Source organism: Spermophilus citellus, assembly GCF_964194105.1.
Source record: "Spermophilus citellus genome assembly, chromosome: X".
Classification (NCBI taxonomy): Eukaryota; Metazoa; Chordata; class Mammalia; order Rodentia; family Sciuridae; genus Spermophilus; species Spermophilus citellus.
The window spans coordinates 82,568,627-82,712,805 of record NC_138190.1 but is presented as its reverse complement, the minus strand read 5'-3'; the positions used below and the strand labels follow the sequence as shown (position 1 = coordinate 82,712,805).

The window sequence follows — 144,179 nt, the reverse complement described above, 5'->3', positions numbered from 1 at the left end:
TTAAGGGGGTACTAGAGAAGGCCCCAAATCCCTCCAGAGTGCCTGAAAGTGAAACACTTTGGAGTTAAGAAGATAAGGAAGGCTCTTATCATGGCCCTCATTTACTGTCTCAAAGCAGAAACTCATTAGGCCTGTATCATCTAATTAATAATATCTTAACATAAGTTATTTTGTCAAACCCATTCTAATAGCTTAGCAAGGCCTTGAGATGGAGAAAGCTCCAGAGCATAGATGGCTCTTCCAGCCAAATGGGTTTGAATAAAGAACCTAGGCCATCTGGGGAGATGATATAAAGGCAATGCAGGCCCAGGGATAATAAAGACAAGGGCTAGAAGGGGAGAGAAAGAACACATAAGTACAAGGCCAAAAATTTCATCTTCCTCTTTTATAGTTTAGCTAAGTGCATTATTCTAGCTTAATGTAATGGTCTCTTGCATGTGGCATCTATCTTTTTCAGCTTTTGTTCAGCAGAGTATGGCTATGGTAGTGAAAAATGATATTGAACAACTATAGGTCACCTCCTCTGCATTTCTAGTTCTTTTCTTTTCAGGGTCACAGACAAGGCAGAACGATACAAACCAGCCTTGCTCAAAGGGGGCCAGAAAATTGATCTCACATTAAGGGCACTGAATATAAAGCTGAAGAGAAAGGTTTTGAGAAAATAGAGTAGAATATCAACTAATTAGAAACAATTGTGTCAAAATTTGGGAGTTGTTTAATAGATTTTTGGAAAGCCCATGTGTAAAAGAATTATGGAGTGATGATAAACTTTTTTGTCTCTATGGTGTAGATGGCTATGGGAGTTGAAGAAAAAAACCTGAGACTGAACCCAAAAGAGTAAGTCATCAAGAAAGCAATTAGCTTGAAAAAAATCCCTTATTATTATATTTAAAATGCCTTTGCATGGAATCTGGCTGTGAAAAAAGAAGAGTGACATTGATAAAGAGCTAGAAATTGTATACCATGAGTAATTCATTGTGGTTTTTAACCCTCGAATACCCTCATTTTGAGGCATGAATTAACCAGGAAAACAAAACAAAGCAAAACAAAAAATGATATTCCCCTGTGTGGTCCTGAATAGAGGACAGGGAAAAAATTCCCAGTGCTTTCTTTAAATGCAAGTTCTCATCTTCTACATTTTTATTACTATTAAATGTCTTATAGCTTATTTTCTTTTTGGAAATACCATTATTTATGGTTTAATACTTGGAAAAACTGCAGGAACTCTCCTGAAAATGGACCCAAATAATCAACAACATGTAGACTAGGCCCTAACACAATTAGAGCTATTTTGTCTGAAGAACAGAAGGATAAGGGATAGTGTAATTGCTGTCTTCTAGAAAATGAATGAAGTTTATATAGTGAAAACAGAGACATTGCCACTTTTTTTCTATGACCATGAAAGACTTTAGAGTGAGGGAAAAAATCAAATTAATTTTAAAGCAGGACACATCTCAGTTGGCCTAAACCAATACCTTTAGCATTACATTGAAAAATATTTGGTAATGAAAACTACATGAGAAAGGTTGCAAAATCTCTAACATTTCTGAGGAATAATAATCATGAATACATAATATATATGAGTTTTCTGTAAAAACTCTAATGCTTTATTATGAAGATATTTTAAATTGGCTCAAAAGAATAATGAAAGCATTTTGAGAGAGTATTTTCTTTTTAAAATTTTTCTATATTTTCCAATAATACTCCGATGAACACTATATTTTTATAATCAGGTAAAAGTTCTTAAAAAGTGGTAATGATGAAAGATGAAGGTAAGATCTCCATTTTCATAGATAGGAGATTTCTACATTCTATTAAAAATCCCTTTAATAATTTTCTCTAGTTCTTCTTTCTGTCTGCTTTAATTTGGCTAAAATTTAAAACAATATTCAACATCTATTTGAGTGCCAACATTGTATGTAGATACAAGTATGAGTAAAGTAAAACTTCTATCTTCATATTACAGATGGTCCTTTACTTAGGATGGTTTCACTTTGTGATTTTCCAACATTATGATGGGAAAAAACCAATATGTGTTAAGTAGAAATTATACTTGGAATTTTGAACTTTGATCATTTCCCTATCTATCAATATGTGGTCTCTTATGATGCTGAGCAGCAGCAGCAGCAAACTGCATCTACAAGTTAGCCATGTGGTCCTGAGAGTACATACCAATACTCTACAGTGTACTTTATTACTAAAAAATGTTTGGAAGGTTAGATGTATTAAATACATTTTTTTCAATCTATGATAGTTTAAACTTATGACTATATCTAGATACAATCCCATTATAGGTCAAGGAACATCTATACTTAATAGTCTTATGCACAACATAAGAGTAGTGAATGAAACAATGAGGTAGTGATGACAGCAGGTTTATGAATCTAAGATATTATAGAAGCTCAGAATGAAGTTCTTAATATTAAAAGTATCAGAAAAAATCCGGGTGAGATGAATAGAAAATATCTTAGGTAAACATGAAAAAGATAAAGCATTTTAGGCACAGGAAGCACTGGGTTTGCAAAAGCACAGGACCGACCATGTTTAGGAGATGGTGAGAAGTTCAGAGAAGAAAAAGAGAGTCAACATTTACATTTGGTTTCTGAGTTAGTAAAATGAGGTAGATGGAGAAGTCATTTACTGAGATTATAAACAAAGGGATAGGAGCAAATTGTTCTAGCACCTTGAGATTAGAGATGAAGGTTTATAAATTTAGTGAATTTGAATTACATTAAATATTGAATAGCCTAGAAGAAATTCATGTGCGAGATATCTAATAGTTTAGAAGGGAGATGTTGGCTGTACATGAAATTTGTGATTTACTGGCATATAGGAATAAAATCATATAGGGAATAGAGGGGGAAATGAGAAAATCTAATTACTGAGTTTAAAACACTAAGAAACAGCAATATTTAAAGAACTTTTGAAAGAAGTTGAGCATCCATATCTGACCGCCTCCAAGTAAAGAAAGAGAAGCATTAGCTACATGGATATAAGAAAAGGTATTTCAATAAGTGGAGCGATCAGTGTTACCACTGAATATAATAAGATAGTTATTGACGTTGGCAATTTAAATGGATCAATGGAGTAGCAACAATATTATAGTAAATTGAAGAGTGACTATGAAGGATGAACACTGAAATAATGTGAGTAGACAACTCTAAAAAGCTTGGCTATTATGTAGGAGCAAAGAATGTTGTAATAGCTAGAGGTGGCCAAAAATCAAGGGGAGCCTTGTTTGTTTGTTTAAGATGGAGATCTAAGCATTTTTCAATGATGTTGGGAAGAACTTACAGGCAGGGAAAGGTTAAAGAAACAGGAGAGAGAGAGAAAGGGAGAGCACAAGTGAACCTGGGCTGGGGGACTCCATGGAATGATGGCAACACTGAGATATTAGAAAGCAATCAAATCAACAACATATGTGATGCTACTAGCATTAGACAAGAGCTGGGTCACCTTTTCCATTGTTTCCTGAGGGAGGGAGAAAAAACTGAGTGCTGAGCATTTATGTTTTTGCGTGGCATTGCAGACAATTTGAGGTATTTTCTTTTTAAATTTTTTTATTTGTTCTTTTTAGTTATACATGACAGTAGAGTCTACTTGACATGTTTATAGAAATGTAGGGTATGTTATATTCAATTTAGGAACCCAGTCTTGTGGATGTACATGATGTTGAGATTCACTATGGTATATTCATATGTGTATATAGGAAAATTATGTCAGATTCACTTGAAGCATTTTCTTATTATTACTTTTAAGTTTTCCACATAGGGAAAGATGGGATTGAAGAGACAGAAAAATGGTGGTAATAGGAGAGTAGAGAAGTTTTAAAATGGTTGTTGTAAAGATGGATAGATAGGAATGTTATTAGGTGACATTGAAAGCAAGTTGAAATTAGAAACTAAGAATTTTCATAGACCAATTTATAATTTTCTCCAACAACTTTGAGGATCTCAACATAGTAAAGTCATAGTCATGGAAATTTAGATTGATAGATGGTTTGGACTTTACCATGTGGATGCTCCCTAAGGATGATGAATTAAAAAGGAGGAAATTGGGAAGAGAATAAAGTATTAGGTAATGGGATCTAGGTCAGATAGAGAAGTTGAGACAGGAATAATCTCTTCAGCATTCTACTTTTTCCTGATTTGACTTAAAAGGGAGTTGTAGCCCAGTCAAGTAGGCAGACAATAAAAGTACATGATGTCTAAATTATTAAAAATATCTCAAAACATCCATAAAACTTTTTGTATGGTAGGGCAATTTCTAATAGTCTTATCGGAAGAACAAAGATGTAAATCATAGATATTAACACAACAACTGTTAAATCTAAAAGGCTAAATCTTGAAACTAAGTATTCAGTAGAGGGACTAGGCAAAGAAAAATGATAAATAAGCAATTATCTAGGATGCCAGAATAAGTAGTAAAGCAAAAGCATGGATTTGGTCTTAGTGAGAAACTGGAGGCATAATGCAATGTGCTGGTAGTAGTTTTGCATGTTATACCAGCTTTGGCTTGAATGAGTGTGTCCAATTGTCATAGAGGGATAAAAACTGTGAGAAGCAAAGAAACTGGTAGGAGTGGGTATAATGGGCAAAAAAAGTGATGATTCATAAATGGGAAAATGTTAGAATTAGGAAAGAGTTGTCCATGAGGACTTTAAGGAATCTATAATAATGATTAATAGCTATGTAAACATTTTCAGCAGAAACTATAAAAAAGTAGCCTCAAGGCCTATATTTGGCTGTTATCAGTATAAATGTTATAAAAGTCATGAATATTAATGAAGATTTTTAGAGGATAGACTGAAGAAAGAGAAGCAATATTAAAAGCCAAGTCTGTAGAAAGGTATAAAAAGAAGAATAACCAGTGAGGTAAATGAAGAATAAATACATAGGAAGAAAGAAAAAGAATCAAGATATATAGTCTAATGGAAACTAATGAAACAGTTTCAAGGTGGAGGTAATGGACAGCAATATACTGTGAAGAGAGAATGTAGATTTCTTAACAAAAGGGTCATTGGTAATCTCTGAGAATGCAGTTGTCCTAGTGAAGTGCATCATAAGTAAAATTGAGGAAGTATATATAGGGAAAGGTTATACAGGAAGAGGAATACAGGTACATAGACTATATGAGAAGATTGACCATAGGAGAAAAAATAAGGGGACAGTTAGCAGGAACAGTAGGATTAAATAACATTTGTTTTCAAGGTTGGGCAGACATATTTATGCTTCCAGGAAGTTGTTGAAGATTAAAATATGTTATTATTATTACATGCATGCTCTGGCTATAGATTCTTCTACTTATTCAGCAAATCCATTGAGGCATCAACCAATAAACAGAGCCAATAAAGACCTTCAGTTCATTGTGCATTGGTATTAGGGTATTAATGTGACAACCATGTCAGCTAATATTTTCATGTTTAATTATTAATAATTTACCCTGGCAATTTTTAATTTCAGCTTTGATATAGATCCCCAAGAATTTATATTGCCATATAGATGATTAGATTATAAACATCCAAGCTAAGTTTAGTGGCTTAAAGTTCTAATGATATTTAACGTTTCAAACTCATAGTTCTAAGCCTCAGTATGTAGAACTCATTTTTCTGATCCCTATCTCTGAGTGTAGAAATGCAAAAACCTTTCTTATTTTTTGTCCTGCTGGGGATCAAACCAAGGACTTTGCACATGCTAGGCAAGTGCCCTACCTACTGGGCTACATCCCCAGCCTCTTCCTCAATTTTTATACTCATAACTTATTTAGAAGTACTACAACTATATAAACATACTTTGGAACTGAGAAGAAAAGATATTTTGTCTTGTTGTTCAGGAAGAGTAGGAAAATAGTAGAGAAAGGAATGAGTTGCCACTTTTCCTTTACCACAGTGGTGAGTAGAAGGAAGGGACAAGCCCTTGTATTAGACAAACTTCAATTTTAGTTAGAGCTGACATTAAATTAGCTGTGGGTACTTAATCTCTTGGGACTTCAATTTTCTTATGTGCAAAATAGAGGTGATTATATTTGCTTTGTAGAATATTAAGGATATAATTAAATAACTTCTATAAAAGCATCTAACATATTACCTAGACTAGATTTTCTTTTTCTTTTTATATTTTCCTCCTTGAATCTAACCACTCTTGTCAACAAAACTGGGTGTTACTTAAATTCTTTTAATTCATATTAAGCAGTTACCTATTAATAGTCTAGGGTAATCGGCAATCATAAATTTGGTGGTCTTTGTAATTGAATCTAATAGCTAAATGTAAAGAAATATTTTCAAAGAATATCTTTGAAGAATGGAGGGGGAGATACCATCATATACTGACAACAATATTTACCTTTAGTAGGGAGATCTCTATTTTTTTATATTTTATTACATTTTCAGAGAGAGTTGAAAAGGAAGGAGATATGGGCACATTCGTTTGATGGAGAACGTTTCTGTCACCTATCAATTCCTTAGGTGCTAAAAGGTTTGCCCTTCTAGCAGATTGTTTGCAATCTTCGTCAACAAAATATTCCTTAAATAGGATAAAACCTATCTTCAACCTAGTTATTTGAGAGCATTAAAATAAAAATAGGAATGCTAAAACATATATAATTATTCTTTTAAAACTATTTGACAGTAATAATTTAATATGTGATCGATGATAATACATCTCTATCTTTTTTTTAAAGAGAGAGTGAGAGAGGAGAGAGAGTGAGAGAGAGAGAGAGAATTTTTAATATTTATTTTTTAGTTCTCGGCGGACACAACATCTTTGTTGGTATGTGGTGCTGAGGATCGAACCCGGGCCGCACGCATGCCAGGCGAGCGCGCTACTGCTTGAGCCACATCCCCAGCCCCCACATCTCTATCTTAATGTTAGCTTTTTGGGAATTAGGAGGAGTAAAGACTTTGAATAAATAAAATATAGATTCAATGTCAGATCCAGATATCCTGTGTCTCATAAGTATTGTCTAAGTGCTTTAAATTGTAAATTAACCTTACTTACATTCCTACTATGGTAACTAAACTGCCAGGTATCATTTCAATTGGTAAATCTTCCCAAATTCTTAATACTCACATATCTATTTTTTAAATTTTTGTTTTAGTTAGCTTTTTCAAAAGACCAGACAAGAACAATTTTATAGGAGGAATAGTTTATTTGGGACTCATGATTTTGCAGGTCTCAGTCCATAGATAGCAGACTCCATCGCTCAGAGCCTGTGGTGAGGTAGAACACTGTGGTGGAAGAGTATGGAGGAGGAAAGCAGCCCAGAACATGGCCAGGAGGGGCAGGGGAGAGAGAGAGAGAGAGAGAGAGAGAGAGAGAGACTGCAAAATAGAGACAAAATATATATCCCAAGACATGTACCTAATGACCCACCTCCTCCAGCTATACCCTCCCTGCCTACAGTTGCCACCTAGTTAAGCCATTAAATTTAATAAATCCACTGATAAGTTTAAGGCTCTCATAACCAACCATTTTGCCTCTCAACTTTCTTGCATTGTCTCATGAATGAGTTTTTTAACCTCATATTTAAACCATAAGAGTTTTACTGCAAACTTGCAAAGTTACATACTACACTGTTTTATTATGACTTATTATATATTTAATGCTAATGACATACTAGATGTTGTCAATTGGGTTCATAGTCCAAGTTGATTACTCATGTTGATATTTGTAACATCAAATGCTGTATAATTAGAAACAATCAAATTATTGATAGACTGAATATGATCAATTGGATGGTGGCCTAGAAGATGGGGACTGAAGTAGAAATGTATATTTATGTTAGGAAATGTTTAGATATAAAGGGAGTAGTGAGATGGGAAAGCCAAAAATTTAAGTAAGAAAGGGTAAATGTATGTCCCAGGAGAAAAGAGAGGAAGAAGGAATAACCCAGCCTATTTTCTCTTTCTGGGCTTGAGGGGCATGTAAAGCCCAGGTTTTATAGGAGGTAGAATCTCATTCATCCTTTCCTCTACATCCTATTCCTTTTGTCCAAGAGAAAAAGTTGACTTAAGAGTTGCAGGTTGTTTTGTTGTTGCTTTTTTAAAAAATATATTACAGTCAGCCTAAAGCTCTCTACGTCTACAGAGAGCAGAAGTTAGGATAAGATTTCCTATTCTGGGAACCTCTTTCCCCATCTCATTCCCATCCCTTCCTCAAATCACTGTTTCCCAGCCTCACCACTGTTCAACCCAGTCATGTTTTTTTTCTTTTTCCAGGCTGTACTACAGAGGGGATACAGTTATAGACAGTAACCACTTTGAGGCACAATGAATTCTAGATGTACACAATGTAGAGCAACTGGCCACAGGGCCAATTCAAACTTAAGCCTGTGCTGTTGCCTTCCATTCTTCAATCATCAGCAGAGAAATGGGAGTCAGGTAAGAATGTTTAGTAAATAAGACTTAGGATTTTATTGTGCTATGATTAAGGGGCAGGTGAGTGGAAAATGTTGAATATATTAGTGTCATGATTATTTACAGACACACCAAATAGTGTGTCAAGTTTGCGACTTTATTTAAGGAATTTATATAAATTAAATGAATTATACATTTGTCAGTTTTGGTTGTTGGGGATGTGGCATAAGATTGGTATTCCAAACAACTTTGACAAACTTAAGTTGGTAAAAATAAACAAGACAGAGTCTATTAAAAGAAAAAAAAGCTCACTTATGGATAAATACCAGATTACAGAAATAAGTACAAGATGGCCTTGAATTAGTTATGTATAAATATAGCAAATAATTGTGTGGGCCTATGAAAGCCCTAGGTCAAAAACTCCAGTAATATGGGCTGGGACTATAGCTCAGTGATAGAGCGCTTGCCTTGCATGCATGCATCGAGTCACTGGGTTTGATCCTTAGCACCACATAAAAATAAACAAATAAAATAAAGATATTTTTTAAATGTCAGTAATAGAATATCATATGGTCATAAATGGTGAACATTAACTTCCATATAGATTTATTAATATAATAAAGGGACAAGATATGATCTTGATACATTCTGTGTTAGGTTGTTTTTAGATATATATGACAGTAAAGTGTATTTTGACACATTATATATGTCTTTTGCATGAAATAATGTATTCAGTTTAAGCATCTATGACCCAAGTGAAGTGTGAAATATATAGAGAAAATACACAGGAAGCTGGCCAAAGTGATTTCTTTGACAGTCTTAGAAAATTGCCCTTTTAAAAGAAGTCTAAGCAATCTGAAAGGTTAGCTTAACCACAGATCTTCAAATAGTTGGAGAGATATCATATGAAGAGTGGGAGTGGTAGATCAGACAGCTATGTTTAACATTACCTCCCAAGTCAAAACAGATGAGACTAGCTGTAATTATAGTGGGGCAAGTCAGGAGTTTGGTGTTTTTTTAATATTTATTTTTCAGTTTTAGGTGGACACAATATCTTTATTTTATTTTTATATGGTGCTGAGAATCAAACCCAGTGCCTCACCCATGCTAGGGGAGCATGCTGCCACTTGAGCCTCACCCCAACCCTTTTTTAATGTAACATTGCACCTCATTCCATAATACTGAAAATTTAGAATTATTTAAATGTAAAGATAGATAAAAAATTTCTTGTTGAGATATCATTAAATGAGACCTACATCCTTTATGAAATGATGTTATTGCATACTGGCCATATGGTAAAGAAGATCTATATATAGATTTTTGAAAAGCTTAAGCAATAAGTCTGTGAAATAAGGTTCATTTACCAGTTCAGAGAGGAAACTTGGATTCCTAAACATCCACTTTGTTTCTCATTATAATGTTGATAGCATTTGCCCTCAGGAGTGTTTTTAAACAGTGGGTTTCATAGACTTTAAGATTTCCCAGACCTCTTTCACATTTGTAAATATTTAACACCTACCTTTTTTCCAGTTTTCAATGTGCTTACACATTTGTCATTTGTTTATTCTTTCCGGGCTGTGTTCTAGCAAAATAAAAATGATATATGTGAAAATATTTCTAGTTAATCATCACATTTCTGGTTTATCTGATTATTTTAGTTCATACTTAGTTCTCTACCTCTACAATTTTTCTCCATGTTCAAAGCAGATATTTGTGACAATTGGCTGAAATAAAGTAGGCTGCAAAGGTGATCTCAACTCATTTTTTATTCTTTACTGACATAAATTCTCATAACATAAACTTAATTCAAGAGATAAAATGAGAAACTGGAGAAAAGTGAGAAATTTTAATGTGCTACAAATTCACTGAGTACAGATGATTGAACATTGTGGCAAGCTTACTAAAGTGATGTTTATTTTTCTTACTTCCAATTTAATCATGGCTATATCTAAATGCAGCAAGGCTGGATGACCAAACAACTGGTAATTTCAGGCAATTAGCTACTTGTTTGGACTTAAAGATAATAAACACTCATTTTGACTTTTTTTCACTGAAAATTTCAGTCAATTACTTGCTTTATGCAAAGCAAAGTGGAGAATTGGAGCAATTATCCACATGATTTAAACAAAAAGATGACCTCTTTGACCTCAATTATAGTACCTGGATATTTTAAGCGAAATGTGGGTTTTGCTTGGAAGGTGGAAAAATGTTGGTGTTAAATATTTACAAATGAAACATTTGTTCAATAAACTAAATCCTCAACTTCTACATTGGTTTATATAGTCTGATGTTACCTAAAAATAGTGGTAATTAATGACATGAATTAGAGACTGATTCCAGATAAGAAAGACATTATTGGAAGACAAATCAAAATTTTAATATACTTTATCAGAATAAGCTTATTAGGAAAGGGGGAAATGACAGATTCTAAGCTAACACTTATTGATTGTTATAATATTATACCACAAATGTGTAAAGAGGAGAAAGGGGACTCTAAAATTAGAATTTGAAATGACAAGAAATCAAATAATATGAAGCATACTAACAAACAGCTACAAACAGGCATTGGTGACTAATTAGAGGGAATTTTCTCAACTGCAAACGTGCATCTTTACTTCAACATCTGTTAATTGAAACTATGAGTAAAAGCAATAGTATTTCATTGCTGAAGATTGTTTTAAAGCAATGTAAAATGGAATGTAATTAATTTATCATCATTACTTAGCAAATTGAAAAACCAGGAAAACAATTCTGCTCTATAATGTGACTATGGAACAAGTTGTAGATTAAGTAAATTTAAAAGTTTGAAATTGAAGATGTCTATATAATCACTCACACACACACACACACACACACACACACACACACATACACACACACCATCTCAGATGGAGAGAATGTATGTGTGTGTATGTGTGTGCGTGTGTGTGTGTGTGTGTGTGTGTGTAATGAAAGACAAAGAATAGATGTATTAGGTGCTCAGAGAAACAGTCAATATCATAGAAGACTGAGGAGGGTCATAAAGTCATGAGGGTAACTAAAGAATACATTAAGAGAGAAGCTGAGACGAAATAGTAAAACTTAAAACATTTTATACGGAAACCTTCTAAATATCTGCCTTATTTTTCCTGTCCATACATTGCTGTAATACTGGATATTGTGCCCTTATTCTATATTATAAATCATCTTATACATAGTATACTATAAAATTTATCACACAGATATGCCTCTTTTCCTGCATTCCTCTCCTATTAGATTGCATGTTTTCCTAGTAAACATCTTATTTTTTAACAGTTTTAGGTTTACAGGAAAGTTGTAAACATAGTAGAGTTCTCATATCTCCCCCACCCCACACAATTTTCTCTATTGTTTTTATATTAATATGGTGTATTTGCCACAACTAATATTGATAAATAATTAATAATCAGTGATCATGCTTTATTTAAATCTTAATTTTTATGGACTCTTCTTCTTGCTTTCTCACCTCTCCTTCCTCCTCCTCCTTCATTCCTACTCAGGGAACATTACATTTACTAGGTTGTTTATTGACATGAATTGCTATGTCTTTTTCATTTCACAACCACCACTGCCTACTAGAGTGTCTGTAGATGCATAGGAAATATTTGTTGTGTGGGTGAAAGAATGAGTGCATAAATTAGTGAATTATATTATGTAAAATGTCATCAAATATCTAGTGACTCTTTTCCTCTCTCTGTATATTTTTAGTTTAGAGAAAAAATAAAGAGCTAGTAGTCTCCATCAAAGAACTTTTATCTCTCCTTGTAGTGATATCATTTTTAGAATAGAATTGTGAATTTAACTATATCAACTTGAAATTGCATATTTTACATTCTGCTATGTATGATTCATCTCCAAGTACAAAATCAAATGTGGGGAGCCACTCTGAATGACTCACACCTTCCATCCTGAAGCGAGAGGCTTTGACCATCAGTACATTTCCTAGTGATCTGGAGTTGTCCTGATTCAGGAAGTTGAGGGCGTGTCTTCAGATGTAGGCAACGCCCCTTGGATTGAATTACACTCATGTATCCCTTGAAACCCTGCCCCTTCTGGCTTTTTTTTTTTTTTGGATGGAACTTTCTAAGAACAAGGGTCCCCCCAATGAAAGCCCACTTCCTAAAGTGCTCCCTCTCTCTTGCCAGCCTCTCTTGACTTTCTCTTGCTCTTCCATTTGGGGAACCTGGGGCTGAGAGCTGAAAAGCCGCCGTGAAGCTTGTTTAAAGGTAAAGTGTGTGTCTGTGTTTTATTTGGTGTCCCTGGAAATTCACTGAGTTACCTTAAGTTCAGCTGCCAGAGCAGGTCGGGGGCAGCAATCAAATGTTGTGAACAACCAATAAAAAAAAAAAATTAAAAAAATGACTTTGAATGTCAACTGGAAAAATGGTCCATTGAAATAGAAAGTGAAATAACCAAATGTATAATTCCTTAGATTCTGTGATACTTTATTCTTTGCAAAGCTTTTTCACATGTATTATTTTATTTGAGCTTCACAACAACCCAATGAGGTGTCTTATTATTTTGAACCACCATTGTCAAGAATAATGTTGTGATGACACAGATTTAATAAAATTTCCAATTGTCAGACTAATACAGCACTACCCAGTAGGAACTAAAGAAGAATATTATGCTGATAAGGCTCAGGTGAACAGAGAAGAATCAGGGTAAAACCCTTAAAGACCCCTGTTCTTAAACACTTAGGACATTGGGAAAGACAGATGTTATAAACCATGTGGTCAAACAAGTCTGTTGAAGCTATTTTGTTTGTTTGTTTGCAGTGCTAAAGGTTAAACTTGGGGGCCCCAAGCATGCTAGGCAAGTGTTGTATCACTTAGCTGATCTCCCAACCTGACAGTAATTTGCCTCTACAATAGGTGTTGGTATTTTCCCTGTGGAGTTGGTCCTAGACTGGATAAACAAAGAGGGTAACTTACATGAATAATCAAAAGTAGTATGTCTCATTGTGTCTGGAAGAAACACATAGTAAATGTGTGTTTAAAAGAGTGTTTTACCTGGAGACATGTGTAAGAAATGAAAGTAAAGGCAATGAAGGGGGAGTTCCACAGACTTAAATTTCTTTGACTGAGGGTTTTTTATAGAAACAGTAACAGATGATTCTGGGTCAAATTCTGAAATGGGAGAATTTCCCAAACAGACTAGTTGTGATGACAGATGTTTATAGCTAAATACTGCTGGCACTAGGGTGACTAAGGACTTCCCTTGACATACTATGTATCAAGTGAATTCTTATGAATGTAAAGAGTCTCAGCCTTTGAAGAAAAAAGTGTCATCTTGCCTTTTCTCCAAAATCTGCTATATAAAAATAAATTATAGAAATTCTGACAGGATCTGGAAGAGAGGACTGAGAGTTGTCACTCCTTGAGTTACCCTTTTGTGTCACACCAGCTTTCTTACAGTATTGCCTTTGACCAGGATTTTGATTATACAACCTCATAGGGAAAGTACTGGTGATGCAAAATAAGTTTTAAATTATGGTATTTTAATCATGACTTTCTTTCAATAAATTGTGCTGTTCATTTTATTTACTTCTAGAACTGATAAAGCAGGAAACAATCATAAATATTTTAGCTATAAACAAATTCTTCTTACCAATTCTTGGAAAGGAAGACCTGCCAGAGACTGCATCAAAGTTGATACACAGTTTATTTCTATAATGGTTATAAAGTCAGGTTGATTAAATATTTCCTAGCAGCTTTATTTTTATCTCTGTAAAGAAGATGAGATTATTTATCACAATGAATAAATATTTCTAAATCAGGATGTTTATTCAAGTAAATAGGACATACCATATACATTGGATCTAATTTTAATGTATCCAGTATGCCAGTAAATCAAAATGCAGATTATTTTTAGACATAGGAGTAGGAAAATAAAAGTAATCTGCTTTAAAAATTGCAAGCATATTAGCTTCTATGCTAGATGGAAGTCATCTAATCTAAGCAGAGACTTGTGCCTTTGATAAAGGTTTGAGTGTTGTTTCTATTCAAATTGAGATCAATATTGCATTGTTTCCTTTCTATAATGCATGTGAAATAAGTAGGTAGCAGTAATTCAGGTCTGAGCAGATAGCTGTATTAGAGTAAGATGATTAGAACTGATAAATATCATTATTTGGTAAATTAACATGTATGTAAAGACTATATAGATAGATTCTAAAGATTCTACTTACTTATCCAGTCATTCATGTAGTGCTTATAAAATAGCAAAGCCTTAAAACTCTGTATAATAGAAGAAGAGATATTCAGCATGCTAGGAAAGAAAGCACTCTATTGGTGGGTCAATGGACTGAACCTGCTTATTGCCAATAGCTGATGGTAGCCGTGGGGAGAACATTATGGAGATCTCATACTCTGCCTATTTGCTGATGGCAAAATTAAAATTGTTAGTGAATAGATGTATTCTATGTATACTTTTAGGTTACTGGAGCTCAATATAACAAAGATAAGTGAATTATTAGAGATTTCTTAAATTAATAGAGATTTTTCCACTGTAGTTTCAGAGCTTTGAAGAGAGCATGGTCTCAAGTTATTTTTTTCTATTCACATAAATTGATGATTGGTCTCTTTTCTATACCACAACTACCACAAATTCTTTATTCTAACCACTAAAGAAGGAACATATTTAGATTTTGTAGTACTACCTTACCCAAGTAATAAAAACCATTACCATAGAACATGAATGGATATAATAGGGATATTTCCATGTGTAACTGGATATTACATGTGTCATTTCTTTATTGTAATCAAAAGTTTTATCAGATGTTATATTTCCTCTGCTAAATTTCTTGTATTAAAAGTGTGCTGGTGGTCAGCCAGAGTATATTATTCTATGATGTTTAAACTTGGAAGCATCATTATTTTTAATATGTGTTCTAAATTATCATTTATCTATTTTATTACCCATATTCAGAGTTCTATTATCCCTTTGTTCATGATATACTATTGTAAGGAGAATAATAGAACATAGAGTTACTAATGTTTATATAAGAATGGGAACTCAATCAAAAGACACTGGGACCTATGTCATGAGAAGTGGGTAGCTGGATTTTAAACATACCAAGTGAAGTGAAATGGCCACTTTGTAATAAGCTTACCTGCAGAAAATAAAAAGTCACACTAGAAGGCTGGTGGAAATGTCCCAGAGGTCATAGTGGTAGGTTTTAGGTCATCATCCAAGTAGTACTAGGTAGGAAGTGAGTGTTCCCCAAATCAAAGGAGGGACAAAAAGGGGAGGGCTAAGGAAGGAGAATGGAGAAAGCAGTAAAGGGTGAATGAGAAGGGGACATAAGGATGTGTTCCAGCCTGGTAAGAAGGGAAGAAGGTAATAAGGAATGAATGAAAAAGATGAAGAAAAGGAGCTTATTGAAGGGGCAAAAAAAATGGGATAAGGCGGTCAAGAGGGAGTATAAGGATTCTGAAGGAACCTGAACCTGGAGGGGAATAAGAAGAAAGTAGGAAGGCAGAAATGGGAGGGGATTGGGTAAGAAAGAAGGAAGGTTGAGGGAGGTGGGGTACTGTGGAAGCAACCAGCTGGTTATTACAATTAAGTAAAGAGGATGGATGGCATCTGTGGATAATTTAACTTTTGCTAATTTGAGTCATTTACTTAATTTCCATTTCTTTGCACCAGTGAATATAAACAATGTAGTTCCTCAAATCGTTTTGGGGCAAAGAAGGTTAAATAAATTATATATGTAAAAGTGTATTAATAAACAATTCTAACATTTTCATTATAAATTTATCTTCCAAAAACAGGTATAATTAAGATTAAGCAATGGGATAATTAGCAATGGCATGTAGCCACCTGGTTGGGAGGAGTTTAGCTACTGAACAGACTGGTATTGTGGCTATCATTTCTGTTTGAAGAAATTTAAAATATCACTTCTTTTTCTCTTCTGAATTACATCCATCTTGAATTTGTGATAATGTGAAAACAATAATATTATAATCAGAAAGTCAGTAGCATAGGTCCAAATGGTCATAAGAAACTACAAGAAAACCTATATGTAAGCAGCATTATTATTACCTTGTATTTTAAGAAAATATTTCAAAAAATAAAAAGAAAAAAAAGAAAATATTTAAAAAATCAGTGTGTGTTTGTATCTACACAAATAGTGTGTTTATCTCTGATATTGAATATAAATATTATTTTAAAGAAATTATTTTCCCCCAAATACATATTATTTTAACCATGTATATTTCAAACATGTTCTCAAGAAATCATAGAGTTGTCATACAATGATTCTTATTCTTCTTATATTATATGCTAAAGGTATGTGAGTAAAATACATTTAAAGAACATAAGTTATTTCTCTAATACTTAATAAAGCAATATAAGATATTTTGCAGCTACATCCAAATAACATATATAAAGTTAAAAGTATGCAAATTATGATGTATTTCTTTCTGGCAGTGTCCCTCAAAATCTTTTTAGGCAATAGCATTTCAGAGCAATCACTGTGGACCTCCCATTTTTCAGATTCTCTAAACAATTACAAGGAATATTTCCTTGTGTACACAGATATGCAAAGGAGAGTGACTCAGTATATTAGTGGGAGGGAATATCAGATGACATAGCATGCTATTGCTAAAAACAATTTGACATGTCCTTATACAAGCAGCACATAAACACCTCCACCCGTAATCAAGGTAACAATGGTAGTTGGGTTACAAATGTTGCCACCCTTTTAAATATTCACCTTGGACCTCAAAATGCCCTTTTGCAAAATCTACTTCCCTATTCCATCATTTAGCTTCTTAACATTACCCTCCCCTATTGTTCATAATTTGTGCATCACTGTGTATACTGTGGGGTGTGTGTGTGTGTGTGTGTGTGTGTGTGTGTGTGTTCTGGCTTGTTTGATGTCAAGACTACTTTTTGTAGTCTTGTTTATTGAGGCATACTTTTGGCATACCAAACCACAATATTTTTAGGATGTAGTCCTAGAAGGTTGATAAACACATGCAATCATGTAATCATGACCAGAGAACATTTCCATCACCTTCCAAAATTTCTGAGTCATTTTTAGAAATTTGCTAAGCTGCAGTTTATCATTTTTTTAAATGAATCATCCATTTAGTGTCATCATGGTAGCCAACGTCTGCCTTGTATTTCTGGTAGGCCTTGGAGATAGAGATTGCTCTGCCCCTGCTCATTGGTAGGAAGCACTATTAATTGTCATCAATTCTAGTTATATTATCTGGGCCTAGGAAAATGTTCTGCCTCTCTCATAGGAATAAGGGTTACTTTCATTTCAGCTTTGTGGCAATAGAGATCTATTCATATTTTCTTGGGGGTGGAGCAACATTGTATGCTGACCCTCCTCATTCTGCCACTTAGTATCATTTATGCAGAATTTTTACCTTTCCTGACAACAGTACCTGTCCCTGCTATTTTAGACCTGCAATGCTCAGAAAGACTTCTCTTGTATTCTATTATTCTGTCCATCTTTCTTATAATCAGCAGATATAAGTGTGTGGAGAACAGTGTGAGAGTGGAAACCTGTTTCCTTGTTTCCACAGCACCAAGAAATTCTATAACTTCATGGGATCCTGGAGCTGTCCTTTAGAAATTCATTAAGAATTTTAACTTAATTATCCTTACTGCTTTTGAAAAATATATCTTAGTTATATGTACCATTATACGTGAGCCAGTGCTTGCATCCCATCTCTCCTTGGAAGGCCTGTCTTCTTTTGGATTTCAGGCTGTTTGTTTGCCCTGTGTATTCAGTTCTCTAATGGCCTCAAGAAATGTTATGATTTTGTTCCTTAATTATATTTTATGTTGTTGTTGGGTACAACAATGATATTTTCATCTTTTATATCCTTGGATGAAGTGTAGCACTGGTCGATATCTTCTAAAAAATCAATTTTATTAAATAAAACTGAAATAACATATATGAGTTTCCCTTAGTGACATACCTCTTTGTGTACATGCCTAGTTATCTGTTCTGGTTATAAAATGTGTTATAATGTTAATATTTTATTAATTTTTAAAAGCCTGCTAAATCTCATTTTAAAGTATATATTAATGATATATTTTCATTTTATTGTCATATAAAAACAAAAGTTTTCAAGCTTTAAATTCAGCATTAATAACTACTCATTTAAGAACATTATAATATTTTCATTAAATGGATTAAAATTCATGAGACAAGAAATGTTATTGTTGGACTTCTGATTCCAAGTAGGTTTTAATCGTGCTTTAATTAAACTTCCATTCAAATACATTAGATCATACTCAAAAGCATAAATAGCAGAGATGCTAGAATCTGTGTTACATTTGAATATTTTTTATGGCTATATAGGGTGCTTTATCTAGGAATATACTAAGGGATTATAAGATTATTCTGTGTATAATCCACTGTGAAAATATCTTGAAACTAGATACTAGGTTAATTCACAAATTCATTTAGAAGTTAGGAATAGAGCCTATGCTTAGCATGTGCAAGTCCCTGAGGTCAATCCCAGAATCAGTACCCCAAAAACCCTTTTTTGGTACCCTTACCAAATGAACTCTGAATCACTAAGTGCAAAAAGAGAATATTAAAAATAACTATCAGTATTAGAGTGAAAAAAAGTATAGTTGGCCCTCTGTATTCTTTTGGGTTTTGCATCCATAAATTTAACCAACTCCAATGAAAAATACTTGGAAAAATTGTATTTCTCCTAAAAATGTATAGTTTTTTATCATTTTCATTATTCCATAAAAATATGGTATAACTGTTTACATAGCACTTATATTAATTATTTTAAGTACTCTACAAATGATTTAAAATATATGGGATGGTGTGCATACTTTATATGCAAACAGTATGTCATTTTATATAAGGGACTTAAGCATTCAGAAATTTTGGTAAGATGAAGGGGAATGTCTCTGGAAACAATCCACCATGGAAACCAAGGAACAGCTATAATTTTTAATTATTTTTTTAGTTGTAGTTGGACACAAAACCTTTATTTATTTTTCTGTTGTGCTGAGGATCAAACCCAGCGCCTTGCATGTGCTAGGCGAGAGCTCTACTGATTAGCCACAACCCCAGCCCCTGTAATTGTTTTTTATAAGTCTTTTTTTTTTGTCTAAGAACCCTGACATAAGCCTGTATTGTAGACTCTATTTCTACTGTTAACTCTATTTTGCTCTAAATTAGACCAAAATATGTGTCCCTTTTATCTAAGAGGTAGTCTGAATGTTACTTGGGAAATTTCAATAATCTTCCACTCTCTATAAACAAGGGACTAAATTTTACAAAAATGTATGAACTCCTTTAACATTCAGAATTCTAAGAAAGGGTAAAGCTCTAATCAGATAAAAGAAAAAAAGTGAAACCAGGCCTAGACTCAAAACAAATTCTCTCTTGGGGAGCTATCCAGGGTACTAAAATTTCATATACCTGAAATTGTCCTGATGCTCTGGGTAGAACTCTGCCCATTTCAATGTTTACTTTTTTTCCCCTAATTTCAATCTGATTATCTCTGACTTGTTGACCACAAATAACATAGAAGCCTGTCACCTGTCCCATCTTTTCTCAGAATGAATCAATCTATAAGTTGGAGAATAAACACATAACCTCATATGTAGACATGTCCACATTTGCCCATTTTCCCAGTTAAATTTCTAAACAGGGCATCAGGAAAAAAGGCATTTTTATTATGTTCAGTTATGCATACAACTAATCATTTGTTATTAGCATGCCAACTCCTTTTATGTAATGAGATCTTCAATTGCCTCACTGCATTTGCAACTTATATAAGATTTCCTTTGTTAATTTTATTGTAGTGTAAATTTGCATTTACTTTATAAGTTCTCATTCAATTTTTGCTCTATGTTCAAACAATCTGAAATCTGAGTTCTTTGAAAAAGAATATTTTAAAAATATCAATGAATAAATGGGCAAAGGATCTAAACAGACACTTTGCAAAAGAAGAAATATGAACAGTCAACAAATATATGAAAACCTGCTCAACATCTCTACCAGTTAGAGAAATGCTAATTAAAACAATGGGATATCATCTCACTCCAGTCAGAATAGCAATAATCAAGAATACAAGTAACAGCAAATGTTGGCAAGAATATGGGGAAAAGGGTAAACTCATACATTGCTAGAGGGATTGCAAATTAGTGTAACTACTCCGGAAAGCAGTATGGAGTTTCCTCAAAAACCTAGGAATTTTTGGAACCATCATTTGACCCAGTTATCACACTCCTTGGTGTATACCCAAAAGATTTAAAATGAGCATACTACAGTGACACAGATGCATCAATGTTTATAGTAGCATAATTCACAATAGCTAAGCTATGGAACCAACTTAGGTACCCTTCAACAGACAACTGATAAAGAAAATGTAGTTTATATACACAATGGAGTATTCCGTGGCCAAAAAAAAGAATGACTTTATGACATTTGTTGGAAAATGGATGGAACTGGAGACTCATGCTAAGTGAAATAAGTCAATCTCCCAAAACTGAAGCTCAAATGTTTTCTCTGATACATGCAATAAGGGAGGGTAATAAATTTTAGTGGCTTAGACAAAGGGGGAAAGAAGGGAGGGAGAGGGAGAGGTAAAGGAAAGTCAGTAGAATGAGTATGACACAAATTACCTGTATGCATATATGAATACACCATGGTGAATCTCATCATTGTTTATACCCACAAGAAATTAATTAAAAAATAACTATGGGTTAAAAGCAGAAAGATCAATAGAGGGAAAGCAGCAGGGATTGGGGAAAGGGAAGGGGAAGGGAGGTACTAGGGTCTGAATTAGAATAAGATATATTCCTTGTTTCTGTAATTATATCAAAATGGATTCTATTGTCATGTATAACTAAAAAGAACCAATAAAAATTAGAGAGGCAGTTCTCAAAGTATCGTCTACAGACCAGCAGCACCAAAATTATCTGATAACTTGGTAGATATATATACACTCAGTCTGCATCCTACATTTCCTTACCCAGAAACACTGGGCATGCGCCCAGCACTTTGTGTTTTGACAAACTTTACAAATAATTCTGAGGCACACTTATTCATAAGTTAGAGAAATACCATAAATCTGAAATCATCTAGTGTAGTTTAACATAAATCCTATTTAAAAAATAAAAACTTCAGTTCTAAGGGAACCTAATAGGAGACAAGCAGGGATATAATGAAATCTTCCACCATTACTTCAGTGGTAGGAATTCTAATCATATGTTTTCTTTTAGGTGATAATAGATTTGCAAATTATATGTAAAAGACATTCCTGAAACTATTCATATTGGTGGAAGCACATGTTTATTGTAGTTATTATTTTATAGTTTTAGAATTATGTTTGAAGTTTGAGCCAGCGTAACTTAGCTACTCTCATATCCTTAACTAAAGATGGTTAAACTTTATTTCAGAAATAAAGTTCAAAGATTTGGAAAAGGGCCCAAATTGAAAATTGTAAGTTATTCAAGTGCTAGAGAGACATTGAATAACCAGTCATATTGGTTGACTCAATCTCAGTGAACAATGCTATAAAGAATATTGCAGACAGATTACCTTCATGACTAATGTTATAATTTTGACTTATAAAAATGTATCTATTTCTTCAACTATGGCTGGTTATTTTAGTTATTTATGTCATTCCCAAAATTCATTTCCTATTCATAGTCAGATCTTTCTAACATTTTGGCAAACCTACTACTAATATCTACTACTGTTTTTCAGAAAAACAAAAACTATAATCAAATATTTTGATCCAATTTAAAGAGATTTAGAAATAAAAAAAAGGAGAATCTGGTCACATGAGCTGCAAGATTCAAAGGAAAAATGAGTTTGATTTCCCTTTATTTTTGTCATGAATCACCTAAAGCTAAAAAAAAAAAAAAAAAAAAAAAAACCCGCTGAGAGTTAAGAAGTGGGATGGCATCAAATTAAAATGCTTCTCCACAGCAAAGGAAACAATTAAGAATGTGAAGAGAGAACCCACAAAATGGGAGAATGTCTGTGCCAGCTACTCTTCTGAAAGAGGATTAAAATCTATAGCATATAAAGAACTAAAAAAAATCTTAATATAAAAACCACAAATAATCCAATTGGTAAATAGGCAAATGAATCAAACAGACATTTATCAAGAGAAAAAGTATGAATGGCCAACAAATTTATGAGAAAATGTTCAACATCTTTAGCAATTGCTCTCTAGCACTTTCCCCCTTGCTTCTCACATCCCATCCCCTGGTCTATTTCCTCTATTCTACTGCTCTCCCTTTGATTTTCATGAGGTCTTTTTTTTTTCCTTTTTCCTCTCTAGCATCCATATATGAGAGAAAGCATATGAATAGAAATTAAAATCAAAACTATACTGAGATTTTATCTGACACCACTCAGAATGACAGTCAACAAGAATACAAACGATAATACTTGCTGGAGAGGATGTTGAGTAAAACGAACACGTTTGTGCTGTTGGTGGGATTGTAAATTGGTCAACCACTATGGAAATCACTGTGGAAATCTGTTTGAAGTTTCTCAAAAGGCTAGGCATGGAAGCATCATATAACCCTGCTGTACCACTCCTTAGTGTTTATCCTAAATAATTAATGCCATCATACTATAGTGATAGATATAAACTAATGTTTATAGCAGCAGAGTTCATAATTGTCTAACTGTGGAACCAGACTAAGTTTCTGTCAATGGATGAATAGATAAAGAAAATGTGGTATATATACACAATGTAATTTTATTCAACCATAAAGAAAAATGAAATTATATCATTTGCAGGAAAATGGATGAAACATTAGAACATTATGTTAAGCAAAAGAAGTAAAACTCTCATATGCTTTCTCTAATATATGGATGCTAGAGAGGAAAAAGGAAAAAAAAAGACCTCATGAAAATCAAAGGGAGGACAGTAGAATAGAGGAAATAGACAAGGGGATGGGATGTGAGAAGGGAGGGGGAAAGTGCTAGAGAGCAAATTGGTCAAATTATAAATTGCTATATTGTGTACATGTACTAATATGTAACAACAATTCCCACCATTATTTACAACCACACTGAACCAATTAAAATATGGATAAAAAAATTAGAGCAAAATTTTGGTTTTTGATAGTTTGCTTATATATAATACAGCAATACTTCTTTGTAACAGATACCATAATCAGAATGAAATGAGGTTGAAGTTTTAGTTAAATCATGAAATATAAGTACCTTTCTTAGAAATCTTAAGAGTTAGATTATAAACAGCGGTTGCTACTCCTCCCTCTTTCTAGAATTATTAAGGAATTTTACCCTCTTATGTATTATACGAATTTTAATTACTGTTCAAAGAGGGAAAACTTTTAAATTATGATATTGCTTATATATTGCTTGGTTTCATTAATTTCAACATATGGACAATAGTGAGTTTACATTTCACAAATATGTGTAAATTGCTTATCTTTTGCAATTGATTTGTAGTGGTACAATATTACTCAGTATTTTTAGAATAAGTTATCTGAAATTCCCAAGGTATTATCTAAGGATAATAAGCAAGTAAATATTAATACTTATACACTTATAAATTATTTTCATGTTTCTGTACATGAATCCCATATTTTAAAGTCACTATATTTCTAAAATAAGATCTTTGGGTGTTTTTCTAGTAGTGCTTTTATGCTGTAATTGCTCAACATTTTCCAACTATTTGGATTATACTATTTGAGGAACTAGGCAAATAATACTAAGAGGTTATATGGCACTTTCTATAATTATACCCCAAATATGTATTATTTTGTATAGGTCACAGTTTAAAAATCAAAGCCACAGTTTGGGAACTGTGGGTGGTCTGTGATCCATTGATCAAAGGCCCTTGGTTCATATTTCACACTCCCTTAGTGAGGGCAAGATGAGTCAGTCAACATTTTTCACTTAAATTACATGAACACCCACTTTCACCTCTGACCCTGGTCATCTAGTATGTGCCATTTGTTACAGGTTAAAAAAAAAGTCATTATGGAGCTTTTCAGTATATCCTGTTCCTAGTCCTGGAAACACTCAGAACACATGTTCTAATGGTGGTGTAGTGGATATCATCATATTTTATGATGAAAAATATTTTATTTAGAAACTAGATACAAGACATCCCAGTTCTCAAATTACTAAAATAGTGCCAACCATTCTGTATTTTTTTTAACATTTATGCTATAGTAATGGAAAATACAGAGATGCATAGGCACATAGATAATTTCAGGCCAAAAACATCCTGAAGACTGAAGAGAAAGCATAAACCTCTGCTGTGTATAATTTGCAGAACACTGAGAATTTTAATTTTTTCCTTAATATTTGCTTTTGTGTTTATGTAAGATGTTATCATAATTTTCACCAATAGTTCAAGTGTCTTCTTGGCTAGTAGAAGTGAGGTCTAAGAGGCCCTCTTTGCTAATAGTTTAAAATAAGACAGTGTATCTCTGACATAGCTTATATCGAATAAATAAGCAATTAAGCTTCACAGAATTAATTCTTACCAATTTTTGTATTACCCCACAGCTTTAACACAAAGTCTTATTAGAGTATGAAGGGTTGTTTGTCCATACAACATATTTATTGAACTCCAACAAAACGCTATAAATACAGACCTTTTTAAATTAATTCAATATATCAAAAAGTTCAAATTCTTGCTTCTAAGGAAAGATTAAGGAGTACTTAAATAAGGATATGAAAAATATGTTGTAGAAGAATGAAAGAACGTGTGACTAGTTCTCTGCAGGGGATGAGTGGAGGGAGGGTGGGGAGAGGGAATGATAAGATCAGAGAGGCTTCACAGAGCATCAAGTGGGGTAAAGGATTTGGCATAAGGTAGATCTGGTTTTTAATTCAACATTTCCCATTTAATAGTTTTGAGGTCTTAGAGAAAATCACTGAACATTTCCCAGACTCAGTTTCCTTGTCTGTAAAATACAGATAATATATTTTTACAAGGGCTAAATTAATTTATGAAGATCATATGCTTGGAGAATAATAAACTCTTAATAAATAGTAGTTGTTTGTATTGATTGCTAATAAGAGTAAATTTTATGGGCTGGGGATGTGGCTCAAGCGGTAGCACGCTTGCCTGGCATGCGTTTGGCCCGGGTTCGATCCTCAGCACCACATACCAACAAAGATGTTGTGTCCGCCGAGAACTAAAAAATAAATATTAAAAAATTCTCTCTCTCTCTCTCTCTCTCTCTCTCTCTCTCTCTCTCTCTCTCTCTCTCTCTCTCTCTCTCTCTCTCTCTCTCTCTCTCTCTCTCTGTCTCTCCCCTCCCTCTTTAAAAAAAAAGAGTAAATTTTATAAGTATGCCTGGGAAAGAGAAGAGGCAATAATATGTATATAGATTTTACTGAAATACATGGTGATAGATAGTGAAGATGAAGCTGCAAAGATAGTTAGAAGCAGATGATGAAACATTTGTATTCAGAGCTAAGGAGTTTCAGAGATAATGGAGATATGGAGCATTTTGGTCACTGGGTTGACAGTGGGGAGAATGGATTTATATGCAAGAGAGTATAAATTGAGAATTAGAAAGACCAGTTAAGAGAATGTGTCTGTCATTAGCTCAGGTAAGTATCGCAAGAGGTGATTTGAGGAAATGGCAATGGGTATGGAGCAGGCATTTAAAAATATTTGAGATGAAGTTAAAAAGACTTGATAACTCATTGAAAGTTGTCATAAACCGAAGTCTGGTATACTATAGCTTTGAGGAAGGATATTTTATCATTTTTAATAAGGGAGAGATGTATGCATTGTTATGTACTAATGAAGAGGTTTTTAGGGCTGGGGTTGTGGTTCTGAGGTAGAGTGCTCACTTAGCATGTGTGAGGCACTGGGTTTGATTCTCAGCACCACATAAAAATAAAATATATTGTGTCCATCTATAACAAAAAATAAATATTTTAAAAAGAGGAGGTTTTAAAGCTAGTTATAGTCCTCATTTATTCCACCTGAAAACAATATTCATTCATGTGTCATTGAAGGTATTACTTTTGATTATTGTGTTCTGTTTTACAAAGTATATGTGCTATATTATCTTTTGAAAGCACCAAATTCTGAATTCCAAAATACATATGACTTCATGAATTTGGGAGACTGTGGATTTATAAAACATACAAGAGGTTAAATAATAAAATATTTTAAATAACAACTAAAATAGTAACAGTAAAAATATCTAAAATCAGTACTTGAAAATTTGCTAGTATTTGGGTCATGGTGTTTCTTTTGGCTGCCCTGCAGATAGGCAGGTACTCAGTCTTAGATCCCTAGGGCCAGAGGTAGATGAGGTGGGAGTATTTTCCTGTCATGTCCAGGAATTAACAAAAGCCAGAATGTTTGTAAAAACCACTATCAAAATCAGGGAAACTAAGCTCAGTCATCAAAGGGTTAGAGATGACTTATAAAGGAAAAGAGTCACTGGAAAAGAAACAGGAATTAAGGCTAGGGTAAGGGTCCTGGAGAATTGTCACAAACAATGATGATAGATCTGCAACTTGTGGGACATAAAGTTGATCACACTAATTAAAACTTAAGAGTTGGAATGAATTAGTATGGACAATTGGTGCTAGGACAGTAAGTCTGGAAGAGAACTTTAATAAGTTCATTTACTCCTAACCTTCTCCCTATTTTACAAATGAGTATCCTGAAGATCAATAATATTTTTTCCAATATCTAGGTGGTGGTTGAGCCACAACATAAAACAAGGAATCAAGTTGCCTATCTTATGTTGTTTCTACTACCGCAGGGAGACAGTATTTCAGTTTGTCAGGAATGACTTTTCAGGGAATATGAGATATGAATTGAGTGACTATTACTATTGTAATTTTTAAAAAAAATCATTTGAATAATCACTGTATTTATTTGTTTGTTTTTATATGTTTTTTATACTGGGATTGAACTCAGAGGCTCTTTACCACTGAGCTTCATCCACAATCCCTTTTATTTTTTTGTTTGGAGACAGATACTCACTAAGTTGCTTAGGATCTTGCTAAGTTGGTGAGGTTGCTCTTGAACTCATCATCCTCTTCCCTCAGCCTCCTGAGTTTCTGGGATTAAAGGTGTGAGACACCTTGCCTGGCTGACTATAGTAATTTGCTAACACTTAATTCCCCATAAATATCTGAATGCATTTTTGTGTGTATTTTTTGTGTAACCCAATACCAAGGGCAGCCTTGATTTTGGCAATCTCCAGATCACCTAGGCAGTGTTTTGTACTTAGTATGGTGGTGAACTTAGTAAGCTTCTCAGATCCAATTACCATTTTTAAAGGGTGTATGGTCAGGGGACCTTTAAACTCTCATTATCCTGTGATTTAGATGTGTTTCTCTATTACTAGGATATAATAATTGTCATAAACACTCACTGGTTTTAATTATTTAAGAATTACAAAGGCATAGGCATATGGATTTAAACTTTCCATGGAATATATCTCTTTTTGTAGAAGTATCTGAATCTATATCAAAAATAGATATAGATATTTTGATGAAAATAAAAAATAGCAATTAAACATTTGAAAATAATCATTTAATATTCACAGTTTGTATGGAAAGAATTGAATAATACATATTATTTGCCTTTGGGTAGTTTAGAGGATTTAGTAAGAGTTTGCATTTTTCTTTTTTTTTTTTAAAGAGAGAGTGAGAGACAGAGAGAGAGAGAATTTTTTAATTTTTATTTATTTTTTTAGTTTTCGGCGGACACAACATCTTTGTATGTGGTGCTGAGGATCGAACCCGGGCCGCATGCATGCCAGCCGAGCGCGCTACTGCTTGAGCCACATCCGCAGCCCGAATTTTTTTTTTCAAAAAATTTTATAGGTGTATAATAATTATATGTAATAGTGGGTTTCATTGTGGAACACTTGTACATTCACATAAAATAGTTCGATCAATTCCTTATCCCAGTACCTTCCCTTGCCCTTTCCTCCTTCCTTCCCCTGACCACCTTCTTCTACCTTACTGTTCTCCCTTCAATCTAAAGAGAATGATGAATGAACACATATGAAAGTTTGTTTATTTGCTGCTGGATATTGAACCCAAAGCTTTGTACATGCAAAGCATGCACACACTTGTCCACTGAACTGTACCCCCAGTCCCTAGATTCAATTTTATGTATGAAGCAAAGTTTAATATATTAATTCTGGGGAAGTTCCGTAATATATGTGATATAGTGTATTTATCAAAAGTACATGAAAATAGCAATAAAACAAATTTATTCAGAAAACACTTACCAAGTCCCATTATGTTCCAGATATGCTCTGAGGAAAATAATTTTGAGATGAAAAATCAGAGTGAGGGGGAAAGATTTATGGGGGTGGTGTTTTAGATAGGATGATTATGGAAGGATACTCTGAAGTGAGAAATAATCAGTAAACTAGGTTAATGGGGGCAGATCATTAATTGGCTTGGTTAAAACTAGGGGAGGAACATATTGGGGTCAAATCAAGAGTCAGGTTTGAATAGGTTAAATTTGAGATATACAAGTACATATGTTGAATAGACAATTGCAGGCAGGAGTCATGACTTTAAGAATGAGTAATCCATGGGTCTATATGGGATGTGGGGATACCTGGAATTCTGGGGAAGACAGAGCTCATGGATTGAGTCTGAAATTACAACAGTAAGAGATTGGAAAGATGAGGGATGGCCCAGCAAAGAAGACTGAGAAGAAATCTCCGATGATGTAGAAGCAAAACAAGAACTGTTTGTTTTGGAGGCCAGGTGAAGAAAATATTTAAAGAAAAGGTAGTCTTGAACTGTATTAGATGCTAGCAAGTGGTCAACCAAGGTAAAGTCAAAACAGCATGCTTTCTGCTGGTGGGAATGATTCAATAGAAAGAAGAAAATAGATGATGTGGAAGATGATGTGTGTGTTTGTGTGTGTGTGTGTGTGGGGGGGTGTTGGTGGTGGTTCCAGAACTAAGCCTTTGAGTAAGCAATAGGGGAATAGACTCAGCTCAAAAGGATTAGCCTTAGTTAAAACACTGCCACTTCTGCCAAACAAATTTATTTGCCGGTATGCACTCACAAACCCATTTTCAAATTCCCATTTTCATATTCCCATTACTTTAAAATCTTTCACTTTTACAGAACCTATCTCTAAAGCTCGCCTTTTTTCTCTGGATTTTCAGCAGAATAAATGGGAGAGTACTGTTGGTGATTCTTGTTCGTAATTAACTGCCAACCTCTGTAGCTTGTTTTGCTTTCTTAGCTCTTGAGGCCAGATGGTGAAATAAATGGAGGGCATAGTTCAGTGTTCTCTGCAAGCACAACACAACTGTAAGTGTAGAAGGGGGAAGCAGTGGTGTGAGTTTTATGCAGAATGTTAGAAACCTCTCCAAGGTACTGAGCTAGCTTAGGAGCTGTTGCAGTTGCTCTTTTAAGTCTCTTTTAAGTGTCAAAGGTTTGGAATAACTGTTTTTTTTTGTTTGTTTGTTTTTAAGTCTGAAATGTTTTGATGAGTGGTTTTGTTCATCCATTACCTATGTAGAAGACCATACTTTATTTATCTCCGTAATATCACTACTGAGGACTACAGTGTGAGGCTCACAGGAGCAAAGCAGTAAAGCTTGTTTTGGAGAAGATAGAAGAATTACAATTACTGTCACTAAAGATCCGGTATTCTCAGAGCGGGTCGAGGGAGGGTTAGCATCATACACCCTGTCTTCATCGCCACAAGGAGAGTTCAATAAATTGTGTGTGTGTGTGTGTGTGCGCGCGCGCGCGCGCACATATTGGAAACATTCTGTTATCAGTAACGTGAAGGCATGTATCCGGAGGATCTTGAAGAGGGACAAGGAGGTGTGGGTAAGGATCACAGGTATTCTAATTTCTTTTAAATCCATTCTCTCCTGCCTCTAGCTTCTGGAAGGCTAGCGTCTACTGGAGTAAAATCCCCGCCCTAGTATTTGTCATTAAGTACTGAAATGGGCGTGGTTCTGCATATAGGACACCTGTTTTTCGTGAATCCCGCAAGTAGGTACTCCCGGAATCCTCCTCTAGCACTGACTAATCAAGCGCTCCGGAGGTTCCCCCAGTACCCACATTCTTTTTGGGAATCCTCCCGCCAGCAAGGCTGCTCTGTAGTTCTAAGAGGGCCTGCTGAGCATGTGTAAAGAGCGCCGCGCATGCTCCGTGAAGTGGGCAGGTTTACCGAGGCGCTAGCAGTGGCTTTTACTACTCTTCACCCGCCTCCCCCGCCTAGCACGCCCCCCTCCCCTCTTTCCCACCCCCACCACGCGGTCCCCCGCATTCACCCCGCCCCTCTTTCCCACCCCCCTCACCCCAGTCTGGGGAATCTCCATTGACGTTCGGGTGACGCCGCCGTGCTGCCGCCGTGGGGGGTTCCAGGCGCCGCACAGGTAACGCCGCCGCTGCCGCCATATTGACAGAGCCGGGAGCGGGGAGGGGGCCTGAGGAAGGGGGTTAGCTGGGTGTTTGGGGGGGGGGTGGTCACCGTCAAGCGGCCGTCGCGCCGGCGGCAGTGGTGCGCAAGAGCCAAGCGGCAGATCTTGGAGAGGCAGCACAGAGTTGTCTTCTCTATGGGAGCAGCAGTGTGTGGCGGAGACCCCCGGGTCCCAGCCTGTGAGGGACCCCGCGGCGAGGGCAGCGGTCGCTGAAGGCGGGGCTGGGGGTCACAGCGGAGACGGCGGTGGCAGCAGCGGGCCAGTTCAATAGACAGGATGCACTGCCGCCCTGGCGGTCCGCAGCTCCTGTTCGAGTGCTCCTGAAAGCGCGATGCTACCAATCCCTCCTCAGGAAGAGCCCTGGGACCAAGACATGGAGGTGTTCGGTGGCGGCGGCGGCGGCACGAACAGTGGCGAGGTTAGTGTGGTGGCCAAGATAACCTGGAGCCAACTACCCTTGTTGCTACAGGACCCTAGTTGGGGGCCAAGAGAGAAAGGGCGTGGGGGAAGAGAGCGGGGCTCCCAGGCAAGCCCCTTTGAGGCTGCAGGGCGGTGGAGCACGCGTTGTCCCAGTTGTGCCTTCCCTGGGGAGCGGGTGGGGATGAGGCGGCGGGCTCCTGTGTAGAGTGCAGCCCCAGCTGGGCCTAGGAAACGCCTGTCTCACTGGCTATACTGGAGTTTTTGTGACTAAGTTTCTCCACTTTCCAACCCGAAGTAAGACTGGGGGACGCCGGGGGTGCCGTGCCTGACTTGGCGCGTCCCTCTTTCTCCTATGAGCTGGGTTTGCTTGCTGGGAAGACTTCAGGGGACCTCTGCGGACTGCATACGACTCGCGTTTAAACCCTGGGAGCTTTAGAACCCAGTACAACAAAAACACCAAGGTGACGAAGTTACCCTGGGGACATTTCTGCAGAGGGACGAGAGTTTCTTCATAACTTAGCTTTCTCGTTTTTTTTTTTTTTGTTTTTTTTTTTTGTGGCTTGTTATTATTTTTTCACCTCAAGTAGAGATGAACAGTTGGCCGGGTTTATCTACATTCAGGTGAAGTTCTGCTGCCTCTTCTCATGTCCCCTTATTTTGCTGCCCTTTTCCTTCTCTCCTTTGCTTTTCCCCATTCTCAGTCCCCGCCCCGTTGGTCTGTAAAGGAAGACTTAAAGTGAACCCTAGCCAGCCTTTATAAGACGAATCTTTAGTAAGACTTAAGGAGGTTCAACCAAAATTTTGGTTCGCCTCTCTTCCCGCTTCTCTTCTGAAACTGTTCTGTTTGGGCTTTGGTCAGCAGTGCCGTGAGAAATTAGATGTGCACAAGTACTTTGTTGTTATAAAAAGCGGGCAACATTTAAATATAAAAAAACATGTCTATCACAACAGAACATCAGATCCTTTTCTGGTAAATAATCAACAGCATGTTACTCTGGAAGAAGTCACTATACACCTCCTAAAAATAGTTGACAAATGCCGAATTGATTACTAGTAGGCTATTTTAAGGTAAAATTTGCACTCCTGTACATCTCAAGGGTGCAACTTTGTCTTCAAGTACTTGCTCCATCTTTAAAAAAACACTTTGGACAGTTGTATGCTTTTCTTATGGTTATCTTCTTCTGTTTTGCTTTCCTTAATTTTTTTTTTGCAACTAAACGAATTAGATTACATATTAGAATAACATGCAACAAGAAATATGGTGGAAATAAAATCAGAAGTACCCTGAAGTTGAACCCTTTATATTTTTTAGGAAATATTTTACTAGTGAACTAGGCTGTACCAACATATAGTTTAACATTCTTCATCTCTTATGACTAGTATATACTAAACAAAGAGGGGCTTAATTTCTAGACTATTCAAGAGTACATAAAACTATTTGTTTTATTTCATGTGTGTAATCTATTGATATAGTCACAGACATTTTGTTGATAACAAGTTAAATGCTATAATATAAGGATGGAATGGGAGGTGGGGAGCCTTTTGCATGTGTACTATTTATTATTTTAGCTAATTTTGAATGTAGTATGTTTTAAATTGTAATTACCACATATGGTTTTTTTTATTGTTTGCAGTATGTTTTAGGTATTGTAGAGATTTAACAATGGGTCTCTCTACCTCAGCAATTTGGAAAAATACTCAAGTGGAAATTGTTAATCCCTATGAAGTAAAACGAAAGGTGAAGGTAATGTGGTGAAGGTAGTATTTCTGCCTTCTTTGTCTAAAACAATTAAGATTGGTTAAATTTAGCCTTGTTGGTGACTTAATTAAAATAGGTGAAAATTTAATGCTACATTTGAACAGATACACTTAGTACTTAGAAGACTTTTTGCTTTTAATGATATTCTGTTGATAAGAAGGAAATAATTTTACTTCCTAGAATATATATTTAATTTCATGTTGATGTTGGCTTTAGAAATGCTTGCTTCAAGTATGAACTTTACAACCTATAACTATTAGTTTTTAGGACTAAGGTGCTTTTATTATATAATATGCATATTTTAAATGTGGTAGAATTCTGAAAGAAAATGTAGGTAAGAATAGGTTAAATTTAATGTCAAAGGAAATAATTTCTGTCACTTTCTCTGTGTGTGTTGAATCCTGGTAAGATTAAATATTATAGACACTACAATATATTTTGGTATCTCTTTCAGTATTATCTTTTACCTATCTTACTTGTATGGGCAATTGTTAACCATTGACTTGCCATTCAGAAGTTTGTATATTTGCTGTTTGAGACTCTTAACATGTTTTTGCACAAGAAAAACTTATTATGAATAGTTACATTTTTAGATCAGGGCATAATAGAAGAAGCAGGCATAATGATGAAAAGCCTAACCACTGTTTGAAAATTTATCCTTTGGTAAAATGTGTCAAGGTTTTAAATAAGAAGTACTTTGGTTCCAGTGAAAGATGGCAATGGGTTTGAGAAAGGGAAATATGGGCTTCATGGTTTCTGAAAAGAGAGTTCTTGGAAGAGGGGGCATAGATTAAGTGAGAACTCTGGTTTTCAGAGCTAAGGTACTATCTCAATTAGGTCTACTGGGAATAGGAACTTCAAAGGTTATCCCCCTGACTCAGGAAGCTAGTTTTAGCTTTTGCCTGGATTCTGTCAGGATCACTGAAGAGGTATTACTTGAGATGGGGTGAGTATATGTCATTAGTGGACTGTTTATGAAGTACAGACTATTTGAGTAATGTGAACTTTATACAAATTAGTTTCATGAGCATTAGAGTTTATGTACTTATTTTTTTTTTAATTTTTTGGTGAGGGAGTGCCTGTTTCTTTAAAGAGTAGTTGATTGTAGGGTTTTAAAATTGCATATCATATAATATTAAACTGCTGCTTTTATATTATTTCTTTAACAATACTTCTTTTGTTTAAGGAAGTTAGTTTTAATAGTAATATTATGTCACTGATAATACAATTTGAGATTAAAGTTACAAACTTTAAAAATTTAACTAGGATAGCAACTCTTTTGCAGATTGGGGAAAAAAACTGAAAGTGTAATTTTATGTCACCTGGTAGTAATAGAGCAGAGAACATGTTCTTTGGAGGCAGATAAATCTGTTCCAAACTCACTCCCATACTAGCAGTGGGATCCAGTGTATAGCTCTCTGAACTTCAGTTTCTTTATCTGTAAATGGGAGAAAATATCTTCAAAAGTTTTAAGTAAAGGGAATGCAGTGTAAGTTTTTATACACTTAGCAAGGTGTTTTGCACATGGTAAGTCTCCATTAACAATAGGTCCTTGTCTTTCCCCACTAAACTATGAATTTTTTTTCACTTATATTAAAATCCTTGGGATTTAGATATCCCCAGGATCCCTCACTAATGCAAAGTTTTTTTTAAAGACCTTCTTCATGAATATGACCACTTCATCTAAATATATTGGAGCTCCTATTCTGCACATTTGTAATCACAAATAGGGTGATTCAGGAATAAAATATGAGGTTATATTTAGGAAAACTTTGAGGAATATGGATAAACAATTTCATTATTATAACTGAGCAATAAATTGTTTCATTGATTCTTTTTTTAAATTTCTATTTGGAACTCTTGTTATAGTAGGAATCATTTAATTCATTGTATTTATTGAATATAGGCAATGCAGTACACAGAGTTATAATGTGAAATGCCAAATTAAAATTACATTACAATATATCATTACATCACAAAATCCCACCCTACTCCTACAGGTTTAAATTCAGGTGAGCTAGGCAGGATTGTGTATAAATTATTATCATAAAGACACAAAACCATCAATAATTTGGTTAGAATGATGGGAGTGGTTTAGAGTGAATATGTTAAAGCCTTGTGAAGGAAATGGAATTTGAGGGCATTATGGAGTAGTAATATTTTGACAGAGATTGAAGGAACATATTTCAGGTAAATGGGAAACAATATAAGCAAAAATATAGAGGTGTTCTTGGAAGAAGGAAATATGTGTAATATTGTTCATATGTGTGATATTGTGAGAATACAAATTTGTGGCGTAGAAGTGGGGATATGGTGCAAAATGAGGTAAGAAATGTAAAGACGACACCCAGATTTATGGAACTTTTAAAGCCAGTTAAGTGTTCAGTTATGTCTTATAATTGGGAGCTATTGAAGGTTTTTGAGGACATGAGTGACATTATCAAATTTGTGCATTGAAAAGTAACTAATGATAGTGTGGAGGATGGATTGTAGTAGGGGAGATACTAAAGGTGGGGAATACCAGCTATGAGGTTATTGTGTTAATGGAAATAGTAGTGAAATTTTTGAACTAGAATGGAAGGGGTAGAACTATGAACAAGAGGAAAGACTTGGCAGAGGTAGACTCACTAGAATTTAGTAACTGATTATACGTTGGGGAATAAGAGGTAGTAATGTATAACAGATTAGAAGTGTGGTGATAGGAATTAATTTAACGTATATTTAATATGTGTCTGTCATTATGTTTGTACTAGCCACTAGATTAATAAAATGATAAATAGATCTTTTAGCATAGTAAGATAAAAAACCAATGTAAACTTCCCTCCTCTTTAATATTGTCTTGTGCAATAGCAGATCATTCAATAAAGATTTCTGGTCATGCTTGGCATGCTTAAAATCTTTTCTATTAAAGGAGAATGTACTTATTACTAGCTAGAAAACTTTCATGGTTTTTTTTTCTTCTAATCAGCCATGGGTATAGAGTGTTGTTTAGAGTACATGGGTACAGAAGTGACTAGTTCTTCTTTCTGGAATGTGAAAAAGAGAACAGGGACATCTATATTTCTTGTACGATTTTACTAGGTTTACTAAAAGCCATCAAATTCATCTAAGTCTGTCTTTCTTTAAGCTAGTCTTGTCTGGAAATATTCAGGTCACTTCCTCTAGGGCAGGGCCTCTGTATTATACTATCTTGTATATTTCATCAAGAGAGCTAATCATTACTTCCATCTGTGGTACAGTTGCTTTCTTAGACCATATTATTTCAAAATTACCCTTCTCATAGTCTTTTTCATCTGTAATTTCAAGAAGGAAATCAGTATTTTTAAAATTTTCTTATAATTGTTTCCTTGGTTGGTGATATTACCCTATTTAGCAGCAGTTCTCGAGAGTTGGTAAGCACATGGAATCTAGAGGTAAGCCTTTCAGTACTTTGTAAGAATTTGTCATATAATGTTTACTCATTTATGTTATTCCTAAGGATTATATACTGTTCTTGCTAATAGTTTTTCTTTTCTTGGTGAACTTTATTCTCTTTTTATTTGTTTTTAGATGGGAAAAGAGTTGGACAGGAAGGAGATTTAGAGCCAAATGTCATCTGGCTTTTGTAGATGATAGAGAGATTGTCTGAATTATCCTGAAGGCATTCTTTGTGACTGATTTTACTGATAGATTTTAACCTGTATTCATACATTTGAAGTAGTTGGTGCTGCTATATATGAGATATAGAGAGTGAGTGTATGTATTACTTAATGTCTTGCTTCATTTCATTAAGTGTTTGGTATAGAAAATAAAATCAGATAACAAATGCTTGATATTTAGGGTGTAAGGGATAAGATAAAGTGATAAATGTATGCAAAGGGTGGAGAATGGATGTGCAGTATGAAATAGAACATAAGTAACTAGGTTCTAGGGGGTTTACTAAACGTTTAAATATAGTTGTTATAAAATTGGTTTTGAATTTCCTTGGGCAAGTATTGGGCTAGTATTTCTCAACTCTGGATGTATGTTAAATTAACCTGGGAGTTCAAAAAATTACTCATGCCATTGCTCAATTAAAAAATGCTCAAATTAACTGATATGGAGGGGTCCTTGAACATCATTCCCCACAATTCCCCATAATTTTGATGTATAGCCAGAGTAAAGAAACCACAACTGTAGGCCAAAGCCAAAAGAGAAATCATGTAGCTCTCATTATTGAGCAAAAAGAAAAAAAAAATATCAGTTTCTCAGCTAGCAATTAGGAAAATAAATTTGTATGTTTTATTATGTTGTTGTTTTAAGATATGACTGGGGCCAAAAGAGGTTTTTGAGCTGTCCCTTTTGTATGCTCATGCTGTTTAGTTAGAAGAATTTGCTTTTCCGTAAGAGTAAAAATAAAATACTAATGTCCTAATAAGTTTGATCTGGTTCAGCCCCCAAGTTAGCAGGTTAAATAAACTGTGTACCTCATTATTAGCTAAGTAAGGGGCTAGTTACCATTTTAAATAATAAATATTACATTAAATCTCTAAACAAAAATCCCAAAGGCCATGTGTAATTATCATTATTTTAGAACTTATCTGCTTCTTGTATAAAATGGTTAGGGACAAACTTTAAGAGTAAATATAGCAATCCTACTATAATTTTTATATCCCCAAATACACTGAAATTCATTCCCTCTTAAATATATCTAAACTTGAGAAAGACATGGCATTTATTGAGCATGTAGTATGGAACAGACACTATTAGATACTTCATATAGATTATCTAATTCAGCATTTTCACTCTTCATAACTGCTCACTAAGACAAATGGACCTTTTACACATATGAGAAAGAGGCAAATCAGTGAAAGGACTATCTGGAAATTGAAACTAGATTGCTTTAAGTCCATGCCTTTTCCTTTTTTGCATTGCAGTCTTCCCCATAAGGATAACATTGAAGACAAGGAGAAGACATAGATAAGTTGTTGGAAACCATATCAGATATGCTGATTCAATAAACATGTGTCTACTTGGTTTAAATAAAAGTCATTAATATCCCAGCAATCCTGTATTATCTTTTGTTTGTTTTTGTGGGACAAGGAAAAACTTAATTTAAAGTTAGAAAAGGACCTAGAAGCTCTAACATATTGTTAAAATAGAAAAGTAAAATGCAGGGATCATTCTACTGGATGTTAAGTTTATCATGAAACTACATTGAGACAATGTGGTATTTGTCAAAGTATACACACAGATCAAGGAACACAATAGAGAACTTAAAAGTGAACCTACATAAATATGCTCAATTAATTTTTGAGAAAAATGAAATTAATTGGTTAAGATCATTTTATAAATCTAAAGATTATTTAAGGGGGAAATTTTCTGTCTCAAAATGAGAAAATTAAAAAAATATATATTTACTGAGGATTCTGGGGGAAATCTTACATTAGTATTTTGCTAGTGTCAATTACACAGTTGAAACTAGCTATAAAGATATGAGTAAGTAAAAATGGATTACAAATTCTAAAAAAGTATGATGGATAAGAGAGAGTAATTATGGGTGTATTAAATTACTCAGGATGAGAGTGGATAAAACTTCAGAAAACAAAGGAGAAAAAATTCATGAGTGGAAACGTGGACCAAATATCAAATTTTAAACAACTTTTATTTTTTCTTAAATGCAGCATTAGGAGGGAGAGGTGGGGTATGTAAAGAAGAAATTGTACTAAATGAGAATAGCCAAAGTTCAAGAATGAAGGAAAAAGAAAAAGTTATTTGGTCTGATATAATGAAAGTCCTTTATATTCATGATTGTTGACCTGGGGCAGCTGCAATCATAAATGAATACTGTCTGAAATAATTTCATTTTAAACTTGCATGGGTGTATACAGAAAACCACATATTGATTAGTTTTTATACTGGAATAGAGATGATTTTGATTTTATACTTCATTTTACAAATGGAGATGTTTAGCTCTAGACTTTCTGGCACAATAATTAAATATTTACTATGTTTATCATATATAGGGAATTTGTGTAACAGTAAATGAATACTTATAAGACTTTTTTTAAGAGAAGCAAATATGGATGTTAAAAAAGGATCATTTGGGCTGGGGATGTGGCTCAAGCGGTAGCGCGCTCGCCTGGCATGCGTGCGGCCCGGGTTCGATCCTCAGCACCGCATACCAACAAAGATGTTGTGTCCACCGAGAACTGAAAGTAAATATTAAAAATTCTCTCTCTCTCTCTCTCTCTTAAAAAAAATATTAAAAAAAAAAGGATCATTTAGTAATGTAAGATCTGTACACAATGTTAGTTTTATTTATTTCGTATGGTCCTTGTCCATGATTTTGTGTCAGGTCTTTTATTACTGCTCTGCATTATTCTGTTGCATATATTTAATATAGTTGGTCTATCCATTAATCATATGAAGGACATTTGGGTTATTAACAGTTTGGGGCAATAATCAATGAAGTCATTATATGAATTTGTAGATCTTGGTTTGAAATAACTTTGCATTTGTCTTGGGTAAATACTTATTACTGGAGATGCTGTGTAAGAGTTCTGTTTTCTCTGAATTCTTCTTTTTAAAATTACCTTATTCTAATTAGGATCACAGTCTTGTGGATGTAGATGATGTTGAGATAAATGGCAGTGTATTCATATATGTATATACAAAAGTTATGTCAGATTCACTCCACTGTCTTAATCTTATTCCTCCTCCTTTGACATTATTCTCCTTTGTATAATCCACTCAACTTCTGTTCTTCCCCTTCCAACATTGTTATGTGTTTGTATCCACATATCAGAATATTCTACCTTTTTTTGGTGGGGGGAATTGACTTATTTCAATTGCATGATAGTCTCCGATCCATCCATTTATCCATGAATGTCATTAAGTCATTCTCTTTATGCCTGAGTAATATTCCATTGTGTATATAAACCACATTTTCTTTATCAGTTCAACTGTTGAAGGGAACCTAGGTTGGTGGCATAGCTTAGTTATTGTGAATTATGCTGCTGCAAACATTCATGTGGCTGTGTCACTGTAGTATGCTGATTTTAAAATCCTTTGGATATGTATAAGGGAGTAGAATAACTAAGCCAAATTATGGTTCTATCCCTAGTTTTTGAGGAATCTCTATAATGCTCTCCATAGTGGTTGTACTAATTTGCAGTCCTACCAATAATGTGTGTTTGTAGCCTTTTCCCCACATCCTTGCCAATATTTACTGTTACTTGTATTCTTGATATTTCCCATTCTGACTAGAGAGAGATGGAATCTCACTGTAGTTTTAATTTGCATTACTTTAATTGCTAGATATGTTTAACACTTTTACATGTTTGTTGATTGTTCATAATTCTTCTTTTGTGAATGTTTGTTTAGTTCATTTTCCCATTTATTGATTAGGGTATTTTTATTTATTTATTTATTTTTTTGGTGTTAAGCTTTTTGAGTTCTTTGTACATCCAGAAAATTAATGCCTTATCTGAGGTGCAGGTGGCAAAGATTTTCTCCCATTCTGAAGGTTCTCTCTTTAAACTCAATGGTTTCTTTTGCTGTGAAGAAGCTTTTTTAGTTTGATACCATCCCATATTTTTAATTTTACTTTTTACAATTTAGGAGTCTTGTTGAGGAAGTTAGTTCCTAAGATGACATGTTGGAGTGTTTGGCATCTATTTTCTTCTAGTTGGTGCAGGGTTTCAGGTTTATTACCACTTCTGTGATTCAGTTTGAGTTGAATTTTGTGCAGGATAAGAGAGAAGTGTTAAATTTCATTCTACTACATATGAATTTCCAGTTTCTAGCACATTTGTTGAAGAGGCTGTCTTTTTTCCCAATGTATATTTTTGGCGTCTTTGTCTGGTATGAGATAGCTGTATTTATGTGTGTTTGTCTCTGGTCTTCTAGTTTGGTCCAGTGGTCTTCATGCCTGTTTTGGTACCAATACCATACTGTTTTTGTTGTTATAGGTGTGCAGTCTCATTTAAGATGAGGTGTTGTGATGCCCTCTGCTTCACATTTCTCACTAAGGATTTTTTTTTCTCTATTTTGGGCCTCTTGATTTTTACAAGTGGATATCATAACTGATTTTTCTATTTCTATGAAGATTGTCATTGAAATTTTGGTGGGGAATTGCATTGAATCTGTATATTGCTCTTCTTGGTATGGCCATTTTGACAATATTAATTCTGGCTATCCAAGAACATGGAGATCTTTCCTTCTTCTAAGATTTGCCTGTTTCTTTTTTTGGGGTTCTGTAATTTGTGTTATAAAGGGTTTCAACTGTTTTTTTAGAATGATTCTTAAGTTTTTTTTTTTAAGACAATTGTGAATGGGATAATTTTCCTAATTTTTCTTTCAGCAGATTCTTCATTGGTGTATAGGAACAGAAATTTTTATTTTGAATATTTTTAACTGTTGATGGATACAATACATTTATTTTTATAATGGTGCTGAGGATTGAACCCAGTGCCTCACATGTGCTGGGCGAGTGCTCTACCACTAAGCTATAACCCCAGCCCAAAGAACATAGTTGATTTATGAATGTTAATTTTATATCCTGTCACTTTGTTGAAATTATTTATGAGTTCTACAAGTTTTTTGGTAGAGTTTGTTGAGTCTACTAAATATACAATCTTCATTAGCTCACAGAGATACTTTGAGCTCTTCTTTTCCTATTCAAATCCCTTTAATTTATTTCTTCTAATTACTCTGGCTAGAGTTTCAAGGATGATTTTGAATAAAAGTGATGAAAGAGGACATCTTTTTCTTTTTCCAGATTTGAGAGGGAATGATATCAGTTTTTCTCCACTTAGAATGATTTAGGCCTTGGGTTTAACTTATATTGCCTTTACAATTTTGAGGTGTGTTCCCATTTTTCCTTGTTTCTCTATCATTTAAATATGATTGGATACTGTATTTTGTCAGATGTTTTTCCTGCATCTTTTGAGATAATCATGTGATTCTTGTCTTTAAATCTATTTACATGGTGAAATACATTTATTGATTTCCATATATTGCGCCAACCTTGCATCCTTGAGTTGAAACCAACTTGATCATGTTGCACTATATTTTTAATGTCTTTTTGTATGCAATTTGCCAGTATTTTACTACATCTATGTTCATCAGGGATATTTGTCTGAAACTTTTTTTCCTGGATGTGTCTTTGTCTGTCTATGTGTCATAGAATGAGTTTGGAAGCATTTTCTTCTTTTCTATTTCATGGAATAATGTCAGGAATATTGGTGTAAGTTGTTCTTTGAAGGTCTGGTAGAATTGTGCTGAGAATTCATCTGGTCCTGGGATTTTCTTTGTTGGTAGGCTTTTCATAGCATCTTCAATTCCATTGCTTGAAACTGATTTGTTTATATTGTCTATGTCCTCCTGATTTCATTTGCATAGGTCATATGTCTCTAGAAGTTTGTGTGTTTAAGGTTTTCTAATTTATTGGGTATAAATTTTCAAAATAGTTTCTGATTATCCTTAGTATTTCAACAGTGTCTCTGGTGTTATTTCTTTTTTCATCCTGAATTTTAATAATTTGAGATTTTCCCTCATTCTTTTGGTTGGCTTCGCTAGGTTTTTATTAATTTTATTTTTTTTCAAAGAACCATTTTTTCCCATTGATTTTTTTTAAAATTTTTGTTTCAATTTCACTCATTTCTGCTCTGATTTTAATTATTTCCTTTGTTCAACTGAATTGGGTGTGGATTATTTCCTTTTCTAGGGCTTTTAGATGCAGTATTAGATAATTTATTTGATGTCTTTCATCCTTTCAACGAATGAGCTCAATGCTATGAACTTTCCTTTTAGAACTGCCTTCTTAGTGTCCCCAAAATTTTGATGTTATGTTGCTATTTTCATTTACCTGGTTTTTTTTTTAATTTTATTCCTGATATCCATTCACCATTCAGTAGTGTGTTATTTACTCTCCAGATGTTTGAGCAGCTTCTATTTTTTAATGTTGTCATTGCTTTCTAATTTTATTCCATTCTGATGTGATAGAATACAAGGTATTATCTCTGTTTTTTTTTTTTTTTTTTTTTTTTTGTATTTGTTAAGAGTTGCTTTGTGGCCTGAGGTATATTCTATTTTAAAAAATGATCCATGCGCTGCTGAGAAAGAGGTTGTATTCAAACTTTTTTGTTGTTGTTGTTATTGGGGATTGAACTCAGGGTACTCAACCTCTGAGTCACATCCCCAGCTCTATTTTGTATTTTATTTAGAGTCGGGTCTTACTGAGTTGCTTAGTGCCTTAGTTTGCTGAGGCTGGTTTTGAAAGCAATCGTCCTGCCTCAGCCTCCCAAGACGCTGAGATTACAGGTGTGTGCCACCATGCCCGGCTGTATTCAAACTTTGATGGATGAAATATTTGATATATGTCTGTTAAGTCTAAATTAATAATTGCATTTTTTACTTCAGTTTATTTAGTTTTTGCTTGGAAGTTCTATCCAGTTGTATGTTAAAATTGCCCAGTATTATTTTGTAATGGTTCATTTGATTCTTGAAATTGAAAAGATTTTGTTTGATGTATGTTATTTCATTATCTGAGGCATAAATATTTACTATTATTATTTTTTTGTTGTTGGATTATTACCTTCAGTAGTAAGAAATGACATTCTTTGTCTCTTCTGAATAACTTTGGCTTGAAGTTTACTTTATCAGATATCAGGATAGAAACTTCTGCTTGTTTACAAATCCATGTGAATGATATTTTTTCCCATCCTTTCACCTTCAGTCTGTGGTTTTCTTTGCCTATTAAGCAAGTCTCTGGGAGAGAGCATAATGTTGTGTTTTGTCTTCCAGCCTGTGTCTTTTATATTAATTTTCCTTTGATTTACTATACTTCTAGTGTAGTTTTTCCCCCTGCTGGTTTTCCATTTTGTTTTTTATTCTGCTTGATGAACTATTTTATTGAGCCTATTGAGTGTGTTTAGTAGTGCAGGCTTTCTTGTGAATTCATTTAACTTTTATCATGTAAGGTTTTTATTTCCTCTTTAATTCTGAAGCTTAATTTTGCTGAGTATAGTATTCTTGGTTGGCATCCATTTTCTTTCAGAGATTAGTATACATTATTCTAAGACCTCCTAGCTTTGAGGGTCTGAGTTGAGAAATCAGCTGAGATCCAGATTGGATTCCCTCTAAATGTGACCTGTTATTTTTTCTCTGGCTGCCTTTAAAATTCTGTCCATATTCTATATCTTTAGCCATTTTCATAATAATGTGCCTTGGTGTGGGTCTGTTGTTATTTTATATTTTTGGGGTCCTGTGTGCCTCCTATATTTGGTTTTTCATTAAATTTTCAGATATTATTTCATTGAAATATTTTTCATTACTTTGGGTTGTATCTTTGAGCCTTCATCTATCCTAATAAATCTTAAGCTTGTCTTTTCATGTTATCCAATATTTCTTGGAAGTTCTGTTTATTGTCTCTTAATATCTTTTCTCTGTTGTCACCTTTATTTTCAAGAATATATATTTTGTTTCCATTGCCTGAAACTATCTTCCAAGTGGTCTAGTCTGCTAGTTATGATTTTGTAATGAATTTCCCTAATAGCAAATGTTGCTAAGCATTTTTCCATACACTTATTTGGCATACACAAATTTTATCTGGTGAGTTGTCTTTTCATATTTTTGTAATTTTTTAAATTGGGCTTTGATTTCTTATTGAGTTTTGAGAGTTCTGAAATAAGTCTATCAAGTATTAATTTACATTTTTCTCCCATTCTATGGCTTACATTTCATTCTCTTAACAAGGAGTAGAGGTTTTTAATTTCAACAATGTCCAGTTTATCAGTTTTATTTTTATGTGAATCTTGCCTCTGGTATTACAGTTAAGAAATATTTCCCTAAATACATGTTCACTAAAATTTTCATTCATCTTTACTCCCAGAATTATTTTTAGTTTCATGCCTTAGTTTTTAGGACTCTAGTCTATTTCCAGGTAACCTTCATATATGGTGGACAGTATAGGTTGAGGTCCATTTATTTTTGTGAGTGTCCATGTGTCCACTTGTTTTCAAATCATTTATTGAAAAAAAAAACTCTGTTCTCCATTGAATTGCCTTTGTAGTGTTATACAATTTATTTTATCTTTTTGTCATGTATATATGTTTCTCCTGAAAAAATTAATGAATTATATGGAACTTTAAAATTTACACTTACTCAATATAGGTATATGGTATTAATACTATTTTTGGAATTATTTCTGATAGAGATTAGTGCTCTGCTTTTTGAAAGAAAATAATTTCTGTTGTACATTTTCTCTGTAGTCATTAATTCTTAACACATTAAGGTGATTTTTCTTATTTACCTTTAAATATGAGGAAAAATAAAGGTGCCAGAATTTCTTATCTCTTTTCCCCTTTTTTGGTACTGGGGATTGAACATAAGGGTGCTTAACCACTGAGCCACGTCCTAGCTCTTTTTTATATTTTTATTTTTAAAATTTTGAGACACAGTATTATTCAGTTGCTTAGGATTTCACTAAGTTGCTTAGGGCTTCAGTAAGTTGCTGAGGCTGGCCTTGAGATCCTGCCTTAGCCTCCTAAGCCAAGCCACTGGCATAACTGCCATATGCCACCACACCAGGCTAAGGTATCTCTTAATGTGGATTTTTTTTTCACTTTGAAATTATGTTATTCTGTTTATCCCCTTACCCATATGTATATAGTATCCCTAATAATTTATTTCTCTCTAGTAGAGGGTGACCTGTTAGTTGCTTAGAGCTAGACATGAAAATTACCGAACAGAATAAACTTCAGCAGACACTCTAGAAACCATTACTTGCCAAGAAAGTGGAATCCTAGAGTGTTAGAATTTTGTTAATCATTATAAACATTGACTTAGTTTTGCTATTTTAAAAAATTATTTCACTTTTTTAAATTGACAAAGTTTGGATATTCCTTTGGGCGTGTGTGTGTGTGTGTCTGTGTGTGTGTGTGTGTGTGTGTGTGTGTGTGTGTGTGTGTGTTTATGTATTTGGATTATTTCATTCTATTAAGGACCATTTTGAACAAAGGAGAAAAAGGGGTGGGCAACTCTGAAAAGAACAAGTACAACATTTTACTTCACTGAAACAATTCAAACAGGAAAGTAATTTGAAAAATCAAGCATTATTCTTGTTTTTGAGTACCTGGTACTATAAAGTAAAATGTCCTAATTTCCTTATTAAACTTTATTGTTTTTCCCTCCAAAGGTAATAGTAAAGGAAGCACTACTTAGATTATGTTAAAGTGTTGAGAGCCACAGCCAAAGGGGCCCCAGCAAACTTCCAGCTGCCAGCATTAGTTAGCTAATGCCATGATTCAAAGCTTATTAATAAGGTATTGAGATTTAAAAATGGAATCTATCAAATTATATTTAAAAAGAAATTGTGACCACTTCCTACATTTTTAAAGTATTTCTTTAAGAAATTCTATCATAAAATTGACCTGAAAATTAATTTATGAAATGTAATAAATAGAACACCAAATGAATTTTTTTATTCCCAGAACTCCCCCTTTCCCTTATAACCCCCTCTCCCTGTTTCCTTTTCTCTACTCTACTAATCTTTTCTATTTATTTATAGTTTTTAATTACTGCATCATGGATATCCATAAGGATCAGATTTACTGTGGCAATATTCATATGTGTACTTAGGAAAATTATTCAGATTCATTCTACCATTCTTTCCTTTTTCTGTCCCTCCTCCCTGCTTCTCAATCCTCTTCCTTTACTCCACTGATCTCTTTTCTGTTTTCATGGGGAACAAACCCAGCCACCTTTTTCTTTTTCTTTAGTTTGGTTTAGCAAACCCTAGGAAATTATTTTGTTATAAGTTACTCAAAATTTATAAACAAGTCTCACTTAAATTACATTTTGTTTAAAATAATAACTTTATATCATGCAAATAAGGTTCAAGTATGAAAAGTACAATATTGAAATAATAGCTCTCTATAAGTCCAAAATTCTTGGTTTATAATAAAAGTATAAATTGTAAAAAACAAGAAAGGAGTAAAATTATCAGTGTTATTGATTGTAGAGGTCCAATAAGTTGCAGCAAAATATGTCTGGATGCAACATATAAATGAAAAGAAAATATTTATATTTTCACCATTTTACATTATTATCTGTAGTCTTTTCTCCTTTCCAAATAGAAATCCACATCCTCTATAATGATGCACTTGAGTTAGCCATTCTGTGCAGTCACCACTTGTGTATGTTTAAAATCACCTTCACGCGTTCTCTTCTTTCCAGTGATCCCATAATAAGTAAAAGGTGTGTATTCTTTTTGCTTTTAACAGAGAAAGACATTAGTTCTGTGAGAAGCATTTAACTGTCTCCTTTAATTAAGCATGAATAATGGTACTAAGTGCTTCTTGCCTTTCTGTGTCAAAATGGAAGTATGAGAATATTGGGCTAATTAAGTTGATTGTTATTCTTTGACCTAAAGAAAGAAGTGTAAACACTTTGTTAGCCATCTCAGATCCTTTAGACACTCAGGACAACATAGAGTATAAAAGGAGATGTTCTGGAGCTAGAATACCTGAGTTCAAATTCTGGACTCTTATTTACTGTGTGATCTTGGACAAGTTACTTAACTTCTCTTACTTACTTGTTCTAACTATACAATAGGGATAATGGTAGAACATAATACATATAAAACACACGGGAGAGTACCTTTTGCATTGTAAGCACTCATAAAATATTATTACTTTTAAATGTGTCACATCTCAAGCCAAGTTATTGAAGGTTATTAACAGGTTTTAATATTTTAAAAAAAGAGAGTGCCATGTATGTACACAGGTTGGTGTTTATGTATATTCCATTTATATCCTATATAACATGTGCATTCTTTGGAAGCAAAGTTATTAAAAGCATAAGTTGTAGCCCACATGAAACTGACCAGAAGGCTAGTGCATTGGCATTGGGAGTACTTTGGAGGTAATCAAAACCATTAAAGCCATTAGCTTTGGTTTCAACTAAGCAGAGTAAACAAATTCCTGCTTGAATAGAAACCCAGGAAGCTGTTTTTCTGTCATTGAATCAAAGTTTTTAAAAAGTCAAATGTTCCACAGATTCCTTCTGGTGTGTTCTATAGAGATATGCTTAGTTCAACTCGGTAGTAGTATAATAGTAGTACAATCACTAGTCCTTTCTAAAGCATAATGATATTTGGATTGGCTTTAATTGATTCTAAATATTATTTTGCATGCATTTGTTTACCAAATAAATGTCTAGTATGTGTAATGTAGGATAGTTACTTAATAGAGTTGATTTGATTATTGCTCCAGGTTTCTGCCTTGATAACTGAGAACCAATTAACTATCTACCCATTCTTCTGTAATCGCAAGGAAATGTTGTAAATGGAAAGATAATATATAATAAATTTAGATTTATATAAGGCTTAAAAAATACTTTTCTGAGGTGTTAATGTTTTAATTCATGTGGAATTACTCATAGGTTTGCTGATTGATCTTTTCCACCATTTAGATTCTTTAAAAATATTAGTACCTGATTTCCTCTTACTTAACTGTCAAGAAAGTATAGCCTAAGGAAAAAAAAGGTGTTCTTGCACAGGCCTACAATCCCACCTACCAGGTACTCCTGGAGATTTAGGCAATAGGTTCACAAGTTCAAGGACAGCCTGGGCATCTTAGTGAGATCCTGAGACCTTGTCTTAAAAGGGCTGGGGATGTAGCTCAGTGTCAGAATATGCTTGGGTTCAATGCCAGTACCAAAACAACAACAACAACAACAACAACAACAACAACAACAACAACAACAAAAAACGAGAAAGTATATAAGCCTCAGTATATATGTCAATTCAATTTATACTTCGTTCTTGCCTTACATAGTTCCCCTTACTCCTAGCACTAGATTATGGAAGTTAGAGAGGGTTTTTTATGTTTGGCATATACCCATCTTGATATTTTTCGGTGTTTCTTATAGTCATTTTTCCCACATGGGGAAGGAAACTTACTTTTGCTAATGCATTGGTCTTTTAAAAATATTAATATTTAAATAAGTTGCTTTCAATTTTTGATCTCTTAGGTATCTTGGACTCTCAACATTGATATTGAAATGATGAGGTTTCTTTTTTTTGTCTTTTTTTATTATTTTATTGGTTGTTCACAACATTACAAAGCTCTTGACATATCATATTTCATACATTAGATTGAAGTGGGTTATGAACTCCCAATTTTTACCCCAAATGCAGATTGCAGAATCACGTAGGTTACACATCCACAATTTTACATAATGCCCTATTAGTAACTGTTGTATTCTAATGATGAGGTTTCTATGTGGCTGGTTTTCACCCTAGAACTAATGGTAGTTCCTAATTCATTGATGTTTGATTTTGTATATTCCATATCTGGTTGCTAGTGTATATTGAAATTATGGCATAAAATATATATGGCTGTAATAGCAATAACAGAAGTTTTAAACAATTCTGATTGTTATTATTTTCAAAATGAAGTTGTTCAGAACCTGGATTACAATATGAACAATAGTTTATGTGACTTTTCTTTTTGAGATGGGGTCTCACTGCATTACCTGTATGATGTTGAACTACTGTTCCAAGTGATCCTCCCATCTCCAGCCTAGAGAGTAGCTGGAACTACAGGTACACAACATATTTTGACCCTTTTATTGTGGTACTGGGGATCAATTTCAGTGTCTTGTATCTAGTAGTCACGTACTCTATTATGAGCCACATACTGATCCCTATATAAACAAACCTTGGGAAACATGGGCCACAACCTAAAAGCTAGCTGACTTTAGCCCTTTTATCTAAACTGTTAGGCTCTAAGTTTCAGAAAGCTTATTAAGAAGCCATATAGCATGATCTTTTTTTTTTTTTTTAGAAATAACAGCATCTCTGAAGATAGACAGTAATGTTTGTATTAGGGTAATATTTTCAGAGCTTATCCAGATTGAATAAATTTTACAACTTGGGTGTCATTGCCTTTTGAATTTGAAAAAAACAAGTCATCATCATCATTTCAGTCTTTACATTCTAACTGGTGTGCTTGATTTACTTTGTATTAAATATTGTTAACAGTATTATGGTTCAAATAAAATATTTAAAATGATTTGGCTGAATTATGCCAATTCCAAAATGTGAGTTAAATATCCTTATCTATTAGTCTTTTATTAAGATTAACAGCTTCTAAATCTGTCAGCAAGATAAATTCACAACTTTATGCCAGCCAAGTCTGGTTGTCTTATTAGCTTTAAAAATGCATTGAAAAACAAGAATTTGCGGCTGGGATTGTGGCTCAAAGGTAGAGCATTTGCCTAGCATGTGCAAGGCCCTGGGTTCAATCCTCAGCACTACATAAAAATAAATGCATAGATAGATAGATAGACAGATAAATACAGATATTGGGTCCAACTACAATTGAATAATAAATATTAAGAAAAAAAACAAGAATTCACTTTTCTGGCCACTTTTTAAGAAAACATTACAAAGGTATAGGGAACACTGGAGTAAAAGTAAGTTGAAAATACTGGTTGAATTTTATGAAATACTGAATATATTCTGGATATAGCAATATCCTTTGTGTACTGTGATGAGTATAATCATACAGAGTAAATAATTTTAATTATTTCCTTTCTAGGTCAACTTGTAATTTTTTTGTGCATATTTTTTATTTTATTTTTAATTGGTTTTAATTAGTTACACATGACAGTACAATGACCTTGACATATCATACATTTGAATCAGATGGGATATAATTTCTCATTTTTCTGAGTGTATAGGTTGTAGAATCATATTGGTAATGGAGTCTTATATTTTTTAGTTTATGCTCATTAAAATTGTATAGTTAGGCCAAGGAATGTTAAGTGTTTTCCAGAAAGGGCCAAATGATAAATATTTTACATTTTGTGAGCCAAGAACTCAAACCTCTGTCATATATTCTTCATCATTTTAAAACGAAATCTTAGGGGGCTGGGGATGTGGCTCAAGCGGTAGTGCGCTCGCCTCGCATGTGTGCGGCCCGGGTTCGATCCTCAGCACCACATACCAACAAAGATGATGTGTCCACCGAGAACTAAAAAATAAATATTAAAAATTCTCTCTCTCTCTCTCTCTCTCTCTCTCTCTCTCTCTCTCTCTCTCCTCTCTCTCACTCTCTTTTTAAAAACAAAACAAAACAAAAAAAAAAGAAATCTTAAAAGATGTTAAGAAATAAAAATAGTTCTTAGGTAACAAGCCATACAACAATTGGCAAAATTTAGCCCATGCTCTGAAGTATAGACAAACAGCTTTAGGATATAGTTTGAGAAGTTTATACTAATCTTGCTAACCCTTTGAAATTATTTCATGCACATTGTAAAATATGAAGAAATACTAAGATACATTCTTTTGAAAAAAATCTTATGACTCATCCAAGCTCTGCATTTTAAAAATAATTTTGAATGAGCTGGATTCCTGTTGGCTTTTAGAATTTAAAATTAAGAGTCAGAAATGATAAGCAAAATGACTTACTGAAAATAACTTCATGAAATTAGCTTTCAAAGTTGCTTTTAGACATTTCAAGTAAGAAAATCTAAGGAAAAGTATGCAGTTATTGAAGTTATTTTATAAATTTAATTCATTTAGATTCCAAATTTAGTTATTATTTTACATAAATATTTTTTCCAGGATGTCTTATTTTCTAGACAGTATGCTATATCTTGGGATAGCAAAGAATATAAGGTGTGATACTTTTTTTAGGGAGCTTATAGTCTGATAGATGAATAAGATACTTAACAAATAAGACTGTGTTTATTCATTGATGTCTGTATAGGGTAAAATGGAGGAAAAAGGAAAGATTTGTAATTGAGTCTTGATTTTCAAAAACATATACATGACTCAAAATGATGAATATGTCAAAGATCATTTATATTTAGCTTTGACTCTGTTTTTATACCTGGATATGAATATTGACTTTTTTTCAGCTAACTCATTGTGTAGCAAAACTCATAATTGCTTTTAAATACTTAAAGGATGAGCCTGGAGGCTATATATGCTTTCCCCATCCTTAGATTTTCTTTAAGAGAGAACTCTATCAGATTGACTTGAAACAGAGTTGCTATTTCTTTCTTTTTTAAAATTATAGTTGGACATAATACCTTTATTTTATTTATTTATTTTTTTAATGTGGTGCTGAGGATCAAACTCAGCACCTTGCACGTGCTACTTGCTTGCTTTACTGCTGAGCCACAACCCCAGCTCCCAGAATTGCTTTTTCTAAACTCTTCCTTGTAGCAGTGACAATAGTCAGGTGGGGATGTTTCAAAAGACTAACCTATTGGGGTAAAATCTTTAAGAACTTAAAAACAAAATCATTACGAAAACTAGAAAGGATCAAAGTGAATCATTTTGCATGAAATTATAAATGCCATCAAATTTCCCATAACAGTATATAAACTATGGAATTCAGTCTAAAAGATTGAAAAGGTAGTCTCCTGGCGACCATACCTATTAATAAAAGTTTGAAAAAATTTGGTAGTTTAAAATTTAGTTCACAAATTGAAACCTTTATGTGAATGCAAAACAAAGCAAAACACCCCCTTCCTTATTTTTGGAAACGCCTTGCTAAAAGACTTAAAGAGAAATTGAGAGTGGTTAGCATAAAAATACACAGAGATGCTTATTTTTAAATCTCTCCAGTTTTTTATTTCTTTTTTTTTTCTTTAGTACTGGGGATTGAATCTAGGAACACTTAACCACTGAGCCACATGCCTAGCCCTTTTTTATATTTTATTTAGACACAGGGTTTTGCTGAGTTGCTTACAGCCTCAATAATTTGCTGAGGCTAGCTTTGAACTTGTGATCCTCCTGACTCAGCCTCCTGATCCGCTGGGATTACATTCATGCAACACCATGCCTGGCTTCAATTTGTTACTCTTAAAGCAAGGGATATATGCAAGACTATGTATGTACCTTCCTGGGTTCCTTTGACAAATTCTTTACAAGTTAACAGAAAATAATTCTATCATTATTTTAAAAGTAATCGTCTCACAAAAGTATGACATATTAAAACTAAAACAGTGAGGTCAGAAGCTTATGATTATGTAAGTTTTTATTTATAGTGTATTACTTTGTATACAAATAACATTTTTTGGTTTTGTGACTTTTTAAAGCTTATTTTTAAATGACCCATAATGATTATACATACTTAAGGGGTATAGTATGATGTTTTGATACATGTATATTTTGTGTGATGATCATATTAGGGTAATTAACATATCCATAACCTTAAAAATTTATCAATTCTTTGTAAAAGAAATGTTCATAATATTTCTGAACAAAATATTATTAACTGGTTGTCTGCTAACAATAGAATTTATTGCTCTTATCTAACTGTAACTTTGTCCTGTTGACTAATGTCTCCCTACCCTTTCATCCCCTGTGCACTTCCTAGCCTCTGGTAACACTATTTACTCTCTCCCTCTTTAATATCAGTGTTTTAAATTTCACTGGAGAGATCATCCTTCATTTGAAAATCTGAAATCCAAAATGGTTCAAAATCACAAACTTTTCCATTGCTAACATGATGCCACAAACGGAGGATTCCATACCAGACTTCACATGAGACACACTAAAAATCTTTAAAAAAATTTTTTAAATACATGACAATAGTAGAATGTATTATACTCATTATTACCCATATATAGCAAAATTTTTTCTTAACTCTGTATATAAAGTATGTTCATGCCAAATTGTGCCATTATACATTTACTCTTTTTTTGCATTTCAATTCTTAATACACATATATACCACAATTTTTCATATCTCTGTATATAAGGTATATTGACACCAAATTCAAATCCTCATACATGTATTTTGTATAATGATGACCATCACATTCCCCCATCCTTACTTTTCCCCTTCCCCCTCCCTTTTCCTCCTACCCCTCTTCTCTATCTAGAAATAATCTTCCTCCCATGCTCTCCCTCCCTGCCCATTTTGAGTCACCCCCCTTATATCAGAGAAAACATTTGGTAAAAAAAAATATGTTCAGGGAGGTGCGGATGTAGCTCAGTTGTAGAGTCTTTGCTTAGCATACTCAAAGTTCTATGTTTGATCCTTAGTGCTACATGAAAAAAAATGGGTATGTCTATAAAACATACATAAAACAAATTTTGAGCTTATGTTTAGGTTCCATCTCCAAGAAAGCTAAAATGTATTTGCAAATTTAAAAAAAGAAAAATAAATTAAAAATAATTCCAAAATCTCAAAAAATCAAAAATCCAAAACTCTTCTGGTCCCAGACATTTCAGGTAAGGTTTAGGACTTAGCTTACATTTGTCTTTAGATTTGTGCCTGGCTTATTTCATTTAAGATAATGACTCCTAGGCTCATACATGTTGCCTCAATCAACAGGATTTTATACTTTTTTTATGGCCAAATGGTATTTCATTGCGTAAATATACATATTTTCTTTATCTTTTGGTGGACATTTAGATTAATTTTATATCTTGACTGTTTTGAATAGTGTTGCAGTAAGCATACAGATGCAGGTAGCTTTTCAATCTACTGATTTCATTTCCCTTGGATATTTAGTTATGAGCTACCTAATTATGTTTTGATCAGTGAAAGGGCTGTGTATATAATAGTGGTCCTGTAAGATTGTGTTTCCTGGTGATATTTTACCCACCATGGTTTTTGTAAGAATCCTTTATGATGTTTACACAATGAAGAAATCACCTAACAGTACATTTCTCAGAACTAGTTCCAATGATTAATTAACACATGACTCTATATACCCATGAGTGGGATTGCTGGATCATATGGTAGTTCTATATATTTTTTTAAATTTTGTGAGAAACCTCCATATTGTTTTCCATAGTGATGGTACTTTCCTTTGGTGATATTATTAACTAAAATACTTATACTTTTTTTTCCTATATTGTTTGTTGGCAGAAAAACATTCACACATCATACATTTACTGATCATGTGTCAAACACTGTGGCAGCTGCTTTAGAAACATATTAATTTCAACAACAACTCTATGTTGCTTATTTCAAAGATGAAGAGATTGACACTAAGAAAGTTTAAGAAACTTTCCCAACGTAGTAAAAGTAGACCTATAGAATGTGAACCTACTTCAGTTGGATCCTAAAGCACTGATTTTTTTTTTTTTCATGATACCACTGTAGTATGTCTGCTTCAAGAATAAAGCACATTATTTGTCCTTAAGGAGGTTAAATCTAGATACCCATGACTAGAGATTTAACTTTCTATTTATGTGACTAGCGTATTTCACTTAATATAATCTCTTCAAGGTTCACCCATGTTGTTGTATGTTAGATTTTTCCTTTTAAATACAGAATAATATTCCATTGTATGAATGTACCACATTTATTTATTCATCTTTTGATAATCAATAAATGCTTAGGTACATACTACTTTTTGGCCATTGCAAATAATACTGCAATGAACATGGCTGTACAAGTACCTCTTTGACATCCTGCTTTCATTTCTTTTGGATTGCCCAAAGTGCAATTGCTATATAATATGTTAATTCTTTGCTTATTTTCAGGGATACCTATACTGTTTCTCATGGTAGCCATACTATTTTACATTGTCACCAATACTATACAGAGGTTCCATTTTGTTAGAATGTATTTGAAAAAGTAAACTCCATGATATGTGTGGGGTTAATTTTTGTATTCTATATTTTGTCTCTTATAACAACAAATCTGTGCATTTGATAATTTATGTTCAGAGAGATAAGGTACTGAAATATCCCTGATTATTAAAAGAGTGTGAAATAATGTTCTTTACAATGTACTTATTAAGTTAGTAATTGATTTCTAAGAAAGCAAAATTAAAGGGCAAATGTGTGACTTCTCAAACTCACTAATTAAAACAAAAATTAATTAGGTAGCCCTTTTAAAGGTCAAATATTTTAACACAAATTTAACTCTACTATTTTTCCTAGGTTACTTAGTACCATGTAATTGACAGTTTCATATCTACAAAATGAGAAAAAGCACATAAATTTAATAAATATGTATTTTTATAAGTATTAACATAAATTTTTTTCCTAGAAACTGTTTTGGGGGATAATTTTAAATCACCGGTATTTTGTCCAATAATATTAATTGTATTAATTATCTGTTGTTACCTTACAGTTCACCACAAATTTAGAAGATTAAAACAAAACACATTTATTATCAACAATTTCTGTGGGTCAGGAATCTGGGTGTGACTCAGCCAGGGCCTCTGTTTAGTCACACAAACCTGTAATTAAGGTTTTGGCTTTCCTACATTCTTATATAGAGGCTTGCGTGGGGAAGGATCTACTTCTAAACTCCTTCAGATTCTTGGCACAATTCCTTTCCTTGTGATTGGAGGACTCTGAAGGCTCTGGGTTCTTGCTGGGTGTTGACTGCAGGCTGCTCTCAGCTCGTAGAGAGCTGGCTGGAGTCCCATATTATATGACTACTTCAATATAGTTAAAAAGGAAAGTCTCTAGAGACCTTTATGATATAATGTAATCATGTAAGTGGAATCCCAACACCTTTGCCATATTATTTTGTATGGAATCTAGCCACAGGTTCTGTTCACACTCTAGAGGATGGAGATCATACAAGGGCATGGACATGAAGAGGTGAAGATTCTGGGGACCCATCTTAGAATGTGTCTGCCACATTGATCAACTGTGGAGGTTTCTGTTTTGTCCTAGGCTTAATTCAGTATGCTGACATAGATATGAATCTACCTCTAAATTTTAGATACAATTTGTTCTAGCTTTGTAAAGTGAATAAAAATTGATGAACTCTTTATAAAATATTACAAAGGCTAGCAGGCAACATAAAGCTTATTAAATAATTTTTCCTTATAATGCCAATGTATTAAACATTTTTAATATTAGGTATTATATGAATACAGTGATTTTGTTTAGTTGGTACATTTTAAGGATCCTAGAGATTACTTTTAAATTTATTGCAGTCTCAAATTTGTTGAGAAAACTATTAGGTTTTGTTAATTACATTGTTAGATTCCATCACCCATATTTCTTCCTACGTTCCCCCTAGTTTTTCCTTATTTGTGTATCTCTTTACGACTTCATTGTATTTTTCAGCATCATGCTATGAGCTCTGTTACTTTACTCTTGTATGTAAGACTGATGGGTAGGTTTGTATCATACTATTATGGCCAGATAGTAGTAAAACCTTTCCAAAAATATATGTATTTATATTTCACTTTGCCACACCACCTCCAATTCTAAAAATTTGAAGGGAAAAATTGTTTTTCTTTCTCAGTTTAGGTTTCCCTGATGACCTGTGTTTGTCAATAAGTAGTAAGAAAATGATAGATTTGAAGTGACCCATATGATTTTCTGAGGTTAGATGATTACAGCAACTCAGTTTATTTCTGCCTGGAAGATTTGTTATTTAATTCTTTTCTGATAAAACAAAAACAAATTTAGAATATTCTTCACTAGGCTTTGACATGAGAGTTTATTCACTTGGGTTTTGTAGTATTTGTGTAAATATTATTGTACTTATAACTACTGATCAGTTGTCTAGACTCTTCTATAGAAAATTATTTCTTCTCCATTTAACACTTCATTGGGGGGAACAGCATGTTTGTTTTACTTGTAAAATTACATATTTTATTTTTGAAATAAAAGTTCATTATTCCAGCGAAAATTATAAAAATATTTTTTTTGTTTCTACATGGGCAGAAATGATTTAAGTTTTAGTAAGGATCAGTAAATACTCTGGTCTTCTTTAGGAATGAATAATTTATATTGAAAATCTAGTACCTTGAGGGTAGATGAAATGGAAAGAAAATGTAGAGTTGTAAAGGTAATTTGTGGAGACAAGAGATGATTTCCAGGATAGAGAGATCTTCTTGAATCAAATTTATTTTATTTCTAGTGCCTTCATACCCATAGCTTCATGAAAAATTAGTCATAAGATGGTATGAATAGGAAGTAATCACTAGGTAACAGAGGAAAGCAGTGTTTTTCTTTTTTGATGGATCATCTTTATGCATAACACTTTTTCTTTAGATAATCCTTAGTGTTGTTTTATTGTAAAAGTATAATTATCAGGATTCAGAATTATTGACTTTTGGACTATTTTGCTGAATGCTCAATATTAATGACAAATCTATCTCATGAAAAAAAATTACACACACACACACACACACACACACACACCTCTGTGACAGTTTTGTTGAGGTAAAATGGTAAGATAGTGGCATCATTTATAGAAATAGGGAACCCTAGAGGGAGAGCATATTTGTAGGGGGACACTAATTCCTCTGTGTATTGGTTATTTTTGAGACATATGTAAGATAAACTAGTGGAACTGTTAAGTATGCAGTTGAGAAGAGTAGTATCTGAGTAAATCTGAGATTCATCAGTAAATTGATTGTATTTCCTGAGGAGTTATTATGTTTCAAGGATATAGAAAAAGAGCAATTAAAGAAAATATAGAAATAGAAAATGAGATAGTGATATCAAAGAAGCCAAAGAATCCAATAGGAGTTTGGTCACCTGTAATATGCTACAGAGATTAAAATAAGAAAAGGACTGATGGAGCCACCATTTGACCCAGCAATTCCTCTCCTTCGTCTATACCCAAAGGACTTAAAAACAGCATACTACAGGTACATAGCCACATCAATGTTTATAGCAGCACAATTCACAATAGCTAAACTGTGGAACCAACTTGGATGCCCTTCAGTGGATGAATGGATAAAGAAAATGTGGCATATATACACAATGGAATATTACTCAGTAATAAAAGAGAATAAAATCATGGCACTTGCAGGTAAATAGGTAGAGTTGGAGAAGATAATGATAAGTGAAGTTAGTCAATCCCCCAAAAACAAATGCCGAATGTTTTCTCTGATATAAGGAGCCTGACTCATAGTGGGGTAGGGAGGGGTAGCATGGGAGGAATAGACAAACTCTAGATAGGGCTGAAGGTGTGAGGGAAAGGGAGGGGGCATGGGGTTAGCAATGATGGTGGAATGTGATTGACATCATTATCCAAAGTACATGTATGAAGACATGAATTGGTGTGAACATACTATATATACAAACAAATATGAAAAATTGTGCTCTATATGGATAGTAAGAATTGTAATGCATTCTGCTGTCGTGTATTTAAAAATAAAAATCAATTTTAAAAATTAAAAAAATAAACATCATTAGTTGCTTTGCTTGGTTTTCATAAGATGATATTCATTAAATTGTGTCAATTGTCTTAAAATATGTTGATTTAAAAATTTCATATACTCAAATTTACTCCTTTTCATGTGTGGTTTGAGGATAGACAAATGTAGTTATATAAATAACTTTGTAACTACCACCACAATCAAGATCAAGAGTAGTTCCTTCACCCCCTTGGCACACCACCCGATGCCCGTTAAGGTGCCTCTTTATAGTATGCCCTAATCCCTGGCAACCATTAATCTATTCCATTCTTTATAGTTTTGCCTTTTTCAGAATGCTATAGATAGAATCACCTTATATAGCCTTTTGTATCTTGCATCTTTCCCTTACAATGATATATTTGGCGGTTCACCCATGTTGTTGAGTGTATCATTAAATCATTCCTTTTTATTGCTTAGTAGTGAGTTGCCTTACTCAACTCCCAACCCCTGGAAACTAATGATATAAATTCTTTCCCTGTAGTTTGCCTTTTTCAGTGTCTTGTCGACAAGTCATCCAATATTTAGCACTTGGGTTTGACTTCTTTGAGTTAGCAAAACGCTTTTAAGATCCATCTGTATATTCTCAGGTATCAGTAGTTTTCTTATTTTTATTGATGATTAATATCAGTTTACCAGATCAAAGACACATGGACTCTTTCCAATATATGACAGTTATGTATAAAACTGCTTTAATCATTCATACACAGATTTATTTGTTAACATGCATTTCCATTTTTCTCAGGTGAATGTTCTTCAGCTGTTTTCTGACCTCCATGATTTATCATTGAGGAATCTGCAGCCAGTCAATTTGATGTTCCCTTTATTTAAAACTTTTCTCTCATTTCAATATTTTTTCTCCCACTTTTCTTTTGGTTTAGAGTAGCTTAATTAAGATATATCTTTGGGGCTGAGACTGGCTCAGCAATAGAGTGCTCGCTTAGAATGTGCGAGGCCCTGGGTTCAATCCTCAGTACCACATAAAAATAAGTAAATAAAGGTATTGTGTCCAACTACAACTAAAAAATAAATATTTAAAATAAAAGATATGTCTTTGGGTGGTTTTTCTATAACTTTGTCCTATTTGGGGTTCTTTGATCTTAAATCTATAAATTTAGTACATTTTCAGTTATTAATGCTTTTTTAAAAGAGCTTTATTGTGATGTAATTCATATATCATATAATTCATCCATTTAATATATAATATGATATATTTATTATATTCGCAGATGTTTGCAAACATCAAATTTTTCATCACATCCAAAAGGACCATTGTACTATTTTTTTATTACCTTCATCTCCTCATATATCAGCCTTGAACAACGTCTGTTTGCTATCTCTATAGATTTCCCTATTCTCAACATTTCATGGGAATGGGAACATCTTTCTTTAAGTAATTTTTTTCAGTATGATTCTATTTTTAATGGGATACTAATGACATGGATCTTAGACCATTTAATATTGTTCCATGTGTCTGAGGCTCTGTTAATTCATTTTTATGCATATGTGTATTCATGTGCTATCTTGATTAGTGATCAGTTAAATAATGAGCATATCCAATGCCTTAAACTTTTATCATTACCTTATGATGAGTTCTTTCAAATTCTAATTATTTTGGGACAGAGAATGAAAAAATTGTTTGTTATATTCACATATAACTTGAATATATTCAAGTTATATGTGAACTTATTATCAGAACTTATTTCTGCTATCTAAAAATAACATTATACCTGTAACGGATATATCCCCACACCCTTTCCCACTATTTTCCTCAGTCTCAGGCAACCACTATTTTGCTTTGAATTTCTATGAGATTATCTTTTTAGATTTATATTCTCTATATAAATGAGATTGTGCAGTGTACTTCAGCATCATCTGTGTTGTTGCAGTTGACAGAATTTTATGATTGTTATGGCTGAATAGTATTCTATGGTGTATAAATACTGCATTTTCTTTATCTATTCACCTGTTAATGAACATTTAGGTTGATTCCACATCCTGTGTATTGTAAATAGTGTTGCAGTAAACAAGGGAGTACAGGTGCAGGTGGGTATTATTTGACATTCTAATTTTATTTCCTTTGAGTATATACCCAGTGTGGTATTTCTGGATTGCATAGTAGCTTGTTTGATCATTTTCACTGTATTCATATTGGATTGTTTCTGTTTATCTATCTTCAACTTTACTGTATCCACTTCTATCTGCATTCTTTTATTGATTATATCCATTATTTTTTTTGTTTTGTATATTATGATTTTGGGATCTGGAATTACTTACATTGATTCTTATTTACTTTCTGTGTATCTGCTGAGAAGTATTTTTCATTACATTCAGATATGTTTTGTTTTATTAAAAAAATCTTATTTGATATAGCTGTTCTAAAATCCTTGACAGATATTTTACTATGAGAGGCATCTTGGAATTGATCCATTGGTGTTTGTTTCTTTCATCAAGAAAACTACCTTGTTTGGTTCATACTCCTAAGTTCTGTCTTCCCCTCTTTGGATAATTATTATAATGTTAATTTAGTTTTCAGAGCATTTGGGTATTATTGTGCATTTACTACTGAGTGCACTTCCTAATTCACTTTTGGTCTAAAACTTGAGCAATGTTTTATAGTGCAGGTCAGTTTTCAAATCTTTTTTTTTTTTTTTGTATTCTTTGGTTTTATTTGCTGCACATGCATTTTGTTGTTGAACCTCACATGTATTAATTCATACAAATAATTAGGAGATATCTTTCTGCCATTCTGTTTTTCCCATTATTTCTTCCAAATTATTTGTTTCTCAGAGGCCCTGATGCTGTTCTTCTGGCAAGCAATATGAGTTTGTCTCAAAGTCTTAGTCTTTCTGCCCTTGGAATGAAGTGAAGAATATAGTGAAAAAACTAACAGGGATTACTTCCATGCCTTTCCTATTATAGAATCCTCTTTTCCTGTTTCCTCTCGTCAGAGAGACAGGTTCTCTTTTTAATGGAGTTTACCTTAGATTAGGAATGGGAGTTGAAAAGAAGACTGTCATGGGAAATTCTTAGCTTCTCCTTATGATCAACACCTCAGAAGTGCATTTTTTTCCCCTGGTTCTATGTCTACAAAGTAGGATTTCTCTGAGAAATGTTGCTCATGTGCAGTAGAGATCCATGGCTTAGCCTGTCCTTGGGTCAATTTCAGGGGGATAAAGGTGAAAAATAAAGTCAGGGAATTCATTAGTTATTTTTCAAATTTTGATTTTTTTTTTCAAATTCTATTGCTTAGTTTGTAGAGTCCTTAGGTAGTTTCCTTTTGTTTTATGCCTAGGGTTTTAGGTATAATTAGGGGAGAGATAGGTGTTGTGGGCTTATTCCATTTGACTCTCACCAGTAGCTCTGTTTAATTTACTTCATTTTTTTCTACTTTTTATTGGACTCTTTGAAGTGGACAATGATAAAATTCCTTTTTTTCCCCAGACCATTTTGCTGTTTCAAACATCTTATGTCTGTGATTGGCAGATTTTTTTTTCATAAATGGCCAAATAATAATCCTAGGCCTTGCAGGCATAGGATCTCTGTCACAACTGTTCAGTTTTGCTGTTTAGAAACAATTGGGTGTGGCTGTGCTCCAGGAACATCTTATACAGAAACAGACAGCAGGCCAGATTTGGCCTATGGATCATAGTTTGTAGACCCTTTATCTAAGTTGTTTATATTTACTTTTCCCTTAATTAGTGATTGAAGAATATGTTTAATTATATACTGAGATGTGTATGTTGAAATAATTTCTTTTCATGGCCATTTATATCTATTTTCTGTAGTATATTCTTTCTTCTGTGTAGTAGTTTATGTGTTTAAATAGAATTCACCTGATGGAGTGGAATTTATAACAGTTTAATTATATAAAATTATTTCCATTCTAATTTTCTTGAACATATCCAAGGTAGATTTCTTCTGTGACACTTTTTTTTATGTCATAGACATTTTCTTTAGGACAATCTTAATGAAAATACATAATTAATGTACTTAGTGTATGTTCATATGTCCTAGCAAAGTCCTAAACAATATGAAATGAAACATAAAGCTCTGAAAAATCAAGGATTCATAAGGTCAATCTGGGAAACATATTAGCAGTTTTTCTTTTCTAAGTACCGCCTATGTGTCCTTGGTCCTCCTGTTTTTCAGTAAGTGCGGGCCTTAGTAGATTGTGAAGGGAAATGCCTAGGGTTATATATCTCTTAGTTATTACTCTTGGTTTAATATTCCTGACTATCAATTTTTGAACGATGTTTTTCAGGTAAATGGTCTTAAAATGGTTGATGAGCCAATGGAAGAGGGAGAAGCAGATTCTTGCCTTGTAAGTAATCATGTTGATTTATTAAGCAATATTTTTAGCATATAAAGAAAGAGAATAATGGGAAAGGAAAAAAGGGTCCTATCAGTTAATGATAGTTATTCAGGTAAGTTTTTTAATATATTTATTTTAGTTGTAGTTGGATACAAAACTTTTATTTTATTATTTTTATGTGGTGCTGAGGATCGAATCCAGCACCTCACACAGGCTGGGCAAGCGTTCTACCACTGAGCCACAACCCCAGCCCTCAGGTAAGTTTTTAATAAGTAAATGCAATTATTAATAATCAACTGCAGTTAAAGTATAAGACAGATTTTTCCATCAGAAACTTTTGTGACTGAAATGTTTTTAATAAACAACATTTTTGAAAAAAAGTTACATGTCATAAGGTCCCATTTTAAGTGTAATAGGTGAAAGATTTAACTGACAGTACATAAGTAACTGTATTACTAAATATAGAATCATCTGAAATAAACTGAATAAGATTATCTTTAATATCAGGGTAGAAAAGAGCTGTTATTTGGAAATATTAAACTATAAGAATAGTCTGAAGTAATTTAAAATCCATTTTCTGGATGTCAGAGAGAATTAAATTTAAATTATTTCAGAAGTTACTATTTTAAAGACTAGCTAATTCTGACTAATGTAGGCATTTCTATTTATGCTGCAATTTTTATGGTTGTCATTTCTGTGGATATTTTCACATAGTTATAGATTTTAAGTTGGAATGAGCCTTGAAAATAGTATTTTGTAATATTTTCATTGCATAGATTAGTATATTGATATTTGGAGAGATTGTGATTTATACTACAGGATAAAATTAGTAAGTAATAGAATCAAGACGTATGATACAGTGTGTTTCCTCTTAGTTTAGCTATATGTTGTGTACACCCCAAGAACTAAGGGGAATACCACTGTTTTCTCATTTTAGTTGTGTATAAAATTAACTTCTATTTCTTTTTCCCTTGTAAAATGTGTCTTTAAGTTAATTTATCTCACATAGAAGCCAGCAGTTGGGTTTGTTCAACACTCTCCTTTGAAATATTGTATGTAACTATCTCTGTAAATTGTGATCATGAAACACTTTCAATTGACAAGCAGTATAATGTTGTCATTTTAGCTTTTGCATTTTACTTAATAACATTTTAATTTTTAGTATAATCAAATATTAACTCTTAGCAAAATCATCTAAATATTTATATACAGATCATATGGGCTATGAGGCATAGAAATATTTATGTTGCTACTTTATAAAAGGAGTTTAAAAAGCTACAAAAAGCACTAGAAAAGACTGATTTAGGGGCTGGAGTTGTGGCTCAGCAGTGGAGTGCTTGCCTAGCACACATGAGGCACTGGGTTTGATCCCCAGTACCACATAGAAAAACTAAATAAACAAAGGTATTTTGTCTGTCTGCAACTAAAAATATTAAAAAAGAAAAGAGTGCCTTATTATATTTTAGCATTAATAAATTAATGAAGAAACAGCTAGCGCTACACCACAGGAGGATAAAATTGTGTGTGTGTGTGTGTGTGTGTGTGTGTGCTCGTGCATGCACTTTGTGTATGTATACATGTATATATCTTTATATGGGAAGTCAAAATAAGTTCATAACCATTAATGTAAAATGACTCATATATTCACCTTTCTAATTTTCGCTTAAAATTAGGAAATACGCATTTTATTGAAAAGACAGTAAAAATATATATTGTTAGATGCTAATATTGCATGCCATCAATTTAAATAGCTAGAAGGTAGATTTCCAAGTTTTAGAGAATAGTATTAGAAACACTTTCAGGAATTTGATTAATTCATGGCTGGACTTAAAAAGAAATACTTTTGGTGTGTGATGGTTTTGTGTTACAGTTTTTATCAGTAAAACTATATGAGTGATAAACACTAACCATTTAAATTTATCCTTTTTTTTCCCCTTTTTTGGTACCAGAAATAGAACCCATGCACACTTAACCACTGAGCCGCATTCCAAGCTCTTTTTTTTCACATCTTCATACATGTATTTTGTATAATGATGAGGGTCTCCTTCCACCATCCAAGCTCTTTTTTATTTTTATTTTTTGAGACAGGGTCTTGCTAAGTTGCTGAGGCTGGCTTTGAACCTGGTGATCCTCCTATCTCAGTCCCTAGCCACCGGGATTATAGGTGTGCATCACCAGACTCAGAATAAATTTATGCCTTTAAAAATTGTTTTCATTTATAAGACTTTTTGGTTGTCATTGCTTATTCCAATGTGATGCTCATAACTGTTTGTTTTTGTTGCCTTTTTTTGTTCTTGTTGTAAAATAGTATAGGATTGTAAAAACTGCTCTGTGTTACACATTGTTTAAACAGTGATCTTTAGATTTGAACATTAGGAACTGGTAATGTAGCTTGGTGGTAGAGAAGGGGCATTGCATGCATGAGGTCCTGGATTCAATCCCCAGCATTGAAAAATAGATACACTAGTTGAATTTTATGTTTTACCTGTGTGACTTGATGTTGCTTTCTGATTGACTGATTTAGACAACTAATCTACTCCATTTCAACTTGTGTTACTGTATACTTTCATAGTCATTTGGTCAATTTTTTTTCAGTTAAAACAAATAAAATTAAATCAGATGTTTCCTGGGCTCCATATATATATTTAGCATATGATCAGCAAAGCTGAAATATATGCCAATTATAATTTCCATATATCTCTATCATGAGCCATTTTCTATTTTTCAAAACAACCTTCACATTGGGAAAGAAGTAACAGGTCACAGATAAAAGATATCTGATATAAAATTTTAACACCTAGTCTCCTAATAATATCAAGTTTAGAAAAAGTATGTTACCATTCATCTCTTTTAATATAAGATGGCTGATATGAGTTAATTTCTTATATGTTTTCACAATAAGTATATCTGTCTCTTACATTTGATAATTTATGATCCATTTATATTTACATTTAAAGCTTTATGGATCTGGGCACATGCCTGTAATCCCAGTGTCTTGGGAGGCCGAGACAAGAGGATCACAAATTCAAGCCAGCCTCAGCAACTTAGCAAGGCACTAAGCAAGTTAGCAAGACCCTGTCTCAAAATAAGTTCTAAAAGAGTTGTGAATGTGGCTCAGTGGATAAGCACCACTGGGTTCAATCCCTGGTACCAAATTTTTTTTGCCTTGAAATAATAGACATATTTTTGATTCTATCAATATCTTAGGATTTCCAAGATTAAATTAATGGTTATTTATTTTTTTGGTTACTTTTTTTTTTACTCCATTAGTGCAAGGTCAGCAAGATATTTAGTCTCTTAATTTATTTATAGTTTACTACCCAGAAATACAAATGTTACCTTTAACTGAAAATGTATAGTAAAATAACTAATTTCCTAATTAGCAATAGTTAGGAATGTGGCTGGAAACTGAGGAAATAAGAAAAAACAATGTTGGAAATTGGTGACACAGGAGGGCATCAGTTACTTTGACAGTAAAAAAAAAAAGAGTGGAATACAAATGATAAAAACAGCTCTGTAATAAGTAGCTATAAACACTTACATATACGTATGTGCATGCATATCTGTATATGTATTTTGTGTCTTTCTTCAGTATAAAGTTACATATATATATATATATATATATATATATATATATATATATATATTGTATATATATGTAACTTTAGCTACCCATATTGGAAGCACCTAGATTCTAGCCAAGTATCAAAATAATCTGGTTAGATTTAAAAGTACACATGCCTTACCTACCCTAGTTTTCCTGAACCATAATCTCTCAAACTGTGATCCAAACAAGTGTATTGAATGCATTTTTTCTTCTGTAGGTGATCCTTATGTGTACATAGGTCATTGTATACTATTATCTACTTAAAGACAGACAAACTATAATATAAAGTACTATCTACTTAAAGGCAAACCTACCATAATTTAGTGATATAATGTGTAGTTTTCAGCTGCCTATGGACAATTGTATTTATTAAAAAGGCAAATGGTAAGTATTAAATTAATATCAGCTTTTAAAAATACAGGTTATAGGTTATTATGCCTTTCATTTGTGTTGAATACAGTACACTGTAATAAATGTACTAATTATGAATAATGGCCAAAGTTTGTTAACATTATCCACATTCTAAGGGGAAAATGCTCATTTTATTAAATTTATAAATATTGCTTAACAGAAGGTTAATGATATTCAAAATTCACAGAGTTCCATTACCCAGAATGAAATTCCTGTTTTCCTGTTTCCTTTGTATAGTAAAAATAAATTCTGAATATATATATATATTTTTTCTGCTTTTTAGAAAGTATTTAGCTTAATGATCTCCAGTTTTATCCATTTAAGCCATACTGGGAAAGAGAGCACTATATTTTTTTTTCTCATATGTGGAAGTTAGAGGGGGAAAAAGGGGAAAAAGATTTCATGAAAATAGAAGGAGACCATTAGGATAGAGGAAGGGGTCAGGGGCCTAGAAGAGGGAAGGACAAGGGGAAATATTAGGGATTGAAATTGATCAAATTATGTTATATGCACATATGAATATACTATAATGAAACCCACCGTTCTGTACAATATCTACCAATAATTTTTTAACTATTTAAAATAATTTTGATTTTTCTTATTGGTTAATTTTACATTTTAAAACAATTTGTTTTATTGTTTGCATTTAAGCATACAAAATATTTCAATATGTATAGTGAAATGCTTAATATAGTGAAACAAATTACTCTGTTACCGAACATATGTTTGGTAAGAGCTGTTTTTCTTTTTAAAAGTATGTTTTTCTTCCCTCTGTTCTTATAAAAATGTTTAGCTTTCTGCTCCCATAAGATCAAACAAGTATTGTACTAAGTGTTAGGGGTACAGAGATGAATGTGGTAATAGTTGCATTGAAGAAACTAACAGTCCAGTGGGAAAGAAAGACAAGATATTAGAACACATTATAACATTATTATAGGATAGCTGCCTGCTAGGAAGAGTGTTTTTTCTTATCTACTAGCATTTTCCTGTTTGGAGCTTTTAGGGTACTTCTGTTGAAAATCAAAAGACATATTGCAGTTTTAAAGGATGGGCATGTGTGGATTTTAATAAAGGGAGGAAGGGATGTTGAATAAACATTTTTATTTGGAAGACTTGTTTAGGTTTGGTGAGCCTAATTAGCATATAGTTGTTTCCACACTTAGAGCACTTCTTAAAAAACCTGATGTTATCATGATCCATGCTTATTATAATGATCTTAAACATGCAAAGTACTTGAAGTGCCTTCTTAATCATGAAAACAGTATATTGTGTTCAATATGGAAGCCAGGCCTAGACACCCATCTAACAAGATCCCTTTTTCATCTGAAAATACTGAAGTAGAGTACAGTTTGTGATGTGGTTAAAGGTGCTTAGTTTGTGCATGGCAGAGCTAGGAGCAAAAGAAAGCCTGTTGTCTCTTCTAATGTTCTTCCCACAGGAGGAAACTTCCAGAAACTTTCATACTTTGAAGACCACTAATATAGGCATAATATGTAGTGAAATCATCCATAATATTAATAAAACATGTAATCTATTGTTGTTTTTGGTGTGTATATATTGTAAAGATCCATACAAATACACCATAATTTAATACATTCCCAAAATGTCAGCTGCAGAGCATGTACTTTTACATTTTAAAAAAAAATTCTCCACTGTAAAAAGAAAGGACCTGTTCAAATGGTAAAGCAGACTCAGTAGATTTATGTATCTTTTGGTGAACACTAGAAATTGTACCCATGGCTTCATGCTTAGGCAAATGCTCTACCATTGAGCCACATCCTCAGCCCTTATTTTTAGAAAAAATTTATAAATCACTAAATACTTAAAACTGTCTGGTTAAATGTTACTTTGATGTATAAGAAACATCCATTGACATACTTTGTGAGTCAATTAGTATTTTTTTTTCTGACTCATTTATTAATGGTTCCTAATACCTAAAACTAAAATTTCTCTGTTTATGCACTTCTCTTAATAGAGTGAGTGTTTGATTACCTATGTAACATGAAAGTTATTTAAGCTGCCGTGAAGCCTGTCTAATTTGGGACCATACCCTTGTTCACTTTGGCCATGGTCATCATTAATTGGTCAATCAATTTAAGGGTAAATTGATCAAGACCATTTTTACCATCCAAACCAGAATTAATATGGTATAATGGAAAACTTTCAAAACTTCTAGACATTGTGATTAACTGTTCATGCGAAAAACTCTGTACAGAAGGGTTGGATAAGATCTCTTCCAGATCCTTCCAGATGTGTTATTTTGTGCTAAGTAAAGTAGCTGAGTTTTTTTTTTCCCCTAGAAACTATGTGTTCTTTAGGGATTAGAATCAAAACTCCACTTGAGTGTAGTCATCACAGCTGAGTGGAGCCCTATATCATAGGGTTCAAATATTTCCTGAGTGGCTTACTTTCTGCCTGGCCAGATGATAGAAAATCTGGCATGTAATTTATATTCAAATATTTAATAATACTAGGGCCATAGCCTGGAAACATTTGTTTGGGTTCTCAAAATTTTCTTTTGTTTATGCCAGTTTCTTTTGCATTGATGTGTCTAATTGTACACTTAAATATTCCAGGGCTGGGGTTGTGGCTCAGGGGTATAGTGCTTGCTTAGCATGTGCAAGGCCCTGAGTTTGATCCTCAGCACTACATAAAAAAGATAAATTAGTTAAATAAATAAAGGTATTAAAAATATTAAAATGGGTATAGTAAAACAGTATTGAAAATAACTCTTGAAGTGTATATTTTTTGCCATGCTTCACAATTTACAAGATTTTATGTAAAAATTCCTCTGCTTCATAAGTCACACTACAGTGAGGGTGTTAAGAAGGTTAGTTGTTAATACTTTCATTTATTGTTTTCTATTTGGAAACTGAAGCAGAGATTTTATTTTTATATTTTGCTTCCATTTACAGGAAAATATATGGTAGGGAAGATGGTTGTGGTATATCTGTTAAGTTAGAAAACAGTTAAATGGGCATATCGGTAGCCTGTAAAACTATGTGATAGATCTAGAGAGGTGGAAATTATATGATTTCTTTCCTAAAAAGATAATCACAAGATGTTAGAACTATATTTGAGTATTATTTGAATTTATATTTTACAGGATGAAGGTGTGGTTAAAGAAATCCCTATCATTCATCATGTTAAGGAAGGTTATGAGAAAGCAGATCCTGCACAATTTGAGTTGCTCAAGGTTCTTGGTCAGGGATCATTTGGAAAGGTAATTAATAATTTTCTACATTTCTGGTTTTTAATGTTTTGATAGTTGTAAACAGAGAGAATGCCTTTATTTTTTTGTATATTTTTTATGCAGTGCTGAGGATCAAACCCATTGCCTCACACATGATATGCAAATACTCTGCCACTGACTACAGCCCCAGCCTTCTACATTTGTTTTTCTTGTAAACATTTAGTAAAAAAGTATATACATGAATATAAATTTGATAAATGTTTCTAAACTTCTCAAAATATGCACACCTGCCTTTATAAATCATGTCAAAATTAATCCTGATGGTATATATAATTAAAAAGAACCAATAAAAATGGAAAAACACATAGGTAACTCCAGTTTTATTAATTTTATTTCTGTTGTTCTTTTTTTCTATTTTCTTATACTTCTGTGTAATAGGATTTTTGAATCCCCTGGGATTACTGATTTCTTTATGAAAAAATGCAGCATGCACTTTTTTAAGTGCCTAAATCAAGGTAGTTAGGTTTTTATGGATAACAGTATTCCTTGTCTCCCTGTTTATGATGTTACAAACACAACTTGCTGTGTGATGGTGATTACATGTACATTAGGTCTATCCTTGAAGTTAGAATTTATATTTTAGTTCATGTGTGAATTTGTAGGTTCATCTATCATCTGTTAAAGTGAAGTAGATCATGGATGTATATTAGTAGAACAAGGGTAGGTACTGGCTGATAGGTATTATGTGAAATTTCTGCCATTAAAGAATTGAAAATTTAAGAAAGCAAAAATTTGAAAAAATTACTCATACACTTATTATTAGGATTGTTTATTAAGTGTTTGATACCATGTTTTCTTGGAAAAAAATAATATGTGGGTCTGGTTCCTGACCTTTGTACATATAACATCTGAGACATGATTATTGCATATGTGCAACAAGTAACAGCCTTTAGTAAAACAGCAACAGCCATAATTTAAGGAGGAGGAAAGTTAAGTAGAAACTAATTTCTTAGTAGTTGAAGTAGTTTCAAAGGGAAAAAGGAAGGCAACTGAGCAGTGATTAGTTATAGTGCTATGGAACATTTTTAAAGAAAGACATTTATTGAGTATTTTGTATGTGCACAACAGTTGTATGAATAGTATTGGTGAATATATTGGAGACATTAGTTGTCTTAAAGTAACTTAATGTATCTGCACTGTAGAATATAATATGTGAAATATATAGAAACATTTTCAGGCCATACAAAGAACAAAATGAGATGAATTATGGCTTGGCAGTAAATTGGTAAAAAGAGATATCTGAAGACACCAGATAAGGCAGGGTTCCAGGGAGAGAAAAACTAAAAAGGGCTATTAGTGGTGGTAGACAGGTGGTTTTCAAATTGGCCTGTAGAGTAGGCATGTGCATTCTAAATATCTTTATTTGAATGATTCTGGGAGTATTTCTTTCTCTATTTTTTAATTTTTAGCTATTTTATGATTTTAATTTCAGAAGAACAGAAATTAATTTCTTTTATATACCAAATATAGAAGTATTTGACTTAAAAATCTCACCAGGCAAACATTCAAACCATTAAAATTAATTGTTTTCTTATTTGATATATTTATTCATATATGCATTTATTTAGTCCCAGCCTTATTGAAAGGATTTAATGCATTAATAGATGAATATTAAATAAAATGGAATTAAAAATAAGTGGCAAAGTAGATGGAAGCAGAAATATCAGAGCAGGAAAGATTAGATGAAGCCAGGAATTCATCTTGTTTTTCACAAATATTTGATATAAGGTCCTATAAGACTTCTAAAAATGGGCCAAAAATGAAGACTTCAGTTTTCTGGCAGCCAGTATAGGGAAGCTGATATATTCTAATGTGTGATTATTGATAATATCTTTCAGGTAGAAACAGATTAAAAAGACTAGAAAAATTTCTCTCATGGATCTTCATAAAGATGATAGTATAACTTATTGAACTTTTTTCAGTCATATCTTCACAATCAATATAGCAACATGATGGTGAGTTGTCAGTGTAGTCCTAATTTCACAGAACACTCAGATTTGTGTAAGAACTTTGGTTCAACAAGGACAATGCTAATTTTTTTTTATAAATTCCTAACACTAAAATATGGAATAGTGATGTTTATGCAGTTCATTAACCAAACCAAAGAAATATTATTTTTTTTTCCTTCTTAAGATGTGAATGTACTTTCTTATCAGTATTATATATCATTTGTGTAGGCATTGTGTGGGTATGACTTGTTATATGCCGAACCTACTCAGGAATTTGGAAAAGGTTGTGAATCAGATAAGGGTAGGAGCAATTCCAAGAAACTTTGAGACTGCAGAGTTTTATTTAATTTTTTTGTAAAGTTCGCACTTAAAAGTTAATAAATGGGATTTTTAGTTCATGTAAATTCTTATGACATTGAATGTCTTCATAGTGTACTTAATGGGAGGGAATCCTAATAAAGTCAATTAAATTTATTCTTTAAAAAACAAGCTTTATCATCACGAAAGTTACAAAATTCCTTACTAAGCATATATAGTATTATGCTATTAATGATCAATAGCACAGTTTAAAATATAGAATATCTAACAACTTAAATTATTATATCAAATTCAGACATAAAACATGGTTGAAATTATGAGATTGGACTTATGTATACATCATATAACAAATCATATTTATATAAATCATACATGCATGAATTATAAAAAAGAATGTTTTTACTTTTGTGATAATAAAGCCTTTAACTTGTAAGACTTAAAGTGAATTTTAAAAAATTGAACTCTTGTGCTATTAAATAACTGAATAACTGTCAAGTAATTATTTAAAAATATATTCTTATATTTTAAAATATCCTACAGTTTGTCTTTTCTCTGTAATCAGCATTTAAATATGTGTGACTTTCCAGTTCATCTGAATCAATGCTAATTGCTTACTTCTTAATGGAAAATATAAAATTCCATGTGATTGACAGAAAAATATATTGGAATTACTCATTTCCTTTCTGGGCAATTTCCTATTATTATTTTAGTGTAACTGGAAAGGATTCTCTCCTGTTTGGATAGATTTGGTTTTAGATACAATGTTGGGAGCCACAGAAATACCTCTATGTTTGTGGAAAAAGGACAGAGAGATATGATGTCTTGTGCTGAAAAAAGGCAGATCAGGAAATGAACAAATGGTTACTTAGTTTGTGAATGATGACTTCTATTATGTGACATATTGGGATTCTAAGGAAGGTTAGAAGAGCTAGGAAAAAAATGGCTGCTGTGTATGACAGTGTATTTGTGAAAGCCTACACTATTCCGTTCTTCCTTATTCCCTCTTCTCACCCTGTATACTCTGTTCTTTGCAATTCCACTAAGGACTGTGTTCTTGAACAGTATTTCTCATGTGTAGTTTGCATATACCTGGACATCCCCAAGACCCTTTCAGGAAATGCACAGGTCAAAGCAATTTTATAGTAATTCTAAGATATTAATTGTACAACTGCTGGCACATTGGCACAATAAATGTAGGGAGTCCAAATAGTACCAGTAATCATTGTATTCCTTACTGCCCCACTCATAAGGATGTCCATGATGAGAGATTAACAATTTATTAAAACAGTTTATTAAAATTTTATGAAAACTCAATCTTCAAATACTCTTATTTTTAATATTCTATGATGAAATAGGAAGTACACATAAAACCGTTTAACTGCATCCTGAAATACAATAGATGTCTTAAAGCAGAACATTTGTGCAATTTTTTGAGCTGTAAGCTGAAGTAGCCAATTTTTAATGTATTACCATTTATACTTGAAAACTGATTACTATTAAATGGTGCCAATGCCATGTCATAGATTTTGAATTAAGGTTTCTACCCATTTTACTGAAATATAATTATCACATAGATGATGTGGAATTAAGGGTTTTGAGTTGTACTTTGGGAAGAGAAATCATGAAAATTAAATAATTAACAGCTCTCCCATCTGCAATTTTAGGTGAATAAGTTTGTGTTATGTAGTTGTATTTTAAATTAAAGCAACAACACTTGATTAGAACTTATTAGGATTTGTGTAGCAAGTTGAGATGGAGAACAATAATTACTTTTTTTTTTTAGAGAGAGGAGGGGGGGGGAGAGAGAGAGAGAGAGAGAGAGAGAGAGAGAGAGAGAGAATGTATTTATTTATTTATTTTAGTTCTCAGCGGACACAACATCTTTGTTTGTATGTGGTGCTGAGGATCGAACCCGGGCCGCACGCATGCCAGGCGAGCGCGCTACCGCTTGAGCCACATCCCCAGCCCCAATAATTACTTTTTAATTAAAAAGGAAATAAATATTTTATAATAAATAATTCTTATAAAATTATAATCTTTTGGTATTTCTATTCATAACTGAAGCCTTGTCAAAATCTAGCTTTTAATGAATCATATTCTTAATTTGAATATATAGTATAATACTTAAGTTTGCTAGTAGTATTAAAGAGTTAACATTCACTTGTTTATTGAGATAATGTGCCACCTTGATTCTTTCATGTGGCTGACAGAAGATAAGCATTGCCTCTGATTTCTTTCTACAAAATAAAATGCCTGGTAACTTCTAAAATAGACCAATAAGGGAATAGAAATGGAGGTATTAAATTCACGGTAATAAGATTTGTTTGTGCTTTAAGGACATGGAAATGGACTTGGGTCTTAGAAGGAGGTTTCCACCTCAAATTAGTCATTCATTGTTTTTTTTTTTAATTTCTTACATCACAAACTTCTCAAAGTATATTACCGTGTCATCTCCTTTTAAAATTTTCATTTCTAAAGTGGTATTATGCATAGTGTGATTTTACTCAGTGACGCAGAATGAGAGAGTATATTAACTAAAAATATAAATTACACTATACTTATGGGAAAGGTCTATCTTTATAACATTAGAGAAAATTCAAGAATAAAGATGTGCTAGTGAGTTTATGGGTAGCCAACTATGTCTTCATTTTTCTAGCTTTTTGAAACGTATAGCCTATTTTTTTTAATCTATAGTTACTTGACTGCAATAGCATACCAGAACTTCTTGCTCTTGTCTAAGTGATAGTACTTGTCCATCAACCTTAAAAAAAAGACACACACACACACACACACACACACACACACACGAACAAATGACTTGAATTTCACTTTTTAAAAAATTCTCCTATTAGGTGTTTCTGGTTAGAAAGAAGACTGGACCTGATGCTGGGCAGCTCTATGCAATGAAGGTGTTAAAAAAAGCTTCTTTAAAAGGTAGAAAATTAGAAAATTTATTAAAACACAGTTTGTTTAAAAAAATATGCTATATATTGCATGTATAATGTGAGTAGATGTAGTTTCTTCTTAACATTAATAATTGTTAAGTTTTCTAACCAGCAAGTAAGTGATTAAAGATAGTATATCTGGGTAAATATTTCATGCTTAGAAATGGGACATATTTTATTTAATTTTATCAAGATATACTCTTTTCTTTCATTGATTTTTTTTTCCCTGTAATATCTGTGTTGGTGTTACATATTAAGAAAGCACAATCACCCACATAAACTTTATACTATCTTCTAGGCTGTGATAGAAATAGCAATAAGCTCAGTTTTAAATGATATACCATTTGCACAATAAAGGCTAATACACAAGAAATACATAGTAGGCAAATATTGATTTATGCCACTGTAACTTATCTCTAGATATATATTGAATGTGTTGATATTCTGAGAATATGGTCATTATTATCTAGGAATATATATACTGTAAATTTAGGCACCTATGAAGTTATATATTTTTTATATTCTTGATTGGTAAATCATTGATTAGATCATTATTGAAATTATCAACAAGTTTAATATAGTCTACGCTCCTGTAATTTTTAGTTCGAGACCGAGTTCGGACAAAGATGGAGAGGGATATACTGGTGGAAGTAAATCATCCATTTATTGTCAAACTGCACTATGGTATGTAATCCTTATTATTTAGAGAATTAGAAAATGAAGATTCCCTTTCACACAATAAAATAATAAGAAACAAATACTTCAAGCATATTAATGTATTCAACTATGTAAAATGTATTTATCTGAAATGAGTATAAACATGTAACTTTTATTTTTATTGTCTATGTTCGTTAATTTGTCCAAAGTAACAAGATATTGTCTTTTACTTACTTATCTAGAAATATTCCTATACTAGGCTGTACCTCCAGTGATCTTAGGCAATATACTACTGTGATAATTTATGTAAAATATTTGGGTATTTGTTCATAATAACAATATTAATTATTTCCTGGTTTTGTTCAAGAGGACCATGTAGTTACATTAGTCTATTTGAACTATTTTTTATACATAGAAGTAACAAATTATTATTTAAAATACTGAGTATCATAGAAAAAAAACAGGAGCTTTGGAGTCAGGTATTTCTGAATTTGAATCATGGCTCCAGGGTTAAGTTATGGATAAGAGTATGGCTTCTCCGGGGAACTAAAAGATAAAATTAAACTACTGATACAGTTACTGTGTCACTGTCATTTTTCTACATTTAAAAAATTAGGAGCAGCTATTTTTTATACTTATAGTAATTTTGACAAATATTACATTAAAATATTTACTGGTAAATATTTTATATTTAGTTGTAGATGAACACACAGTATCTGTATTTATTATTTTTTGTGGTGCTGAGGATCGAACCCAGTGTCTCACGCATGCTAGGCAAATGCTTCACCACTGAGCTACAGCCCCAGCCCTACCCAGTTGTATTTTAAGAAACCTACAAAAAAAAGTTCATCCATTATTCCTTCACTCTTTGATATCCTAATAGAATATAAATAGTATTATCTGAGGACTTTTAATCTCCAGTATGTCATTAATCATTAAGCATCTATTTATGCAAAACACGGTACTAAATGCAGTGATTATGGAATTAAAGTCTCGGACCTCAAGAAATTTATACTCTATAGAGAACATAGACATGCAAATGAAAAAAATTATAAATCAAAATGAAATAAGTATCATAAAAGAGGCATACATAAAGTATGATGAGATATCAAGAGTAATAGCAAATAATTTTCATGTGGATGGGATTAAGGATGCTATAGGAAAGTAAGAAAAGGAAGAAATCATGGAAGGATTAATGAAGGAGGTATCATTTTTGTTGAGATTTATGGAATTAATTGATTTTCAATAGATGGCTGGGGGCAAAGTTCAGACTGGTAGAACAATATACTACAAAAAATCAGAGAAACAGTGGTGATAGAAGTTTCTGTGTAAAGGTGTAAAGCCACAGGCAAAGTTGATTATGTTCTGAAAAGGAATTCATAGCTATTTTAACACTGGATTAAGTAATGCATTTAATTTTGAGATGTTATCTAACAATGGATCATGTGAATAAATATTTAATTGCTTTATAGTGTTTAGGGATAAGATTCTAAACAGACATATTAACCTAAAAGTATATTAAGCTTTTAAGCCTTTTAGATTATACTGTTACTACATTATGATTTATAATTAGCTTTTCAGACTGAAGGGAAGCTGTATTTAATATTGGATTTTCTCAGGGGAGGAGATGTCTTTACAAGATTATCCAAAGAGGTGAGTATGTATAAATTTTTACTGTTTTATAGAAACAAAAATTAAGAAAACTCATATTTTCCTATAGAAATTCAATTGGTAATTATAGTTTCATTACATAACATTTAGTGATGTGATAGTCAATGGCATTTTCTGTCTGCATGTCATTTAAATCATCTTGTTCTACTACTCATTATACTTTTAAACACAAAAAACATATGAGTAACTGATTGAAGAGGTAGGATCAAGCCTAGAACTTTGGCTCCTCAAGATACCTAAATGCCTTTCAGGTTAGTTTTTAATGTGTTCATTAATATAGCTTTATTGAAGTATGATTGACATACAATTAACTATACATCTTAAATATACAATTTGATAAATTTTGACACTATAATTAAAATCAAATAAGTAGCATATCCATCATCTCCAAAAGTTTTCTTATGTGCCTTTGTAATGCCTTATTCCTATCCTAACCTACTGAATCTGCTTCTTGTCATTATGTGGTTTGTATCTTCTAGGAGGTTATGTAAATTGTATTATGCAATATATATTAATTTTAGTCTTGCTTAACTGATCATAATTATTTTGATTCATCCTTCATTGTTGTATGTATCAACAGTTCATTTTTATTACTGAGTAACATTGCCCATTTTATGGATACGCCATGATTTGTTTATCTCTTCACCTGTTGATGGATGTTTGAGTTGTTGCAGTTTTGGAATATTACCAATAAAGCTGCTGTAAACATTCATGCACAAGTGATTCATTTCATTTCTCATGAGTAAATGCCTAGGAATATAATGGCCGTGTCATATGGGAGGTGGATATTATAGCTTTTAAAGACACTGACAAACTGTTTTCCAAAGTGGTTATATACTTACATTCCCACCAGCAGCATATAAGAGTTTTAGTTGCTTCATATCATTAGTAACGTTGGTATGGTCAGTCTTTTATAAGTTGGGACATCTGATAAATCTGATGAATCTGTACCTCATTGTAGTTATAAATTTCATCACACTTAATGACAAATGATGTGAGCATCTTTTCCTGTACCTATTTTCTGTCAGTCTTCTTTGATAAAATGTGTTTAACCCTTTTCCCCATTTTAATTGGTTTCTTTTCTTACTGTGTTTTAAAATTTCCTTATATATTCAGATGACATTCCTTGATCATATGTGTGTTGCAGATTTTCTTCTAGTTCATAGTTTGTCTTTTCAGTATCTTAATGGTACCGCTTGCCAAACAGAAGTTCTTAGCAATTCTTATGAAGTCTTACTATAGTTTTTGCATTAATAAATTGTGTTTATAATATCCTGTTTAAGGAATATTTGCCTCATCGCAGGTAAAGATTTTCTCCTATATATTATAGAGGTTTTGTAGTTCAGGTTTTAGATTTAGATTTCTGATCTATTTTAATCTCATTTTAATATATGGTTTTAGGTATGTATTGAAGTCTTTTATGTGAATATCCAGTTTTCTAGCTTCATCATTGGAAAATACTGTCCTTTTTTCATTGAATTATTTTTTATTTTATTTGAAAACCAAAGGATCATATATATGAAGGACTGTTTCTGGATACTCTATTCTGTTGATTCATCTGTCTTTATGACAATCCCACACTGTCTTGACTACTGTACCTTTATACTATATCTTGAAGTAAGTTAGTATAATTCTTGAGCTTTGTTTTTCTTTTGAAAAGTTGTTTTGGCTCTTCCGGTTCATTTGAATTTTCATATTAATTTTGAGATTAACTTTTCTCTTTCTAAAAGAACCCTGATAGGATTTGATTGGGATTACATTGAATCTATAGGTCACTTTGCATTTAATTGACATTTTAACAATATTTAGTCTTTCAGTCCATAAACATGATTTCTCTCTCCATTTATTTACCAGTTATTTATTTTCTCTCAGTTATGTCTTTTTTTCAGTATATAGGGCTTACACATCTTTTGTCAAATTTATCTAAAAGTGGTTCCTATTTTAATGCTAAAAAGTCAATAAATTTTATCAATAAGAAATCAATAAAACAGATTTCTTAATTTTAAATTGGATGGAAATACTTATTCCTCTTATGTTTAGTTTGCATACCTTTATGTAGCTCAACATAATTGTTACTTCTAAAACTTTTTAAAAAAAATAGATTTCAAGGACATTGTATTTGTTTTCTGTGACCAAGTAGTTTTACTTCTTCTTTTCGATTATGAACATCATTTATTTCTTTTGTCTTTGCTACATTGCCTTTAACCTCCAGTCTAATAGGACTGGTGGGAGCAAACATTCTTGCCTTGGTTCTGATCTTAGGGGGAAGCAGAATTTCACCATAAACCATTAAGTCAAACATTGGTATTTTTAGATGTTTTTATTTTTCTTACTGCTTTGTAAAGAGTTTTTTAATGGATATTATGTTTTGTGAAATATTTTTTCCATTTTATTGAGTTGATTTTGTTTTTTCATCTTTACTCTTTTGATGTAGTGAATTACAGTAATCGATTTTCAGATGTTGAACCAACCTTGCATTTGTAAATGAGCCCCATTTCATCATGATGCAGTATACTTTTTGATATTGTTGGATACTATTTGCTAAAAGTTTAAGAACTTTTGCATATATTTTCATGATGGATATTTGACTAATATTTTTATATTATTTTCTATTTATGGTAGCACAGTAATTCTTTCCTCATAAGATAAATTGGGTAGGATTTTTTTCCTGATCTTTTCCTATTCAAGAGTTTATGAAGAGTTTATGTAGATTCAGTGATAATGGTTCTTATATGATTGATGTAATTCACCAGTGAAGCCATCAGAGCCTGGGGGTTTTGTTTACAATGATGTTTAACAAAAAATTCAATTTACATGTAGACTTAAGGTATTCTTTGTTTTTTAGTGAGCTTTGCTAGCCTGTGTCTTTCAGGAATTTATCAGTGTTACCAAATTTATAGGCATAAAATTGCTCATAATATCCCCTTATAATTTTTATTTTATAACTATGGAGTTGTTGATGGTATCACTGCTCTTATTCTTAATGTTGATAAATGTCTTCTCTTTTTTTGTCCTGTCAGGAGAGTATAAATTTTATTTTTCTCCTAAAAGAACCAGATTTTGGTTTTATTTATTTTTTTCCTCTATTGTATTTCCATTCCCCATTTCATTTTTTTCTGCTTTAGCCTTTATTACTGCTTACTTTGTGTTTCATTAGCTTTTCTTTTTTTCTATTTTTTAAGATGGAATATTAAGTTATTCATTCAAAGACTTTCATCTTTTCTATTGTGGGTATTGGTACAAATTTCCTTCTAATTACTGCTTTAATGTCATTCTCACAATTTTGTATGTGGCAGTCCCCTGCTCATTTTTCAATATACTTTTAATTTTCCTTTATTTCCTTAAATTATTGGGTATTTAGAAACATTATTTATTTTACAAATATTTGTTCCTTTTCTAAATATCTTGCTAATATTGATTTCTAATTTAATGTCACCATAGTCATAAAACATTTTTATGACTTGAATTCTCTTAAATTTATAGTTGCTTTATGCTTCAGAATAAACTGTATGCTTCAGAATACAGTGTCTCAGTAAATATTCTATGTGCCTTTGAGAAGAATATTTGTTCTGTTATTGGGTGGTAGAATGTTCTATAAATGTCAGCTAGGTCAAGTTTGTTAATAGTGGTATTTGGTCTACTATATTGTTACTAAATTCTATCAAATTTTGTTTCATTTATTTCTGCAGTTCTGTCACTAGGTTCATAAATCTGTCCCTGCCCCCCCCCCCCGTACTGGGAATTGAAACAGGGGCTCAACCACTGAGCCACATCCCCAGCCCTATTTTGTATTTCATTTAGAGACAGGGTCTCACTGAGTTCCTCTGCACCTCACCGTTGCTGAGGCTGGCTTTGAACTCGCAATTTTCCTGCCTCAACCTCTTGAGTTGCTGGGATTACGGGTGTGCTCCGCTGCACCTGGCAGGTTCATAAACCTTTATGAACATTATTTCTTCTTGATGAATTGACTCTTTTATCATTATATTGACTTACTTTTTCATTTTTTTTTACTTTGAAATCCACTTTGATGTTAATATCAAAGTACTCTAGGTGCTTAAAAAACTATTAGTATTGGTTTAGTATATCATTTTCCAAATTTTAATTGTTTTACCCATTTGTATCTTCATATTTTAATGTGTGGTATTTAAGGAAGCATAAAGTTTCCTGGCTTTTTTTCCAATCTGAAATATCTTTAACTGGGATTTTAAATATGTTACATTTCATATGGTCATTGAAATGTTTGGGGTTAAATCTACCAGTTGCTACTTATACTCTTTTAAGTCTCATTTATTCTTTGTTTTTTTTTTCTTTTAAATAATTTTTGTACTATTTTATTTTTTAACCACTGCTGTTTTCTTATCAATATTAACTATAGCATTTTGGTTATTATTTTAATAGTTTATTTAGTGCTTATAATATGAATCTTTAACTTAGGGTCAGGAAACTATGGTCTTTAGGCTGAATATGGCCAGATTTTTTTCCTTATGGATAAATTTTAATTGGAATACAGCCATCCCCATTTGTGCAAGTATTTTCCATGACTTCTGTCATGTTTTAATGGCAGCATACTTGCATAATCATTTTTATTGGATGGTAGACATTGTGAATGTAATATTTTGCATGCTATATACTTTTGTTTTCCTATAAATGATATGATATATAGCTTTGTTCTTAACTGAAGTTGTTGAAAACAAAGTTGAAAATACTTTGTCTGTTCTTGAAATACTTTTATCATCTTTTTTTGTTTTGTTTTTGTTTTTGTTATGGTTTTGTTTGTTTTTCAAGTACTAGGTATTGAATCCAGGGCCTCACACTTGCTAGACAAGCTCTGTACCACTGGGTTACACCCGCAGCACTGGGTCTTGATTTTAAGCTTTGTTATATGGGACTAGGGCAGCATTTTGATTAGGGTTATTTTTCCCCACTATTGAAGCAAGACTCTTCATAATGCTTTAACCAATATACTTCAAATTGTGAGGTATTGTATTCTGACTGTTGAGAACTGGAGTTATTCTGGTCCTTTGTGAGCTTGGTAGATGCTCATAATCCTTTAAAGGTATTCTTTTCATGGGCTCAGGTATTTTCCTCTGATATATGATTGGAGTTTCTTACTAGATTTCAAACACTGTGAAATGTACCTTGTAAGGTAATGAATATCTGGATATTAATTGAGTTTATTTTTTTTCAAGATGTCAAAGTAGTATTATCTTCAGGTCTTACTGGTTGTTAAACTGGTCCAGAATAGCATTTGGCCAGGAGTTAACTTTTCTGTATTATTGAAGTAAAACCCTTCTGAGTACTCTGATACTTTATGTATGAGGTTTTTCTGCTCTGGCTGGAGGAAATGGGAACTATTACTGGCCTAGTGTGAGTTCCATGGATCGATCCCTATAATCCTTGTTTTATTTTCCTGGTTCAGAGTAATATCTTCACTTCTATATGCTAAGCATTTCTCTGCTGTATGCTTGAGGAAACTGCCTACATCTCTCTAGAGTTCTCTCTGCTATTTTCTTTGTTCTATTTTTTTATCCTGTGAATTCTGTTCTCCTCTCAGACTGATAGTTCCAACCCATTACATCGGATACTCTTCTGGGCTCCACTTAATTTAGCCCTCCCTGCACTACTACTTGGAAATTTTTTCAGGTGGTAAGCTGGGGAAATTTTAGGACATGCCTTGTTTGTTCTTCATCTTTCAGTATTCGCTGTCTTTTGTTACCAGTTGTCCATTGTCTTTAAAAATACCATTTCATATATTTTGTCCTGTGTTTTAGATGTTTCAGGCAGGAGAACAACTCTAGTCCTTGTCTACTTCATTTTGTCCTGAAATAGACTGGGAGGACTGTTTTAACTGGATGATAGTGGTTCAAAATCTCATTTGCAGAATTTACAGTGTTGGGCGTGGGAGAGTTACTGTGGTTTCCCAGAGCTATGGAACTTGCTGTGAAAAAGGAAGAATATGTTTCTGGGATATTAGCCAGTGATTAAGTGGCTAAGGTCTCTGCCTTATATATCTCTATCTCTACTACAGTGACATGCCATGCATGAACATAGAGTGTGTTCTTGGTATACTTATCATTATAGAACAGAATTCAGTATATGATAGGGTCTGTGTAGGAATCCCCTTCCAAGATGGTTCTTTAAAGAATTTTTTAAAAGCTGATCCCAAGGTTTATAGGGACAGCAATATGACAAGGCTCCAGAGTTCATTATTTCTTGTGTTAGATTATAGAAGTGTCACAAATGTTTGTGAAAAATTCTTACTTGTAGTCATTTCTAATTTTCTTTTAAACTCTTCAGACCTCCATTCTCGATGTGGGACTATCTAAACCCATACTAGCACAGAGATGCAGTCAGTAAGTTTTGATTCCTAAGTCTGGAATATTAGGTAAGAGCAAGCATTTTAAATGCATTTCCCAAAGAAAATAAATTAGTTTATTCATTGAACAGGCTTTAAAAAATTGATTCAATGTTTACTTCTATAGGCAGAGTATTATAATTAGTTGTTTGTTGGTTATACTTCACTTGTATATATAAAAACATTGTTAAATAATCCAATATATGACTTATTCTTTTCCTTAGAAATACACTTTTGAAAGTACATTTTTTGTATGTTTTAAGGAATTTTATAGTGTATATTATTTATATTTTAAAGGAAATGTATGTTTCAAAATATCTCTTTTCCACAGATCACACACACACACACACACACACACACACACACACTAGTACACATACAAACACACAAAATTTATGCACTACTTTACTAACATCAATAAAATATGGTTTAATGAATGACTGGTTATTTTTAAGCTGTTTGTTAAAATTAATTCATAGTTTTAACAAAATTTGAACAAAGCTACAATAGGAATTTTTGTTTGAAATTGGCATAATTATTTTATACTATGGGCAGGAAATTAAACAAATGAAAGAAACTAAGAAATTTTGAAAATTCTAAAGGGCACGCTTCCTTTTCTCTATTTCTTTGTTAAAATTCTAAAGCTTTGAACTTAGTGTAGTGGTGTCTACCTGTAGTCCCAGCTTACTTGGGTGGCTGAGGCAGAAGGATCTATTAAGCCCAGGAGTTTGAGACTGGCCTGGAAAATATAGTGAGATTTGCCTCAAAAACAACAACAGCCTTTATAAAGGCCCTATAAACAACACATCACAGTTTCAAAGTAAGATTAGAAGCATACTATGTGGCCTAACAATATCCTATTATATATGACATATTATTATGTATAATTTTATACATATTATTATGTATAAAGGAAGAATCATAGATTTGTGGCAAACAAATTGTTCAGTAAATGGTATTTGAGTGGTTAGTTTTTTCTTAATTGAAAATACCATTTATATCATATAAAATGTAAATTTTTCTTATTAAAGAGCTAAGTCTGGAAAATAATTACTGTATCCTAAAAGAAAATACAGATAAATATTAAGTTGACCATTGAATGGAGAAGGTTTTATTAAGCATTATAGCAGTTAAGAAAATGCATGCGGAAATGATGAATAAATTACACTATATAAAAGTAAGAACTATTGAACATTAAAAAACAACACATAGTTGGAAAATATTTGCAACTGATATGATGGAGAAATGACATTTTTAACATTTAAAAGGCCTGTACCAATTGACCAAATAGTAAGTTAATAGTGGAAAACAGGCAAAAACATTACTGTTTTTTCATGAAAATAAAAACATACTACTAAACACAAGAAATGTTCACGATATGAATAAAAATTTAAATTACATCAACACTGATCCCATTTTTGTATATCAAATGTAGAAAGATTTTTAATGGTTTATTTGATGGTGTCATAGATGTGGAAAGACAAATGCCATCTTAAACTGCTGATGGGAGTGGAAACTATTGTAACCTTTTTGGAAACCAATTTTATTGTGTATATCAGGAATCTTGGACTATTTATACCTATTTATACCTGTTTTATTCCTGAGGAATTCATTTTGGGAAAATAATCATTATACTGATAAAGATGTATGCCTATTTCATAGTTATTTTAAACAGTGAAAAACTGGAAATATCCTAATTATCCAGGAGAACAGTGACGTACATCATGGCAAATGAGTATGGTTAATTCTGTGCAATTGTTGAAAACTGTTTAAGTTAGGATAACTAATATAAAATTATAACATAATATTAAATTCTGATAAAGGAGAACACTAATATGTATAGCTTGACTTCAAGTATGTTAGTATAATTCATACATTCATACATATATATACACAAATAATATAATAAAACTGTAATGACAGATTAAGAGAGTTTTTCTTCATACTGAAATTTTGAATGATTTTCATTTTGGAGAGGGATTTATGAGTAGGGTAATTAAAAAATATGAAAGCATTATTGGCAGTGAACTTAAAATTTAGAAAGAAATCATAGTATGTCAGGTGATAGAAGTGGCTTCTGTGGAAAAGATCATTCTTAGGGGCACATATCCTATCCCTGTCTTTAAATCCTTAACCTTCATACTTGGTATATTATTTTGGGCAAATTAGTTACTCACCAAATCTCATTTGTAAGATGTGGCTAATACCTACTTTATAGAGTTGTTTGGCAGACTCTTAAAATAATGAATGTACAATGTTTAACATATAATTAATTGTAGTTGGTGCATAGTTGTTACTTAGTAAATTTCTTATTTGTATAAATCATGAGGCTTTGTACCCAGAGAACTTCATGGCTTGATGTTAGGTTTGACATAAACTTTAATCTAGACAATGTTTCTTCCTTTGAGTTTTTTTTTTTCCCTGATGGGATTAAACCACCCATGTCCTAATGAATGTTAGGCAAGTTCTCTACCCCTTAGCCACATCCCTAGCCCTCTTCCTTTATACTTGTAAAAAACTTTTACTTAGGGTTTACTCTTGTGTTAGGTTTCAATGAACATTTTGATTATTCTTGCCCGTAAGTTTAAACAAGTAACCAGTATTGTTTTCTATAATATAAACAGTCCAAATTAATGCTTCTGAAACTTAGATAATGAATATTTTTTCCATTGATTATTTTAAAAAGTATCTTTAATTGCTTACTCTCTGGAGTTTTATTAGTAGTTTGAATTATGTATTGTGAAATGTTGTGGCCATAATACTAAATGGCGAAACTGGTTATTGGATTTTATGATATTTTATTCAAATTTTGAGCCTTATTAATGACCCATTTTTTAATGAAAATAACTCAGGGCTTAAAAAAACACTTTTGTCAATTGGAAGCCCTTAATAAACTCTAAAATTTACATGTAATCATGGAATAGTTCCAAATTTGGTATATAAATTAACATTTACTTGTGAATGAATATAGATGTAAACTGTTACAACAATAGCTTCTTGTTGTACATAAAACATTTTATAGTTTAAAAATATTTTTGCCCCATATAAACTAATTTAATTCTGACAAGAACCGAGGGAAATAATACAGATATTTTCCTTATTTTTTAGACTTAGAAACTGAGGCTAAGGGGGCTAAGTGATGTCTGATTTTAAACTGTGTTTTCTGGTTTCAAGTTTAATACTGTGTTCATTTTGTTATAACAGCTCTCTTTCCAAGTACAGAAAGATTTTGGAATACAGTGTCATTAAACTCATAAACTTTGCTAACAGAAGAGGCTTAGAGGTACCTCTTAGATCGGAGATGAGTTTAGAATTGTGTGTGATATGATAGCTACTAGTTTAACAATTCATAGTGGTATATTAGAGACTTTCAGTTTGTATAGCTGAATGAAATGAAATACCTGAGAAGTGAGAGTAGATGGTGAAAAAGAGAGTAACAAATAATGGAATTACCAGTGTTAAAGCAAAATATCATATACTTCAAATACCTAAGTGTACCACAAGATAATCAAAAAGGGTGAATTGTATGTAGTATACTTAGTATAAGAAGATATAAAAATATCATGTTTTAGAAAGATTAACATTAAAATGGGTAATATTTAAGAAAAAAGATTCATAAAGAAATTAGTTTCACCTATCTAGAATTCTTAATTCTTTGTATACATAATCATTATTCCAATCAATAAGAATTGACTACACTCATTTTCTTATTATTTTCCCAAATTTGTCTACTGGTTTTTAAAGAAGTACATTTTTTAAAATACTCAATATTAGAAGAAAGATCAAATGGTATATTATTATTTTATTTCAGGTTCTGTTTACAGAGGAAGATGTGAAATTTTACCTCGCAGAACTGGCCCTTGCTTTGGATCATCTGCATCAATTAGGAATTGTATATAGAGACCTGAAGCCAGAAAAGTAAAACTATATTCTCCTTATGTATCACTGTTTTTTATATTTCTACTATGAGAACTACATTTTGACATAACCCATTAAGTTTTAAAAAAAAAAAATTATAAGAAATTCTGTAAAAATTACATGCTTTAATTTTTAAATATTTTTTAGTTGTAGTTGGACACAATACCTTTTTTTATTTATTTATTTTTGTATGTGGTACTAAGGATTGAACCCAGCGCCTCGCACATGCTAGCGAGTTCTCTACTGCCGAGCCACAATCCCTGAATTACATAATGAAACTGATTTATGAAAAGTAATCTTCATACAAACAAACTTTAGTTTTAAGTTAATTACTTAAAATTTTTTTAATATACCAAATAATGACCTGTTTTAAATTTATGATGTTTTTATATAAATGTGTTATATGAAATATTTTATTCCATCTTACTGAATGTGAATTTTTTTTGCAGCATTTTGCTTGATGAAATAGGACATATCAAGTTAACAGGTATGCAAATTTTCATATGTACTAAACCCAATGTTTTTCATTTTTCATTATTTTACTGTTTGTCTCAGTCTGTTTTTTTTCTTTCATCATTCGATTTGCATTTTGTTAATCTAGTGAAATAAGTTTAATTAAAGATTAGGTAGCTTTTATTAAATTTTAATTATAATTTAAAATTCAGGCACTGTACAAATAAAAGTGTTTGATTTTCTACCTAAAATACATGATCTTATTTTCAGCATAGACTGAAAGATTTTACAATACTCATGATGTTTGAAATATAGTGACAACCTCTCTCCCCATTTATTTACTCTGCAAACCCTTTTCTGTTCTATATCTATAATTTTATTATTCTGAGAGTATTATATAAACTAGTTTTGTAGAGCCACATAGCAATCACTCTCCTGTTTAGCTGGAGAAGTAAAAACTTACATTCACACCAAAACCTATCCATGAATGTTCAAAGCTCCTCTGTTTGTAAAAACCCAAGACTGGAAAAGACCCAGGTGTTCTTCAAAACAGTGACGCATCCATATAATGGAATCCTATTCAGCAATGAAAAGGAAAGTACCATTAATTCTTGGTATAATTTGCATGGGTTTCAAAGGCATTTTGCTGAGTGGACCAATCTCAAAGTTTACATATGCTTTGAGTAGATAGTAAATTCTACATTCAATTATCAGCATGCAAGAAAAGAGATAAAATGAAGATTTGATCTTTACAATTTTATACTGGTAGAAGTTTAGAAGGTTAGTTGCTCTAAATTCCTTAGTGCACTGCATCAATGTAAAATTAAAGTATAAAGGTGTTACTTTGAAAACAAAAGTAAATGTGTCAAAGTTAATACAAATTTTAGTGAATCTTATTGTTTCATAGCCTGATTCTCTTTTTTCATATATCTAAGAAACAGTGTAAGTTTGCAAGGGATTGAAAGCTGAAAAGAAAAAGTATGAAGAAAGAACAAAAGAATTTTGAAATTTTATATAACATATAATTTTTATATTTTAAAGCAATTGAACTTTAATCAAAAAGCTAATTGGAATTTAATTGCTCCTTTCATTTTTTTCTCAATATGTCATATCTGTTTTGTCAGAGATGACAAAAGGAGATGGAAAAAAGAGTAGAATAAATTTTACCTTTATCTCTCCACCACAGTAAGTTTAGTTGGGTGAATAATTATGCTAAGTTGTATTATATTTAGTCTTCTAATTGAAATTCTGCTTTTTTATAGCTTTTAGAGACTTAAACTGGCTGAGGAGGAAAGAGTAGTTAGGATCAATGTTAGTTTATAAGCACTGGACACAAGGTATGTGATAGTAAGAAAATATGACTTATTATTTCTTTTTACAATGCAGGGTATTTTTGTTACAGTTGTACCGCTATTTATTTTAAAGGAAATATACAATAATGAATATTATTTGGTGATTTATAGTTTTATGATTATAACCTAATTCAGAGTTTTGTGATAAAAAGTACACTTGTGGATTAAACCTCAGAAGTATTCCAGTAAGGTTTGTTAAAGTGAGACCCTTTACAGCAATTATTTTAAAACTTTCTTCTATTATATTTTTTCTTTAATTTCTTTTTACTTCCTTCCTTCCTTCCTTCCTTCCTTCCTTCCTTCCTTTTAATTTTTCTTCTTTTTCTGCCTTTTCCCCCTGCTTTGTCTTTCCTTCTCTTTATTTTCCTATTTTCTATTTGACATTTTAAACACTATAATCAAAATATAGCAGGCTGATTGCTGTTTTCATTGATACCAGTAGGCTCTGGGTGGACTATAGTGATTTAGGAATGTCTTTTATCTAGGCAGAATCATCTCCAACATTGTAAACTTTCCCAAGAGTAATCTTAGACAAAAGCATTGGTCTTTTTCCCCCCTACCTGTTGATATTCAAGCTTCTCAAGACAGCTGGATGTTAGTGGCATTGACTTATAATCCAATTTATTCTGGAGGCTGAGGCAAAAGTATCACAAGTTCAAGGCTAGTCTGGGAAATTTAATAAGACTGTCTCAAAATAAAATTAAGAGGACTGGGGATGCAGTTCAAGGTAAGAGCACCCCTGGATTCAATCTCTGGTATTGCAAAAGAAACCTTAGGAATGGACCTAATGTTTTAACAAGCTACTGTGGAATGGCAATGGACTATAGAAAAGTTTCTGCTTTAAAGGTGCTTTCAGGATTATTTGTCTCATACTGAGATTAGATTGTATAGCCAAACATTACTAAAAGGAGAGTAGGTATCCACAGATATCTGCATACTTGGTTGTGCACTATTTATATTGTACACGACTTAATAATTCTGAAAACTTACCCTCTGTAGTATATAAAAAAATCTTAATTATAGAAGGACTTGCCTGTTAGTAGAAAAAATATGTAATAATAATAACACATTAAAAATATAACTTGAACTCAGAATTAAATTCTGTAGTTGCTATAATATGGTTTTGAGGGCCATAATTTAGGGGTTGGTAAGAAAGGTAGGAATGAGAAATGTATAAAAATTTAAATCACAGAGTTCTTAAGTATTTTAGAGAAAATGTGTACATAAGAAAATCATTTTAGTAGTTTACCATTGGAATTACTTTTGCTTAATTATAAATCCTCATCAAATTGATTGTGTTCTGGGCATGCATTTTAAAATTTAAAATCTTAGAGTCATTTAAGTTTGCAATGATGTGAAATACACTCTTGACCTCCTCTTCCCAAAACCCTTCCTTTATGTCACTGATTTCTATATTTTTTTTTCCAAACTAGTTGCTTGGAAAAAACAGTGTTTAATATCTATCTCATTTAATCTTGTGGCTTGCTTTATAATGGTAAAATTTTTGTCATTTAATTGCTGAGCAGACTTTAGTGTTAAACATCAGTTTTGTCAGAAATTTTATGACAAAGGAACTTTTTATCTCTTGGTGTAAATCTCTGGAAAGTAACAGAAAGACAAAAAAAAATTCTCTTCCTTTTCCCCCTCTCCCTGAAGTGAACAGAGAAGCCAGTATCCTTCTCTATAAGAGATGCAGCTGAACTGACCTCAAAGACTGTTATTATATTTAATTTTCTAATATTTAATTTTCTAAAAGGAATGTGCATGTCTTAAAAGTCTCAAAATACAACAGGTTAATATTTAAGATTAAAAAGGTTTTTAAAAATTAAAATTATAGTATATAAAGTTATTAAATAAGGATAAGAGATACTTTAAATGAAAATATTGAGCATTTGTGATAAAATCTACGTTGAGGGGCCCTAAAATTGTTATTGTTGTCTTCTATCATAAGATGTAATATTGGTCTTGTAGCTTTTTATTTTATTTATTTTATTTCTTTTTTTTATTAGTTACACGTGACAGTACAATGTTCTTGACATATCATACATTTGAATGAGATGGGATATAATTTCTCATTTTTCTAAGTGTACAGGTTACAGAATTACATTGGTCATGCAGTCACGAATATATCCACAGCAATAATAATGTCTATTTTATTCTGCTGTCCTTCCATTCCCCCGCCTCCCCTCCCCTCCCCTACCCTCCCCTCCCATTATTTCTCTCTACCCAATCTAATGTGACCCATATTGGTCTTGTAGCTTTTTATTTTTAAAATTGTGTATAATTCACATACAGTAAAACTGATCTTTCTGATCCTTGTAATGGGAATCAATATCTTGATTGCACCAGTGTCAATATCTTGGCTATTTTATTGTATTATGATTTTTCAAGATGTTATCATGAGGGAAACTGGGGAAAGGGTAAATAAGATGCCTGTAATGTTTTATGTAACTGCAATTATTTTAAAATATAAAGTTTTATTTAAAAAATGATTCTGCAAGTCTTAACAAATACTATACTTTTATAACTAGCAACAAGATAATAGTACAAAATAGTTCTATAGCTCCTGAAATTAGACCATTAAAAATCAGTCCTCCCTTTACTTCAAGCTAACAACAACCTACTTTCTGTTACTACAGTTTTGCCTTTACCACGAAGTATATAAACATAGACATAACATTATATGTCCTTTTAAGCCCAGCTATATTTGTCTAGGGTACTGGATTTGAAATTCTTCTGTATTGTTGAATGTATCACTACTTTTTTAATTGCTGAGTGATATTTCCATTTTATGGTGGTACCTTGGTTTGTTTATCCATTTGGCAATTAATGGGTATTTGGATTATTTCCGGTTTGGGGCAGTAATGAATAAAACTGCAGTAAACATTTGTATATAAGTTTTTGCATGAACATACATTTTATTTCACTTGAGTAATCACCTAAGTATGACATACTTGATCATATGGTAAGTGTATAGTTAATAAGAAACCTCCACACTTTTTCCCAGCTTGGTTGTACCATTTTGCCTTTCCACTAGCAGTGTATGAGACCCATAGTTGCCCTTTATCCTTTCCAGTTCCTGGTGTTAGTATGTTTTATTTTAGCTATTCTAATAGACATGTAGTTATATCTAATTATGGTTTTATTTTGTGTTTCTCTAATAACTAATGAAACTGAGCATTTTGTCATGTATAGGTTTCTTTGGAGAAGTGCCTCTTTGAATCTTTTGCCCATTTGGAAAAATTAGATTATTTTTTTCATATTGAATTTTGTGGGTTTTATATACTAAAAATATAAGTCACTTATGTAATATGTGATTTGCAAATATTTTCTCCCATCTAGCTTCTTTTTGATTCTCTTAGAATATTTTTAAAGACCAGTTTTTATTGTGATGACATCCAGTACATCAGCTTTTTTTATTCTATGAATTATACTTTTGATGTTGTATCTAAGAAATTCTTATCTCACAGGTTCACCAAGTTTTTCTTTCTACATTTTCTTTTGGAAATTTATAGTTTGAAATTTTATGAGAATATAGATCTGTGATCCATTTTGAATTAATCTTTGCTTTTGGCATGAGGATGGATTTTTTATTAATACTTTTCCTATTCTGGCATGACTTGTTTAAAAATCTGACTTTCAACGGAATTGTTTTTGCAATATTCCAATAAATCATTTGGCAATATATAGCCATTTCTGTTACAGTGGGTCCTAATGTGATCTTAATCACTTCAGTATGCAAAATCATACAGTAGAAGTTGTAGGACTTACGGGGGAAATGGAGTTAGAGGTATAACACTAAAATCTTTTAACAGTGACACACTCAGCAAGTTATGGAATCATTCTTGGTGTTCACCAAAGACACATGGATAAAGAAAATGTGTACATGTTCAATAGAGTTTTACTTGGCCATAAAGAAGAATAAAATTATGTTATTTGCTGGTAAATGGATGCAACAGGAGAACATCATGCTAAGTGAGATGAAAAAAAAAAAAAAACACGCAGAAAGCCAAGGGTCAAATGTTTTCTTGCATATGTGGAATTTGTAGATTTAAAAAAATAGGAAAAAAAAACCGAATCTCATGAAAATAGAGAGAAGACCTGTAGAGTAGTGGAAGGGGTTTGAGAGGAAGAGATTAGGGGAGAACATGGGAACGTTACAGGGAATGAAATTTCCAGATTATGATGTATCCATGTACAAATGTACCACAATGAATACAGATTTCATATATAATTTTAATGTACTAATGAAAATAGTAATAAAAATAGAAGGGGATTTAGTAGAATAAAGCATGCACATCATGGGGCAGAGGAAGTTAGCAGTGGAGGGAAAGAGAAGGTACAGGTTTGGTTTTTTCATATAAATTTTGGAATCAATTTGTTGAATTAACAAAAAATTGCAGGGGTTTTTATTGAAGTTTTTAATTGAATCCATAGATCAGTTTTTGGAAAGGTGACCTCTTAACAACATTGAATCTTCCAGCCAATAAACACAATATTTCTCTCTATTTATTTAGGTCTACTTTTATTACTTTCATGAAAGTTTTCAATTTTCAGCATACAAATTTTGCATATATTTTGTATATTTTTGCCTGTGGGTTTCTTGGGATTTGGGGAGTGTTAAAATGGTACCTTTAAAATTTCAATTTACAAATCTCTGTTCCTAGTAAATAAAAATAAAATTGATTTTATATTCATATATTTAGTTTTTTGAAGGCTTTAAACAAAAATGCAACTTGCCTTAGCAAAATTTTGCTTTTTTAATATTTTAAAACTCTAAATTGCTACCTCGCCTTTGTCTGTTTTAAAGTTTAGGTCCATATGACAACTTTGATTTAAATGTTATTCTTTCAAAACTGTTGCATGATACTGTAGCACAGACCTGAAGGTAGGTATTGTGATCATGAGATTTAATCCAACAGTATTTCGCTTCTTCAAGTGTATCATTATGAAATATAGGCTGTTTTCTATTGTTGGTCTCGTTGTATAGTTTTCTTAGGAGTAATTGTAGACTGTCCATTAATTGTTTTCATGTTTAACACCTTATTTTTTTGTTGTTGTTTTCTATTTTCTGAAGGTTTTCAATGTTTTTATATTGTTGTTATAGACTTTGGACTCAGCAAGGAGTCAGTAGATCAGGAAAAGAAGGCCTACTCATTTTGTGGTACAGTGGAGTATATGGCTCCTGAAGTAGTAAATAGGAGAGGCCATTCACAGAGTGCTGATTGGTGGTCATATGGTGTACTTATGGTAAGTAGTATTATTTTTATTAATCATGTCAGAATATAGTTCATATTATTTAGAATTTTAGTTTAGTTAAAATTTTGGAATGTGTCACTAAAAATAAGCTTCTGTTAATTCATGATTAATGCTTAAAAGTTGTGGTTGGCTAGCTGTTTTAAAATAATTAGGATTTTAGTCTTTTGAAGTTGTTACTACAAAGGTAAATGGCAGCATTGTTTTAAACTTTACAAATTTGAGACTTTGAGCAAGGTATTTCAGATTCTAGATTTCAGAATGCTGATTTTAGCAGTTATATGATTTTTTATTTTAATTTGATATCTCAGAGTTTATCACCTTAACATACAATGTCTTATTGTCCATTTGTTTCAGGCATTGCCTAGAATGTAATCCTCTTGAAAGGAAGAATTGTGTTTTGTGTTACTTTTCATCACACAGTAATTAGACTAGGGATCATTTATTAGATGCTTATTAAAGACAGACTGACTAATTTGATATGAGATTACACATAGAATATATAGCAGTGAGTAGGATGATAGGTAAATAGCTATTAAATCAGATATAATTTGCTTCTGACATCTGATAATCCACTTTGCCTATTTATCACTGAATGACACAGTGTATGACACATCAGTGAGGTGGAAACTGACTTGAAGTATATTTGGCATTTTATCTGACCTAGAACACATACAATCTGGTTGTGGAAACAATTGCAATAGCTAAATAAACTATCCAGAAGTACTTTAGGATTCAGAGAAACTTCATAAAAGTTGACCTAGAAAAAGTAGGGGAGCTAGAACTCAGGTTATGCCTTGAGTGATAGGTAAAATTTGAATCGTTGCATGTCAAGAAGGATTGCCTATTTATCACTGAATGACACAATGTATGACACATCAGTGAGGTGGAAACTGACTTGAAGTATATTTGGCATTTTATCTGACCTAGAACACATACAATCTGGTTGTGGAAACAATTGCAATAGCTAAATAAACTATCCAGAAGTACTTTAGGATTCAGAGAAACTTCATAAAAGTTGATTTAGAAAAAAAGGGGAGCTAGAACTCAGGTTATGCCTTGAGTGATAGGTAAAATTTGAATCGTTGCATGTCAAGAAGGAGAGGATTATGATGATATCAGCAAAGGCTTTGGGAACTAGTTTGACTAGAGTAGTGAAGAAAGAGGGCAAAGTTGGAGGAAGTGAAACTGCAAACCTGTAAGTGTTTGTGTTGATTTTCTGAGAAGTAATACAATATTGTAGATTCTTAAACAGGATGCAAGTTAGAGAAAATATGTGCTTTATGAATATTAGCTTTGGCAGCAATATATAAGTGGATTGGAAGTATAAGAAACTAGAAATAGGGTGACTAAAAGAACGCCTTACAAGACACTTGTAAGATTCTAGAATTTAAGAAGAGGAAATCATTTCAAATGAAGTCATGACTAACTTTAATAACAGTTTAAAGTCATGACTAACTTTAATAACAGTTTAAGTGATACAGATGAAAGCAAGGATAAAGATCAAAGAAAAAAGTATCACTAAAATTTATGAAATTTAGGGATTGAAAGAGTGGTACATTAATAGAAAATGGTAATGACAGCTAGAGGGGAAAGAATTTACTTTTAACAAATGTAGCATTTGAGGGGTGGTTAAGATTTCCATGTCAACAATGTTATTTCCTTAAGTGACCAAGTTTTCTAGTTCTATTTTGACCCAGTCTCATGTAAATCTTGAATAATTTAATGATCATGTACTACAAGTTTCAAGTTTTTTCTAAGAAATTTTATTATATTTTCTAAGTTGTGCTAAATTGACTCTGAGGTTATTTTATTCTTTTAGTTTGAAATGCTTACTGGTACTCTGCCATTTCAAGGTAAAGACAGAAATGAGACCATGAATATGATATTAAAGTAAGTATGCACACTCATTTTATTTTCGAAACAAATCACTTGCTTTCAGTTTGGGGAAAATTAATTTGATTTTACATTGAGGCAAAAGAACATTTTAATGTTTTGTTATATTCCCTACAATATAAGGGACACTATTTGCCATTGTAAAAAAAAAAAGTTAAGATTTGTTTTTAGATTTGTCCATTTACAAGTGTGATCAGTTTAAGTAAAATTTTTAAAAATCCTCTTTTTCAGAGCAAAACTTGGAATGCCTCAGTTTCTTAGTGCTGAAGCACAGAGTCTTCTAAGGATGTTATTCAAAAGAAATCCATCAAATAGATTGGGTAATGCTTATTTTCTTATCTTTAAAATTATATACTGCAACTTGGGGAGTATAACTACATCTTTATTCTTACTTGTTTTAAGTGTTAAGTTCATTTGCGTTTGCTACACAATTATGCCTGGAATTGTGCATTTTGTTCTAGAAACAATAAACTTTATTATATAAAAGTTTAAAAGGTTAAAAATAGACTAGACTAGTTAATCAAAACTTTTATTTTATGTATATCAGTATGTATATGTTATGGATTACCTATTTTGACATAATTCACAGAATCTTACCTTGTATAGGTAATCCTTTTAGATATTTGAGGATAATTATTTTGTTCTTCCTAATATTTTTCAAAGTAAATAGAATGTTGCCATTGATACTTATTATATGACTACTTTCTGATAGCCTTTCTCTGGATCTAGATGTGATCCTATTATCCTATTTGAATTGTTTAGTTAAAATAATAGAATGACTTTATTCCTTGTAGTTTTTAATTTGTCATACAAACCTGAGGTATTGGGTTGAATTATGAAGTAAAGAAAATATACTTTTAATGTTATATTGAACACGAATTCACTACCCTGTACAGTTCATTATGAACATCAGTGCCGCAGTCTGGCTGGGCACAAAATCACGAGACACTCAGACCTTGTAGATTCAAACAGCAACTCTTTATTCCCGAACTCACACCAGCACTCTACACACGTTCTGAGGAAATCCACGTTCTGGGCCAAATCCACGTATTCCACCAGGCTCCAAGTCCCAAATACTTTTTGAATCCCAGGAGAACTCAATGGGAACTCAAGGAGCGGGCGTGCCTGAGGCAGCAGGATACACCCTATTCCCAGCAGGGTTCACCTTAAACCTGGAACCGCCCTAAACACAAGGAGCCGGGATACTCCCTATTCCCAGCAGGATACACCCTAAACCTGGATCCGCCCTAATCCAGTAGGATCCTCCCTAAACTCGGATCCACCCTGGTCCTTGAGCAGGGTCACCTTTCTCAAACATACATGCAATGTCACTGCAAATGTCCAAGGCAAGTCCTTCCTCTAAGCAACACGGGGTACGCTGGCAAGGAAATTGTCATACCTACTTGGCTAATGGCTCTCATCACATCAGTTTTTTTTTTTTTTTATTGTAGTGAAGTAAAAAGACAAATGAATAACATGCCAGAAAAGAAATCATAGATGTTTTCACTCTATGAAATGTGTATAATCCTATTAACTCTATGAAATGTGTATAATCCTATTAACAGATAATAGCCAATTAAACCAAGTAGCAAGATTTTTTTAAAGCATGCCATTAAAGTATTCTTTCCATTTTTATAGGTTCAGAAGGAGTTGAGGAAATTAAAAGACATCTTTTTTTTGCAAATATTGACTGGAATGTAAGTTGAGTAGAAAGTTTTTTTAAATAACTTTATATTAGAAGGAGCATAAAAATTATAAGTAAAATATATGGACTTTGCTGATAATCCATGTGTCATATTTAGAGTGAGATTTTTTTTATAAATATTGCAAATCATGGAATTTATCATGAACCAGTAGGTGTGTGGTAATGGTATATTTTTGTTTTATCAATTGTTATATCTGTTAAATGTAGTTAATCTTTTGCCCTTATTCTGAGCTAGGGAATATAAGAGGGAAAAAAAGGGAAAGGGTGTGAAGTACATAACAGATTCTTATAGGAAATGTATATGAAGAATGTAAGGTGTATTTAATTGAAAAATTTAAATGTATTAAGAATCTTACAAACAATCTTATTAAATTTTGACAGGATAGGAAATCAAACTGATAAATTCTACTGGGTCATGTATAGATTTTTAAAATTTGCTCTTCTCAAACTAATAAGAGTTTCTTAGATTTAGTTTTTGTTTGATTTATAGAGCAGCTTTATATATTTTATGTGTTAATCATAGTTAAACATTTTTGATATTATGTGGTTCTGTCATGAGTATTGAAATCCCCTCAAAAGGAAAAGAGTATCTATTTTAATGCAGAGATAGAAAGCTGCTATTCACTGATCAAGTCATTTCTTCCTCTGGCTTGTAGAACAGGTTTTAGTAGGCAATTTTATTTTATTTTTTTGTACCAGGGATTGAACTCAGGGGTGTTTAACCACAGAGCCACATCCCCAGTCTTTTTTATATTTCATTTAGAGACAACAACTCACTGAATCACTTAGGGCCTCACTAATTTGCTGAGGCCTGCTTTCAACTCATGATCCTCCTGCTTCAGCCTTCCAAGCCACTAGGATTACAGACATGTGCCACCATGCACAGTTTCAGTTGGCAAAATTTGATTATTGCAAAACTGTATCATCTTGTAATCCATTGGTTGTAATACCCCCAAACACCACTGAGTGGGCATGCATGCATGGGAGCTAGCTCTTTGTCATATCTCTGTAAATCTTAGGTATCTTTGTATTCCTTTTTCATTTTCTCACAGTGCTCTTCTATTCTTCCTTTCCACTTACCTAGAAAAAAGGAAAGTACATTTCTCCCATTGCTATATCTAAATAGTTTGTTTATTTTTTTAGATTTATATTTTTAACTAATACATTAAAACATAAATATGTACTTATGTATGGGGTACCATGCAATGTTTAGAGACATGTATGTTTTGTAATGTTTAAATCAGAGTAAACATGTCCATCGCCTCTGACATTTATCATTCTTTTTCCTAAAAAATATTAATTTTTTAGTTGTAGTTGGACATGATACCTTTATTTTATTTATTTATTTTTATGTGATGCTGAGGATAAAACTCAGCATGTGCTAGGCAGGCGCTCTACCACTGAGCCACAACCCCTTACCCCATTTATCATTTCTTTATACTAAAAATGTTCAAAATCTTTTGTTAAATTTTTTTGAAATGTACAGTACATTATTGTTATTATAGTGAACTTATTATGCAATAGTTCAACAGAACTTTTGATTTCTACCCCAGTGTAACTTAGTACCCACTGATGAACGTTTCTCACCCTTCATAATCTTTAATTTAAATAAATTAGTGGAAAGTTTACATATTTCAATATGTGAAAATTCCTTTAATGTAACTCTCTCTAAATTTTTCTATGGAACTGTGAGCTGTGAAAAAGTAATTTTCTAAAACATTGTTGCATACATATATTTTCTATCTTTTAAAACTAAATTTACTTTGAACTAACATGTAAAATCAGAAAATTATACATATTATTTAAGTAACAGTCCTTTGATATATGTATAGTATTTTAATTAAGTTAACGAATATCCTCAAATATTTGTCATTTCTTAGTGGTAAAAACTGGTCTCTGGTGCAATTTAACTCCACTCGTTGTGGGTCAATATTCTGTCTGGATGATCTCTCCATTGCTGAGATTAGGGTATTAAAAGTCCCTAAGTAGTGTAGTACAAGTCTACCTCTTTTTTAGGTATATTAATATTTGCATTATATATTTTGGTACTTCTGTATTGGATACATATATGTTTAGGATTGTTATTTAACTTTGCTGAATTGACCCTTTTATCCTTATATAGAGACTTTTCCTTGTCTCTGCATTTAATAAGATTGGTTTAATGTGATAAAAGTATGGCTATTCCTGTGTTCTTTTTGCATGGACTATTTTATTCTATGCCTCCACTTACAGTCTAAGTGTGTCATTAGTGATGAAGCAAGTTTGTTGTAGGCACTATATTGCTTTCCTTCCTGCCTTATTTGATGCTTCCTTTTTATATACTAAAAACTGGAACTATGATCTCTGACTTGATTTCATCAGCTTTTGTGAAGGTAGTTTGATGGATGAATAGGTATTCAGAGCGTCTGTGAGAAAAGATTGCCAGAGGAACTTAGCTGCCATCTTGCTCCACCCTACTGTGTTTTTAAATATAAAAATTTTAGCAAATGAGATTGTTAAACAAGACTGCATTTTTATGGGCTGGAGTTGTGGCTCAGTAGTAAGAGCACTTGCCTAGCATGTGTGAGGCCCTGGGTTTTGATTCTCAGTACCACATATAAATAAATGAAAATAATAAAGGTCCATCAACATCTAAAAAATATTTTTTAAAATACTGCATTTTATTCTGTGAATAAAGCTCTAAATAGTACATTTAATGTGCATTTCCATGGGAAATCATAGTACTTTAATTAAAATACATACTTATTGAAAATAATCTAACTATTGATTTTTAATAATATAAACATTATTGATTAATTTTCAGGTTGACATTAGGACATATTCCATATGGTTATAGCACCAATGAGAATTTTAATCAGCTTTTTAATACTTGAAATTGAATATTATATTCCTTGTGAATGCAAGTTGTGGCATAATTGCTGTGTTTTTTGGTCTCAATTGATTTGGGGCATTGTCTCTAAATTTTTTAAGAATTTAAATAACAGATATCTGAAGGAATTGTGAGTCTTATTTTAAGAACTGTGAATATTATGTTCTAATTCACCTTACTTTGTCTAAAGTGTTTGTAAATAGAAATATTATAGATTTCAGATTTTAATATTTGTATATTCGTATGTAATACCTTTGGGATGGGGCCAGTCTAAACATGAAATTCATTCATGTTTCATATATACCTTGTACACATAACCTGAAGGTAATTTTACAGAAGATTTTTAGTCAGCCTGCATTTTAGCTGCAACCTGTCATGAGAGATTTATTGTGGAATTTTCCACAATAATATCATGCAGACATTCAAAAGATTTTGGAATTTGGAGCATTTTGAATTAAGATTTTGGACTAGGAATGCTCAACATATATAATAACATTTTAAATGTTAAGTATTTTGTGTTACCCTGTTATTTCTAGAAATTATATAAAAGAGAAGTTCAACCACCTTTCAAACCTGCTTCTGGAAAACCAGATGATACTTTTTGTTTTGATCCTGAATTTACTGCAAAAACGCCCAAAGGTAAGTAATGCACGCTTACACATAAAATCACATTTTTTATTGTATTGATGATTAAATAAACTATAATCCTTGGTAAAATATTAATAATAAGTTTTCAAGGAGTAATGTACAGCGTTTCTTGGCCTCCTGTGAAGTAGAGTCTTTAAATAGAACATATCTATCAGAGAAGCAGGGACTAGAGAAGTGGGAGGCACTGTTTTTCCCATTTCGTAATTCTTTTGACATGCTATTGAAATATAGGGTAAAGGGCAAGAAATAAGACTCGAGATATATTATACAGACTCAGTTCAGATTTTGCTATGGTTTACTGATTGTGTTATCTAGTCATATATTTATTCAACAAATATTGAATGCCTACCAGGTAGTAGACAGTGAGGAAGTGGCAGTAACGAAAGAGACAAAAATTACTGACCACATGGAATATGCATACTAGGGATGAGAGACAAATGATATAGTATAAATCAAATAGTATGTCAGATGGTCAAATTTAATGGTTTCCTTTACATTTGAAAAACTGCTCACATTTTATACCATAAAATTCTGTATAATATTAATTATATAATTATTTGAACATTAGATTCTCCTGGTTTGCCAGCTAGTGCAAATGCTCATCAGCTTTTCAAAGGATTTAGCTTTGTTGCAACTTCTATTGCCGAAGAATATAAAATCACTCCAATCACAAGTGCAAATGTATTGCCAGTTGTTCAGGTAAATTCTACTTAATCACATTATTCAGTTTGGGAAAATATAAGTTTGGGGATAATTATTTTCTCTGTTATTGATGGTGGATTTTCCATAATTTTTTTAAAAAGTAATTTAAATGTGTTTCTATGTGGTTCAGAAAAAAAGAGAGTTAAAAACCTTAAATTATACTTAATGATCTGTATTGGCAAGAAAATGTTGGCAAAATCTAATTGATTGATCATATTGGCCTTGAGGAACCAGAAAGCTTGTAATTTAAGATTGATTCACAATCTATATAACCAATTTATAAATATTAATAAAACTTTTCTAGAATGAGTTATTTTGGAGATTTTAAGATTTAAGATGAACATATTTAGAACAAAAGATAGAAAATGTGAAAATATTTCATTCTTCTTATTTGTTTACTTTTTAAAATAAAAACAGATAAATGGAAATGCTGCACAATTTGGTGAAATATATGAATTGAAAGAAGATATTGGTGTTGGCTCTTATTCTGTTTGCAAGCGATGTATACATACAGCTACCAACTTGGAATTTGCAGTGAAGGTATTGTCACTAAGTTTAACTTGTTTGTTTGATATTTGCAATTTAAAATATAGGTTAACTGCAGACATTTTCAGTGGAATAAGAAAGAGAGGAGAGATAATATGATGCAAAAGAATTCTAAGAATATTTTCATTTTGAAATTCTTTGCAAGGCTTTTTTTGGTGGAACAATGCATTTCATGAAATTTTTGCTTTTGGATACTTTTAATGTACCATATTAAGATTGAGTGGCAGTGACAGTTACAATTCATTTGGAATGCATTATCATTTAATATTGTCTCAGAGAAATGGAATATAATATTAAAGAAAGTTCTTATTTGTTTGTTAAGTTTCAGTAATAGAACATATTTAAATATTAATGTAATAAGCAGTATCCTTGAGTTTTAAGTATCTGTTTATATGTATAAACACATGGAAAATATTCCATTCATTTTAGACAAAGAAAATGATTTTTTTTCTTTCATCCAATTTGTTAGATCATTGACAAAAGTAAGCGAGACCCCTCAGAAGAAATTGAAATTTTGATGCGCTATGGACAGCATCCCAACATTATTACTTTAAAGGATGTAAGTATTTTGAAATATAAATATAATCTATATTAGAGAAGTTATGACTTGTATCTTTATATTTGTACTGTTTATAATGTCATACTATAAAATGTGAAGACTTTTAAATTTACCACATTATTTCTCTTTTCCTAAGATTCTATACTCCTATTCTCATAGAATGCCAAAAACAAAACAAAACAGAACAAAACACTATAGTGGTTGGTAAAAAAGAGTGTCTTCATTACTTCAATATATTCTGGCTGGTTAAGTAGTTAACATTGTAATTAGCACCATTTATTATTCTATAGTTGTCTACCAGGTTCTGGAAGATTTTACTTTCTCTTTTTGGGGGGAGGGTACCGGGGATTGAACTTAGGGGTTCTTAACCACTGAGCCACATCCCCATCTCTGTTTTGTATTTTATTTAGAGACAGGTCTCACTGAGTTGCTTAGCACCTTGCTTTTGCTGAGACTGGCTTTAAAATTGTGATCCTCCTGCCTCAGCTTCCCAAGCCACTAGGGTTACAGGACTGCACCTGTAACCACTTATTTTCTTGATTATATAGCAGTTGGCTGTGGCATTATGGATTGTTTCTTGAGTTAAACAGTATTTGTAAAATGAACATATATTTATTTGTATGTACACATACAAACACGCTCCTCTCATGTCACATGCCTGGAGTGTGAAGGGTATAAATATTTTTCTGATTTATTTTCTTTGAAACACTATTTGAATACTGTATATACTTAAGACACCAGGTCAGAAAATGGACTGACAAATAATATGCTTACTGTTGGAAAGAAACTTCACTGTTAGGGATGAAAAAATAGCTGTAGTATATTAAAAAAACTTGATGTATATCATTTGAAAGTCATGGAGTTTTACTTTTCTATTTATATCATTTGATGAACTATAACTTACCAAAGTAAAAAAAAAAATAATGTATCTATTTTATATAATAGAGGTTCACTTGCAAAGTAAGTATAATTTAAACAGTTTATAATTATAATTGCAAATAATAACACCTTAAAATATGTTCTTTTTTAGGTCTTTGATGATGGTAGATATGTTTACCTTGTTACGGATTTGATGAAAGGAGGAGAACTACTGGACCGTATTCTCAAGCAAAAATGTTTCTCAGAACAGGAAGCTAGTGATGTACTGTATGTAATAACTAAGACAGTTGATTATCTTCATTGTCAAGGAGTAAGTTATAGTCTTCCATATAATTATGGGACCTATATCTTCATGAAATTATATTAGGAGTTGATGCCACCTAAAATGAATTGCTTTTTCTGCCACTTGTATATTTAGTAAAGAATATCCTAATAAAACTCATAATGTAGTAAAGGTTATGTATTAAAGAAATTGGCTAGTGCTTTATTAATTTTCTTCTGTCTCTTGGCCTTGATTTAATAGTGTATTAGTTTTAAACATGGTTTGAAGTATACAGATATGCCTAATCTTACCTTTGAAATTATTGAACCTAATCAAACTTAAAAGTGAAACAATTATTGAAGGACTTATTGTAACAATTGTTGAAATTATACCTGACATGTGAAGTTCTTGCAGTTCTCCTGTGTGCCTTATTATCACTCTCCCAAATATAGTAAGAAATTTAGATTCCAAACATTTGAAATATTAATATATTTTGATGGAGAGGCAGGCAGACTTCTTATTTTGCCTCCTGTCTTTTTTGTTTGTTTGTTTTTGTTTTCAGCACTGGGAGTTAGCCCCAGATCCTCACACATACTAGGAAAGTTTTATACCACTGAGCTACATCTCTAACCCTATAAATTTATTTTAAGATAGGGTCAGGCTAAATTGTCCAACCTAGTCATGTAGTTGGCATTCTCCTGTCTCAACCTCCTGAACAGCTTAAATCATAAGCAGATACCACTTTGTGCAGATATACCTGTCTCTTCAAAAAGAAGGCAACTTGCTCTTGAACTAAAAATTTCTATTTGGAGGGGAGCAGCTCTGGTCTCTTCCTATCATTTGTCTTTATAGGAGCTATTTTAACCATCTTCTATACTTTTGGGAGTGGTTTACCAGGGATTAAACTCAGGGGCACTCCACCACTGAGCTACATCCCTAGCCCTACTTGTACTTTATTTAGAGACAGGGTCTCACCGGTTGCTTAGTGCCTCATTTTTGCTGAGGCTGGCTTTGATCCTTCTGTCTCAGCCTCCCTGAGCTGGCTGTTTTACAGATTTTTGATTCAGGAGTCTGTTCAGGCTTTCACTTATATATAGTATTTCCTGAGTCAGCATTAATAGTTCCCCAGAATCTATTTTCTTTTTCTTCAAGCCAGAAATACTGCAGGATTTTCCATACATGTCTTTATCACCACTGTGTATTGTAGGGATTGCACACAACCCTGGAACCGGAACCTACTAATGTAGATCACTATATTTCTTCTTTGCACCAAATGTGTGTTTTTACCAGGTTCTTTCTACTTGTATTCACACAGCACCTTCATATAGTTGAGTTTTTATATTATATCCAGCTTTTAAGTTGTTTACTGTGTGTAGGGGTACATTTGGTAAGGTCTTAGTCCATAATATCCAAAAGTGGAACTGAGAGTTGAAATTGGAAAAGGTTAACAACACTGGTGGCTTGAGTGGAAACTGGAGTGTATATCTGATAAGAGATAATTTTCTGTGGATACTTTAGACCATATATCAGAGCAGTAGTCATTTTCAATATGTAATAATTAGGAGTTTATTTTCTGGGAAACATTGAAATGTTTTGTTTGGCAAATATTTAGCTAGCTATATAAATGTAATGCTTCTTTTACTTTATTTTCAAGGTTGTTCATCGTGATCTTAAACCTAGTAATATTTTATACATGGATGAATCAGCGAATGCAGATTCAATTAGGATCTGTGATTTTGGGTTTGCAAAACAGCTTCGAGGAGAAAATGGACTTCTCTTAACTCCCTGCTACACTGCAAACTTTGTAGCACCTGAGGTATTTTAAATACTTCTGTGTTTGCCTTTTATTAACATAACAATGCCATGTATATGTTAAGGCAGGCAGGTAAAAGCTGAGTTATCTTGTCCTTCCCAGCTGTAAACTCTTTCAATTAGTGAATTGCAGTAATACCTAAGGTAAATATTCAGACTAATAATAAGCATCTTAAACCAATCTGAATATAATAATCAGACTGTTCTGTCAGGCTTTATACTAGTTTTAGAATCGTACCATTTTTAGAACTGGGAGACAGGGTAAAGATAGGCCACAGCCTCAACATATTACATATTCTAAATGAGGAGACTGAGGCTCAAAGTACTTAAATGATTTTTCAAAACCTAACAATGGCTTAGCAACAAAATCAGTTTGTGCTGAACATGCAATTATTTATATCAGTTAGCATTATGTATAATATATAAGGTCAGTGGTATCCCCGATTTTCTTTAGGATCTTCTAACTGCCAGAGAAAATAACCACACAGGAATGTTTATAAACAGGGCATTATTTATTTTACAGTGGTAAATGCATTTACATGTAGATATCAGGGGGAAGAAATAGAAGATGTCAGACTGGCTTAGTAGAGGAGCAGATTTCATATATAGGAAGCACTAACTATTCCAACCATGGGATAGAGACTGTGATACTAGCACCTCCCACAGCAGTGAAAGTAAGTTTGGTGAAAAATGAGTTAGGGATGGCATTGGCTACAAAAGTTTCTGTATAAGTTTGTTTGTAAATTAAGAATTGTTCTTACATATATGAATATTTATAATTGGTATAAATCATTGTATGTTTAATATAAATCAAAATTGTACTTCAGGTTTGAAAATTTGAATTTTCAAATCAGGAAAAATCGGACAATAATTTAAAGATCTCATAGGCATATTTTATGATTTTATTTTTATAAATGGCAGCCCTTTCAAGCTAGTATTATATATTAATGTAATATATATTTAAAATAGCTATTGGAAAAATATTTTTCTAATAATCAAACTAGAAATATAGAAATATAACTTTCTGATAATGAAAAGTTCTCATTTTAAAATTTTATGAAACTTTTTTAAGATATTATTTATTTACATTAGGATTGAACCCAGGTCCCTGCTAGGCAAGTGCTCTACTGCTGAGCTACAGACCAGCCTTTGTTTTAAGATATTGATATTAAAAACAGGCATGACACTGTTTTATGGGCCTTTTATGATTTGAGATTATTTCATCATAGTTCGTATGGAGTCCTGGTTTACTAAGAGAACAACTTATTTTTATAGCTTTAGCCTTATTATAGGGAGAGAACATTCATTCACCATTTAGGATATGCATCACTTCAATCAACCTCTTAAGGTTTACTTCATAGATGTGCTTTACTACATAACTGTGTCCCAAAAGTTAATATATCTCCTTTTTTTTATTAGTTTATGAAGGAAAAATTTTGATGTCATATTATTAAACTTGTATTTAATGCCTACTGAGGTCTAAATGTTCATGATTGAATGGAGCTTATGACAGATCTGAGGAATGTTGTGTCTGCAGCTTCTGATAAAGTAATATTGAAGTTACCCTGCTTTGCACTGGCTCTGGCATATGTTTTGATCCAAATGTGAATTAATTTAAACTTTAGAGCAAAGGGAATGACAATATCTGTATATTTTACTTTTTGCTAACTTAAGAAGCCAAATTTCAGATAAAGTTATGGCAGTGACTACTTGAATTGTGATTTCCTTCTCCTCTGTATTTAATTTAATGCGAGTAAAAACATGTGTGACAAAGCCTCTGTACTGTATTTTTATTCATCACATCTCCCTACCATGTTTCTTTTGTAACTGCATGTTCTCACTATTGTAGGACATTTGAGACTAGATCTAGAACAAAAGTGAATTGCTTCTTCTTTACCCATACAGTATGTGTTTTAAGTATCAGGTTTTCATGGTCAGCCCTATTTAAGCATAGTTACACCTCCTGCACACTTTCTCATAACTAGGAAGGTTATAAAAGTATGGGTTGTTTTGTTTTGTTTGAGAAAAAGACTCACTGTATTGTCCAGACTAGCCTCAGACTTCTGGGCTCAAGCAATCATCCTGCCTCAGCCTCCTGAGTAGATGGCACTACAGGTGCATGCCACAGAATCTGGCAAGGATATAGAAATATGAAATACCAATAGCTGATTTGTTGTTTAACCCTCACCTACCCAGCTTAAACAATGGCCCTCAAGTGTGGCTATGCAATGGATAATCAGGGAAGCTTTCAAAGCTTCCTAAGGCAATCAGAGAAAATATGGGATTCTCACAACTGTAAGAGGTGATGAGAAAACAAAAAGAGCTAGCGGTAAAGGTTTATGTTTTACTAGAGCATACCAACTTAAGTTTACTCTGATATGAGTAGTTTATCTATAGTGGTATTTATTAAGGCCACTGTATTCTCTACTTCTATTATTTACTTAAGGCAAATTGATCTCTCTCTTTTTCTTCTCCCATCTCCCTCCCTATCTCTGTCCCTCTGTGTATATGTGTTTTAATAATTTGGGATACCTTCTTTAGCTTCTCACTATTGCACATGTATTCTTTGAATAAGAAAATTCATTATGGGCTGGGGATGTGGCTCAAGCGGTAGTGCGCTCGCCTGGCATGCGTGTGGCCCGGGTTCGATCCTCAGCACCACATACAAACAAAGATGTTGTGTCCGCCAAAAACTAAAAAATAAATATTAAAAAAAAATTTAAAAAAAGAAAAAGAAAATTCATTATATCTCATTTTAAATCAGTAAAATACTCATTATTCATGCCTGCCATTTGGTAAAACCAAACATTAATAGTTTTAGCCTTTTATAGGTGAAAAGTCCATTCTAGTGTTGATGTAGTCCTCAGGGTTAATGCATCAATAATGTTTCTGTGTCTAGAGGCTTTAGCAGTAGGCTTATTTTCTAAAAAATACAAAAGGTTTAATTTCATATCTTTATTTTTCTAACAAACTATTAACTTCATAGAGAAATCCCACATGAATATTAAGATATTATTTGATTTTTGTTAATACTGTTCCAGTGAGCAAAAACGTATGCAAAATTTAAAAAGCTATTCAACATATATCAAATGTGTATTTGTAGTCTAGAAATACACTGCTGATCTCAATACATCAGCCTTGTATGTAAAATATACATTTATTCATCATATGTAAGAAAAAAATATTATCCTACCATATCTCGTGTACTAAAGAGGCAGTTATGATAGATATTAAAAGCACATATTCTAGAGTAAGAATGCCTGCTCTACTATTTCCTAGCTTTGTGATGCTGGACAAGTTACCTAACATCTGTCTCTTTCCTCATCTTCAAAATTGGAATAATAATACCTTTGGCATAGAGTCAGCGTCAGAATTAAAAGTCTTAGTACTCTTATAATATAAGCTCTCTGTACGTATCAGTCTTAAATTTAGGTGTCTGTATATCTCAGGTCCTGTGTGGAGGGGTGAAAGCTCTTTAAAGTCAAGGTTGTTTTTTGGTATGGTCCATGTTACTAAAGTAATCTATAATGCCATTTTTTTTTCACTGCTTGCTAATTGCAGAAGACTACTTACAATATTAAGTATATAAACTGATTTACACTTCAATATTGTGAGCGTTTTGGGGACTATTAGAAGCAAAACAACTTTGTTTTGGATGGGAAATTGAATTTATACTAAGTAATACCACATAACGAATATTTCTTTCTTAGGTTCTTATGCAGCAGGGATATGATGCTGCTTGTGATATTTGGAGTTTAGGAGTCCTTTTTTACACGATGTTGGCTGGGTAAGAAACTGATATACTCATGTTATTGTTTAAATCTCACCTATATATCTTTATCTTACAAAGAGAATAGAAAAAAATAACCTGAAGGAAAATCTTCCTAACATTTCAAAAGATTAAAACCACAACATACTGTATATGAGGTACTGTTGAGTTATAGTAATTAGAAAAGGGATTTTAAGTGGAATAAAAATTTTAAGAATAAAGTGTACATTTATATTGTAATTGTTTACATTGAGCGTATTACTTTTTAATGTTTTTATCTGATCATAAGATAATTGTATTTCAATAGGAACTTGCCCATTGAACTTATTGATGTTCATTTTTTAGGTACTTGAATTCTAGTTTTCCTGGCAATATATATTTAATAAAATTATACTTTATTTTATTCATTTATTTATATGCAGTGTTGAGAATCAAACCCAGTGCCTCACACATGCTAGGCAAGAGCTCTACCACTGAGGCACAACCCCAGTCCTAATGTTTAATTTTTTAAGGGGTACAAAAACATGCAAATTTTACATATAAAAATGTAAAATAATTGCTTTGAAATTTCACTTGGAATAGTGATAATTGCATATGTCATTGAATTTCATATAACTTTTAGATCTTTCAAGTTTATGCAGAATATTCAGTTATAAACTACAACAAATGCTCAAATTAAAGATAGCTAACATTTTCATATCGAATGCAGTCAACATTATTGGTTTTTAAACCATAGGATGTTATTTGAAACTTGCTGCTTTCAAATATTTACATCATGACTAAATGAGAAATTATGGTTTATATGTGTATTTAGCATTTTCTTTTTTTTTTAAAGAGAGAGTGAGAGACAGAGAGAGAGAATTTTTTTTTAATATTTATTTTTTAGTTTTCGGCGGGCACAACATCTTTGTTTGTATGCGGTGCTGAGGATCGAACCCAGGCCACACGCATGCCAGGCGAGCACGCTACCGCCTGAGCCACATCCCCAGCCCAGCATTTTCTTAATTTAATTGTTATATGAGGTAATTCAGACAGTATAGTCCACGCATTTGTAACTTTGGATCAGATTTCCAAGTCCCAAATTTCAATAGCATTTCACTTCCACCTGTTAAAATGGCACAAATATGATTAACTTTTTCATTCTGATTAATTTTTAAAAACAACTTTAACTTGACATTTTTTATCTTCCCATCCATGAGTAATTTGATCTACATAATAATTTTAATGTCTCCAGATTTTAATTATATTGATATAAATATTTAACCTTTTTATATTACAGTCATTAAAAGTATTATGGACCTATTCCACTAATAATGTTGATAAAAGTAAAATATTAATGAAAAATTCAACTAACACAATAAAAACATTTTAAATATACATCAATAACATTTCCCTCAGAGTAAATATATTTGTTTGCTTACTTAACCTAAGAGAATACAAAATGTGTGTTTTATTGTGGTATGGTTTTAAAACAAACTTTACTTGAAAGCCACTCTTATTTTTTTTTACATTGATTAATGGACCAAAGACAAAAGGAAAAAATGATATACGCCAGATTCTTAATTTTATTAAATACTTTATTAGGATTAGAATTCATTATTTGAAGTATACAATTGATATTAACATTGCAAGAATTAGATGATTATAATTTTCCATAATAAATATTTACATATAATTATATATTCATGTCCTCCATTATATTTATTATGCATGCTTGACTTTTATGTCTATTGAAATTATTTTATCAATAGCTACACTCCATTTGCTAATGGCCCCAATGATACTCCTGAAGAGATACTGCTTCGTATAGGCAATGGCAAGTTCTCTTTGAGTGGTGGAAACTGGGATAATATTTCAGATGGAGCAAAGGTATAAATTAAAAATGTATTATTTTGTTACATTTGCTAAAATCTTTAAGTTTTATCCTAATGTTTATTTGCAGAGTATCTGACATGTCATGTATTTCTTTATTATTAACATATTGTATCAATTAATGGGTGACATTGTGACATTTCTGTACATGCATGTACATACCTCAATCAGGTCCACCCTACTTTCTACATTCTTTCCCCCTCCCTTTTCACTCCCTTTTGCATGGGCCCTTTCCCATTCACTAATGTCCCTCTTCTATTTTCATATCATTTTTTTCCTTCCTCTAGCTTCCACATTTGAGAGAAAATATGTAATATTTGTATTTCAGAGTCTGATGTATTTCATTTAACATGACATCTTCCAGTTCCATTCATCTTTTTTCACATGAGTTCAGTGTTTTTAGGGCTAAATAATACTTCATTATGTACATATATCACATTTTTTTATTCAGTCATTTGTTGATGGGCACCTAGAATGATTCCATATCTTGGCTATTGTGAATAATGTCATAATAAATGTGGACATGTATATAACTCTTTTGTATGCTGAATTTTTTTCTTTGGATATATACTTGGGAGTAGTATGGCTGAATCATGTGGTAATTGTATTTTTAGTTTTTAAGAAACTTCCATAGTGTTTTGTATAATGGCTTTACTGATTTACTTTCCCTCCAAGGTGAATAAAGATTCCTTTTTCTCCATATCATAACCAGTATTTATTTATTTATTTATATATTTATTACTAATAGCCATTCTGATTGGAGAGAAATGGAATGTCAGTGCATTTTGAACTGCATGTCCCTGATGGCTAAAGATGTTGAGCATAAGCATTTTTTTTCATGTATATATTGGCCATTTGTGCTTTGTGTGTGTGTGTGTGAAAAGATATATTCAGATCATTGACCTATTTACTGATTGAATTATTTGTGCTTCTGTTGATAGCTTTGAGTTTACCTATTCCAGATATTAATCCTCTGTCAGATGAACAGCTGGCAAAGATTTTTCTCTCCTCTGTGGGATTTCCCTTCATTCTCTCTTTTGCTGTTCAGATGCTTTATAATTTTATGTAATTCCATTTGTCAATTCTTGATTTGTATGCTGGGCTTTTGTAGTACTATCTAGGAAATAATTTTCTGTGCCAGTATCTTGAAGTGCATTGCCTGTTTTTATCCAGTAGTTTTAAAGTTTTAAATATTTCATTTAGGTCTGTTACCCTTTTACATTTATTTTTGTACAGGGTAAGAGGTATGGATCTAGTTTTAATCTGCTACATATCGATATCCATTTTTCCCGGAGTCATTTGTTGAAAAGGCTGTCTTCTTCAATTTATGTTTGTGGCACATTGTCCAGAATTAGTGGGTTTTAGATGTGTGGATTTATTTCTGGGTCTTTAATTCAAGTTCATTGCTCTGTGTGCTTGTTTTTGTTTGTTTGTTTGTTTGATTTTTAATGCCAATACCATGCTGTTTCTGTTAGTATGGCTCTGTAGTATGTTTTGAAATCAGGTGTTGTGATACCTCCAATATTGCCCTTTTTGATTAGGATTGCTTTGGAAATTCAGGATATTTTTCAATTCCATATAAATTGTAGGATTATTTTTAGTTCTGTGAAGACTGTTATTGATATTTTGATGGGGATTGCATTGAATCTGTAGATCACTTTGGGTGATATGGCCAATTTAACAATATTAATTCTCTTAAATACAAACATGGGATATCTTTCTGCTTCTAATGTGTTCTTCATTTTCTTTATTCAGAGTTTTATAATTTTCAATGTGGAGGTCTTTCACCTCCTTAGGTTTATTCCTGGATATCTTATTTCATTTGGGGGGCTATTCTGAATGAGATTGCTTTTCTGATATCTTTCCTAGTGAGTTCATTATTGCTTATATAGAAATGTTACTGATTTTTTATTTTTATTTTGTATCCTGCTGCTTTACAAAATGTAATTCTAAGAGTCTTTTGGTGGAGATCTTATGGTTTTCTTAGAATCATATCATTGGCAAACATGGATAATTTTACTTCCTCCTTTCTTATTTGTATCTAATTTTTCTTTCTTGCCTAATTGCTCTGGCTAAAATTTCTAGTACTTTATAACACAAGAATTGGAAAAATGGATATCCTGTTCTCATTCTTGATCTTTTTTTTCAGTCTTATTGCTTTATTTTTCTCATGTCACCTATATTTCCATATTGAGATTAATGCATCTTTTGGGATGGCTGTATCTTCCACTTTTATTGAGGATCTACTTTCTCTCTATGGTATATCCAAAACACAGTTTATATTTTAACATCCATGCACCTACTTAATGTGATCAAAGTGCTTCATGTTCTCCAGATCAGTCTTTGGAGTCAGCCTGTGTATGTGAGATGAGGACCCACAAAGTGGTTTTAGGGAAGGGATGTCATCAGTTCATCTCCCTCCAGGCCCACAATTGGTATGTCAACATGGCAATGAGGACAAGATCATACACACTCCCTTGGAGCAAGTGCAGTATGGAGTAAGCAGCCAACTGTGCTGCAGATGTGTGGACAATTTCAATTTCTTTACAAGAAAGTACCATATGAGGCTGAGTATGGTGGTTCACACCTGCAATCCCAGCAATTTGGAAGGTTGAAGCAGGAGGATCACAAGTTCAAATCCAGCCTCAGCAATGTAGTGAGACCCTAAGCACCTTAGGGAGACCCTGTCCCATTTATAAGTAGTGTGATCATGTGTGTATGTGTGTATATATGTAAATAAAACCATGTTGTTTTTCTTCCCTCTCTAAGTTTATTTATTTTTATTTATTTTTATTTTTTAATTTGTTCTAATTACTTATACATAACAGTAGAATTCATTTTGATACATTATACAGAAATGGAGCACAACTTCTTCCTGTGGCTGAACATGGTGCAGAGTCACACCGGTAGTGTAATCATACATGTATATAGAGTAATAATGTCCATCTAATTCCACTGTCCTTCCCATTCCCACACCCTTTCCCCTGCCTTACCTCCCCTCTGCACAATCCAAAGTCCCTTTTCCCCCACCCCCATTATGGATCAGCATCTGCTTATCAGAGAAAACATTTGGCCTTTGGCTTTTGGGGATTGACTTATTTCACTAAGCATAATATTCTCCAGTTCCATCTATTTACCAGAAAATGCCACAATTTTGTTCTTTAAGGCTGAGTAAGATTCCATTGTGTATATATACCACAGTTTCTTGATCCATTCATCTATTGAAGGACACCTAGGTTGGTTCCATAGTTTAGCTATTGTGAATTGAGCTGTTATAAACATTGATGTGGCTGCACCAATGTAGTATGCTGATTTTAAGTTCTTTGGGTTTAAACTGAAGAGTGGGATAACTGGGTCAAATGGTGATTCCATTCCAAGTTTTCTGAGGAATCTTCATACTGCTTTCCAAAGTGGTTGCGCCAATTTGCAGTCCTACCAGCAATATATGAGTGCACTTTTTTCCCCACATCCTCACCAACACGTATTTTTGCTTGTATACTTGATATTGCCATTCTGACTGGAGTGAGATGAAATCTTAGTTTTGATTTGCATTTTTGTAATAACTAGGTATGATGAATATTTTTATATGTTTTTTGATAAATTGTAGTTCATCTTCTGTGAAGTGTCTTGTTCAGTTCCTTAGCCCATTTATTGATTGGATTATTTGATTTTTGGTGTTAATGTTTTCAGTTTTGTATATATCCTAGAGATTAGTGCTCTATCTGAGGTGCTATACATCAGTGAAAGAAAAATTAAGAAAACTACAATGCCACTGACATTCTTCACAGACCTCTAAAATTTATTACTCACACATATGGTTAAAAATGATGCATCACACCTCTTAAAATGGCTGGAAAAGAGTATTTTGAATATTTACTAAAGAAGTTTTGAAAATTTAAGGTGATAGTATGCTAATTCCTTGATTTCATATTATATGATACACTTTTTGCGACATTTATTTTAAAAAGCAGAAATACATTCAAGAGAGAATGTGAACTATCTCAGGGGAAATACATTTAGCGGGGTAAAGTAGGAAATATACATCAAGGGAGAATGCTGGCACATTTATGTAGTAAGAAACTTTGGAGGCTAAGCAAGGAGAACACATTTAAGGGAGAATATAAGCTATCTCCAGAGGGAAAGATAACCTACAGTTTTTTTTTTTTTTTTGTATATTGCAGCCTTGCTAATATCATTTATTGTAGTAGCTTTTATATAGATTATATCAGTTTTCTCTTTATTTATACTATTAGCATGTATTAATTATACAAAATAGTGAACATCATTGTGGCATATTTGTAGCATCATTTTTTCTATGTAGATGACATTATTTCTGATAAAGGTAGTTTTGTTTCTTTACAATATGGATATCTTTTCTTTATGTGAATGGCTAGAACTTCCAGTGTGGTGTAAAAGTGGAGAATGAGGGCATTCTTCTTTTATTCCTGATATTAAGAGAAAGCATTCATTTTTCACCATTAAGGATAGTGTTAGCTGTATATTCTACATAGATACTTTTACTTAAGTGGAATAAGTGTTTTCCTGTTCATTCATGGTTTAAAGAAAATTTTATTAGAGGTGGATGTTAGATTTCATCAAAGTCTTTCTGTGTCTATTGAGGTAATCTCATGGATTTTCTTTTGATTACATTGGCATACATTTGAATTATGTTGCTTTTCAAACGTTAAAAAAACCTCGTTTCCCTCCCAGGATAAACTTGATCATGAGTTAGACTTTATATATAGCTGAATTTTGTTTACTGATTTTATTTACAGTTTTAATATCTATGTTCATGATATTGATCTATTGTTTCTTGTAATATCTGTCTGATTTTGTTATCAGGGTAATATTGGTCTCATTATATGAGATTGGAAGTGTTTCCTCCTATTTAAATTTCTGGAACACTTATTTAGAACTGGAATTACTTACTCTTAAATGTTTTTTTATAAGTCATCACTGAAGCAATCTGGGACTAAAGTTTTTCTTGTTGTTAAGTCTTTAGCTTCACATTCATTTTCTCAAACAGGTATGGCTATTTAGATTATCTGTTTCTTTTTGAATGGGCATTGACATTTAAGGAATTTACTCAGTGTTGGATATATTTTCATAAAGTTTCTCATATTTCTTTACTTTTCTGTTCATATCTACAGACTCCATAGTTATGTTTACTTTTTCATCTATAATTATGTGTTTGTCTATTTGTCTCTGTAGTTTTAATGTTTTTTTTGCTTCATGTAAATTTTAAAGCTCTATTTTTACATAAATAAATATTTATAAGTTTTCTTCCTCTCATCTCTCTCATGAAGATAGATGGGGAAACAGGAGGACAGGGAGAGAAAGTGTAGGCAAATGCAGTTGACCAAATTATATTATGTGCATGTAAGAATATGTAACAATAAATCCCACTATTATGTATAATTATAAAGCACTAATAAAACTAAGTTTGTCCTCTTGATTAATTGTCCCCTCTATCATTATGAAATGGCCTTCTTTATCCCTGGTAATATTTGCCTTTGTTTTTGAAAACCATGTTCCCTTACCATATGTGTGTTCTTCCCTCCCCCGATAGCATTTTTATTTTCTATTTTTATAAAGCATAAAAATAAATTATGTCCAAAAAAGAAATTGCGATATTTTTGCAAGATGCATGAACTGAATGAGCATAATGTATATCAATTTTTTCTCTAAATATTTTTCCAGAGTTTAAAGTAATTATTTTAATTGACACATTGTACTTGTACAAAATTGCTTTTGTTCAATTTCACTCCAATCCTTTGAGATAGTTCTTCAGTTGTTTCTTCAAACAAATGTTTATTGTAGCAATCTGAATACATGAGGAATATCCTCTCCAGAACTCCATAATTCTCTCTTTCTCTGCTACATTTACTTCTCTCATATCCTGTCCTGCTAACTCAGTTTGCCTTAGTCTCTCTTAATTCTCAGTTCTGTCTCCTCAACCCAAACTTACAGGCTCTGACTAGGTTTCCTTACTGCACAGCAATCAAAAAATATTTTCAAGTTGGGGTAAACATAATGCTTATCTGATTTATTTCTCATCTCTTAGGGATCACTCACCTTCATTGACTATCATCTGATCTATTTTGTTTCATAAGATTTGTTTGTTGTTTTCTGGAATTGTAGGTGGTGGGTAAATCCAGCATATGGTATTTCATGATATTCCATTTTGGCAAGAAGCAGAAGTCCTTGGACTATTGAAATGCTATCCTTTTTGGTGCATTGTATTTTACATAGCAGTAGATTTCATATATCAGTTAAAAATCTTAACGTCAGATTTTTTTTTTTTTTTTTGGTGGGTACTGGGGATTATACTCAGGGACACTCACTACTGAGCCACATCCCCAGCCCTGTTTTGTTTTATGTAGAGGCAGGGTCTCAGTGAGTTGCTTAGTTCCTCACCTTTGCTGAGGCTGGCTTTGATCTCCAGATCCTCCTGTCTCTGCCTCCTGAGTCTCTGAGATTACAGGCGTGCACCATCATGCCTGGCCCATGTCAGATTTTTAACTGACACGTGGAAATATAAAGATTTTACATATTAGCAAAATGCTAAGTAATATTTCAATACATCTATACATCCATTTAAATCAGGATAAACATATCTTTCTCCTTCAACATCTATAAATTTTTTGTGTTGAAAATTTTCAAAATCCTTTCTTCTAGGGCTGGGGATGTGGCTCAAGCGGTAGCGCGCTCGCCTGGCATGCGTGCGGCCCGGGTTCGATCCTCAGCACCACATACCAACAAGGATGTTGTGTCTGCCAAGAACTAAAAAAAAATAAATATTAAAGATTCTCTCTCTCTCTCTCTCTCTCTCTCTCTCTCTCTCTCTCTCTCTCTCTCTCTCTTTAAAAAAAATCCTTTCTTCTAGCCTTTTGAAAAATACAGTACCTTATTGTTATCTATAGTCATCCTACCATGCAGTAACACAAGAACTAGCTGCTATATAACTGTAACTTAGCACCCATTGATAAACCTTCACCCATTTCTCCCTTTCATCTGTTCTCCTTGGCCTTTTATTATAACCACCGTTTTAACTCTGGACTTCTATGAGATTGACTTTTCTAGATTCCACATATAACAAGTGAGATCATGAGGCACTTGTTGTTATGTGAATCATTTACTTCACTTAATATAATGATTCTGGATCTACCCAGTTTGTAACAAATTACAGGATTTTATTCTTTTTCATAGCTGAATAGGGTTCTATTGTGTATATGTACTCATTTTTTTTATCCATTCATTATTGTATAGACAGGTTGTTTCCATTTCTTGGCTGTTTTGAATAGTGCTGCAGTGAACATTGGAATGCAGTTATCTCTTTGATATACTGAATTCATTTCCTTTGGATACCTACCAGTAGTGGGAATACTAGATTATATAGTGGTTCTATTTTTAATTTATGATCTCAATTTAGATGTGATTTATTGAAATGATTATCTTTTTTGCTGGAAGCTTTTAGCGAAGTTTATTGTGACATTGTAACAGTGGTCCATTTTATGCTTTAAATATAACCCTTGCTGCTTTGTCATGGCAACTTATTTTTTTAAATTTTATTTTAGTTTTTTATTCTGATTTGTTATATATGACAGTGGAATGTATTATAATTCATATTGCATATATAGAGCACAACTTTTCATATCTTTGGTTGTATACAAATTGTATTCACCCAATTCTTGTCTTCATACATGTACTTTGGATAATAATGTCCATCATATTCCACCATCATTTCTAACCCCATGCCCCCTCCCTGTCCCTCCCACCCCTCTGCCCTATCTAGAGTTTGTCTATTCCTCCCATGCTCCCCCTCCCTACCCCACTATGAAACAGCTTGATGCTGGTTGTTTTAATGAATCATAATAATAACCATCATTTATCAGGTGGTTAGTATGTGCCCGATATCTTTTTTAATATTCTACATATTTATTTATTTATTCACATCTGTTGTTTTCTTAGTAGATTGTCTTGTTTGGTTGTCCTAGTCCCTTAAACAGTTCCAGCCAATATTATCATTCTTTATAATCTGGTATTACGACTAAGAGCCTTTAGTTTCTGCTTTTGCTATTGATGAAAGGTTCATTCACAATGATGGTTTTCTTTATTAGAAAATGCTTGTTAAGGAGTTTACTACCTCTTTTTATAAAATATTTTAAGGATATTTTATTTAAACTGTTACATAATTTAGAATATTTAATATTTCATTTTGGGCTGGGGTTGTGTCTCAGTGGTAAAGTGCTTGTGATCCCGAGCACCACATTAAAAAAAAAAAAAAAAAAAAACAAGTAAACAAAATAAAGGTATTGTGTCCATCTACAACTATTTTTTTTTAAATTTTATTTTACTATGAGAGTATATTAAGTTCACAGTATTTTATTATGACAGTTCAAATAAGCATATTTATAATTACTCTGATGTAAAACTCACAATGCTATGATAGCATCTAATTGCTAACATTGGATTTATATTTTGCTTTCTTTAGTATGTTGTGCAGTAAGCCCCTAGTTAATGAGCGAATTAACTACATTGGACTGTCCCTTCTATTTTGTGTCTAAATACACATACTCTTGTACCATTGGGCCCGGCTTACCAGCCAAGTTCAGTAGCTCCTTTCTCCCCTTGATCATGTAGCTTATCCCAAGATTTTCCATATATATTTTTCATTTTCTTTTAGGATTTGCTTTCCCATATGCTTCATATGGACCCTCATCAGAGATACACTACTGAACAAGTATTAAAGCACTCATGGATAACCCACAGGGATCAGCTGCCGAATGATCAGCCAAATAGAAATGATTCATCACATATTTTTAAGGTAAAATAAACATACTTTTATGTGCCTTCTAAAACTTATTATCTATTGAAGCCATTGTATGATATTCACTAATTATAGGTATTTAATTTCTTAATATATCTTTATTTTTTAGAGTTTTTTTAAATTTTTTTTTAATAATAGCAACCATGTACTCTTCTTAACTTTTCTTTGCTACTGGCTTTCTGATGATAAAATTAAAAAAAAAAAGTCTTAATTACTGATTGCCTTACTTATAAGAGACACTTGATCTAGGAGTGATCTAAATGGTCACGTTTCATATGAAAACAAGATTGCTATTAATTCCTATATTATAGCCATTTGTTCCAGTTTCTGTATTCATAGACATTGAGCCTAGATATTGCATTTTAGTGTCTTAACAATTTTGCATTAGAAGAATGCTCGTTTAAATGAAAAATATACAAATAATCAGTTATTAATTCACCAAAGCAGATTCAGTGCATAGAATATACTCAGTTATTTTCCTGGGGCATAATTTTGCTCTAGAAAAATATAATGGGGAAATTTGTATTCATTCATTCATTTATCCATTTATTTATTTATTTATTTATTTATTTAATCTGAGATTATTACTCTATTCTAGGGAGAAGTTGTTGCCACATATTCTGCCCTGACTCACAAGACTTTTCAACCAATCCTAGAGCCTGTAGCTGCTTCAAGCTTAGCTCAGCGACGGAGCATGAAAAAGCGAACATCAACTGGCTTGTAAGATTTGCAGTGTTCCTCAGCTAAACAGGATGAAGAGGAAATTAAACATGTGGCTTTTTGCCTAATCTTATATCAATAGCATTGTTTTCTGCTATATTACTTGAATATTCTGTTTAGACCCTTTTTTTAAGGGGAGTGAAGTTAAAAAAAAAAAAAAAACAGGTCCACAATATTCATACTATGTTGTTTGTAGTCGTGTCCAAGTGTTTGTATCAGGAAATAATTGTAATCCACAGGTCTTAAAAACTTCTCTGCACATACATGTCTAAAATTCTTTTCAAGTAAAATTATTCTTAGTTTTAGTGGATTCAAATAATAATGGTTTAGAAATCATGCTTTTAGTGTAATGCCAAGCAACGTCAGTATTTTTTTAACATCTGATCTTGAAGGATAGGCTTTTTTTTTCTACAAAGAAAAGCAAATGTGTTGAAGTTTGTTGTGCATAACCAAAGGACTCCATTCATTTATGGCTACTAAATTATTGTCATAGTAGTTTGGTGCCAGAGCGAGATGCATTTATCCTAATATATGATATGATTGGTGCCAAAGTTTTTGTGGAAGAATTAAATCACCAGTAATGTGTGAGACAGACCTAAATATTTATCCATAAGTGGACTCATCTAGGAAAGGTTTTCATAAGGTTTCTAACAATTTACAACTAACAGAATTGTTGTACAAATGAAAAAATATCAAAAGACTTTATACTGGTGTTATAATCTTCCAAACAGGTCATAGTTAGTCCTTTGATAATAAAGTACATGGTGTTAACACTATCATGGTGTTATGTAACCAGACTTTCAAGTTCACTAATTGGATTTAATCATCATCTATCCCCTTTATAAATGAACTACACTGTTATTTTTCTGATTTCTATGTGCTTTGAGCTACAGTGTAGCATACCAATCTACCTTGAATCCTATGATTATATAGTTGAATTTGTATTGTAGTGGACTTGTGCTCTTAGCACATATGGTATAGTATAATGTATTTCAGTAACTTTAGACAGTGCTACATAATAGCTATGCTTTGAGAAGAAAAACTAACATTTTAAATAGGAGTAATATTAATCCTCTACAAAAAGGTTGAGCACATTTAAAAATCATATTTATAAAAGATATCTGGCCAAATTGGTCTTATTAAATTTATCATTCAGAACCACTGTCTTAATATGAATTGTTTTCTCTAAATACTGAAATTTAAAAAAATTGTTTGTGTTGTTGAATAAAATACCATTAGTACTACTACTACTACTACTACTACTGACAGAAAGAACTCATGAATGTAATTTGCAGGATATCATAGTTTTGTTTAATGAATATAAGTGAACTACTTGTGTGTGCTAGGTGTACTGTTTGCTGTGTATTTTTTTTCTTAATTCAGAGACAGTTGATTGCTGAGTATACAGTTTAGGCTAGAAGACATGTAACTTTGGTATTTAATAAACCAATTATACATCTTATCTTTATAATGTAAGTGATCTATACCATGCACAAAAATCTGTTTCTGGGTGTAATATATAAAAGTATGTGTTCTTATTTTGAGGTGATTTTTGAAACAATTAAAAAACATTAAAAATATCTAATACTACATGGAAATATTACTTAGAAGTGGTTAAATTGGTACTATATTTTGTGGCTCTTTATGTTCCAATTTGGCTTTTTTATTCTTTATTTTGCTTAATTACATTAAGTGCTTGCATGTAACAGTTTGTGTCCATATATTTATTTTCCTCTTGTCATTATCTTGTTTGTGTTGTTATGCCATCTTCTTATCAGAATTGATACATCAAACTCAGAGGTATAATTTCAGTGCTAAACTTTTCAGCACAAATATTATATCCATATATACTTTTCATGTAATAAAATTAAGGGAAGTGAAATTGAAAAATGATCAGAAAATAAACTTCCGGCTTTTTCTATTCAATGGTTTTTAAAAGTAGATGGTCAATTTTCAGTTAACATGTTCAAAAAGATCATGTCACACAGTTCCATCATGAAAGGAACACTATAAGAAATAAGCAGTGATCATTATGATTCCTCATCACCCAGTGAGGACTGACAGTCTGAAAGATACAAGTGGATATACCCAATAATTGTAAGACAGTTTTCTGCTGGAATATGTAAACATGCAAACCTAAGAACTATAGTAGTAAGGACAACTTTATTATAAAGGAAAGCTTAAAATGTACCCTCATTTTGTAGGAGGTGCCCAGCTAGGGATGCCTAATTATCTACTTTTTGGCTATAACTCTAACCATAAATTTAGATTTGAATGGAACATTTTTAATGAGACTTCTATAAATGCTTGACCAGCAAAATGATACTGTGGTTTCTAATAGATTCATGAATTATTTTACATTGTTTTTCTTTCCAGTTAATGGTTATTTATAATATTTAATGATATAGCAGTTTGAGTTTTTTTTTTTCTGAAAGGGAGACAATATTGAACTTATTTATTATTTTTCTTAAAGGAAAATACCAAATTTGCTCAGTAGATTAACAGTCTTTCATTCTAAGGCACATATTACCATGAATACACTCAGGAAACCATTTGCAAGAAAATTAGAAGTGTAGCACTGTTGACTGATTTTTGTGGGTAAAACAGTAGTTTCCGTTCTTTTATGAAGATAAAATTTGAGCCTGTTTTTGTTAGATTCAGGAATACCTAAACCTTGTTATTTGTAGTTTATTTTCATTGGTTACTAGATATAATAAAACATTTTTGTTGGCTCTTCTGGTTAGCTCAAAATGATTTCATGTTAGGCAACCCACAAACTTAATAAAAGATATTTGGTGTTTATAATATCTCCCCCATGGAAACAATATGTTAAAATAGTACTGCCCATGGACACTTATTCATACATATTGAATAGTCTTATTCTAATAGTAAGAGGCCTTTCATGGATAAAGAAGGAAAATAAAACAAAACTTACTTTACACTAGAAAAATTATATTTCAACCAAGGCAGAGTTTGTCTTTGGCACTCTACATTCTCTTTCTGCTGCTCTCCTACTTAAACACCTCACGGGGACTACTCCATCATTAAGATTTATCCTGTTTTCTGTGTGCCAAAAGGGCCTCAATCCTTTTTTCTTCCCCATGTCAGGACTTCCATTCCCTCAGAACGATTATTTTCAGCTAAAAAGTGAAATGCATGCTGTCTCATTAAATTACTTCACATTTTTCCAATATTGGCTAATAGATAATTGGCATTTTCTAAGGAATATGTCCACTAAACAGACAGGTTTCTAGTTTATAGGAGTTTCAGAAATTCTAACAAAAAGAAATTAATTTTAAATTCAGTTATTATCAGTGAAGTTTTTTTTTGGTGTGTGTGTGTGTGTGTGTGTGTGTGTGTGTGTGTGTGTGTGTGTAAAGAACTTACACAGTAGGTCCAAGGTTCAATTATATAATAAATTGTTTCTTTTTTCCATAGTACTTTCTGATTTTCAGTCTTCATTTTCTTTTACCATCTTCTAAGCTTTTTGGTAGTAATGAACTTCTGTTACAAGATAGTATGGAGAGAGTCTGTGATTGATGATCATTTCTGTATATGTTGTTAAGCCCATATTTGTATTCTTTTTTCTCAAAGTACATAATTTGTAACACAAGGACTTTTATACCTCCTCCCATTATATTGGTAGAGAATAAAAGCACAGAGACTTTGGATGCAAACTATCTATGGATCCCAAGTTTTTAAACACTTTGTCTAGATTTCAGGATGTATAAATCCTATTTATCATTTATTTTGCAAGAAAAATGCAAGCCATAATAGATATTGGTCAACTGCAATTAAACTGTTTTAGAACATGTTTTTTACATTCAAACACTTATCCAGGCATAGTTTAGCATTTATCTCAAGAACCGCAGCTGAAATTAGTAGAATAAATCAGTATTGTTGTTATCTGCCTTCCTATGAAGGAATGTAATAGCATTGATAGTGATTATTCACAACATATTAATCTCATGAATGCACTATTCCTAGTTTTAGTCTTACAAAATAGTGAAATCTCTCATATACTTCAAGTAAATTAATTTGATTGATTTACTGATTTGATTGATGGGAGGAAATGGAAGTTTATAAATCCTAAATTATAGGCATAGCTTTCTTTGAAATATGAAGCAGAAGACAAAGCAAAAGTACTTTTAGGATAGACAAATTTAAGCTTACTTATATTGTATTGGCAAATGATGCATCTTTCAATTATTATCTAGCAAGAAATTTAGCTAAATGCTTATATATACATACGTGTTTTTTGTTATGTGTATATGTACGTGTGTGTTTGTGCATGTGTGTACACACATACACAATTGCCATGTTAGGGTTTGTTCTGTGTTTACATTTCTAAACTCTGGATAATGGGAATCCTTGGATGACTGTTTTACTTTCTAGTTGTCTAGTTATGGAAACTACTCTTCAAAAGATTTATTAATTTTATGTGGGATAGTTTTAGAGTATGTTTAAATAAGTGCATTAGTTTTTTAATAATTTATATCATGACCAATTAGATTATTTACTTTTTTCTTTCCTATCAACTAATATTGCTCAGATCATATTTGATTTTTCTGTTTGAATACCTTCTCTCTGATATGGATACCTCTTATAGCAAAAATATAAGTTTTTTTTAGTATGATAAAATTATATTTAATGGCAGGAAAGCAGCCTAGTAAGAAACCATCATTTTTAAAGCTATATATAAAATCTTAATTAAACATGCAAATTCTAGCATGGTTTTGAAATGGAAAATTATATGGCACTAAATTCCATAGTACAAGAAAGGGAAATTGTTTTTTCTGAGTTTGATATTTTGTTGTTGTTGTTTTGTTTTTAGACAGGAAGTAGCATTGGCAGTTGTGAGTTTCATAGGCTTTATGCAGAGAGCATACTATGCTATAGAGACTTTAAAAAATGATTGGCCACCACTTCCCAAGCACTTTTGAATTTATATACCTACTTTCTGATATAGAAGTATTAATTTACTTCCTTTTGTTGCACTTCTCAAGATAGAAATGGTGTTAAATAGAAGTTATGTATAAATTTGATTCACATGTAGTTACAAACTTAAAAGCTACAATTGAAAAAAAGGACCCCAGTGTTCAGATAAATCTGTTTTCTCTTTTTGACTATTATAAATTTTATGCTATTATTTATCTTACAAATATTTTCTTTAAAGCACAGTTCTTTTTGGCATTGAAGTTTTGATTCATTGTATCACACTTTTCATCACATAAACCAAATCCAGTAGTGTATTTTTACAGTGTTTTTCCCTCACAGTGCTGCTAAAGAAATGGCTATCATTTTGAATATATAACATGCCAAAGAAGACATAAAATTTATATATTTTTTGTTCTTGTTAAAACTCTGTGAGCAACAATTATCAAGATATCATGTTAAATTACTGGCATTCTCTTGGTACTAAATAAAAAGGCTGCAACTTTCTAACATTTTATACTTGAGCTTGCTTGATCATTTACGGATATAAAATTTTCTGTCTGCTTTTATTAAACACAGATAATTGCAGAATTAATTAAAACTTGCATACATCCATCAGGAGCCAGATATAACAACTATCAGTATATTGCTTATTGGCCATAAACTTTAATATTTCCTGAACTGTAATATTTTTCGCACTTTACAATCATTTACATAATGTTCTTAAAAAAACAAAGGAATTAAATAAAATGAGAATGGAAACATAAACATAATTTTTAGGACTTATCAGGAGAATGCATTTGTCTCACCAAGTAAGTTAACCTGTTTTGTCCCATTGTCCCAGATGTGGCATGCCTATAAAAATTAATGTTATAATATATATTTATATAACAACAATAATTCTTTTAAATAATAATAATTCTTTTAAACTTGGAATCAAATAAAATAGGAGACATTTAGCCAAAAGAGAAGTCACACGTTTGTAGGTCATGTTAAATTATATATCAGGTATACACAAAATAGAAACTTGATGTGTAGGTTCTAAATTACGATTCCCACCTATTTTGATGCTCCTGTGTCAATTACATTTAAATACTCACAGAATTGAAAACTTGGGAATTACTGACTTAAGGTGAACAACCTTTTCTACAGTGAATATAAAATTAAAATCTTAGTCTCTATGTTTAGAAAAATTCCATTGATAATAATAGACATTTTAGCAAAACCATCACACATTATAGACCATGTTAAATTATGACACCTTTTCATACACACATATAAATTTGATTTCATATGTGGTTCAGAAATGCATTTGGAGCATGGTGATCAAAATCTCTATGTACCTCTCTTTTTTTTTCAACTTCTTAAGTAGTACACATCCTAGACCAGCTTTAGGATGTCTAAAAATTGCTTTCCCATTAGTCACTTCTTTTCAACTCTTCTTTGCTTTTGTTTTTCCATGTTTCCAGTTTCCCAATCCCATAGTAAACTATGTGGTTACCATTTGCATATCACAATACTTTTAGAAACTTATTCCTACTAAAATACTTTATTCTGCAGTTGTCCTTTAAGCATTAGCTACCAGAATAGAGAATGTACTTTTTGCTCAGTGGGTCCCTGAAATAATTTGGGCCTACCAGGCTAAACATGATTTGATTTGATTAGGTTGATTCAGAGGATAAGAGAGGTATATAAGACACAGACCACAATTTGTTTCCCCTGTGACTTTCCCAGTGTCCTCTTGAAGAAACAGATTGTCTGAAAATACTAGGGTTTTCTTTTAAAAGGAAAATTTCATGTCCTTGTATTATTGGTCTCTTCTGTAACCTAGAACCTGCTCTACCCAAGCATAAGGCATCCTCATACTCCAGGTATCTCCTTCCCTCAGCCCTCTACAGGACCTCCCTGCTTATGCATATGTTAAGCCACAGTCTTTGACTTTCTCTCCTACTTTAATCATCTAAGATACATTTGGTGTATTTTCTGAACATAGGCAATTTCGATTTTTATGAAATATTTTTAAGTAAGCCACCATGTTTTACATTTGATTATTTGGTTTCTGACAAAAACATATTGTTCGTTAATAGGTGTACTTTTTACTCAACAAAATATGTATTGTCTTTCTGTGCCTACCACTATTAATGATTTTTATTCTTTTTCTAAAAGAACAGAGCAACTGACATGTACAAAAAGATGGTTAATTTTTTACAATTTTTTTGTAGTTGTAGATGGACAGTATGCCTTTATTTTATTTATTTTCACATGGTGCTAAGGATTGAACCCAGTGCCTCACACATGCTAGGCAAGTGTTCTGACATTGAGCTACAGCCCCAGCCCAGGTGGTTAATATTGATACACAAAAATAAAACTATGAGAACAGTATGTATGGCTAACAGATTATTTATTTTGAACATTAAACTTAACTTCCTGATAGGAAAGGCAATCAGCAAGTTAAGTGATAATTATATGACAAGAAGTGTCTATTAAGATATCTTTTTGACTGATATTAAAATTTTAAGAGTAGTTAACATAAGAGGCATTGAACAGAATCATGTCTTAAACCATGTCTTACAGGGAATCCATTAGAAAATCTGGTTCCAATCACTCATACCTAACTCAAAACTTACTAAAATATGCAAGAGACATTCACTAGCTAGAATCAATATTATTGAACATTTTTTTCTTTTTCTTTTTTATTGTTATTAGTTGTTCAAAACATTACAAAGCTCTTGACATATCATATTTCATACATTTGATTCAAGTGGGTTATGAATTCCCATTTTTACCCCGTATACATATTGCAGAATCACATCGGTTACACATCCACATTTATACATATTGCCATACTAGTGTCTGTTGTATTTTGCTGCCTTTCCTATCCCCTTCCTATCCCCCCTCCCCTCCCCTCCTCTCCCATCTTCTCTCTCTACCCCATCTACTGTAATTCACTTCTCCCCCTTGTTTTTTTTTCCCTTTCCCCTCACATCCTCTTATATGTAATTTTGTATAACAATGACGGTCTCCTTCCATTTCCATGCAATTTCCCTTCTCTCTCCCTTTCCCTCCCACCTCTCTTACCTGTTTAATGGTAATCTTCTTCTCATGCTCCTCCTCCCTCCTCTGTTCTTAGTTGCCCTCCTTATATCAAAGGAGACATTTGGCATTTGTTTTTTAGGGATTGGCTAGCTTCACTTAGCATAATCTTTCTAGTGCTATCCATTTCCCTGCAAATGCCATGATTTTGTCATTTTTTAATGCTGAGTAATACTCCATTGTGTATAAATGCCACATTTTTTTATCCATTCATCTATTGAAGGGCATCTAGGTTGGTTCCACAGTCTAGCTATTGTGAATTGTGCTGCTATGAACATCGATGTAGCTGTATCCCTATAATACACTCTTTTACGGTCTTTGGGGGATAGTCCAAGAAGGGGAATAGCTGGGTCAAATGGTGGTTCCATTTCCAGCTTTCCAAGGAATCTCCATACTGCTTTCCAAATTGGCCACACCAATTTGCAGTCCCACCAGCAATGTACAAGTGTACCCTTTTCCCCTCATCCTTGCCAGCACTTGTTGTTGTTTGCCTTCATAATGGCTGCCATTCTTACTGGAGTGAGATGGTAACTTAGGGTGGTATTAATTTGCATTTCTCTGACTGCTAGAGATGGTGAGCATTTTTTTCATGTACTTGTTGATGAATTGTATGTCCTCCTCTGAGAAGTGTCTGTTTAGGTCCTTGGACCATTTGTTGATTGGTTTATTTGTTCCTTATTGTTTAATTTTTTGAGTTCTTTGTATACTCTGGATATTAGGACTCTATCTGAAGTGTGAGGAGTAAAACTTTGTTCCCAGGATGTAGGCTCCCTATTTACCTCTCTTATTGTTTCTCTTGCTGAGAAAAAACTTTTTAGTTTGAGTAAGTCCCATTTGTTGATTCTTGTTTTTAACTCTTGTTCTATGGGTGTCCTATTAAGGATTTGGAGCCCAACCCCACAGTATGTAGATCGGAGCCAACTTTTTCTTCTATGAGACGCAGAGTGTCTGTTTTGATATCAAGCTCCTTGATCCATTTTGAGTTAACTTTGGTGCATGGCGAGAGAAATGGATTCAGATTCATTTTGTTGCATACGAATTTCCAGTTTTCCCAGCACCATTTGTTGAAGATGCTATCCTTTATCCATTGCATGCTAGCACCTTTGTCTAATATAAGATAGTTGTAATTTTGTGGATTGGTCTCCGTGTCCTCTATTCTATACCATTGGTCCACCCGCATGTTTGGTACCAGTACCATGCTGTTTTTGTTACTATTGCTCTGTAGTATAGTTTGAAGTCTGGTATCACTATACCACCTGATTCACTCTTCCTGCTTAGAATTGCTTTTGCTGTTCTGGGTCTTTTATTTTTCCATATGAATTTCATGATTGCTTTATCTATTTCTACAAGAAATGCCTTTGGGATTTTGATTGGCAGTGCATTAAACCTATAGAGAACTTTGGGTAATATCGCCATTTTGATGATGTTAGTTCTGCCTATCCATGAACAGGGTATATTTTTCCATCTTCTAAGATCTTCTTCTATTTCTCTCTTTAGGGTTCTGTAGTTTTCATTATATAAATCTTTCACCTCTTTTGTTAGGTTGATCCCAAGTATTTTATTTTTTTGAGGATATTGTGAATGGGGTGGTTGTCCTCATTTCCATTTCAGAAGATTTGTCTCTGATGTACATTAATGCCTTTGATTTATGCGTGTTGATTTTATATCCTGCCACTTTGCTGAATTCATTTATTAGCTCTAGTAGTTTCTTTGTAGAACCTTTTGGGTCTGCTAGGTATAAGATCATGTCACCTGCAAATAGTGATAATTTAGGTTCTTCTTTTCCTATCTTTATGCCTTTAATTTTTTTCGTCTCATTGCTCTGGCCAGTATTTCAAGAACTATATTGAATAGAAGTGGTGAGAGAGGGCATCCCTGTCTTGTTCCAGATTTTAGAGGGAATGCCTTCAATTTTTCTCCATTCAGAATGATGCTAGACTGAGGCTTAGCATAGATAGCTTTTACAATGTTGAGGTAAGTTCCTGTTATCCCTAGTTTTTCTAGTGTTTTGAACATAAAGGGATGCTGTACTTTGTTGAATGCTTTTTCTGCATCTATCGAGATGATCATATGGTTCTTTTGGTTAATTCTATTGATGTGGTGAATAACATTTATTGATATCCGTATATTGAACCATCCTTGCATCCCAGGGATGAATCCTACTTGATCATGGTGCACAATTTTTTTGATATGTTTTTGTATCCGATTCGACATAATTTTATTGAGAATTTTTGCATCTAGGTTCATTAGAGATATTGGTCTGTAGTTTACTTTCTTTGAAGTGTCTGTGTCTGGTTTCGGAATCAGGGTGATGTTGGCCTCATAGAGTGAATTTGGAAGAGCTCCCTCTTTTTATATTTCCTGAAATAACTTGAGAAGTATTGGTATTAATTCTTCTTTAAAGGTTTTTCAGTGTTTGAAATACGTTGTTCCAGGATCTTCTCGCTTTCAGCGTCTGTGATGAAAAATCAGCCGTTAACCTTATTGATTTACCCCTGAATGTAATCTGCCTCCTTTCTCTTGTAGCTTTTAATATTTTCTCTTTATTCTGTATATTTGATATCTTCATAACAATGTGTCGTGGCATTGGTCTACTGTGATTTTGTATGCTCAGTGTCCTGTGTGCATCTAGAATTTGTCCATTTGTTTCCTTATTTATATCTGGAAAGTTTTCTAAAATTATTTCATTCAACAGATTGCTCATTACCTTGGATTGGACCTCTATACCCTCCTCTATCCCGAGGACTCTTAAGTTTGGTTTTTTTTATGTTATCCCATATCTCTTGGATGTTTTTCTCATGATTTCTTACCACCCTTTCTGAGTTGGCTAGACTCTTTTCCAGATGATATATTTTGTCTTCATTGTCTGACGTTCTGACTTCTACTTGCTCCACTCTGCTAGTGATACTCTCATTTGAGTTTTTAATTTGGTTTATAGTTTCCTGCATTTCTAGGATTATTGTTTGATTTTTTTTATAATCTCTATCTCCTGGTAAATTTGCTTGTTTGATTCTTTTATCTTTTATGTAATTCATTTTCAATGTGTTCTTTCATTGTTTGGATTTGCTGTCTCATGTCCTCTTTAAGATCCCATTCCATCTGTATAAGGTATTCCTTGAGTTCTTTATTTGACCATTTTTCTGATGCCTCTAGGTTCTCCTGTAGATTTAGGCTGTCCTGCATTGTTTGTACTCCTTTTCTTCCTTGCTTTTCATGCTGCTCATGTTACTTTAGGGTCTGTTTGACTGCTGAGTTACTGTTTATTCCTATAAATTTATTGTTTTTTTTATTGCACTTTAAAGCAGATTCATTTGTTTCATAAAATGCGTACGGATTCTGATGGCATATAGCGATCTGCGGTTTGGTCTTGGGACTTATGTTTAGGTCGAGTGATATGATGGTATAGAGGTTGGTATATCTTGGCAACCTTGGAAGATTGCTCTACTGATGGAGGGGTATTAACAGGAGAGTGGTCCTGAGTATTTGGAGGTAGCCAGGGAATTGGTAGCACTATATAATGCCTCGGAACATGTATCTATACACATTTAGTAAATTACACATAAACAGCGTTGTAATGCTTGGGAGGAAAGTTATTAGAAGGGGAGGGAAGAAGTTGCTAAAGAGAATGAGAGTCAACAGGTAGAATTCAAGAAAAGGGGAATACGGAAATTGAAAAGAAATGAAAGGACAAAAAATAAAATAAAATAAAAATTAAAATTAAAATTAAAAATAAATAAAATTTTAAAAATTAAAATAAAAAGAAAATTTAAAAATGCAGTCTTAAAGTTTGATTAACTTCTCTTCCAGTAGGTGGAGCTGTGCCCACTGGGCCAAGCTTCTCCTCTCAATATGCAGTAACCAATCACTGTGAGGCAGCTCCTCCTCCCCCACTGGGCAGCTCTCTAAACCTGGGCTCCCAGGGCCTTTCCTGGTCTCCAGTCACTTCCCTGCTTTTCCTCCAGCCAGGCGCCGCTCACTGGTGACGTTCACTACAAAACTAGCTACACGCCGAGTCAGCCGCTCTCGGGATCCCTATTTTCTTGAACGACTGGACACACTCTCTCTGTTTGCCATTCCCCCAGACCCTAAGGTTGTGGAGCACAGGGCTAGGAACCGTCAGCTTATTCTGCCTGCCCTCCAGTAGCCACGCATTGGGAGCTGGCGCAAGATACCTCGGTTCTCAGCGCTGGTGGGAGCGGTAGCCAGGGGTCAGGCGCAGCTCCTGACTCCCTCGGTCTGACAATCGAGCTCACAGGAGACCTGGGGGGGCTTGAGATTTTCCTGCTGTGTGGAGAGGAGGGACCTGTGGGTCACACACCTGCAGTCGCCGGTTTCAACGAAGCTATCCCCTCCACTGAATTCTGGTGATGTCAGTTCTCTGCCATGGTGGTGTCTATTGCAAAGGATGGCCGTTCATTCCCTTTTCCAGTTGTCCGATGCAAAGGGTGGGTCCGGTCCAACTCTCCCAGGTCTCCTCTCAATCCTGGGCCAGCTGCCTATGAAGGCTTCTTTGCTATCACCTCAAAAGTTTCACGTAGGAACCGAAGAGTTGTTTCTCTATTCAACAGGAGCCTCCATAGCGCTGAGGCGCTGAGTCATGGCGGTTTGGCGGGGAGACGCTGACAATCAGCCAGAAACTGCATATGGAGAGCCTGAATTTACCCGCTCCGGGCTTGGGTGTGGGTTCTGAGGGGCGCAGACTGCTCGCCCCAGGACCACTTCAGCCCAGCATTGCCAAGTGATCCTGAGCAAAGAGCATTCAGTTGGTTTAAGACTCCCTTTGCCCGCGCAGCTGAAGAGGTCACAGAATTGATCTTTCAGCGCCTGCCGCCATGTTGGATCTCCATTGAACATTTTTTTTACCTTCTCTCTGATGTCTTCTTTGCTGGCCCATTGTCAGGTTCTATATGATGGCAATACCTGATTCAAACCATACCTCCTCTCAGGTTTAACTTTTAGCACCTGGGGGTAGAGACAATGGCATAAGAAATATTTGAACTGAAAGTGGGAAGAGCTTGAATACTTTTGATAGAAATTGATTATTATAACTAGAATAAGAACAAATGTATGGTGGATAAGAAATCATGTTTTCTATTCTTTTGACTGCCCAATATCCCTTGCAAGGACACACTTTTTAAAATATTTATGCCTATATAAATTGCATATATGGTACTGCTCTTCCGCAAATAGTATACCAAATCTCTTCCACTTTTGTAATGTACCAAGAACTCTTAAGTGATGTATAGTTCTCTTAGGTAAAAATGCTAGATGACTTAGAGCTAAGGGTTTTTGTTGTTGTTGTTGTTGTTGTTGTTACTCTTTAACCTGGTTACATTTTTTGTTTCAAATTCATTTAAGTTTATTAATATTTCAATGTTAGTCCACTTTTCCTATTCTTACTGATTTATTTTGTGAATATGTAAAGCAATGACATGTTTTCAAAAGTCAAAGTATATAGAAAAATACACTCAAGAGAACTGTCACTCCCTTCAGTATTGTCTGTACCTAATTTTTCCACACCCCCTGTAGGAAAATAATGTCATTGTTTTCTGGTTCATCCTTCCTGTGTTTCTTTATGGAAAGATAAACCTATGTTTGTATATTTTATTATTTCAATTATTGCTTACACATGGTTATCATGCTCTATTTTCTTATACTTTGCTTTTTTACTTAGTATATTTTGGAAATCCATGAGCTAATAGGTATTCTCCATCTTCCTTTTTACAGCTTCATAGTACTTCATTCTGTATATGTACTTTAGTTCATCAATAAAACAAACACCTATGCTTTATTGTTTCCAATATTTTACAACCATAAATAATGTTGCAATCAATAACCTCACATGTATACATTTTTATACTGTTTGATATATCATGAGGGCAAATTTCTGAAAGCAGGATTTCTCCATTGAAGGATAATAAGTACATGTATAATTTTGTTAAGTATTGCTAAAATCCCAACTATAAGCACTGTGCCATTTTGCATTCTTCCAAGCAATGGAGGAGAGCATACGGTTTTCAATAGACCCCAAAATACAGTGCATTGAGAAACTTTGGTAATTTTGCTAAGTTAAGGAATGAAAAATGTTAGGTTTTGTTTGTATTTATTCTGAGCAAAATTGAATATGTTATGTATGTGTTCATAAGATTTTGGGCACTATTTCTCAAATTTTTATATTAGGGCTGTTAACCCTTTATCTGTGATGCATATTACACATATTTTCCCCAAATTTTTGTTTGTCTTTTACTTTATGTTTTCCCGTGCAAGTTAATGTTTTATTAACTCAAAAATCACATTTTCTTTTGTTATATCAGGATTTTTAGCCATGTAGACAGAAAGCATTTATTAGTACCCAAGTTATAGAGTAACATGTTTTTCTAGTATTTGTATTGTTTTATGTTTCTAATATAGCTATCCATTTGAATTTTATTTTTGTGTGTGGTATTTATAATATATATCTTTATCCTTTTCCACGAGATTAGTTTTCCTATTATTAGTTATAAAAACATTAACTGTGCCAAAATAATTTGAGAAATACTACCTTTATGACACCCTATACTTTTATTATTAATTGTTTTTACTTTCTTGACTTTCTATTCTGTCCCAATTATTTACCAATTCTGTGCTACAGTGATACACTGTTTTCCTTTTGGAGGCTTTCTGATAGAATGTTTAAATATTTGATATGGCTAGTACTCCCCTGACCTAAGATGTTCTTTTTTCAATGTTTTCATAGCCATTCTTGTATGGTTATTTTTCTATATGGACTTTAGGATCAACTTGTTGAAGCTCCATAAAAATTCAGCTAGATTTTAATATATAGAGATAATATGATTATTGCAATATAATTTTTCATTTTTATATGGTACAGTGGGAACAATAATACACCATGGTCCTCAGTCCATAGACCATAACATACTTATGGACTAGTATAAGAATTCCCTGCCTTAGCAATGGCCAGTCACTGATCAGTGAGTCCCTGGTTTTGCACCCTTGAAGTATGTTCATTGCTCTCCATGGCGACATATAAGTCATTTAGGTTACCTTAATAAAGCTGCTCTCATTACCAGCCTACATTTTCTCAGTGCCCCCTAGGTACCAGAGATTTACTTAGGCTGTTGGTTCAAAAAGTATGACCCTTGGATCAGCAACATCAATACCTTATGCAAATTGTTAACAATGCAGATTCGTTGACTTGCCTCAGACTACAGAATCAGAAACTCTAGGACTAGGCCCCAGTATCCTGTGGTTTAACAAGGTGATTCTTTAGCTGATGTTGGTATATGCTCAAGTTTGAGAATAACTGGCATGGGAATGGAAAAGGCACAAGATATCTTTCAGGATTGGGGATTCTCTAATAATATGGCACCTTAAAAAGTTTAACATGCTTTTGGTGAATCTCCATACTGCTTTCCAAAGTGGTTGTACTAATTTGAAGTCCTACCAACAATGTATAAGTATACCTTTTCCCCCATATCCTTGCCATCAATTATTGTTAATTGAACCACCCTATGAACGAACTATTCCACACCTTGGTATTTAACCAAAGAACTAAAATCTGCATAGTATTTTCATATATGCAGACTGATGTTTATAGCAGAACAATGTACAATAGCCCAGTTATGGAACGAGCCTAGGTGACTTGTTCAAACTTGGTATATGTACACAGTGAATTTCTACTCAGGTATAATGAAATTATATTATTTGTTGGTAAATGGATGGAAGTGGAGAACATTGATATTAAATGAAATAAGACAGACTCAAAAAGTTAAGGGATGAGTGCTTTCCCTCACATGAGAAAGCTGGAGAAAGAAAATTAATTATAAAAGGGGATCTTGCAAAAATGGTAGGGAAGATCAGTAAAATAGAAATGGGGGACCAACGGCATGGGAAGGAGCAGAGGGAAAGAAAGTGGAAGAGCTAGAGAATGAAGTTGACCAAATTATGCTGACCATGTATGAATATATCACAGTTCATTTCAATTTCATATGTAACTGTAATGTACCAATAAAAAATAAATAGATAAAAGGTATACTAATAAAGTAAATGAGGGGATTGGGAGAAGGAGGAAAGGATGGGATAAGGAAATACTCAGTATTGAAATGGAGCAAACTATGTTATATACACTTATGATTATGTCAAAATGATCCCCACTATTATGTATAAATATAGTGCATTAATTTTTAAAAAGTTTAAAATTATTTTGATTATGATTATTTGCTGAATATCATGTATCAGCAACCAAACCTAGGGAATTTATTAATTCATAATCTTTGCACAAAGAATATAATATGGAAATTACCTTTACTTGTTCTTTTATTTATATTTTCATGTCTCCATAACTATAATTAACTTCAACTTTCTAATATGCAGTTTATTCTCTTAGTTAGATAAATATAAGCAAAATATGTGCTAAGCAATTATATTTTCTCACCATAATTTCTTAAAATCATATAATCTTCCTTAACAATGTGTCTGTTCCTTCCTATTTTTCCTTTAATTTGCACTGAAAAAGAAACCAAAATAAAATAACACCCCTGTTTGTCATTAGCATTTTTATAAATTGTGGTGCATTCTCTCCTGTCTAGACAGTATCTGTACAGATTTGTACCACTCAAAAAATTAAACCTTGATTGTTTTCTTTAGTTTTTGAGCCTTCTGTCTTAAAATGTTTATATTTAAACTTGTAAACAAGCTCAATCTCAGCAATCAGATTCATTTTTATTCTAGATAATTTTAGATGACTCATCAAATCCCTTTTATTTTGCATGGTTTTAGATGGCTCTCCTTTATGGTATTTATTGTATTGTGTGGATCCACAATTATCCTTTTATAATCTTTTGAAAATAACAATCTGATTTGTGAATTTTTCTAAGTCAATGCAATAAGTTTCTGATAGGTAATAACCATCCCCCTAGAATTCTCTTCATTTACTATCACAAACTTCAACATGATATGTTACCTACTTCTCAGGGTTTCTGTCACTTTTGTGTCACTGGGGAGTTTTCCCTGTTGATCAAAATTTAGAGTGACAGTTTTCTTGTTTTAATCTCTTCTGAAAGAAAAAATGTTCAGCAGAGCAAGTAAAGGATTTTTTATGAGCACTTTTCTTATCAAAATGACACTTCGTGTTTGAAGTCCTCCTGAGAGATGACATTCTTCTCAGGATTACATCTTTTCTTTATTGTGTACAGTTAGGGAAGCAACACCAAATGCCTTTGGTTAGTTGACTATTCTCTAGAATATTATTGTAACTTCATTTAGACCTTTCCTTTGTTTATCATCTACATATTTCACCACATGACTGTATTCAGCCTTTTTATTTTCATTTCCATATAAATATACAAGTTAGAGCTGTGAAAGCATGTAAGAGACACCTCTTCAGAGATTTCCATTACCAGAGATATTCAAACAAAATCAGATGACCACTTTTCTTTCAAATTTTAAAGAGGCTCAAACAGGATAGGAATTTAGAATGATACTGTAGTTGATTTTTCAGAACTAATGGTGAGTGTAAATGTAGTACAAGCATTATTTATTATTTTAATTAGTTCTATTTAAATAGACTAACTTTATAGTTCTGTATGAAGTCTATGATTTATAAATTTTATAAATATAACCTATAATTTATATACATAGAAATCTCTTGTCTTGAAAGTTCTCAAGTTATATGACTCATTACTCATATAATATAGAATTTAAAAACATCTCTTATTTCCAAATCCTATAGTCTTTCCATTATAATTCCTTTCAGTTCACTAGCAATATTGTCTACTATTTGATTTTAACTTGAGATTTTTTCCTCCTTCAATTTTTAGTTCAAAGGAATTTTGACCAGATTTATTCATCTTCTACTATGTGTACCCTTATATGCTGAACTCAGATTATGATATAATAACTGACATTGTGCTTATTGATACTCATAAGGTAGCCAGTTGGTAGTGTCTCAAATCCAGTTTACAATACAATGTTGCAATCTTTAAATGGAAGAATACTTGAAAGACAAAACCCTAATCCCCTCTCTCCAAGCCATTTGATTTATATAATCAGCCCTCCGAAGCAAACTAAGAGAAAAGAGAAAAAAACAAACAAAAAAGAATACTTTCCCTATGTTCTATTGAAAATATAAGTTTCAGGTAAAATTTGATAATTATTGATTTTTCATTAATATTGGAGTGTTGATAGAGGATTGAAATCTATGTTAACATAGAGTAGTGAAAGACTTACTGGAATTAATGTCAATAAATAGAAATATGAAAAGGGAATGTGCATTTCCCTTCACACTTTTTAGGAAAGCATAATGACATGTCCATTAAAAAAAAGGCACCTGGGACTTTTCCAAATAAATGTGAGGAGTACATTCATGAAAGTTATTTCCAGGAAGATTAAACACATGTAATCTACCCTATTCCTCCTGGTAAGAACAAATAAAAAACACTGAATATTATATGTAATAAAAAACAATATTTCTGAAAGATGGAGAGAAGACCGATTGGTAAGGGACTTTGGGACCTGAATAACAACACAGTTCTGAGATTCCTGGTTTTTTTAAACTCATCTACTCCAGACTGAGTGCTAGAAAAACTAACCATCAACAAATGTACAAGGTTGCAGACAAGAAAAATCCTCACAAAAGCCTACTCTTATTAAAGGTGAGCTTAATAAGATAGAAAAATTTTAAATGATAACTACTATACTACTGCCAAATATCAACAAAATAAACTGCAGAGCCATCATCACCCCTGCCCTCAAAAGCCAAGTGGAAACTCCAGACTTCTTCTCCTTCTATGATGAAATGAGGCACAAATTCCCCACCAGGATGTTTTCAGGGCAGGTGGAATGGAGAGACATGCCTTTCATTCCTGCTGAGCAGAAGTGAATATCCCCCTCTAGTGTCTGTGTAGACGATATGGGGTTATAGAGAGGCTGGATTTGTGTCCACATCTTGCAGCACAGGCACCTCTCACTCTTCACCCTGGAGTTGTATCAGAGGACACATGGTGGAGTGTCAATTTTTTTGTCATCACACAGCAATTATGAGGCAACCCAACTCCCTTTTGTTGTCACTGAAGGCCCCATGAAGAACAGTAATAAGACATTCCTTCTCCAATCAACATGGGAAATATATGTGTAGGCCTAGGTGGAAGGCTGTAATTCTTACTCTCACCCAGCAGTAATAAAGATTTCCTTCCCTTGGATGACAAGAGAGGCTGAGGAGGTAACTTAGATTTCTACCTCCACCTGGAACTAATGAGGGAGAAATTTTCCTTTCCCTGATGGAATAGTGTCAGAAAGCTTACTAAAACAGAAGATTTAAATAAGATCCAAACTCTCAACACAGTAATCAAAAGTACTGTTTTCAATAACAAATCACTCATCATACCAAGAACCAGAAAATTCACAAACATGAAAAAGATAATAAATGCTAACAAAAATATGACTGTAATGTTAGAATTATCTGCAAATATTTTAAATAGCCATTATTAAAATAAATTGTTTCATTAAGCAATTATGAGCATGATTATAACAGGAGGAAAAAAGTCACAGTAAATAAAATATGACATAAAGAACCAAATGGAAATTTTTGAAATTTTTGAAATAATTGAAAAATATAATAACCAAAATATAAATTTAAAAAACCTCAGTGTATGAGCTCTGTAGCAGAATGGAGAAAACAAACAAAAAATAATTAGTGAATGGGAGGACATAAAAAATGGAAATCACTTAATTTCAATAACAGAAAGAAAGTAACCTGAAAAAGAAAATAAATGAACAGAGCCTCAGGGATTGTGAGACTATGATATACTATCTAACGTTGTTGGAGTCTGGGAAGGAAAAGAGAGAGTAGGGTGGAAAAAGAACTCAAATATGTATAAAAACTCCAAATTTGGCAAGCGATATAAACTTACAAATTCAAGAAGTTGAGTGAACTCCACTGAATAGACTCAAAGAAATTCAGTCCAAGACACATCTATAACTAGACTTCTGAAAACTAAAGACAAAGAAAAACATAGAAAGCATCTAGAGGAAAATTATAGTTTACCTATATGTAGAAAACAGTTAATGACAGGATAGGTTGTTAAAAACCATGCATACAGAAAATGTGTCACATTTTTCAAGTACTGAAACGAAAGAACTGTTAATAAGGAGTCTTATCTACAGAGAGGTTTTTTAGGAATAAAGAGGGTCTTGAAGACATCCTCAGATGGACTGGGCATGGTAATACATACTTGTAAACTCAGGAAACTGAGGCAGGAGGATTCCAAATTCAAGGCCAACCTTAGCAATCTTGTGAGATCGTATATCAAGACAAAAAATAAAAAGCAATGGGGATGTTCCTCGGTGGTAAAGCCACAATGATTCATACCCTACCCACCCCCCACCCCAAAATGTTACTCTCAGATGAAGGAAAACTAGAATGATTTGTTGCCACCACTCTACACTAAAAGAATCACAAAAGAAAGGTCTCTAAACAGAAAGTAAAACCTTTCATAAGAAACCCTGAAACATTAGGAACGAAGAAAGGACACAGTAAACAAAAATATGGGTAAATATATTAGATATCCCATTACCTCTTGAGTTTCTACAGTTGAAGCAAAATTTATAACACTGTTAGAAATGATTCTAAATTCAGGTTATGGAATGCTGAAAAAAATATAAATTGAGAGAATAAAGGAATATAGAAGAGGTTAAGTTTTCTATACATCATAATAATGGCTAAATGATATTACTAGATGATCATAACTTATGGACATCTAATAAATACCTAGAGCAACCACTAAAAGCCTTAAAAGGTCATACATTCAAAAACATTATAGATAAATTGAGATGGAATTCTAAAAAAAAAATAAGCACTTAGCCCAAGTAACATAACAAAAATAAAATAGAGAAACAGTAAACAAAAAGAAATAAATGACGGTTTTAAGTCCTCATTTAAATAACATTAGATTTAAATATACCAATGATTTAAATATACCAATTATAAAACATAGAGTGGCATGATGTTTTAAAAAGCATTACCCAATCATATATGTTGTCTACCTTGAAATCATTTCAAATATAATGGTGTAGCTTGGTTGAAAGTAAAATGATGGGAAAAGACAGAAAAAGATATATTATGTAATCAAGAAAGCAGGAGTGACTGTATTAAGATAAATTAGACTTGAGAATAAAGAAAGAAGACATTATACCACAAGAAATGAGGCATTCCAATCCACCAGAAGACATAGAAATCCTAAATATTTATGATTTGAACAGTGTAAATATAAAATATGTAAATAAAAACTAATAAAATCAAGGGAACTTCAATACATTTCTTCAATATTCAATATAACAAGTAACACTAAAATTAGCAAAGTTATAGAACTGAATGGTGTCAACAACCAACAGATCTGATCTACAATTATTCAGGACTCCATCCCCAAACTGCAGAAAACACATTTTTCAAGTATTTATAGAATTTACACCAAAATAGATCACATCTTGTTCTATGAAACAAACATTGAAACATTTAAAAGAAATGAAATCATACAAAATGTGTTCTCTGACCACAATGAAATC

General features: G+C 32.7%; 1 protein-coding gene across 6 annotated transcripts; it reads left to right on the top strand.

Annotated features, from left to right (window-relative positions):
• The first annotated feature begins 30,514 nt into the window (after positions 1–30,514).
• Positions 30,515–128,019, top strand: RPS6KA6 (ribosomal protein S6 kinase A6). 6 transcript variants are annotated; one of them, XM_081277835.1, is made up of 24 exons: positions 30,515–30,721; positions 31,119–31,184; positions 32,821–32,930; positions 63,327–63,386; positions 70,502–70,618; positions 75,768–75,849; positions 76,464–76,544; positions 78,091–78,170; positions 88,355–88,461; positions 88,911–88,948; positions 95,374–95,516; positions 97,345–97,415; positions 97,650–97,738; positions 99,057–99,115; positions 102,529–102,631; positions 103,209–103,339; positions 103,760–103,882; positions 104,358–104,447; positions 105,478–105,636; positions 107,243–107,404; positions 111,111–111,187; positions 112,921–113,038; positions 121,728–121,868; positions 122,470–128,019. In XM_081277835.1, the coding sequence occupies exons 3-24, from the start codon at positions 32,850–32,852 to the stop codon at positions 122,593–122,595; spliced, it is 2,238 nt and encodes a 745-aa protein (XP_081133961.1). In that variant the 5' UTR covers positions 30,515–30,721; positions 31,119–31,184; positions 32,821–32,849; the 3' UTR covers positions 122,596–128,019. The 6 variants fall into 6 exon arrangements, with proteins under 6 accessions (XP_081133961.1, XP_081133962.1, XP_081133959.1 ...); XM_081277836.1 differs by lacking the exon at positions 32,821–32,930; XM_081277833.1 differs by lacking the exon at positions 32,821–32,930 and having other exon boundaries at positions 30,912–31,184.
• Positions 128,020–144,179: the final 16,160 nt, after the last annotated feature.

Bases quoted from the DNA above. Each gene is read 5' to 3' on its own strand.
- RPS6KA6 (XM_081277833.1), top strand. From the start codon at position 31,098: ATGCTACCAATCCCTCCTCAGGAAGAGCCCTGGGACCAAGACATGGAG. The intron at 95,517-97,344 runs GTAAGTAGTATT...TTATTCTTTTAG, and splicing joins GGTCATATGGTGTACTTATG to TTTGAAATGCTTACTGGTAC. The intron at 97,739-99,056 runs GTAATGCTTATT...CCATTTTTATAG, and splicing joins AAATCCATCAAATAGATTGG to GTTCAGAAGGAGTTGAGGAA.